Below are 143,013 nucleotides of genomic sequence, written 5' to 3'. Positions count from 1 at the left end.
CACTGCCCCCACCCCCAGCCACCAGTTGTGCCTGCTGAGGCCTTACTGTACTGTACTGTCATTTTGTTCTGTAGGGTGGGGGTGGGGATGGGGAGGGGCAGGAGTGGAGGTGAGTGGCAGCGCCTTGGCCCTGAGCCCCCATCAGGCTCCCCTGCCACAGTCTGCCTTTCCTCCCCTGTCTCCAGTACAGAGGCAAGAGCGTCATCAGGTGCCCACAGTCACATGACGCCTACCATCTTCCGTTAGGGAACAGCCTTCCCCTACCAGCAGCCAGGCTGCCTGGGGCGTTAGCCAAGTTACCTACTTCCAGGAATTGGAGCCTCAGTTTCTTCCTCTGTCAAGTGATCATGCTGGGCAAGTAGCTCTGGGGCCACCTGAGTGGCCAAACGCCCTCGGTTCCCGTGGAGTTCCCATGCCTCTGCGGCCTGGGCCCTGGGGGAGCCGGCTTCCAGGGAAGGAGGGGAGGAGTGGCCTTGCCCGCCTCCTCGAGGGGGATGGCATTCTGTCTTCTGCTTATGAAGCGCCTTTCTTGAAGTCTGGCAATAAATCCCTTTTTTCGGAACTTCTCTGCCCAAGCCTGTTTGTTGGTGTGAGGCCAGCTCCGGGGCTGGCCTCTGGGCTGCAGGCACTGCCTGCTCTGTCCTGGCTAAACCCAGGCCCTCTGATTTCACACCCCCAGCCCACCGTTTCCACAGGCGGGAGCTAAGTGTCACAAGGAACAATGCTTTTCAATATTTAAAAACTTTTTATTAGGGAAAAGTTGCAAGAATAAGAATAGCACGGAGAATACCCATTTACTCTACCCAAATTGACCCATTGTTTTCTCTTTTGAGCACTTCCTCTCTTTCACATGTGCACATAATTTTTTCCTGAATCATTGGAAAATTAGTTATCTTGGTCCCTTATCCCTAAAACATCCAGTGTGTATATCCTAAAAATAAGTGTATCCTCTCACGTAACCATGTACAGTCATCCATGTCAGTAATTTGACATCAATGCAATAGTTTATTGTTCATGTTCCAATTTTGACATTTGAGCCAATATTATCCTTTATTGTATTTTTCCTCCAGTTACGGTGAGCTATTGCATACAGTTGTCATCTCTCTTTAGTCTCCTTTAATCGGAACCATTTCCACAGGCTTTCTTTGTCTTCGATGACGTTGACATTTTTGAAGAATACAATCCTCCTCCCCTAATGGATCGGGCCTCACTGGGGTTTGTCTGAGGTTTCCTCATGATCAGATTGAGGTTATGCATTGTGTCGGGAGAACTGCATGAGTGACAATGTGTCCTTCTCAGGGTATCACATCTGGAGGCACCATCCATCTCCCCCTCCTTGGTGATGTTCATTTTGATCACCTGGGCAAGGTGTCTGATTTTTCTACTGTATAGTTAATGTTTTTTTTTTTTTCTCTTGCAACTAATAAACAATCCGTTTATTGAGACATTTTGAGATCATGCAAATATGTTATAGCTCACCACAAATTCCCCCAGATTTAGTATCCATTGATGATGCTTGCTGAACAGGTGTTTCCTATAATGGTTTCAAAATGATGATTCCAGCTGTTGTTTTACACTCAGAGTCTGGTCCTGGCTAAGTGTGAGACTGGGCCCTGTTTTAGGCCTGCGGTCACCCGACACACATGTCAGCAGAACCCCAGGGCTTCCCCGAGCATGCTTGGGAAGTTCCTGGGCCAGTGGACAGGCTGCCAAGGTTCAGATCCCACCCTGGGACTTAGGGTGAGTCTCAGTTTCGGGGGGACCCAGTTTCCTCATCCACAAAAGACTATAATGCTCCTCGCTCCCCTGCGTGGGAAGCTCCGCTGTGCTCACCAAAGGCTGGTTCCCACCCTCCTCTGTGAGGGCTGCTGGACAGGCCCCACGGCCAACATAACAGGAAGCACCTGACCTGGGGCCTTTCAACTGTGGCTATGACCCTCCTGTCCCTCCTGAATTTCCCTACCTCTGGCCTGGCATGTGACAGCCATACCGAATGAGTGTCCTGCAGAAGCTGGGGGACCTCAGGTGAATCACTTCACCTTTGCAGACCCCTTCGCCTGAGAGGAGTCTCTTTATTCATGGGAGTGTCCCCTCAACCCCAACCCAGGACTAGGTCTCCTCCGGAGGCCACTTTGAAGGCCAGGCTGACTTGGAGCTCTGTGGCTGCTGGGACGGTGTTGGTGGCCAGCCACGAGGCTGGGGAAGGATGTGGTAAGCACATTTTCCCTCTGGTCCTGGGGGCTGGAGGCCTGTGCAGAGAAGGGGAGCCCTCCTTTTGAACACAGGCTGCCGTATCTCAGTGGCCTGAAGTCCTGTGGGTAGTTACAGTGCAGGGTTTTGCAGACTACAAAGTGGCCACCTACAGATGGGACCCGGGACAGAAGGGGAGGGCCTGGGGGGAGGGGTATCTGGCTTGCCCCCTCTCTACACCCACCTGAGCCTGGGCCCTGGAAGCACCCTGTGTCTGTGGAGTCCCTGTGTCTAGAGCCCTCCTCCAAGTCCCACACAAAGTCACTCCAGCGGTGGTTTCTGTGACTGAGTAGGCTCTGTGATGGAACGTGGAAGGAGGAGAGGTGATATTCCTCCCTCATCAGAATTTTATTTAAAAGCAAAATTCCTGGAGGAAACAGCAGGGTGTAAGTAGAAAAATCATGCTTTTAGATTGGGAGGCAGAGACACCTAGAGACAAACCATTTAAACCCAGGTCATCAGTCACCTCAGGCAAACTGTGCCTCAGTTTTTCTGTCTGTAAAATGGACTGATTCCCTGTCCCTCAACAGGGTTGCTGTGAAACACTAGCTAGCTGGTGGCCTGCCTCATAGAAAAGACTGAATAAACCCCAGCAGCCTGGCCTCACAGAGCACCTACTATTTGCCAGGCCTGTTGTTTTCTCACTGTCACCACAGTGGCCTCACAAGGAAGATGCGACGTTCCCTCCATTTTACAGGTTAGGAAACTGAGGCTTAAGCAACTTGCCTATGAGACCTAAGTTAGTGTCAGGAACCCGGAATTTGACCCCCCTGAGGTCCTGGCCTGGGGCTACAACTGACTGCTTCCTGCTATTTCTCTGGAGGGTCTGTGATTTTAGATGGAGGCTCAGCCTAGGAGACCGGGGCACCCCTACCTTTCCTGACACCTGGAGGACACCCCAAAGTGTGGCCAGGTTCTCCACCAGCTGGCCGTGGCCCAAGGGAGAGGCTCGGGAGGCCCTTCCCTTATAAGGACAGCAACTCAGCTGTGATGAAATTTCTCGGCCTCCCAGCTGGGGGAGGGGGAGGAAGGGAAATGACTGTGGCTCTGAGGGCTACAGCTGAGAGGTTAGCCTCAGCCGGAACTCGCCCACGGGGCCTCCCCTCTCCCCTTCCTGTGTTAGCAGCCGAGCAGGGCTTTCCAGGGCTTTCCAGAGGGTTCCACTGGCAGGAGTGGGGAGGAGGGCCCAGGCAGGGCCTGTGAGGCCAGAGGGAGTGGCCCACAGAAGGGAAGATGGTGTAGGTCTGGACGCCCAGCTGTGGGCCTAGCTGACACCAGCCCCACGCTTAGAAGCCCCAAGAGAGGAGGCGCGAGGTGGCTCTTTGGCAAGTTGTGCCTTTCTCCCTTTGGACCCCCAAGGTCAAGTCTTTAGCTGGCAGGGAGCTGGTCAGCTTGCAGCACCCCCCATCCTCCTCCTCCCACAGACTTGTCCGGAGGGTGCTGCCCTCCCCAGCAGAACTCACCAGCTCACTGTCCACCTGAGAAGCCAGCCACAGACTCACAGGATATCATGGCTGATAAGGATCTTTGAGCCCTTTAGTCTCACCTGCTGGTTTTAGAGGAGGAAGTAACAGCTCAGAGGGAGGACCTGAACTTGCCCATCTGTTTCATTAAATATGTGTGTGTGTTTGGCTCTTCCTGGGTTTCCTGTTAAAAGTTCGTTTTTAAGGAATCCTAACTTGTTCACTGAATAAAAGGACAAAAGGCTTTTTCTACCCCCAGGTCTGGTTAGTTCTTGGGATCAGTGCTTCCCGGGAGATGGAGTCTGGGGTTGGCAGTGCAGTGAGGCCGGATCCCAAGGGAGAGCCAGGTGTGGCCAATGGAGTCTCTGACGCTGCTTGCATAAGCTGTGTGACCCGGAGCAGCTGCTCAGCCTCTAGGAATGCATCTCATCTCTTGGGGGATAATTACTCCTGGCAGGGAGATTTTGAAGATAAAGTGAAATAATTTAGAAAAAGCGTCTAGCTCAGGGCCTGGCACAAATTAAGGGCTTAGTAAGTGGGTAATAATATTGTGTATTGGTAGGACAACCGAGGATGGACCAAAAAAAAAAGAAAAAACATAATGTGTATTGGGCACCTGGTCTGTGCCAATGTTGTGTTAGGTGCCATGGATTCTAAGTGCCATAAAATGGGATCTTTTCCCAAGTTGCTCCCTGCCAATCAGGGCACAGACACCCCGACTCAGTGAATGCAGTGGGGCACGTTCTGTGGCAGCACAGAACAGAGGTCAACGGGCCGCTTTTGCCCGGGGAATCAGTCAGGGTCTCATGGAGGAGGTGCCTTTGCCTGGGCCTTGGAGGAGGAAAAGAGTTTACCGAACAGGTGAGGGGAAGGACATTTGGGACAGAGGAAACAGAATCATGGCATGCTGCTGGAGCTGTGGCCAATTCTCTGTGCAGTCCCCTGTTGGGGGTCGTGCAAGGGTGGGTTAGGGGGGCTGGGAGATGAAGTGGCAGAAGGCAGGGGGTTGTGAGGGTCACCCAGGAAGCTTAGACTTTGCCTGGAGACTGAGGAGGGCCATGGGAGGGTTTTCAGGAGGGCAGGCACAGGCCGTGGGCAGGCAGGGAGACCGGTGAGGAAGTGGTTACAGTGGACCAGGTGAGGAGCGTGGAGGGCCTGAGCTGGGGCAGTGGCACTGGGGGTGGGGTGGATTGCAGGGCTAGATTCCACTTAGGAGGCACAGTGGAGTTGGGGGCATCGTGGGTGTGGGGGACATGGAGTGGGAGGGAGGGGAGTCAGGGATGGCTCAGAGTTCTGGGGTGCGGGGGTGCCCTGTCCTGAGATGGGAGCACTGGAGGAGGGCCAGGATGGGCAGAGGATGGCGACCGTGTGGAGGGTGAACTACCAGAACTAAGGCAAATCTGATAGTCACAGGCATCTAGATGGTGGGTGACTGAAGCCACAAGCATGGCAGATTTAAATCTTGTACATCTCCTAGGATTAGATTTGACTGTGACTGACAAGAGGCCAAGGTGTCAGGAGAGATCATCAGAGGCTAAACTTGAACTCTGGGGAAGTTAGACCGAGATAACCATGACATGAGTTCATTTCCCTCCCATGTGAACTAAGTCCAGTGGTAGAGGCCATCTCTACCATAGCAGCTCCCTGGTCACTGGGGCCCCAGCCTCCTTCTCTCTTGCTGTTCTACCATCTTAGCCTTGACTTCAACTTTCTGACCCATGAGGCGACTCAGCTCCAGCCACTGCACTTGTGCTCTAACGGGTGGGAAGGGAGGAGAATAAGGATGACACCTTCCCTTTAGGACACTTCCTGGAAGTTGCACTTCTGCCTGCATCTCACTGGCCAGAGCTTAATCGCACGCCACACCTGAGCGCAAGGTGGTCTCACAGCTTCTTGGTCTTTTTGTCCTGGTGACTATGTGCCAGCCAAAAGTCAAAAGTCTTATCACTAAAGAAGGGAAGAATGGAACTAGAGCACTGGTTCTCAACCAGGAGTGATGTTGCCCTTCAGGGGACATTTGTCAATGTCTTGGAGATATTTTTGTTTGTTACAACTGGGGGTGTTGCTAGTGGCATTTAGTGGGTGGAAGCCAGAAATGCTGCTGAACATCCTGCAAGGCACAGGCCAGCCCCACACAACTCCTGCCCAAACGTTAGTAGTGCTGAGGTTAAGAAACCCTGACCTAGATGAACAATTTATAGTCCCTTTGCCACAACCGAGACAGGGTGTAGAGTGAGTATAGTGGTCACTGTGAACATGTAAGACACCTGTCCCTGGCAGGCCGCAATGTCAGGGGAGTTCAGCAGCAGTTCAGAGCTAGGTTTTGTCAGATCTGCCCCAGCTTGGCAGGGCTCCTGCCCTCATGCAAAGCAGGCAGGCTTTGTTTGTTTTGTTCATGCCTCTTTGTTGTATTCATTTCTTGATGTTGGCCTCTCAAGCGCAGAGTCCCAGGCTGGAGCCTCAGGGAAGAGGCTTTTTGGAGGCTTTCTGGAGATATGGGCATTTCTTTGCCCTCCAGCCACCTCTTGGCTGCTGGTTAGGGAAAAAGTCCTGTAGTCTGGGGCAGCCAGGGCCAGGTTCTGGCTTGGTCTCTCACTTATACAGTATGACCCTATCAGGACTTCCCCCAGCCTCCTGGCCACAAGCTGCGGCTGGGTGACCAAGGTGAGGCCCTTGTGGCCCTGAATCTGCAGAGGTGCCAGGGTGTCTGTGCTGGGTTTGCCCAGCGCGCTGGGCTGGCCTGGCTGGCCTCCCTCCCTCCCAGGCAGCCTTCCAGCGAGGTCAGCCTTTCTGGGCCCTCCCACCTCCGCTTCCTTCCCAGCCTGTGGCCTTGGGTCTGAAGGGAAGCAGGCCTGCCCCAGCTGCAGCCAGCGCCAGGCCATGCTGAGGCTGAGGCCTGGGGGTCCCCGGAGTCCCCAGGGCGCGGTGTGGGCGGGAGTGTGGTGTCAGTGGGATGAGGAGTGTGTGAACAGCTCTGTCTCTGGGAGGGCTGGGGGAAAGGAATAGCCCCCAAACCATTCTGAACCATCCCGTAGGTCTCTGCTGTGGGTGATCAAAACTCTCCCCAGGCCAAATAGCTGCCTTCTCTTCTCCGGCTATGAAACGGGCCCCCTGAGAGAAACTTGTCTCAGAATCACCCCTGGGGCCTGGGCCAGGGTCAGTCCCTGCAGGGGATCTGGGAAGCAGCGTCTCCATGAGCTCAAGAAGTGCTAAATTCCTGTCTTTCAACCTGGTTCTGGAGGTCTACAGGGACCCTGGAGTTTTTCAGCAGTTTCCAATATCCAAGTTCTTCACCAGGACTGGGTGGCAGATTGCATTGGATTGGTGGCACAGACCTTCTGGCCCGGTGACCTTGGACAAGTTGCCTAACCTCTGGTGCCCAGTTATGCCATCTGTTGAGGAGAATAATGCCGGCCTGAGAGTTCTGAGGATGACGTGGGATCGTGCACACACAGCACCTGGACAGTGCCTGGTCGGTGCCCACAGGGGCCCTCAGGAAGCGGCGGCTGCCATGATCATTGTATCATAACGTTGTCTCTCAGTAGAGCCTTTGCTACTCTTCGGAAAGTCCTCCCTAGAGCTGCCTCTCTCTGTTATCTTGTCCCACAAAGTCTAAGGTGGGAGGGACCTCAGTAACCTGCCTTTTGCAGATGGAAGGACAAGGGAAGGGACTTGCCCAGAGTCACACAGGGGCCCTGTGGCAGGGCATCCACGAGCCCAGACCCACTGGCAACGTTCTTTTCCCCACCCTCTTCCATTCAGGAGACAGGCCCAGTCCTGTTCTTGCACTGTTGTTGGGAACAGCCCCAGACTCCAAAGGCTGTTTTCCTTCTGTCTGGTTCAGTGTTGATGCCCGGAGTCAGGAAACAGGGAAATGTCCTGTCTGACGTCCTCTTGCTGGGGGGCAGCAACCTCACGGGCCGGGGCTTCCTGAAATACAGCTGCGGCAGCAGCTTCAGGATTTGGCAGAACATCTAGCGTTCATTAAGAAAAGATCTAACATTGGAAATAGGGCGGTAAGGGAGGAGAGAAAGTGGATGTAAGGAAGCTGACTTCTCCAGCAGAGAATAACTAGAGTTATTCTAGAAATGACAAATCAAGAACTAGAGGCAGGAGGGTATTATTTGCAATCAGGGAGAAGATTCACAAGGGCTGAAAACCATTCAGGATTCACAAGAGCTAAAATCGTTAAGGTGGTTACTTCTGGGCAGTGGTTCTGGAGGTGGGAGAATTTAACTTTTTATTCCACATTCTCAGTGCTATTAGAATTATTATTATTATTTGCCATATACATATGTTACATCTATTAATAAAATAGTCAATGCTGAGCTCAGAGGCAGGCAGGGGCTGCTTTTGTCTCCAGCTCTTTGGCTGTACCCTCTCAGGAAGGCCTTGGTCAGGCTACTAGGGAATTCTGTGTCAGCCAAACTTCAGCTGGGCCCCCTCAAGACCCAATTAAGATCGGCTCCACCGGCCTGGGCAATAGTGAAACTCTGTCTCTACCAAAAAAAAAAAAAAAAAAATTTTTTTTTTTTTTAATTAGCCAGGCATGGTGATGTGTGCCTATAGTCCGAGCTACTGAGGAGGCCAAGGCAGGAGGATCACTTCAGCCCAGGAGTTGGAGGCTGCAGTGAGCTATGAAGATGCCACTGCACTCTAGCCCAGGTGACAGAGTGAGAGACCCTGTCTCAAAAAGAAAAAAAAAAGGGGATCCAGAAAATTAAAAAAAAAAAAAAAAGCTCCAGACTGTTCAATAAATGGAACTAGGAAATTTGGTTATTCATATAGAAAAGAAAAAAATCCTTACCTCACCCTATGCACGAAAAATCAAGTCTAGATGGATCAATAATTCAAAAGTTAAAGGTTGAAACCTTTATAAAAAAATCAAGTGAATATCTTTCTGATATTCTACTTCATTAAAATTAAGAACTACTTATTAAAAGACCTTGAATAAAGTTAAAAGATAAGGCTAAAAACTATGAGGAGATAATTATTTTGTATAACCAGTAAAAGATTAGTATTAAAAATAAATAGAAAGATACATAAACACATACAGAGAAAACTCTTACCAATCAATTAACAAAACTGTAAACAATACAATAAAAAGTTGAACAAAAGATATGAATAGACATTTCACTGAAGGGAAAACATGAGGTATGGCTAATAAACATGAAGACATATTTAACTTCATTGATATTCAGATAAATGCAAATAAGCCCAATAATGTATATCATTTTATATCCATTTGGTTGGCAAAAGTTAAAAAGTTTGACAATACAAATGTGGAAGAGGGTATGGACCATGAGATCTCTTTCTTTTTCCTTTCTTTCCTTCCTTCCTTTCTTTTTTTTCCTTCCTTCCTCTCTCTCTCTCTCTCTCTCTGTGTCTTGCTCTGTCACCCAGGCAGAGTGCAGTGGCATCATAATAGCTCACTGTAACCTCAAACTCCTGGGCTCAAGTGATCCTCCTGCCTCAGACTCGCAAGTAGCTGGGACTACAGGCATGACAATACGCCTCACTAATTTTTCAATTTTTGGTAGAGACGGGGTCTCACCAGCTCAGGCTGGTTTCGAACTCCTGAGCTCAAGCGATCCTCCCACCTTAGCCTCCCATAGTGCTAGGATTACAAGTGTGAGCCACCGTGCCCAACCTCTTTATAAATTTGTATTTGTTATTGTTATCATTATTATTCAGAGACAGGGTCTCATTTTGTCACCCAGGCTGGAGTACAGTGGTATGATCACAGCTTACTGTAGCCTCGAACTCCTGGGCTCAAGCAGTTCTCCTATCTCAACCTTCTGAGTAGCTGGGACTACAGGCATGCACCACCACGCCCAGCTAATTTTTTTCTTTAATTTTGTGTAAAGATGGGGTCTCTCTCTATTGCCCAGGCTGGTCTTGAACTCTTGGCCTTAAGCAATCCTCTCACATTGCCCTCCCAGAGTGTTGGGATTACAGGCGTGAGCCACCTGGCCTGGACCGTGAGATCTCTTATACACAGTTGTTAGGAGGAAAAATTGGCACAACCACTTTATAAAACAATTTGACATTTTCTTGTCAAACTAAACATACATCTAACCAGCTATAGTTGAATTACTATTCCTGTTTTACAGATGAGGAAACCGAGGCACAAAATGGTTAAGTGGTTTGCCTGAGGTTATAGCTGGTAAGTTTTGGAGCTGGGATCTGAACCAGACTGCCTGGCCCCAAGGAAAGACAGAGAGCACTGATGAAACACTCCCAGACATTGGGGCAACTGAGTTTCTGCGATTCCACAGGGTAAAGCGAAGTGAAATGTCTGAAAACATCACAAATGTAGACACATGAGCACAGCCTTACAGGGGAAAAGGAGATTCTTGCGCTCTAGTCGTGCCACAGTGCAAGTTCTGGAATAATACACCCTCATTACACCACCCTCCTTCAGCCACTGCGCACAGTGAACGCCCACAGGTGCCCAGCGTGTGAGTAGGAGGTGGGAAGGCACTGCTGGCCTCTGCAGGGGTCACCCCAAGGAGCAGACAGACACGCAGGAGGCAGCACGGGGGCCGGACACCTCACCCCCAACCGAACTGCAGACATTTCTGTGTCTTGTGAACCCATGAATCCTCATAAGACCCTGCTGAGTTGAGGACTGTTGTAAGCCGGTTACACACCCAGGAAACGTAGGCCCAGAGATGGCCAGTGGCCTCCCTGTGGGCACACAGCTTGGGCGTGGCAGGGCAGGGCATGGAATCCAGGCCTTCTGATGCTACATCCTGTGTGATTGTAGCCGGTCACCCTCCAGGCCCCAAGCCCAGCGACGGTTTGGAAACGCCCTGCAGTGGGATATTCACCTGTCCTGGCTCTCCTCAGCAACAGAAACAGATGTTGCAGCCTGCTGTGGCCCTGAGACAAACTGGATGAATCACATCCAAAGCAGAAGCAGATCTGCATCAACCCCAACACTTCCCCAGTCCATTTCCTGTGTCAGGTTCAGAGGGGTCATTGCACGCTCCTACCCAGATTCAAGATGAGACTCTGCCTACTGTGGTGCTGTGTCGGGGAGGGGTGGGAATGTGTGGCAAGGCCCTCTGGGTATATGGGTTTCCTCATCTGCCTGAAACCCCACCACTAAGCTGTTCCTCTGTATCATTTCCCCAGAGGGACACTGGTAATTGAAACACACCAAACAACTGGTCAGCTATGAGTCCCACGTTATAGCTATGTAAGTGCCTTAGAGTTTATAAAGAGATTTCGCATCTAAAAACTTTTTTTTTTTGTGGAGACAGAGTCTTGCTCTGTTGCCCAGGCTAGAGTGCCGTGGCATCATCATAGCTCATTGTAACCTACAACTGCCGGCTCAGGCGATCCTCCTGCCTCAGCCTCCAAGTAGCTGGGACTCCAGGCATGTGCCACCAGGCCCAGCTAATTTTTTCTATTTTTAATAGAGACAGGGTCCCGATCTTGCTCAGGCTGGTCTCAAACTCCTGAGCTCAAGTGATCCTCCCGCCTTGGCTTCCCAGAGTGCTAGGATTACAGGCATGAGCCACCACGCCCCGCTCTAAAAACGTTTTTGATCCTCCCAACAGTGTGAAAGGTAGAGCAGCAATTTAAACACGTCCGTGGAACAGATGAGGACATTGAGCAAGGTTCAGAGAGGCACAGGACCTCCATAGGTAATCCACACTTGAATACAGGTCTTTCTGCTCGAACTACCTCAGATAACTGGGGGTGAACTTGGAGGCTGATGGGACACAGAACAGGCAGGATTTTTTTTTGCTGTTGTTTTGTTTTTATTTTGTTTTGTTTTAAGACAGAGTCTTGCTCTGTTGCCGGGGCTAGAGTGCGGTGGCATCATCATAGCTCATTGTAACTTCCAACTCCTGGGCTCAGGTGATCCTCCTGCCTCAGCCTCTCAAGTAGCCGGGGACTACAGGCGCGCACCACCACACTCAGCTAATATTTCTATTTTTTGTAGAGACGGGGTCACACTCTTGCTCAGGCTGGTCTGGAACTCCTGACCTCAAGCAATCTTCCTGCTTCGGCTTCCCAAAGTGCTGGGATTCCAGGAGTGAGCCACCGTCCCCAGCCCAGGAAGGTTTTGATGGGAAGGTGGAAGGGATGAGGGGAAGGGTTCTAGAGCAGCAGGAGTGGAGGGCAGAGCTTGGCTAGAGGGGAGCATGAGTCCCCAGGGCATCGAGACCTGGGCAGGGGAAAAGGTTGGCTGGCAGAGGGGGTGAGAGAGTGATCTCTGGGAGTCAGAGCCTGAGGCCTGGTCAGGCCCTGTGCTGAAACCCTAGACGGCGGAGTGGACTTCTGCTCTAGGCTCTGCCTTGCCCTCTGGGCCCTGAGGACCTCCCAGCTCTGCCGCCTCTGCTGCCGGCAGCTGGGCCAGGAGCTCAGGGGTTCAGGGTGTCTTGTGAGCCTGTCAGCACTACTGACCTTGTCATGCGGCTCGTGACTGCTCCTCATGCGACCTTGGATGAGTCAAGAGGGGAAGCAGCCGCCAAGGGCTTCCGGGGGATTCCCGGGATGCAGGCCGCGCAGGGCCCTGGGGGAGGGAGGCCTTGGAGGCTGAGGCTGGGCTGTGAAGCCACCCTCCTCCCGGGGTCAAGGGCCACTCAAAATATCCTCAAACCTAATGTGACTTCTCCCCTGCCAAGTGGCAGCAGTGCAGCGTCAGGGCGCAAAGGCCACTGAGTGGGGAAGGCCTGGCCCAGTGCTAAGCAGGCTGTGGGCGCCCCTAGAAAAAAGCAGCGTGACCACAGCAGGAGCCCGAGGCCCTGGGCACAGAGACCTCCCTTTATTGAGACCTACTAGCTGCCAGGCACTTTATTCATTTGTAAATTGAATCAGATTTTTAAAACTACATTTGATATAATTACATACACTTGGTATAAAAGAAAAGACAGAACTAGACCAGGAATCCTTAATCTGGGGTCCATGGGACCCCTAAATCAAAGGATAGAATTCAAGAAGTCCAAATGTTTGAAAGAGAAAAAAAATACATCATTATATTCACTAACTTCTACCTGAATTTTATAGTTTTCTTCACTGATGAATGTAGGCAACACACCAGAGCAGTATAAGCAGGACCTATGATGATAGAATTACAGATTTACAGAATTACAGATACTCTCAAATCATGTTACGGTTTTTACAGATATTTCAAAATATGGTCTATGCTCATCAGTATTTCAAAATTACAATAGCTATTAGACCTATCGCTACAACTTGATGTTTCATGCATTAATTAGAGAGAACTATCTAATCCTGCATCAAAAATTTGGTTATTGAAGATTGTTTGATGCAGGGCACAGTGGCATATAGCTGCAGTCCCAGCTTTTTGGGAGGCTGGGCAGGAAGATTGCTTGAGCCCAGGAGTTTGAGTCCAGAGTGGGTAACTGGGTGAGACCCCATCTCTGAAAAAAACATTGTTTGATGGCTACATTTTAATATAACTGGTTTTCTTTGTAAGCCTACGCTATTTTATTTTGTGCATTTCGGAACATTATTCTGAGAAGGGGTCCACAGCTTCACCAGATGATAAGGGGACCATGGCATACACACAAAATGTTAAGAACTCCTGATCTAGGCCTTCCCTGCAGCATTGCACGGATCTATTTCCCTTACTCAAGTGCAATTCACCTCTGAGACATTGCTGGACAGTGAGCAATCCATAGTTCCACAGTGGAACACTTCCAAGTCGATTAGTAGAAAAATCTTCCCCCCAAACAGGCATTTACATTGTTGAACTTAAAAACAACCTTGAGTCCTCTGCATGTTTTTCTTCATACTCAGGCATAATCACCACAATTTGACAATGTCGTAAGAGGTCCTTTGGCCAGAAAAGAGGCTGGCACTAGAGGGCTGAGGACACAGGACAGCTGTGCTTTCACAAAGGGCGGCCCTTACATTCCTGCGTGCAGCTCTGCAAGCTCAACAAGGACCCACGGTTTGAAATCAGGATACCTGGCGAGTGTCCACACGGTTGGTCTCTGTTCTCTCCTTGCAGCCACCTCTCCCTCCCCAGGGCCCTGCGTCTTCCCCTTAGCTCCCCTCCCTCCTATCAACATGTGCTCTGGGAGAAGGTCGTGAGAGAGGGGCCGGTGGTGTGGACAGAGTGGCCGGCCCAGCAGTGGAGCTGGTTGACGTGCCAGCCTGGGCACTGCCCGCTGGCGCGGCTGAAGCCCACGCCACACTTCCCTGAGCCCCAGTCTCCCCCGGGGCAACATGGGGATAATGATACCTGCCCTTGTTGGCATGGACTAAACGACAGGGGAAATGAGAAAACATTTATGGTGCAAGCTCACAGTGATTGAAAACTCTCACTAAGGTACAGGTGACAGAGCTTCAAGGATGGCTTTTCCCAGTGGGCTTTGTATCTAAGCTGGGGAGTCTAGGTTGAAGGGCTGACCTTTTCCAATGGTGAACTCTCCCTTCGCGGGGATGGGAGGAACAGCACAGGTTCAGAATCAGACAGCGCTGGGGTTGATCCTGGCTCCTCCGTGCCCTACAGCTGGCCTTGAGCAAGAAGGTTCACTTCTTTGAGACTCGGTTTATCATCTGTTAAGTGGAGATAGTAATAGGCCCCCCCCCCCCCGTGTTGTTGTGAAGATTAAATAAAATCCTGTGTGGAGAGCACTCAGCCCAGAGCTTTGGGGAGAAACACCTGAAAAATGTTTATTGACGAATACGATCATGTTTGTTCAGGATCCAAACCCTACTGAGTGAGTTAGCCGGCCATGGTGGTGGGCACTGTAGCCACAGCTGCTCAGGAGGCTGAGGTGGGTAGATCCCTTGAGCCCAGGAGTCTGGGGCTGCATGAGCTATGACTGTGCCACTGCACTGCAGCCTGAGTGACAGAGTGGGACCCTGTTTCTGGGGAAAAAACAAAACAAAACCAAAAAAACCACAAACACACAAAACACAAAAACCAAAAAAACCTAAATCCTACTGAGGCCATGAGTAATTAGGCAGGCTGGGCAGACCCAAGGCCAGTGTGGTAAGAGGGCCGAAGGCAGACGGAGCCCCCTCCAAGTCCTGCCCCCGCACAGGGCTTCCTACTGACAGGGAAGACACTGCCCTGCCGGCCTTGAGTGGGTGCACTTGACCTCCCTGATGGTCTGGCTCTCTGAGGCTGACCCCAGACTGCAGGGTCAGCCAGCCAGGCCCCGGCTGGGCTCTGTGTCCTCCCTGAGTCCCCTGGGCCCAGGAGGCCGGCAGTGGCCGGGCCTGACACGGAGCCGGCTCCCCTGGCCAGGACTGGAGGCCCGTGCGGGAGGGCCCAGGAGGACTCAGACAATGAGCGAGGCTGAAACTGAGCCTGATAGAGGAAAATAGGAACTGGGACCCAAAATGAGGAGCTAAAACTGAGAGAGGCAGCCATAAAAAGGAATGAAATAATATCTTTTGCAGCAACTTGGATGGAACTGGAGACCATTATCCAAAGTGAAGTATCTCCAGAATGGAAAAACAAACATCACATGTTCTCTCTAATAATTGGGAGCTAAAGGACGGGCACACCTGGGCACAAAGAGATGTAAAGGCTATTGGTATCCAAGAAAGGAGGAGGGGGTGAAGGTGTGAGGTACAATGAACACTATTCTAAAACCCCTACAAGGTATCCATGTAACAAAAACATTTGTATCCTTTAATATTTTGAAATTAAAAAAGCAAAACTGAAAGAGGAAGGCACCATGCAGAGCAGGGCAGGCCAAGTGGGGACCTCCCGCACTTCCTCAGGGCTGACTCCAGGTGCCCAGGGGTCACCCTTCCGAGCCCCCACAGGCCTGCCCTTCCTCCTGGCCGCCTCCCTCCCTAGACGCAGCAGCTCAACCTCACTCTCCCCCATCTCCCACCTCCATGGGGCTGGAGTTACCAAGGACACACGCCCCTCACACACACACACACACACACACACACACCCCATGAGGGCCCAGAGCCGCATGCCCGAAGGACTGGACAGCAGGGCCCACACTCAGGAGTCACCCCGTCATTGCCAACAATGGGGGCCAAACAGAGGCCCATATTTCCTGCCTCTGACCAGGGGGGTTTCAAGCACCGTTTCTAAAGCTTCAGCCATTCATGCATCACTTTCCAGATGTTTGCTACTTGAACTACTATCCATTTAATATTTTCCTTTAAGTCAACTCCCTTTTTTTTTTTTGAGACAGAGTCTCGCTTTGTTGCCCGGGCTAGAGTGAGTGCCGTGGCGTCAGTCTAGCTCACAGCAACCTCAAACTCCTGGACTTAAGGGATCCTCCTGCCTCAGCCTCCCGAGTAGCTGGGACTACAGGCATGCGCCACCATGCCCGGCTAATTTTTTGTATATATATATTTTAGTTGTCCATATAATTTCTTTCTATTTTTAGTAGAGACAGGGGTCTCACTCTTGCTCAGGCTGGTCTCGAACTCCTGACCTCGAGCGATCCACCCGCCTCGGCCTCCCAGAGTGCTAGGATTACAGGCGTGAGCCACCGCGCCCGGCCGTCAACTCCTTTTAAAACTTAGCCTAGTCCCAGGGTATAATATCTGTGAAATCATGAGTTTGATGAGCTGATTTATTTCTTCCTGATTTACATTTGGATTGGTATTTTGTTAAAATAATATTAAAACCAATTTACCTACATATCCTCTAAACTCACCTTGAGGACTATGCTTTTAAATTCATCTTGTGGTCCATGTTCTGGGAAACTGGTGGAAAGAACAAAGATTTTGGGGTCACACTACATAGATCCAACTACTTTCTAGCTGTGTGACCTTGGGAAAGTCATTTACCTCTCTGGGCTTCAGTTTCCTCTTCTGTAAAATGGGATCCTTTCTCCCACAGCTGTGGTGGGAATGGGGGTGAGTACTGAGCCCCGGGCCTGGCTTTCCTCCTTCTCCTCCAGGGTCCCCTAACCCCACCCACAACCTGGCAGAATAACTTAGCCTGGAAGCCTGGTCTCTCCAGCTCTCTTCCTAATCACAGGAGCTCTCTTCCTACTCTGAAGCCATTCGGGGAGGAGGTGAGCACTCCTTTGCTACCTGTCCTGGGGTCTACCAACCCCTGGGGGAAGTGCCTCTTGGTGTACAGCCTAAGTCCCCTTGCTGCAGTGTCAGCTCCTATTCTTGTGTTCTATCCTCAGTGGTCATGGGCATTGGTTAGAGACCCTCCTCGGAGGGGCAGCCTGATGATGTGGAAAGGCCTGTGGGAAGCTGAGTTCAATCCCGGCACTGCCACTGTCTTGCTGTGTGTCCTTGAGCAAGTCAGTGCCCCTCTCTGGGCGTGGGTTTGCTTATTTGTAAAATGAGGGGCCAGCTTTGACTGTGAACCCAGCCCTCTCCCCCACTTCCTCTCCTCCACTGCAGATAGGGGTAGGTGGAAAGCACAGTCCTCCTGCCTTTTCCTATTGAGCAACTAATTTGAATTTCTCTTCTGGTTGAGGATGTGGGGACTGGGAGGGGGCAGGGCAGCGTGGGATGAGGGTGGAAGGAAGTTGCCGATGAGGGTAGGAGACTGGCCGCCACTAAGCCCTTCCCACTTGAAACTCCTCTGTGCCCTCCCCCAGACAACCTTATGGAAGGGTCTCGGTGTTTCCAAGGATGGTCTGGGGAGGGTTAGACCAGTGTGGGGTGGGTGATGTGCCTGGTCTCTCCCTAGAGAGTGTACTCTGGATACTAATCTACTCCAAAGGGGAGTAGGGTCAGAGATCATCTGGTCTAATCTCCCCTACTAATTTATTTTTTTCCTTTGCCAGATCTTGATTCTGCACCCTTCTGCTCATTTATTTATTTAATCAAATACCACATGTTCTTACTGCTATTTTATTTAAAAAAGTTTTTTTCAGGGGTCTTACTATGTTGCAACTCCTGGGCTCAAGCAATCCTCCTGCCTCAGCCTCCCTAATAGCTCAGACTACATGTCCATGCCACCATGTCCAGCTTCCCCTCCTGCTTTTACAGAAAGAGAAACTGAGGCCCAGAGAGGTATGGTGACTTGTTTAGGTCATGTATTGGCTTGGCACTACAGTGGGACAAGAACTTGGAGTCTCTACTCCACTCCCAGCACTGCTCCGGGAGACATCCTTCCTGCCCTGCCTTCCTACCTCTCCTCCCCCAGCTCTGATGACCCTCGCAGGGAGATCTGGGGCTTCTATAAAAAATGCTCTAATTGATTCTAACAGGAAGTGTGGGCTTTTTCACTCTGAGTTGACAACCACAGCAGCTAAACACACACAGACAAACACACACACACACACACACACACACTCTCTGTTATGGTTTGAATGTTTGTCCCCTCTGAAACTCACATTGAAACTTAGTCCCGGCGGGGGTAGGGGGAAAGAAACTTAGTCCCCAGTGTGGCAGTATTGAAAGGTGGGGCCTTTAAGAGGTGATTGGCTCATGAGGGCTCTGCCCTCATGAGTGGATTAATCCATTTGTGGATTAAATGGGTTAACGGATTAATGAGTTATCATGGGAGTGGGACTGGTGGCTTTTTAAGAAGAGGAAGAGAGGCCTGAGCTAGCACACTCAGGCCCTTTGCTATGTGATGCCCTGCACTGCCTTGGGGCTCTGCAGAGAGGCCACACCAGCAAGAAGGCCCTCATAAGATGTGGCCCCTCAACCTTAGATTTCTCAGCCTCCATAACTGTAAGAAATAAATTCTTTTTTTAAAATAAATTACCCAGCTTTAGGTTTCTGTTATAAATAAGCAACAGAAAATGGACTATGGGCCGGGCGCGGTGGCTCACGCCTGTAATCCTAGCACTCTGGGAGGCCGAGGTGGGCGGATCATTTGAGCTCAGGAGTTCGAGACCAGCCTGAGCAAGAGCGAGACCCCATCTCTACTAAAAATAGAAAGAAATTATATGGACAGCTAAAAATATATATAGAAAAAATTAGCCGGGCATAGTGGCGCATGCCTGTAGTCCCAACTACTCGGGAGGCTGAGACAGCAGGATCCCTTGAGCTCAGGAGTTTGAGGTTGCTGTGAGCTAGGCGGACGCCACGGCACTCACTCTAGCCTGGGCAACAAAGTGAGACTCTGTCTCAAAAAAAAAAAAAAAGAAAGAAAAGAAAATGGACTATGATACACACCCCCAAGTCTGTACACAGCCATATGTGCACACAGAGCCACCTGCTTCGTCACAGCCGCCTGCCTCATCACAGCCGCACGTACACACAGAGCCACCTGCCTGTTCTCCTAGGCATTCAGGCACCCAGATGGGAACACACCTGTGCACTTCTCTCTGGTGCCAGGAGATGCCCAGTTGGAGGCTCCCACCTTGTGCCCTCTGACCTGCCTTACATTTTGTTAGCAGAGGGCAGATTTAAAGGGGAGGACCTAAGACCATATGTCTCCCGGGTGGCTACGCTCCAGGGGTTCAATGGGTAGCAAAGGCCCCCACACCCCAGGCTGGGCCCCATGGCCAAAGCCTATCAGTCCTAGGCCTGGAGGGGCTGCTCCAGGTCCAGCAGGGCAGATTGATAGGGAAATCATGAATTTGTCACTGGGGCCCAGTGAGGGACACTCAGCATGATGCAGAAGGAAGATGACACTTGTACACCACTCTGTGCCAGGCACAGTGCTGGGCTCCTTCCCATGTTACCTCATTTGATCCTCCCAACACCCTGACGAGGGAGGCTAACGTTCCCACTTTGCCGCTGAAGAAACAGGGCCTCGGAGGGGTGAACGGACTTGCCCACAGTAACCCATTCTGTAAATGGCCAAGCCTAGACTTGAACCCAGGTCTGTTTGATCCAGAGCTTAGGTCCTCATCCCACGGGCACACCTTTCTTCATGCCAAAGTAGCCAATCCGAGCAGCAGCACTTCACACACATAAAATGCTGCAGAACCTCCCACAGACAAAATAAAGGAAACAATAATATTACTGGGAGCCTGGGATGGGGGGGGGTGAGGGAAGCTTCACGGACATGTTGGCATTTGATGTAGGTTTAGGAATGAATGAGATTTTATAGGGGGAAAAGAGTGGAGGGGACAGGAAAAGGCATTCCTGGCAGAGGGGACAGTATGAGCAGAGGCAGAGCAAGCAGGTATGAGGGGCAGGGCAGGCACGGTGGCGATGGAGTAGGGGTGACTGCCCAGAGCTCTGGGACAGGGCTGGGGGATTGACATGCAGGTTGGAGGGGCTAGCAGGGCTACGGGTGCCAGGATGTCCTGGAAGGCGCTTAAGGAGGGGTGTGGCTCCATCAGTTCTGCGATCCAGAGGCTCACTCTGAGTCCAGGATGAAGGATGCTAGTGTATGGATCCACGGAGGAGCTGTCACAGGTGTCCCGGTGTCTGGGCAGAGGCCATGGGGCTAGAAGCAGGCCTGATGGGGAGGAGGGTGGGAGAAGAGCCGGCCTGAGAGTGGGCAAGGGCTCTCGAGAGATTCAGGTTTCAGGCACTGATGATTATGCAGCCACTAGGCAGGGGCTTCTGAAACTACCAGTGCCCACCTCCTCCCCAGCCCAGGACACAAGGCTCAGGCTGGAAGACCCCAGAGAAAGTCTCACCCCCATCCCAGAGTCCCTGCCACTTCCAGGTTCTTCCCACCCCAGCCACCTCGACCGACCTACAGGCTCGGCAGGACTTTTTTCCTCTCTCCACTAGCTAAAAAGCAATGCTCAGCATCTCACTGCAAAGCTAGGGGGACAACACTGGCTACCATCAGTGACCAGAGACACTGGCTCTACCAGCAGTGAACGAGGGACCCTGCTGCCGCTCACTGGAAGCCACATGTGGCTGCTGTTGTTACTGCCTTTACTGATTGCCATGATGGATCTAACGGTCACTGCTTCAACACAGATCTGGAGTGCTTGTCCTGATTGGCCAAGCCTGGTCACATACCCAGCCTTGGCAGCAAGAATGGCTGGAAGAGGGAGTACCTGGCATATTTAATCTTGGAAGTAGAAGCTGGGCTCTTCCTCTTGAGTGGAGAACACATAGGAAGGGCTTTCAGATTTTGAGTGGCAAACACAAATGACAAGTGTCCACCATGCTACCTTATGCGGATATTGGTGAGAATTAAATGATATAACCCATATAAAAGTGCTAGTAAAGTACCTAGTATAAAGAAAATGCTCAATGAACGTTCACTCTCATTCTGTTAAACTGTAAGCTCCATGAGGGCAGGAAGTGGGCCTGTTTTGTTGGTCTCCACTGTCTCCCCAGGGCCCAGTACGGTGCCTGACACATGGTAGGAGCTCAGCAAATGTTTGTTGCATGAATGTCCTGTCCGTCACATCTGTGCTCCATCCATTCTCTCCTCTCCTTTTTCTTGGTGCCCCGGCTGTGGCCATGGCTATTTCCAAGGAGGAGGCATGTGCTGGTGCAGGGCCCCCACTCAGCTGTACCATGGTCTCACTGTGTGATCTTCAGCAAGTCACCTCCCCTCTCCTGGCCTGGGTTTCTGCACCTGCAAAATGGATACAATAACCTCTGTCGCCTCCCATCTGTGGTGTGAGGGCCAAATGAGAAAATGTGAGAAGCTGGTTGCAAAGCGGTAAAAAAAATCTTCAGCACCAAAGCTGGGGAGGAAGCAGCTGATGAAGCTATTGCTGAGAAGTGTTCGGACCCCACCCCAGAGAATCGGCTTTTGAAGAGGGGCCAAGGGGAATGCACACGGGGAAATGGCCTTCTTCTTCCCTCGGTGGCAGGGGCTGTGCTCACGTATCTGTGAACTGAAGCTATTTTTATGTGGTACAACTGCGATTATGACAGGGCCTCTTCCTGCAGGGGAAGGGTGGGGAGGAGACTTGAGTCATCAGCGGGGCGGTCAGGCCCCACAGGCTGACACAAGGCTGCGTGTGGAAATCAGGCCCGTCTCCCCAAAACACTCCTGGCCTCCGACTCCCTCACGTAGAGGCCCCAGGAGAGGAATGGGCGGACTACCTGCTCCAGCAGCAGTCGTTGGCCTGGGTCGGTCATTGGGCTCAGGGCCTGTCAATCACTGCTGAGCGTCCAATGAGCTGTGCGCTGGCCCTCCAGAAAGAACCAGAGTAGACGGAGAGAAACGGGCGCCTGGCCCACCCCTCCCACTGCCCCAGGGTTGGGTGGCTGCAACTATTGGGCACTTACTGTGTGCCCCACGCTGTGTTTAGAGGCCTTACATGTCCCTTACGGGATTCTTCCAACCTCCCTGCCCCCCAAGGTAGAGAGGATTCACCTTTATTTTCTAGATAAGGCATTGAGCTTCTTGGGACTCCTGACTGGACTGTGAGTCCTGGGCCGAGGGAGCCAACAGGAAGAGTGATTATTTTCTTTACTGGAAGGCCAGGGAAAGGCTTCCCAGAGAAGGTGACATTTGAGCTGGGTCCTAAACAATGAGCAGGATTTAACTCTCTTAAGGCCGGGGAGGAGGAAGGACATGTGACATGTGGCACAGAGGAATACAGCACAGGCAAAGGCATGGAGGTGAGACAGTGCATGGCTTGTTTGGGGGTGTCAAGTAGCTCAAGGTGTCTGGGGAGGGCCGGGGATAGGGCTGGGGTTGTGGGGGGCAGATGGGGAGGCCTTGGATGTCAGGCTGAGGGGTTTGGGCCCTTTGGGGTCCCATGGAGCTGTGCAGGCCCTGGTATCCTCCCAGAGGTGTGGTCATGCTAAGAGGGATGCCACAGGGTGGGGGGTTGTGGGGGGAGGAAGGACAGGGCAAGAGAGGTGGGAGGGGTGGCCTGTCAGGCCCAGAGGAAACCAGGTAGGTTTCCTGCGTTGGAGTCTGGGCTCAGGCAGTGGCCACTGCGCCCCTCAGGCCCAGGCTCAGGGCCCCTCTCCTCCATCGCTCTCTGAGGCCTCCTCCATGCCAGCACATGTGGATATAATACTCCCTTCAATCCTCACAGCTACCTGCAAGGTGAGTACCATCACCCCCCTTTCACCGGGGAGCAAATTGAGGTTTAGAGAGGTTAGGGGACATGCCCCTCTGGACCACTTCATGGAGTGCCCACCGTCTTTCTCCAACAAAAGAATCCTCTCTGAGCCCTGCTCTCAGTCAGGGAAACGACAACCAACAACCTCCCTCCCTCAGAGTAAGGGGGACCCTGAGGCCTGAGCCCAACTCTAATCATCTGCGCCCCAGGCACCCTCAGCATAAACTCAGATGTTAAATCTGGATGGCCCCTTAGAGACTATTTGTCCACTCTACATATTATACATGGGGAAACTGAGGCCCAGAAAGGAAAAGACCTGCTTGAGGTCCACATATGGTCTTACAGGTGGTGATTGCCAAAGTCTCTCACTGGGGCTCTAGGTCAGCTGGGAAGTTGAGCAAACAGGGACAAGTGGCTTAGAGCACAAGGTCTGAGGGTGAGGTGGCTAGTGGGACAGGGTCTAGCTTGGGGCTTCTGGGAGATCAGAGCCGAAAGACACTCCATCCTCTCATCCCACTTGGAGAGCTTCAGACTATTTCTTCTCAGGACACTTTACTGCCATCTGCCTGAAAAGTGCACTAGTAAGTGTGCACATTTGGTGGTGTCCAGGGGACTGGCATCCTCTAGAGTTGTGCAGTGCACAATTTGCACAACTGTGAGTGGTCACCCAGCCCTGAAAATGGAGTGGCAACTTCCTTCCTACCCCCCCTCTCCATCCCTTCCGTTCTTCCCCTTCCTCCCTCCCACAGAGCCAGGGACCAGGGGGGCCATCTCCCACCAGGGTAGGAGAAGGAAGGAAGGAAGGAAGGAAGGAAGGAAGGAAGGAGGCAGGGGAGGAGGAGGAGGGTGGAGGGCAGCAGAGGGAAAGTGCAGGACTCATTTCTGCTCTCAGAAACCGAAACTAAAAGTCCTGGCAGGACTTATGTGAAAGACAGATCTGCAGCAAGATGCTGAGGGGGCAAAGCCACTGCATCTAAGGACAGCAGCCCTAGACACAGACACTCTAGCTGCAACTCTGGTGTCACTTAGACCAGGCCTTGCCCTTCAGGCTGACAAGAAACTTACAAGGCAAGAGTGTGTTTTTTCTGAGGATTCAAAAGGCCCCAACAGACCTCACAGTGTCCAGCACCGGTGTTAGGACCCTTGCTGGGAAAGGGAGGTGGCACTAACTCAAGCCACCAAATCATCTAATAGCCTGAGAGTGGGTGACTCTTTGCCTTGGCTAGCATTTGTGACTGTACGGACATGCACACACCTATGACGCTCGGGGCAGCTGGCATCCGTGTGCCCAGCATAATAGGGACTCTATTTCCCCAGGTCAAGCTCAAGACTATGGAGTAACAGATTTTTGTGACCCATCTGGCTGTGAGAGGTCATTTAGGTGCCACAATATTGGATTCTTTGAGGCACTTGATAACTCTTTTACAACAATGGGACAGAATATTTGAAACTTGGACTTGAGTTTAAAAATTCAGATTCTGTGATCACCATTTCTTATGACCCCTTTTTTTTTTCAATCAATGAGCCAATTGCGTACTGGGAACCCTGATGCCACCCCTCGATCCTCTATGTAGGGATAGGTGCTGCTCCTGCCTGGCAGCCCCTTGAGGGCTGAGACTGTGTTTAATTCATCTTGGCACCTCCCATGGTGACAGGAGCCTCCTCTCCTCTCAGGGGTTCTCAGAGTGCATAAGTTCCCAGCTTCTCCACTCACCCCTTCTGCTGGGCTCACACACCTCTGCTGGCCTCCCCGAGGCAGGGGAGGGTGGGGGAGAGGCAAGGAGAGGAGAACTGTTGGGTTGGGGCTCTAGCATTTCCCAGCCCTGAGGCCTCAGACAGGCTACATTTCTGAGTCTCAGTTTCTTCATCTGCAGATGGGACGATTTCAACAGCTGACGTTTATGAGCACGTACTCAGGCTCTGGGTTAAGCGCATGGCATACATTAACTTATTCAGCAAGTACACATAGGGTCTCTAAGGTGCCAGGGACACCACAAGGTCAGATGAGGATGTGAAGGCTTAGAGAGGTTAGGTGACTGGACAACGTCACGTGCAGATGAGTGGCTGAGCTTGTACCCCAGAGCCCACTCTTACAACCAGCCCTCTGTACTGGACGGACCCAGCAGGCCTGACAGGATGGGCCAGCGGAGAGCTCAGCACCGAGCCAGCTCGGGGGGAAAGTGCTGGGTGGCGGTGCTGGTGTCCGGGCAGGCCCAGCTGGTCTGGAAGGAGCTCACGGCCTGAATTCAGGGGCTGGGGCAGTGAGAGTCCAGCCAAGGGGCCCCACGCAGGATGCCGTGGGAGGAGGCCCTCCAAACCCGGATTCTGAAAGACCATGTCCGATAGGAGGGCAGGAGTTGCTGAAGGCCCTGAGGAAGAGGCTTGGGCCACCCCTGGGCAGGCTCTTCACTGGTGGCCTCAGCTACCCCCATAGAGGGCTGGAGCCTGAGAACGAAGTGAGCGGTGGAAGAGGAAGCTGGTCACATTGAGGTCTGGCTGACCCACGGGACCCTGGCTGAAGGGCATGGGTCTGGGTTTGCCCCAGAAAACAGGTCACTGTACAGGAACAGTCAGTTCCTGGGGCTGCCTCTGATGATCAGGCATAGCCTCCCTTCCCAGCACCCCAGGGGCTGACTGACTTCACTCCCCCTCAACAACCAGTGACCAGATGGCACGAAGTAGAGGGGGCTTCGACTTGCTCAAGGACCCCTCCTGGAAGAGGCTGGCAGACCTCTAGGCCTGCCAGAGGAGATGGGCCTGCAGTGCACAACCCCAGCGGCTGGACATATGCACACACAGCACCCAGAGGGTCAGGATTTGAAGGCCAGGCTGGGTGGATTCAGGGAAGCCTTGAAGCCACCCTTGCCACATCACAACCCTGCCTCTTTGCATTCCTTCCCCACTGCCCTCTGAGCCTCCCCCTCACCAGCCTCCCTGCTTCCACCCTTGACCCATAGTCTTCTCAACACAGCAGCCAGAAAGATGGTGTTAAAGGTCACGTCATCCCTTGGTTCAAAGCCCTCCAGAGGCCCCCGGCCCCCCACCTTCACTCAGAGCAAAAGCCAAGCCCCCACCTCCCAACACACAGCTCTTTGATACTATTTCCCACTCCTCTCTCCCCCTTACTCTGCACCAGCCACTCCTGCTTTCTTGCTTTTCTTCAAACAGGTCAGGCACACCCGCCCCCTCCGGGCCTTCGCACTGAGGGTTCCCTCTGCACAGAACACTCTTCCCTCAGGTGTCTCATGGCAAACCACTCTGCTGCCTTCTAGTCTGTTCAAATGTCACTACATTTATCAGCATTCCAGCCAAATGCAGAGCTCAAATGAGCGTTATTCAAGGACTATTTACAAAGGTGTGGGTAGGATGTAAGGAAACCCCAAGGGAAAGTGCAGTGCCCCTGCCCAGTAGCACAGGCCTCTGTACTCCCAGGCTGGGCAGGAGGGGCGAGGGAGGGGCAGGTAAAGCCATGGCTGGTGGAACCAGAAAGGAGAGAGTTGTGGGAGAGGGCCACCTGACAGGGGCTGCAGGGAGGGAGCCAAGGGGACAAACACCTCCGTCTCAGCTCTCCTGCAAGGCTCCCCCCTGGCAGAGCCCAGCCAGAGCCTGGACACAGTCCTTCAGGTCAGCCTTCCCTGGGGATCTGGAGGGCAAAGGGAAGGTCCCCAGCACAGGTGCCTTCTTAGGGAATTTGACACCCCCACGCCCAACTCCCAAGTCCTTTTACCCTGCCCTAATTTTTTCCCATGGCATTTATCTCCTAACATACTTGCATATCTACTGTGGTTATTTTTATTGTCTCTAAGCTCCAGGAGGGCAGGAATTTTGGTCTCTTTTATTCTCTGCTGCACCCCAAGTACTTAGAACACTGACTGGCACATAGTAGACACTCAGTAAATAATTGGTGAATAAAAGAATGCCCATTCAGCCTCGCTGGGTACTTTAAGGCACCCTGCCTGAGGAAGGAGTGGGTAGATGCTGCCGACTGGGGCGCCAGGCTTGGAGAGAAGCCAGCAAGCAGAGCCCCGGCTGGGAAGGAAGTTGAGCCTGCAGGGCTGTGCCCACAGCAACCTCCCATTCCTGTGGTTCCTGCAGCAGGTCTCTGCCTCTCCCCCAGGCTGTGCCTTTGAGACCAGCAGGATTTTCCTTGGCAAATGTGTCACTGTGCTTGGTCAATGGTCTTTCCAACAAGGCGCCGCTCTGTGAAATTTCCTTCCTCATGAATCAGCTCTTTGAGGGCACGTCTGGCTCTCCTGGGCCTCCCAGGAATGCTTTCTTCAAGGAGTCCTGGACTCACCCTGCAGCAGAAGACCCAGGAGTTACGGACTCAGAGGCTATGTTCTAGGCCTTCCTGGCCAGGCCTTGGCTTCCCAGGGACAGGGCGTTGCAGGGCCTGTCTAACCCCAGGGCTGCCTTTGGAGCAGTCGTGGGCTCCTTCTCTCCAGGTATCCAGGATGCTGGGGGCTCCCTGAGATGGCGTCACCACCCCCTCACTAAGCCTCGACATCCTACGGGACAGAAGACTCAAACGATGCAAGGCCCAGCCTTGTCCTCCAGTTGTAAGGTTGTGCATTTTCTCTAATGGATCTATAAACTGAAAGCAATTTCTATCAAAACACCAATAGGATTTGAGGAAGGAGGCTTGGAAAATGGTATTAATCGTTATCTGGAAAAATAAGCATTTGAGACTAGCAGGAAAATTCTGAAAAAGGAAAGGAACACACCACACAAAATCCAGAAATCTTAAAGCAAAAGACTGATAATTTGAACATGTAAAAATTAAAAGCCTGAATTAAGAAAATTATCAAAAAACCAAGTCAAAAGGCCACACACTGTGGAAAACTATTTGCAACATATTTTATAATATCAGACAAAGGGCTAATCTCCTTAATGCATATGTTTTACAAATCAATGTGAAAGAAAGGGGCAACCAAATTTAAAAATGGACAAAGTATATAAACAGGCAATTCACAAGGGAAAAAATTTTTTCTTTTTTTTTTTTTTCTGACAGAGTCTTGCTATAATTGCCCAGGCTGGTCTCGAACTCCTGGGCTCAAATGATCCTCCTGCCTGAGCCTCCTGAGTAGCTGGGATTACAGGTGCAGACCATCAAGCTGGCTTATAATTTTTTTTAAATGAACAGTAAATACATGAAAAGATGCTCACCTTCACTCATAAGTAGAGAAATGCATAACAAAATAACAATGAAATACAGTACCATTGTCAACTGCCAGACTGGCACAAATTAAAATGTTTTACAATGTATAGTGTTGGTGAGGTGTGAAGAAAGACAATCTTCTACATTGTTGGTGGGAATGTAAATTGACCAACACTTTGGAGGGCAAATTTGGAAATAGCTATTGTGGTGGATTAGATTAAAGGTGGTCACAAATTCTTTGACATGCCTTCCATGGAGATGTGGGGTCTATGTTCTCTTTCCTTGAATTTGGGATGGACCATGAGTTCCCTGGTCAATAAAATACAGCAAAAGTGATACTGTCCCAGTTCCAAGTGTGTCCCTTATATTGCCCAGCGGGTTCCATTTCCTGCCTCTTGGAAGCCAACTACCTGGTTACCTAAACTGTATTATCTGACATTCATGTGCTGTGAAAAGGCCAAATCATGTGGGAAAGCCCTGGAGGATATGACACCACATATTGACAGAGTGGTCAAGGAGCACTGAGGCCCAGTTATGTGAGTGACAGAGCCATCGTGGAAGAGAATCAGAGCTGAACCATCCAGCTGAGCCCTTCTCAAATTCCTGACCCACAAAATCATGAACAAAATAAAATGGTTGTTTTAAGCACTGAATTTTGGGGTAGTTTGTTATATAGCAATAGGTATCTATTGCTATCTAGAACAACTATCCAAATTTAAATTTACCCTTTGCCCCAACAATTGCACTTCTGTGAATCTAACCTACTGAAATATTTGCACAAATGCATAAAAACACCCAAGCAAAGAAGTTTAATCACAGCACGATTTCTAATAGCACACGGTTCAAAGTACTATTTATGTCTATCATTAGGGCAATGGCTAAATGAATTCTAGTGTATCTAGTTAATGATACATAGTATGCCAGCTGAAATTCTGAGGCAAGGAAAAGTCCCATTTGAGGTCCTATGGAGCTCAGGGTGACAACACAGTGGTTAAGAGCATAGACCCTTGCTCCGCCATTTATAATCTCTGTGTCTAAGGGGAAATTGTTTAACCTCTTTATACCACAATTTCCTCATCTGTAAAATGTCGATGATAATCATAATACCTACTTCAGAGGGCTGTGATGAGAAATAAACAAGTTAAAATAACATGACATATATCTATCCTATATGTATTTTGAAGATGCAAAGAGCTTGGAATTTTAAACTGGGTTGGACCAGACTTTTAATATCCTAAAGAGATTGCAAAGCACAGTAACTGCCAGATTGTCATCCTGGGACCGGGAAGGGAAATTTGATAGATTAAGGTTGGAGGGCAATGGCTGGAGAATATTTTTAAAGAAGTGGACTCATACTGTACTTCCTGTTCTGACTCTTGCTATCTCTTAGAGATTCTTCCTACCTCAGCATATAAAGAGACTCACTCGTTTCTTTTTAACAACTGCTCAGCATTGCATTGTATGGCTGCACCACAATTTGTTTCACAATTTATTTCGCCAACCCCTATTGATGGACCTTTGGTTTGTTTCCAGTTGTTTGCTATAGTTACAAAAAAATACTTCAGCAGACATCTTTGCACATTTATCTTTGTCCAATTACTGCTTCTCTTATTTCTGTGGTACAGATTCTTAGAAATGGAGTTGTTGGCATAAAGGGTATTGCCATTTAAAAAAAATTCTGATAGCTGCTGTCAAATTGTTTCAATATCTGGTCCCATTTCCCCCTCCACTGCTCTTTGTTTTCATAACTTTGCTGTCTGGTTTTACAGGTTTATTATTTTTTAGATGAATTCGTTTTGCCAAGTCTTACTGGCCTTTATTTTTTAATGAATACAGGAATGAATTAGCCGCCATGTCTGCCTTGAAAAAAGTTCACAGTCAGGCAGGGATTGGGGTGGGGATAGTACTGTAGGAGGGTGAAGCAGGGGTGACAGCTGCAAAACAAAGTTACCTCCAGAAAGGCCGGGGCTGGCACTGAAGGCTGGACCAGGGGCTCTGGGAACCCCCAGGAAAGAGCTGCGTTTTGGGTATGGAGCAATCGGGGAGGCCTCCGCAGAAGAGATTTCCTGCCTAGCCTTTGTACTGTTGCAGAGCACTTTGTGGAACACCAATTCATTGAATTCTCACAACAGCCCTTTGCATTAAGTAGTAGTATTATTCTCACCTTCCTGATAAGAAAACTGGGGCCTTCCCTTTTCCCTTTCTCTTTGCCTTGCTTCCCCAGGTCTCCCCCAACACCAACCTCCTGTCCCCCGCCTGAGCCGCGCTGGCTGGGCTGGCAGAGCCTTGGGCCGTGGGCACTGGCAGAGCCTTGGGCCGTGGGCACTGCCCGAGGACACTGCACATGGCTCTGCCACCTTCCTACAGAGGCCTGGGACCCGGACCCCACGTCCCCGGGTGTATTGGGCTTTCACAGCAGGCTGCACCCTGCCCCTGCTCTGGGATCTAGATACAGACGCTGCCTCACCCCTCAACCCAGGAACGCCAGGTCATCCCGTCCCTTCTCCAGGCAAACGCCGCTCTCCCATCTGCCTGTCACAGTCTCAAAAATTAGGCCTTTAGAAGTTCATCTGGGTTAAGCATTGCCCGCTTCTGGCAGCGTTTATTTTTATTTATTTATTTTTTTTTTTTGAGACAGAGTCTCACTCTGTTGCCCAGGCTAGAGTGAGTGCCGTGGCGTCAGCCTAGCTCACAGCAACCTCAAACTCCTGAGCTCAAGCGATCCTCCTGCCTCAGCCTCCCAAGTAGCTGGGACTACAGGCATGAGCCACCATGCCCGGCTAATTTTTTCTATATATATTTTTAGCTGTCCATATAATTTCTTTCTATTTTTAGTAGAGATGGGGTCTCGCTCTTGCTCAGGCTGGTCTCGAACTCCTGAGCTCAAACGATCCGCCCACCTCGGCCTCCCAGAGTGCTAGGATTACAGGCGTGAGCCACCGCGCCCGGCCCTGGCAGCGTTTAAAAATGCACGTTCCTCTCATAGGAACCTATAGTAATTCCCAAACTCTGTGAATGAAGTTATTCCATCTTTCCCCTCATTAGAAAGGCCCGAGACAGCGGGGATAAATGAAGAGTTAATCCCACATTTACTAACATCCTCGCCGCGCGCCTCCTCCTCCCTCAGCCCCCTCCCCTCCGCCATGGTCCAGGTCCTTAGCCTGGCCTTCGGGAACCCTCACCGAGGATTTGGGGGAAAAGCCTCAGAAAACAGCACAGCAGGGAGCCCGGCGTGGAGGAGCCAGCTGGGAGGGACTCAGAGCGGGAGGACACCCCGCTTTTCCGCGCAAAGCCTCCTCCCTCACCGGCAGACCCAGCCCACCTCAGGTGGCCTCCGTCACCGTCGAGCCCGTGGTGGGGACAGATCATGAGTGCGCACACCGCAGGGAATTACGGTACGTTCCGCGGCGGCTCTCGGCCGGCTCTGGCTCCCCCGCGTGTCGACAACCGGAACAGCAGCGGGGCCCCGCGGGCTCCGCCCACTCCCGGGAGGGTTCCGGGGGGACGCCCAGCGCCCAGCAGTCGGGCGCCGAGAAGCGGGACGTGCTCGCCTACGTGTTCCCCGCCTGGGTACACGCTTGCGCTGTTTTCTGAGGCTTTTCCTCAAATTGCTTTCCTTCCCAGTGAGAGAGTCGCCCCCTGGAGGCGGAGTGCTCCAGCGGAGTGAGGCCCGGTTGCTGGCTGGCCGGCCGGACGGCCCTTGGAGCTCACCTGGGGCCGCGGCCTCGCCCGGGACCCAGCGCGGGGTCCAGCGCCATGGGCACCACTGCGGAGTTCGCCTTTGCAGAGAGTCACACCTGGATGCCACTCTCAATTCTCCACTGCTTGCTGTGTGTCCCAGGGCGAAGTATTAATCTCTCTGAGCCTCACTTGCCTCCTCTGTAAAATGGAGCATTTGCCTCACAGGGTTGTCACAATGATTAAATGCGATAGTCCAGGGGTCAGGTCGAGAGCCAGAGGATAATAACCACCACCATACTGGGGCGCCCGCTGTGTGCCCGGAACTACGCTAGGCATTTTGAAATAACCCTATAAAAAAGTATTTTCCTCTACAGATGAAGAAATTGAGTGTCAGAGAGATTTAGTGACAGAGCTAGAGAGTGGCAGAGTTAGGACTAGGGAAGACATGGGCACACAAGTGCTAGGAGATGGGGGTGAGGTCCGAGTCTGTGAGTTTAGAGAGTGCCTGGGCCCTGAAAATAATCTGGCCCTGCCTGCCTTTAGGTCGTTAACGCTTTCTCCTGCCAATGGATTATTCATCACCTCCATGTAAGGCTTGAGTGGGTAGGGGCCTAAAAGAGCATCAGGCCTATTTCCTTACGGAGAGCGGGGGAGAGTTGTCCAGGGTCACACAGCTGGGCAGCGCAGACCTGGACTGGAGCTTAGGTCTCCCAGCCTGTGCTCCTGCTGCTCGTTACCCCCCTTTGGGAGAGCAATTGTTCCGGAGGATGCTCCCTCCCACCTGCAATCAAACTGGCCTCTCTGTTTGAGCACCTCTTCAAGGGCTGCCCACTAGCCACTCCAGACACCACTTGGCCAGAACCTTCTACCACCCTCTCCCACCCCCAGGCACTCCAGGCCTCCCTCACCTCACACAGCTGATGCTCTAAGCAGAGAGGTGACCAGTGCTGGTCTGGCTCCCAAGTGCTGGTGCAAGACCAACAAATATTTTACCACTCTGTGCATGTGTGTCTATCTTTTTGTGGCTGTTGTTGTTAGGAAAGGGCTAGCCTAAATAGATATTAGGTCATTAAATATGAAATGTCCGATTTCAAATAAAAAATGTAGTTTATTATATCTCAAACGACGCAGTAAGATTAATCAAAGCGTGCGCCTAAACTGTTGACACAGTTTTGCCGTCTTAACAGTAGCTCATTTATGGCAGCAGCGAAGAAGCCTGGAGAGCGAGTGGCATTGAAATCTCGAAAGGTGTTTTCCGCAGCTTGTTGAGAATTGAACATTTTTTCTTGCAAGAAGTGGTCCAAAGCCTGGAAGAAGTGGTAGTCAGTTGGTGCAAAGTCTGGTGAATACAGTGGATGACAGAGAGTTTCCAAGTCCAGCTTCTGTAGTTTGAGCACCATTGTTTCTGCGACATGTGGTAGAACATTGTCTTGTAAGAGGATTGGCCTCTGTTGACCAATCATGTAACAATACGGTATAGAAATGGTTTGCCTTTATGTGGTGACAGCAAAGAAAGGCAAGCTTCGAAATGATTTCTCTTCTGACACTCGTTTAATGCACGTGAAACCCATCTATCCAACTTCTTTACCTTGCCCATTTGTTTCAAATTGTCCAACATTGTTGGAATAGTAACATCAAACCTTGCTGCTAATTCACACATAGGTTGAGACGGATTCGCTTCCACTACAGTTTTCAGCTCATCATCATCCACCTTGGTCTCAGGTCATACACGTGGCTCATTTCCAAGATTAAAATCACCAGAGTGGAACTTCACAAACCATCGACATACTGTGCGTTCATTGGCCACTTTCTTCCCAAACACTTTGTTGATATTTCCAGTGCTGTACTGGTTCCACAACAGAACTCATATTCGAAAATAACACGAATTTCTGACTTATCCATGGTTGCACAAAAATTGCTCAAAAAAAAAATTTGGAAGATAATCATGAGCCAAACCATGTGCTTGAAAGACTGAAGATGTATAATACCTTCACAATAAAAATAAAACAAGAAGTGTCAAAGTGAAGTGTCAGAAATATCAACTGCCAAACTTACTAATTCTGTATCATTTTAGTTTGCATTTCTATCATTACAAGCAAAATTTGTTATCTTTTTATATGTTTAAGAGCCGTTTCCTTTTTTTTTCTGAGCACAGTCTGTTCTTTAGCTCATTTTTCTTTATGATTATTGGCCTTTGTCTTAAGAGAATTTTAAAACAACTTTTTATTTCTTGTCTTATTAATAATGTGTGTTCATTACCAAAGAAATTTTAAAATACAGACAAGGAACAAAATACCCACAATCCATCTACCCAAATATGCCACTGTGAATCACTTGTTATTAAGTTATGAAGTATGAAATGTCTGATTTCCTCAATTTGGCTGATTCTGGGTCTGGTGCTGGAAATGTACCAGACGACTCTGGAGTATCTTGTCATATCAGAAGCAGGGAAGCTATCAAAGACTACTATGGTTGAGGAAAAGGGTTCAGGAGCCAACTTAGCCAAAATGACACAATATGAGCTTCAATATGGAAAATAACATCAATGGATAAAACACACCGAATATGATAGAATCCCTACTGTAGAGGGATAGTAAAATGAAACAAATGCCACACTGATCACTTCATAGGATGCTTGGAAGCCATCTCATTGTTTGGGAAAACTGGGGAATAGAGGAGAACACTGTAAAAGGAAAGGATGCCTTTCCAATATAAATGTACCTTGGAGTAATCAGATAGCTGAGGGGGAGGTTTCACTTTTTACAAATGTGCCAGCTAATAAATTGAGAAGGAATGATAGAAATAGAACATCACCAGTTTTCAAACGCTGGTTTAATAAATGGATTTAGGAAACCATTAATGGCTGCTAACATCACGCAAACGGAGACATTATACACCGTCTAGTGGAAGTACACTCCACTGCTATGAAAGCAGCCTTGCCAAAACTCTTAAGTCTTTTGATCAATATACCAATTTATAGGAAATACAGGAGGCAAAGGAACATGTTAAATGACACTGTGGGGAAATGATCAGCAAAATCTAGATTGTGGGAATCTCTACAGGACAAATGACTCAGTACCTTCAACAAATAAATTACGAGAGAGAGAAAGAGAGAGAGAGAGAGATATGTATGTGAAACTTGTGGATTAAAAAAGACTTAAGGCCAGGCATGGTGGCTCATCCTGTAATCCTAGCACTCTAGCACTCTGGGAGGCCGAGGTAGGAGGATCACTTGAGCTCAGGAGTTGAGACCAGCTTGAGCAAGAGCAAGACCCCATCTCTACTAAAAATAGAAAAATTAGCTGGGCATAGTGGCGCATGCCTGTAGTCCCAGCTACTTGGGAGGCTGAGGCAGAAGGATTGCTTGATCCCAGGAGTCTGAGGTTGCTGTGAACTAGGATGATACCATGGCACTCTGGCCCCAGCAACTGAGTGACACTTTGTCTCAAAAAAAAAAAAAAAAAAAAAAAGACAAGAAAGAAACCAACAATTTTAATATATGGAGCTTATTGTGATTCTGATTTGGAAAAACTGTAGTACACATACATACATATATACATACATACTTACATGTGACCATTGGGGGAAGTTGAATACTGACTGGATATTTTATGACATTAAGAAATTATTGTTAATTTTAGGTGTAAAAATAGTAATGAGGTTATATTATTAAAGGAAGTTTTTTTTTTTTTTTTTTTTGCAACCTCAAACTCCTGGGATCAAGTGATCCTCCTGCCTCAGCCTCCAGAGTAGCTGGGACTACAGGCATGCATCATCACACCTGGCTAATTTTTCTATTTTTTGTAGAGATGGGGTCTCACTCTTGCTCAGGCTCATCTCAAACTCATGAGCTCAAGCGATCCTCCCACGTCGGCCTCCCAGAGTGCTAGGATTACGGGCATGTGAGCCACCACTCCCGGCCTTGAAAGAGGTTTTATTTATGGAGATACATACTGACATTTATGGATAAAATTATATTTAAGAATTTACTTCAAAATAATTCAGGAGGAGGAGGAAGTTAGCCACGGATTATTAATTGCTAAAGCTGGGTGATAAGTATGTGGGGTTTATTATATTATTCTCTCCACCTTTGTGTATATTTGAAATTTTCTTTTCTTTTTTTTTTTTTTTTTTGGAGAAAGGGTCTTGCTCTGTTGCCCAGGCCGGAGTGCAGTGGCTTGATCATAGCTCACTGCAGCCTCCAACTCCTGGCCTCAAGCCATCCTCCTGCCTCAGCCTACCAAGTAGCTGGGACTACAGGTGTGTGCCACCGTACCTGGCCTGAAAGTTTTCATATTAAAATTATTTTACAAAACTCATTTCTCTTAGATAAGGCAAATGTGGCAGAATATTAATATGTGGTACTATTCTTTCAACTTTTCTGTAGGTTTGAAACTTTTCAAAATGAAATATTAGGGGAAAAAAAATCATCTTTTGTCCTGATCTTTCACCCCAGCCAGAGGCCCCACAGTCCAGACCTCAGGCCATTCTAAGTCATTCTTTGGGACTGGCAGGAGTTTCGTGGTCACAGGCCAGCTGAGAGATCAGCTCCCAATCCCAGCAAAGGCAGAGCTAGGAGTAAAATCCAGGGTCATCTGGACCCCATCCAAATGTTGCCTGCACGATCAGGCCCCCCATCAACTTGGGGGGTCATGTTGTCACCACTGTCCCTCTCATTATCCCTGCCTCCCTCCTTCTTCTCCTGTGATTTAATGGTGAACAGTAGTGCTTAAAGGGAAGTGGGGGAGGTAGATAAGCAACTAAACAAATAGACAGTCACTCGGCCTGTTCACAAGCATTGAACTATGAGTCTTTAGAACCTCTGAAGGAGGTGACAGGCTGCTCCTGGGCACCCGGGAGGGCTGTGAGGTGATGGGGGAGACCTCGTGGCAGGAGGGTTGAGCAGATGAAATTACTCTGTATGAAAACTGAGGCTGGGCAAAGGACATTTGGGTGTGGCAAAGAGAAAGAGTCTGATTTAGAGAGGCAGAGAAGGAGATTGGAGAGGAGAATGGAGCCCTGTTGGGATGAATTGACCTTTGGGGAAAGGGATGTTGAAAGAGGGTTTTTAGGAAGTTTCACTGTGTCTGAACTTTCCTGAATACCATACCACTTTAAAAATAATGGCTTGCATTATTTTTTAAGGCTTTTGGAACCAGAGTTGTGTTTCTTTTGAGTATGAAATGACAGGATGATGGGCTCTGAGGGGGAACAGATGGACCCATTGTTATTTGAGGGTCATGGACTTACAAATTATGGCCGCGCTCTGGAGGAAAGATAGGCTACTGTGAGAGAGACAGAGAGGATGAGGTGGCACAATTAACACTGGGACATTGACACTTAGGCTAGTCTCAAAACATGACAAGGAGCCAGCCATGGGGAAAGGGTGGGGAAGAGATGTTCCAAGCAGGAAGAAATAGCAAGTGCAAAGGCCCTGAGGCAGGACAGAGGAGTTTCGTCCTGCTGGAGGAACTTTCACAAGCTTAATTTTATTGTTTTTTTCCCCATTCCTGGAGGATGAAAAATAGTGACATTTGATATGCATCATTACTAAGGCACAGAGTTGACAGAGTAAAATGATATGCAGAGGATATAAATGACTATAATTGACATTACTTTTCCATAGTCAAACCACGTTTTCCATCTGTTTCTACTCATGTGGATATTTCCTCATTATTTTTATTAATATTATTTTGCTATCCTTCAGAAATGACCTCAGTATTTCTAATCACTGTTAAGGTCAGTAAGGTCAGTCTTTTCCCTCCGCCACACACACTCATGCAGCCCTCACTCCTGGTAAGCACAGGTCGGGAGTCCCTCCTCATTCCCCGCCCCAGGTCCCTGTGCTGTGTTCTTAGGGCTCTCTCCCTCCATCCTGACAATGCTTCTGATCTCTGAATTACATGTCCTTCCTGTCCCTCGCCTCCACACGTCCCTGATGCCAAGGGGATGTGGGCAGCTTTTATGGGGAGCTGAGTATTGTCTGCTTTGAGCATGACATGAGGGTCACTATAGTGTGTATGTGTGTGTACAGACATAAGGCAAGGGTCAGGGATTTGGGGTGAAAAATGGGCCCTGCATCCTGGGCTTGTTTCCCTCAAACACCCCCAGGAAGAGCAGCGTGAACACCCAAATGTCTGGGGCCTTGTCCAAAGTGGCCCACTGGATTTTGCATCCTACTCCCTAGTATAACCATGATAGTTTTAATACAAATGCAACTTTCCCACCCCTTCCTCAAACATCATGTAAAATTGAGGTTCTAGCTGTGGTTCCCTGTGTCGCTGGTCCCCACTGTGTATCCCAGGGTATGGGCATGCCTTGGGGAAGGCACTTCAGGAGGTGGAGCAGGCCAGGGTGCACTGCAGATCTGGGCTCCTCTGAGGACAGAACGTCAGCAGAGACCCCAGAATCCCAGCAAGTGGCCCTAGGGGCTTTGAAGGGAAGGTGCGCACCATGGTGAGGTGATAAGGCTGGTCATGGACTATGTCCTGAGACTGGCTTGTGCCTATCCCCTGCAGGGCAGGCACAGAAGCAGGCATCCACAGCTCTCCCCTCAATGAGAGTGGCTGCATAGCTTAGGGCCCAGTGACACTGGCTTTGGGGACACATGCTGGGTTTGAATTGGCCACTTAGTGGCTGTGACCTCAGACCTATGACTCATCCTCTGTGCTTGGATGGGCCTTGATTTTCTCCCTGCAAATGAGGCTGATAACAGCATCCACCTCTCAGGGATGTTGGGAGGAATAAGTGAGATAATGCCAATAAAGGACTGACACAGTAGCTAATACACAGAGATTAGACCTGCTCGGAGAAAACAGAGACAAAAAAGCCTGAAAAAATGGATTGGAATGAAGTGCTGTGGGCAGACTAGAGCAGCGCTACTGATACTTTTATGCGCGCAGGAATCATCAGAGATCTTGTTAAAATGCAGATTCTAATTCAGTAGGTCTGGAGTGGGGTCTGTGATTCTGTCTTTTTAACAGAATGTCACCCAAATAACAAAAGAACATGAAATCAACTAGGTAGATTGGGAAACGTGTCACAGATCTATTTTATATTAAAAAAAATCCCAACAAACTCTAATTTCTCAAGAGATGAAGTAAGGACAAAGAAAAGCCAGGAGGGACACCTTATGGAGAAACCTGCCGCCAGTGCTGGGGCCCCTCCACGCCTGGCTACCTGTTGGAGAGGGATCACTGTGCTGTGTCCAGCCATGGACCATCTGGGCTGGATGTCTCTCAGACCTGCCTCTACCTCACCAGTCTTACAGATGAGGAGCCCGAGGCCCATAGAGGGGAAGGGACTGACCTAGATCACTAGCTGGTTATTGTGGCTTCTGGGGAAGGCTTCCTGAGAAGCTGAGGCTGGGGAGGGATCCTGTAGAATTGAACTTAAAGGATGGGAAGGGGTTGGAAAGAATGAGCCAGGTTGGTCCAGACTGAACTGGTAGTGTGGCGCAGTGAGTTTGAGTCTAGCCTCTGCCACTTGCTTGTTGCTGTGACTTCAGGAAGTTACTGATCCTCTCTGAGCCTTGGTTTCCCCATCCATTAAATGGGTACAATGATGTCTGTTTTGCAGAATTGTTGTGGGGATTAAGTGAGATAAAGAATAAAAAATCCCTGGCAGAATGTGGGAGCACAGGGCTGAGGAGGTCTCCTAGAGGAAGCCCATACAACGTCAGGGACACAGACATCAGGATGGCAGCCGGGCAGCTGCTCCCTGCACGTCTGCTCCCATCCACCTGGGAGGACAGGACGTGGAGAGTGACCAGCTCTCTGCTGTCTGCCCACTTTGACTCCATCAAGGTCCTGTCCACCTGCCAGATGCTCATGTCATGGCTCTAGAATCAGACACCTGGGTTAGAACCCTGGGCCCGCCAGTCATGGTGTGAGGTGAGGAGAGTTATTTACCCACTCTGTGCTTCAGTTTCTCCCCATAAAGTGAAGAGGGCAGCACCCATTACATAGTTTGGTTTGGGGGACAAAATGAGATAACACAAGGTACTTGGCTCAGGGCTTATTAATTGTTAGCTATTATCATTATTGTTTTTCAAAGGTCATTCCAAATACCTCTTCCTTCAGGAAGCCTTCCTGAACTGTACCCTATGGGCTATTGACTGAAAGCTGTTCTTCCTCTTCTCATTCCCAAAGAACTAGGAACTACACCTATCATGGCTTTGCCGGCTTCTTGACTTGGGGTAGAGATATCTGGGACCCCACTACCCTTAAATTTAAAGAAGCTATAAAATGCCCTAAAGCCTAAAATGCAAAGACATAGACATCACGCAAGGGTCTGAAGTACAACCCATTCTGATGTGTTTAATGTGCATCTTTTTGTCTGGATGTATTTTTGCAATCTTCCTGGTTTTGTGTACATGCATTTTAAACATTTTTGTTGGTGTTGTGTTTCATTTGGTTATTTGACTTTTTCTGCCCAGCACTGGGTGCTTAAATATGCATTGCCACAAGGACACTTTGTCCCTTCCTTCTAGTGCCGCACAGGCCACACTTCACCCCTCTAGTCTCACAGTGATGAATTCTCAGGTTGCCTCCAAATCCCGAAACCACAAAACGACATAGTAATGCACATCCTCCTGCATGTCCCTTTATGGGCCCGCAACAGAATTTCGGGGATCTGTATCTAGGAACTGGATTTTAAGGTTCCCTGTGGTTAATTTCCTTCATTCCTGCCAGACTGTTTTCCAGAACGACAGCCACCTGCTGTGGTAGCTCCACATTCTCCGGCGACATTTGGCATTATCTAGCTTTCTAATTTTTGCCAGTCTAATCAGTGGAAGTGATATCTCATTGTCATTTTAACTTGATTTTTCTGATCACAAAGAAATCTGACCATCTCTTCCTGTGCTTGCAGATCTGCTGGGGTTGAGGTTCCTCAAACTTCGCCCGCTCAAGTCCTTGGGGTCTGACTTTCTGCGCCTGGGGGCGGCAGGACCAGGGCCCCCAGAGTTCTGGGCCCGGGGTGGAGTGGGGTGTGCCAGCCCATACCTCGCGCGCGGGTCCAGGGCCCGGGACGCTGGGAGAGGTCCCGGCAAGGAGATACGCCCAGGGGGCCCTGCGGAGCCCGGCGTGGCCCCGACTCGCCGGACTCGGGTCTGGAAGGCGCCGAGCCGAGGGCAGGTTGGAGGGGCAGGAGGAGCGACCTGCAGCCTGGTCCGGGACCCGGGCGGCCGCTGCCGCTGCGCTCGATCAGGCGGTGGCGCGGGGTGCGGAGCGCGGGCGCCCCCTCCCCCGGCTCCGCGCCCGCTCCCCTCTGTCCCCCGCCCGCCCCGGCGGCCGCGCGCCTAGCGCCGGGATCAGCGCGCGCCGGGCTGCTGCGCGGCGGGATGGAGGAGGAGCTGGCGTGGGAGACCGACGGCCGTGAGTCCGCGCGCCGCCGGGCCGGGGTCGGGAGCCGGGGGGCGGGCCGAGGCCGAGTGGACCCCGGCATCCGTGCAGGGGCGGCCAACGGTGAGGTTGGCGCGGTCCGCGTGGCCACCTCGGTCTTGGGCTCCTTTGTGGCACCGGGCCGAGGGGACATTGGCCGCGAATCTGGGACTCGGGGGCGCCACCCGCCTGGCGAGCGGGGAGCCGCAGCTGAGGAGACATTAGCTACAAATAATAAAGGTACTAGCGACCCTTCGTTGAGTACTGTACTTATCCCACGCACAGGTGGGACGAGGCCTTGAGGCAGGACAGGCCCGTCATTTGATCTCCACTGCAGCCATATGGGTAGACCCATTGTTATCTCCATTTTGCAGATGAGAAAGGTGAGGCACGGGGTGGTTAAGTGTGTTGTAAAAGGTCACACAGCCATTCAGTGGTAGGATGCTGAAGGCCCCAGCTCCCGCCGAATGCTGGTGTTGGGTAGGGAGTGGAGAGCATGTCGGATGGGGAAGCAAACCCACAGGAGAGCAGGGTGCTGCGCTGCGGGTGGCCGCATGTGGCGTGAGGGCACCTCAGGGCGTCGCTCAAGGAGTGTGCCAGTGCCAGGGCCTCTAGGCCAGGCAGCTGCATGTGTCTGGGGCTCGGCTGGCCTGGGGGAGCTTTGACAGGCACTGCCTGGGCGTGAGGAGGGAGGATTGTCCTCACCGGGAGTCCTCAATTCTGCAGCCCTGGCTGAGCCCTGACAGCTGAAGCCAGGGGTTCTCTCCACATCCCCACGGGGCTCTCTCCAAATCCCCATGGTGCAGCTCACCGGGCTCCTGTGAGACCTACAGTGTCCCAAATGAGAAGTAAACTATCCACTCAGCTGAGGAATGGTGTTGGGGATCGGGGGCTGGATCAGGTGTTAATTGTGTCAAAGGGAGTATGTGGCTCTGCCTGGGGCAGAGATCACCTGAGTGGACCTGCAAAGTGTGTAACAGCGGCACATTGGGGTGTGTGGAAGGGAATTCTGGGCGGAGGACACAGCATGGGCCAAAGCGACCAGAGAGCACAGTGGGTACTGGATGTGGCCAGAAAGAGGGCGCATGGGGGAGATGAATGGAAGAGATGAGACTGGACTGGATTTCATTCTAACTTGACCTTCTCTGGCCTGGCTCTGTGCAGTGTCTGCTGGCTCTCCGTTGAGACTCTTGGCTGTTTGCCAACACAAACCAGGCCATTCCCTGTGGGTTTTAGCTAAGATAGAGGGTGCCAGAGCCGGAAGGGACTCATCCAGATCCTTTTCTTCACCCTCCCCCCAAGGGGGTGTGAGTAGCCTAGGATCCCCCTACTGGAAAGTGGCAGAGCAGGTACTAGAACCCAAGCCTCTGTAAGCTCACACCGGAAGCCACAGCCTTTTCCAAACCTGGATCAGAAGGTTAAGGAAAGAAAAGCTCGAGACATAGTGCTCAACTGAGATGCTTTGGTTCTGAGAGGGGCTCTTCTAAAGCCTGTTATGTTATCTTGAGAAGGGCCCCTTTTCACCTGCACGGTAGGCAGACCCCTTTGGGACAGGGTGAGGGTGGAGCCATGGATGGGGACCACACTCAGAAGGTGGTCTTTCTCCTGAGCACCCTCCTCCTCTGAAGTATTGACGTGAAGCTGCCTATCCCTTGGAGCCTCTTTCCTGCCGTTGACCTAAGCTTATATTTTGGTTTTCTAGGGGACTAATGAATCTTAACTGGGGTAGCATCTTATAGTTCACAGCCTCTGGAGAGATTTAATGAGTCGTGTATCACTCATGCATTCAACAAGTATGTGCCATGGCCTGAATTTGGGTATATAGTAGTTAGCAAATCAGACAAAAATCCCCCACCCCACGGGCTTATATTGGAATGGGATAAGCAGACAATAAGCCTAACAAATATGTAAATATAGCATGTGCCACAGCATATGGAGAAAAACAATGCAGGGGGTGGGAAGAGAGTATGTTTTCCTTGGTTGGGGCTTCACTGGCTCAGGGACCCTAAATGAAGGAGACCCTACCACCTCCAGGGTTTTGGCCTCCAGAATTTATTCTCTGACACTTTGCCTTAGAGGAATGATAGTGATGATGATGATGATGATAGTGGTGGTGGTGTGGGCACTATGTGCCAGACACTGTGCTAGGGGCTTTTCATATCTTATTTCTTATAATGGCACTGCAGGCAACTCACATCCCCATTTTGTAGATGAGGAAACTGAGGCACTGGCTAATCGAGTAATCTAAGTGACACAGCCAGGAAGTAGTTCAGCCAGAGTTGAACCCAGGACCACGTGATTGCCCTAGGGTAGCAGATGTGAGGTCCACAGGTCGTATCCATGAGGTCCTCTTCCATATCTGGAAAGCTGTGTGGAATCTGTCTAGAAAAACAAACTGCGTGGCAGGCCTGTCTGTTACCAAGGTGCATCCTAGACTTCCCTGCCAAGACACTGGTTACCTGTCCCTGGATATACAAAGGGGCTGGGTCCAGACATTCACACTGGACCAAACATGCAGGATGTGGGTTTGGCAGCTATAAAACTGCAAGATTACTTGCCCTGTAATGACTGTGTGAAGGGCCAGGAAATTTTTGTCCTTTGTGCTAGTATGTCTGAGCCCTTCTGGAGGAGGGACAGGTATCCATTAGTCTGGGCATTATTAGTGTCACTCATAGAAGGAGAGGTTTGTGGATTCCTCCCTGTGCCCAGCTTTGGGACTGCTGTCATCTGTTTCGGATCAGGAAGGGTCAGGTGTGACCAGTTCCCCCAAGGACCTTACGGTCTGGCCGAGGAGACCAGACAGGCTCACAGTCAAGAGCAGTCAGGATGACGGCAGCACGGGGGTCTGGTGGGATGAGCCTTAGACCGTGTCACCAGGCCTGGGTCCTCCTGGCCAGACACTCACCTGCAGAAAGACCCTGAGCCTGCAGCTGCCTGTGACGGGGGTTGGCAGGGGGAGCTCTGAGGTTCCCTTAGTGTGAGACTCTCTGAGATAAAAGTGCAGTGATGGGGGCGAGCCTCACAGTGGGGAGGTGAACTGCTTAGGATGCAGGGATGAAGGAGAAGAGGTGGGGGAACGAGGAGATGGAAGGTGCACAAGTGACGTAACTGGGCCTCCGGCCCTGCCTGGGGCTGGCACACTGTAGGCGGCTCAGTAAATCCTGGCTGCCTTCTACACCCGAGAGCTGTGAAGAAGGTAGTTGCTGGCTCCACTGGGACATGAAAACTGCATGATGGGCACCCCGAGGGGCATGAGGGGCACACACCTGGGCTGCTGTGGATGGTCTTGCCCACCGTCAGGGTTTCGCCACATCCTGGCCGTGTGGACGCGGGGTGAGTTGGTAAGGAAGAGCAGCCAGTCTGGGGAGGCCCCAGACCTCGAGAGCGGGGAGAGCCATGCCCCTTTCCCCCCATTCCTAGGTGGAAGCCCCCCCCTCCGGGGAAATGTTCAGGGGCAGAGAAAGGCCGTTCACCTCTCCCCTCTGCAGCGCCCGTGTGGTACAGTGTGGGGCACCCTCACCCTCATCCCGCACCCCCTTTCCTCCCCCCAGTGCTTCCTCTGGAGAGGCAGCTCCACGAGGCTGCCCGCCGGAACGACATCGGGAGGATGCAGGAGCTGATCGGGAGGAGGGTGAACGTCAGGGCCAGAAACCACGTGCGTAATGGGCTCCTCCAAATCCGGGGCACCTGGGATAGTGCCGTGCTAATGCCACCACACAGAGGGGACACTGCACTGGGCTGGAGACAGACACATTTGCATGTGTTAACTTAGAGGGAGGTTCAGCCTCTCTTCTCTGTGTCTGCGTTGTCTCCAGGGCTCTGAGGCTCAGAGTGGTTGGGGCCTCGTCCAAGGTCAGGGTCAGGATTCCAAGCCAGGCTTGGACGATTCCAGAGGTCAAACTCTTAACCTCTGTGACCCATCTGAAAGGTACACCCAAGGAACAAAGGTGAGAGCCAGGAGAGCAGGGGTCAAAGGTCATCAGCCAGGGGCTGGCAGATGGGCAGATAAGGAGGACAGACATTAAGCAAGAACTTGCCACAAGTGGTTCTTTCTCCCTGTGATAAGTTGTCCTAAGAGCTGTGGAGGGGAATGAGAGGGGGTTTGAGGAAGTGGCATTTTCGAGGAGCAGGTGAAGAAGGGCAGTGGTCCAGGCAGAGGGAAGAGCATGGGCAGCAGCCCTGAGGAAGGAAGGAACAGCTGGTCTCCAGAGAGGGGAGGTGGCTTCCCTGAGAGCACACAGAGGCCGGCTTCCCCCAGGCCCTCTCAGGCCCCTTCACCTGCTCTGGGAGAACCCAGGCACTCAGGCGCCCCTCAGGGACTTGGAGAGTAATCCCAGGCCACCTGTTGCTGCCCAGCAGGGGGACAGCAGGAACAAAGGCCTGGAGGTGGCAAGCTGCTTGGCCTTTCCGAGAAGCAGTGGTGGGCAGTGCCAGGCCATGCAGAGCCTTGTAGGCCCCGAGTTAGGAGTTTGTCCCAAGAACCGTGGGAAGCCATGAAAGAGTTTGAGGTGGGGGACAGATGGATCCAGTCACTCTGTTTTACTGCATTTGTTTCGGAGCTGCTGCTGTGTTGGGGAGGAACAGGGGGCCAGAGTGGAGCTGGGTCCCCAGCCAGCTGGTCACCAGAGACAGCAAAGGCCCTTCCAGCCTGCAAGCCAGCTGTCCTGGCAGGGAGGGGGTGGGAGGTGGGCCAGCCAGCCAGGGGGCAGTGACACCTGATAGGTGTCCTCTGTGTCCTGCAGGTGGGCAGGGTGGCCCTGCACTGGGCCGCGGGTGCGGGGCATGAGCAGGCCGTGCGGCTGCTCCTGGAGCACGAGGCTGCTGTGGACGAGGAGGATGTGGTACGTGGCCCCTCACTGAGGCACGTCTGTGTGCTGTGTCTGTCCGTCTGTCTGTCTTAGGGTCGGGAGGGGCATTAGATCTCTGGGTCTATGAGCCGGTCGCTGAGATTGCTGCTAGCATGCAGCCACTCAGATGCAGTGTGCACAGGGAGTCACAGTCTTGGGGGCCGGGGACACAGCACTGATTCCACCTTCCTCTTGTACTATAATAAAGAGCTCTCCACTTCCAAGGGCTTTTCGGTTCTCAGAGAGCCTTTTCAGTCCCTCCTGATGATACCATGTGAGCAGGGAGAGATATGGGCCGTAGAACAGATAATTGGGTGGATTGATAAAGGCCTGATTCCAAAGTCACCAGGAGGACAGTCTCTCATGTTGTGCTGCAGGGCTCTGCCCTGGCTAACACTTTAACCAAAGACTTAGCTAAAGACTAACGGTCTTATACTGAAATTGGCAGGCAGCACAGTGCTGAGAGAGCACTGAAGAATCTACATATGGGTTTGGGAAAAGGGATGAATCTGACAATGACATTTGATAGGGAGATACACTTAAGGATCTAAATTTAAATTAAAAAAAAACTATAAATTATCCTGCAGAGACTTAGTTGTCCATGGAAACAGTTTGCTTTGTTCTGGCTTCTCTATGCTCCCAGGCACCCCCCACCCCAAATTGTTACCAGTTGGGGTTGGGGTGGGGCGGCAGCACCTACCTCCCCACTCCCCTGCCCCTTCTCCTCCCTGTGCCTGCTTAGGTCCCATTTAGAGGTGGCTCTAGGAGAATGTCTTCGTCCTTAGTCTGAGCTTCCTGGTGAAACTCTGGAGCCTCTTGCATCAATGCTTTGCCCACAAAGACCCCCCACAAAGACCCCCTGTTATTTCAGGGGCTGAGTGAGAAAAGAAGCTGTGGGGGAGAACAGTAAAAGAGAGCCCTTTTGTAAATTCTCTCTGTTTCTTTTGCAAGCAGCAATAAATACATTTTGAAGAGTAAGACGGGCTGGTGGGCACACCTACTTTAGTAACAGGAGGGCAGGGGACACTGGAGAGGGGAAATCCTGGTGTTGGAGGAAGGTCTCTAGTGATATGCCACGGGGCTCTGGCCTGGACAGTTCCTAGGAACTATGTGTGGGGGGGAAAGCTGGTTAGGAGAGCGAAGTATCTCTGGGGTCCCACCCTCGGGAGACTCTGGCTCCCACGGCTCTCCCTCCCCTGGTCTTGAGCCTTCACCCTCGCTATTCCCACGCTTCCGTGGCCTTCTGCTTCTGGACACTGCCGTGCCCATTCACTGCCTCCCTCCTCCAGCCAGCCCGGTTACTGATATGCTACCGGCTGCTGAGCTCTGGCCAGTGCTGGGTCTCCTGGCCCCTTTGGCTCTAGCTGAGGGCAGCGCCACACCCCATCTGAGGCTCCATTCCCAGCCCAATGCCTTGCCCGAGGTTTGATCTCAAATTCTTACGGTCACTGCTGGCTCGCTCTTCTAGTTTCGGCTCAACGTTTGCTGTCGTCTTGCAATTTTGCAAATAGTCCTTTGTCTCCACCCTGGTGTCACCCTAGACATGGTACTTCTCCCTGGTTTCCAGGGACTCCATTCATACAAGCCTTGGGTGTGGGATGGCTTTCCAAAATGAGAGGTACGGGGGACTTTACATCACACACCAAAACAGCATAAAAATCATAAAATCTTCTCTTCGACTTTCTGATCTTTAAAGTCCGTTGGCCCTTTCCTTGTCTTGTCTCCCGCCTCTGTTTCCCCTTCTCTCTCCAGTGCTGTCCTTGCCTGCCCCAACCGCCTGCCTACCTCCAAATTCCTGCCGGTTGCTAAAGCAGAGAGTGAAACTTTCTGTGGTTTCAGAGCCTGCTGCTCAGTCAGTTCCCTCTGCATTTCACCTTTCACCCCAAACACTCAGTTCCCTCCCTAAGAGGAATTCTGGTGCCAGCCACTAAGACACTTTTGCCTTGTACCCCTCACAAAGGAGGGACAGCGAAACACCATCCCCAGGAGGGTGGCTGGCTTTGGGTGCAGCCCAGGAGGCATGTTTGGAGGCCTGGGGTTGCTCTTCACAGGGAAGAAAAGACTCAAGGGAGGCGGGGGCAGGGGCTGCCCACATGCAGCATCCCACCACAGCTAAGGTCAGTGAGGGGGCTCTGGTGACCCTAGAGCACTGCGCCAGTGTCAAAGAAGAGCAAATGGGTGTAAGGCTGCCATCAGAAGAGGCACTAGACATATTATCAGTTGCAACAGAGGGCCGGCGGCATGGAAATTGCAGGGGTGCAGATTTCAGTAGAGTGTAAGGAGGGGTTTCTAATGTTTGACTGTGCAGGGATGCCTTGTGTGGTGGTGAGGTGCTGTAGACTTAAGCCATCTGCTTTGCAAATGTTCTGTGAGAGATTTTAACAGTCGATTCTCAAACGCCAGTCCAGGATGAGGTCTTCACCAGTTATAGCAAATTGGAAAACAAGGACAAGGCCAGGTGCTGTGGCTCATGCCTGTAATCCTAGCACTCTGGGAGGCCGAGGTGGGAGGATCACTTGAGGCCAGGAGTTCCAGACCAGCCTGAGGTAGAACGAGACCCCGTCTCTACAAAAAATAGAAAATTAGCCGGTCATGGTGGCACGCGCCTGTAATCCCAGCTACTCGGGAGGCTGAGGCAGGAGAATCACTTGAGCCCGGGAGTTTGAGGTTGCAGTGAACTATGATGACACCACTGCATTCTAGCTGGGGTAACAGAGTGAGACCCTTTCTCAAAAAAAAAAAAAAAAAAAAAAGAAAAGAAAACAAGGAAGGACAATGTAGTGTGTTTTCATGAAGCTGTGTTTGTAAAGAATATATTCTGAGATTGTTCCTTCCAAATTTTTTTTTGTTTGTTTTAAAGTGGCCTTTCTTTATGAAATGATGATGAGAGTAAATGGCAGCTGTCTTATTTTAAAATTTCATTTAGCCGAAAAAAAAAACAGTTTGCTATAGTATATCAACCTCTGTTAAAAAAAAAAAAAAAATTCCTGGTCTTTAAATTCCTAAAACTTGGGGTTCCCTGGACTGAGTGGCACTTATGGTCCCTTACCCTCCTATGGTTTTGCCATGCAGACACAGGGCCCAGGTGGCAAGGCCACGCCTCCTCACATCCTGCTCACCCCCTTCCGTGTCCTCTCCCCCAGTTTGGGATGAACGCGCTTCTCCTGTCTGCCTGGTTCGGCCACTTGCGGATCCTCCAGATCCTGGTCAACTCCGGGGCCAAGATCCACTGTGAGAACAAGGTAAGCCTCAGGGCAGGGCAGGCCCCCTGCCCGCTGCCCCTGTGCTCCTTCTGCCCCAGATGCACGGGCCTGCCCCACCTCTGCCCCTGCCTCCACTTGTCCCCTCCGGTGCCCCACCCACCTCTGCCTGTCCCTCTTTCTTTTTCTTCTGATCACTTACTGCACAGCTATGTTGGGACCGTCCCCAGCCCTCTGGCCGGCCTCCTTATTTACAAGAGAGGAATCAAAGTGACTCCCCCAGAGGGAAGTTGGGAAGATAAAATGGCAAGGAGATGGGGCCTCTTCCATTTTCCTACTGGGCTTTGCCTCCCTTGTGGTCACTTGGGTGGGCTGGAAGGACCACAGCATAATTAACCAACCGTGGGACCTTGGACGAGTTACTTTATCACGCTGAGCCTCAGTTTTCCCATTTGGAAATGGGGATGCTGGTAGCCACCTTGGAGCTGTGGGGGGGAAGGGCAGTGCTGTGTGTAAAGTGCCTGGCTTGGTGCCTGGCACACTAGGGGACCTGGCCCCGCCTCGCTGCTCACTGGCGTCCGCTGTGGTTTGAGGGAGGAGGGCCCCGGCAAGTGAGAGTGCCTGGAATCCCTCCACCGGCGTCTCAGCTTTTAGGGTGTCAGTGGCCCTTAGGACAATGCAAACATTTCTGGGCCAGATGCCTTCAGCTAGGAGTTCTCACCAGGGTTCTTGGAGAAAATTCAGGGCACCTATGAACTTGGATCAGAAAAAAGTGCATATTTATTTTCACTAACTTCTACTTGACAATTAGCATTTGTTTCAATGATGATGAATATAGGTGGCATTAGTACCTGTAACTTTATCACTGATAGAAAATGTAGCTATTTTTATATCACATTAAAGTCTTTGCAGCTATCTTAAAATACTCCTTACATTCATACTTTGAAATAATGGCAGTTATTAGACCTTGTACTAGATCTTTTTGTTTAATGGATCAGTAAGGAAATACATATGTTACTAGATTGAAAACTTGGTTTTTAATATTTTGATAACTCTATTTCAATATAATTGGTTTCCTTTTATGGTAGGCAGAATAACGGCCCCACTAAAGATGTCCACATCCTAATCCCTAGCACCAAAACGGATTTGGCAGATGTGATTAAGTTAAAGACCTTGAGGTGGGGACATTATCCTGGATTATTCACAAAGGCCCAGTGTAACCACAGAGGTCCTTTTAGGGGAAAAAGGGAGGCAGGAGGGACAGAGAGGAGGTGTGACGAAGGAAGCAGAGGTTGGGGTAATGCGGGCCATGAGCCTCTAGAAGCTGGAAAAGGCCGGGAAACGGATTTGCTCCTAGAGCTCCCAGGAGAAATGCAGCCCTGCCGACCCACGTTAGACTTCTGACCTCCAGCACTGTAAGAGAAGAAACTGCTGCTGTTTTAAGTAAGTTCACGGTAACCTACTGTAGCAGCAGTAAGAAACTAATGCACCATTGTAAGCCTGTGTATTTGATTAAAATTTTTTTCGTATATAATTTATTTTTGTATTTAAGTAAACATTATTTTGAGATGGGGCCCACAGGCAAAAAGGGCAGCGAGAGATAAGAAGTCCACCTCATGCCATTGTTAGGATCGTGTTGGCGGTGGTGGCAGTGCCCGACGGCTCCCAGAGAAGGGATGTAAACAAGATATAAAACCTTGTTCTGTTGATTTTTATGGCCCACTGATGGGTTGCAGTCTGCTACTTAACACAGTGCTTCAAATAACCTGACCTCAGTGCAAGGCAGAGGTGCAGACTCTGGGTCATAAACGGGCTTTGTAAGCCTCCCTCCTTTGATTATTGCCTCTGGGCTCAGGAGAACTGCTTCCTGTCTACCTCGCACCCCCAACCCTGGCCACCTCCCTCTAGTCCCTGCAGACCACGTCTACCTTCAGTCCTCCCTGGAAGGTTAGGAGGTCACCTCCTAGTGACATGCACTGGGCGCTTAGTCACCTGCTTCTTCATTAACAGCTGTATCAAGGGAGGCAGATAGATGCCCAGAACCTTCTTAACTGTTCTGTGGCGAGGTTCTGGGGACTGCTAGTGCTATACACCTTACCTTACACGTGTGAATCATTTTTCAGTTTATAAAATACTTTTCCTGTAGGTCCTCTCCATTAACAACTGAGATGGACCGGGCGTGGCGGCTCACGCCTGTAATCCTAGCACTCTGGGAGGCTGAGGCGGGTGGATTGCTCAAGGTCAGGAGTTTGAGACCAGCCTGACCAACAGCGAGACCCCATCTCTACAAAAAAATAGAAAGAAATTATCTGGCCAACTAAAATATATATAGAAAAAATTAGCCGGGCAGGGTGGCGCATGCCTGTAGTCCCAGCTACCCGGGAGGCTGAGGCAGTAGGATCGCTTAAGCCCAGGAGTTTGAGGTTGCTGTGAGCTAGGCTGATGCCACGGCACTCACTCTAGCCCAGGCCACAAAGCGAGACTCTGTCTCAAAAAAAAAAAAACAAAACAAAGCAACTGAGATGGTTAGAGATTATTGTCCTAATTTGTGACATATGTGAAAATGGAGGCTCGGAGAGGTGGAGGTAACCGGCCCAAGACCACAGGCTGATGAGTGCCAGGGCTGGGATTTGAACTCTGGCGTCCCCACTCCCAGCAGCCCATCTAGGGCTGAATATGCACCAGAGGGGGTTATCCCGGGGGCCTGTGCATCATTTACAGTGTCGTTTTCATGGGGCAGCTGTGCTCTGGCCCAGACGCTCGCCGTCTGAGGGACTGCAGTGTGTGAGAAGGGCGCCCTTTCGCAGACTGCAGGGACCACCCTGGGCTTGTTTCCAGGATGGCCTGACCTTACTGCACTGCGCAGCCCAGAGAGGCCACGTGCCAGTGCTGGCGTTCATAATGGAGGACCTGGAGGATGTGGCCCTGGACCACGCAGACAAGGTGAGAGCACCTCAGGGCCACTTGTCTTTCCCACTGGGCCGGGGGCTCCTGGGGCCACTCTTGCCCTCTGGGTTACCGCACTCCTTGAGTGCGTCCTTTGCTCTGTGGGCAGAAGAGGTATTGGGCTACCGACGAGCAGAATGTGAGCAGAGCATGGTCCGTGGCCTCAGAGAGGCCCTTAGGTTAGAGAAGAGAGCCACTGCTTTTTGCTTCCTGGAGGAGGTGGCCTTTGGTGAATGAACTAGATTCATGGGTAAGATTGGAAATCAGGGGTGTGAGACCAAATGGAGGAGAGAGACTTGCTAGCGCTTTGGAAGTGGGAAAGGGCTCTAGTGTGGGTTCTGATGGACTGGAATCTTGGGTGGGAAGGCCTGGGGGTGCTTGGGGCCCCTCTGGAGATCTTGACCTCCAGCCTCAGGAATCTGTTCCTCATCCATTAGGCAGTAGGGAGGATTTCAGCAGGGAGGGGCCCTCACCAAGTGGCTCTTGTGGAGAAGTTGGGTCTGGGTTTTCCAGGCAGGATGTGTGGGGTGGGGGAAGGAGAGAAGAGAATGTCTGGGGCAGGAGAGGCCACTGCAACGCCAGAGTGGTTGGGGAAACAGAGGCAGGTGTGCAGGGCGAGTGTGCCCACTGACTGGGCAAGGAAGGGTCACGCTCCTTCTCCCGGCCAGCTGGGAAGAACGGCATTTCACAGGGCAGCTGAGTACGGGCAGCTGGATGCTCTGGACTTCCTCGTGGGCTCTGGCTGTGACCACAGCGTCAAAGACAAGGTATTGTGACCCTGAGGCCCTGGGCTCCTGACCAGGGTGCAGAAGCCCCTGCCCCCTGCCAGGCTCTGGCTCCTCACCTGTGCCGTCTTCTGACCCTGCTGTGCTGGAGGGGCCGGGGGCCCAAAGACCACAGTGTGTCTTATGTTCATCCAGCAGGCATTTTACCAGCACATGCTATGGGCCAGCCCTGTGCTACGGGTTGGTGGCATAAATGTGCCCAGGACACAGTTTCTCACTCAAGGAACTCAGCGCTACAATCCTAGTTGAGCGCTATGATCCGAAGTGGCGATGATCAAGTCAAGAGCTATGATCCAGAGGGCAGATCGGGGTGGTTGGCAGCGCTGCCTGGTGTGGGTTGGGCAGGACTGGGATCCACTAGGGTGGTCTGTTGCCGGGGATGGTGGCCACACCTTACTGGTTATTTGCCTTCCCTGTGATTCATTCCCTACTGTGGTTATGGCAAAAGTAGGGTGGGAGCACCGAGGCGGGATTAGGTCATTCTGGGTGGAGAGTTTACGAGCAGGATTTTGCCAATCTGAGGAGGGGTGAGGGAGGGGACCAGAAGGGGCTACCCTGCAAATGACTCTTATCAGTGGACTGTTGTGAATCATCAGGCAAAATATGTTGCAGCAAATTCTAAATGATGCTTCCAACAAAGGGATGGACTCTGTTATTAATCTTCTGATGAATGTGCCTGGCCAGGGAAAGGGAGTTCTGTTTATGCTGTAGTGGAGAGAACTCACAGACTAATGCACTTCAGGATCTTAGAACTGGAAGGAGTCTTCATCAAGGGCCAGTTCAACCTTCTTGTTTTACAGCTGTGGAAACTGAGGCCCAGAGAGGGGGATGCTTTAGCCAAGGTCACACAGCAAGACAAAGGTAGAGCTGGGTTTGGAACCAGCATCCATGCATAACCCTGTGCCCGCCCTCCTCGGCAGGTTGCTTCCTGGGGCACTGACGCCCTTGGGGCCTGCACTGAGTCCATCCACGCTCATCCTTTGGGATGAAAAGGCTGAGTCAGGTCCTAAGACTCAGGTCAGGCTGGTTTCTTTCATTCTGGAAACATGGGCTGAGCAGGTCCTGCCCTGTGCCAGACACTGGGAGTATAGAGAGGGGAAAGGACAGTCCCCGCTGGGACAGGCTTACCCAGGAGGCAAAGATGACTGCACCTCAGGGCCAGAAGAGCAGGAGCACCAAAGGCAGAGTAGGAGAAAATCCAGCCTTGAGGAACTTACCCAGAATCTTTCAATCAGAAATTCTACAAAGAAGCTTTTAAAATTGCAAACCCCTGTTCAGTTTTGTGTTTTCAGGTTAGGAGTGTTTTCATTTCAAATTTCATTTGGGCACAGTACGTTTTTCAAGGCCTGCTAGGGAAGATAGACCTGTCAGAGCCAATGACAAGACAGGTTATGCCACGTGTGCTGTAATGAAAGAAAGGGAGGCTTTGAGGGCCCATGGAGAGTGATTAATTCCACTTGGAAGAGTGACCGTTGCTGTCAAGGTCGCCCAGAGGTGGAGATGTTGGGCATCCCCCTGGATGAAGGGGAGAGGGCACCGGGCCCAGGGCCAAGGCTGCCTTCCCCCCAGCTCTCCTGCCTCTGAGCCCCTGCCCTGCCCCAGGAAAGGATGTTAGGTGTCTGTGCCTGCCACCTGCAGCTTCAAATGGCAGGATGTGGATATTCGTGCCCCAGCAGGAAGAAGAAAGCCCTGCAGTGGTCTTCGTGCCCTGCTAACTGCGGCATGTACAGGCCCCTCACAGTTCACCCTCCTTCGTGTCTCTTTGAACAGAAAGACGTCACACTGTGGAGCATCTCCCACCGCCAGTCCTTGCTAGGCTACTGCGTGCTGTCCACAGAGAGGGTGGGGGAGGCGCAGAACAAGCAAAACTGTCGAGGGGGGATTTTTTAAACTTAGCATTTATTTATTAATATAATAGTGTGATCATAAAGGAAATTTGGATGTTTCATCTTTGGTACTGTAGCTGAGATAGCCATAGCTGTTTTATATCTATGTAGATTTATCATTGGGGGTATGTTTTTTACTATTCTAAGTATTGCTTTGGCTTTAGCATATGTTCACATCTTCATTGGACTCTAAAGGTCTGTGCCTTAGTGTGAATGTCTTGATCTTTTCCTTTATTTTTCATTTTTTAATTTTTTTTAAAGACAGGGTCTCATTCTGTTGCTCAGGCTCGATCATAGCTCACTGGAGCCTTGAACTCCTGGGCTTGAGCCATCCTCCTGCCTCAGCCTCCCGAGTATCTGGGACTACAGGCGTGCACCATCATGCCTGGCTATTTTAAAATTTTCTGTAGAGACAGGGTCTCTCTGTGTTGCCCAAGCTGGTCTCAAACTCTTGGCCTCATGCAATCCTCCTGCCTCGGCCTCCCAAAGCGCTGGGATTACAGGCCTAAGCCTTTCCTTAGGAAGGTATTGGAGGGAAGGGCTTGAGCCAGGATCCCCCATGGCCAGTTCAGCTGGGTTTTATCCCAGGGGCCTTCTGGTGCGATGAATAGCCAAAGCCGGATCTTCCCTTCTGCATGCTTCTGTGGGTTGCTCGGGGATGCTTGCTCCGGCCCTCTACCTGTGCGTCCTCTGTAGGGACATACCTTAACTTTGGCCACTTCTGGCTACCCTCCCTTTTCTGGGGCCCCTTTGCCCTCCAGATCTGCAATAAGATCCCTTTAAAGGACAACCCCAAGCTGGCTGACCTCAGCAGGGGCCACTTCTAATCCAGAGAACATTGTGCCCTTTGCCCTGCCCTGTGCAGCCACTTCTCTTGGTTATGTCACTGTCACCTTTAGACTTTCCAAGCACAAGGCAACTACCAGTCCTCTGGCTCTCCAGTTCGGGGGACACGGGTCAAGCTCTCCACACAATCCCCTGAAAACCTTGTCACATTATTGACTCCTTGAACAACTATTGACTGAGTGTCTTCCATGTGCCCAGGCCCTATTCTGGGAACTTGGGGAATCTTCAGAGGACAAAACTGATGGAAAGCCATGTCCTGGTGGTGCATATGTTCCATAAGAGTCGCAATAAGCACAGTGTACAATCAGTGGCAGAGTGTGTTAGCAGGTCACCAGTGCTGTGGGAAGGGAAGGAAAAGCAGGGCAGGGCTCCTGGGGACAGAGGTGTGGTCAGGGAGGGCCACGCCTTTCCATGGGAAGCTGATGTCTCCAGCAAGGACTTGAGGCAGGCAGGTGACTGAGGCAGGCAGCTGCCTGGGAACAGCCTGTGCTCGGAGGGGAGCTTCTGGAGCCTTGAGCAGTGAGCGGGGGTGGGTCTGGGGGACCCCAGGAGGGGCTGGCTTTAGATGGGTGCATGGAAAGTAGGTTTTGTTTTTTTTCAATCAATGTGTCTGCCCTGAAGTGTCGAGAAAGAGAGACCAGGGTGTGGCCCTTGAACGTGCCCCTGGTTATCGTCATGGCAAAGCTCTCAGGGGCAGGGTGGCATTGACCCAGTATGCAGGGCTTCAGCTTGTCACACACGTGCTCTGTGGCCCTGGACATGTCTCTTTCCCTCTCTGGGCCTCAGCTTCCCTGTCTGTAAAATGAAGGGTGGCTCCAACAGGCCTTCGGGGCCTGCGAGGGTCTGATTCTGGGGCTCCGTGGTCTGCCAGCCCGTCAGGACCCCTTCTCCCCGCAGGAGGGGAACACGGCCCTTCACCTGGCTGCCGGCCGGGGCCACGTGGCCGTGCTGCAGCAGCTCGTGGACTTTGGGCTGGACCTGGAGGAGCGGAACGTGGTGAGTCACCGCCCCAGGATGCAGAGATGCGCAACTCTCTCACTCCCTGCCTTCGAGGAACCCCAGCCCCTGGTGCAATCCGAAGCCAGGAAGCTGGGAACATGTTCTAGGACCAACAGCCCACCGGGAAAAGATAAGCACAGCACTGCAGGCTTAGTGGGGACGCTAGGCATGATAGAGTGTGCGTTCAAAGAGGGAGGAGTCGCCATGGACAGGATGGTCAGGGACAGCGTCCTGGAGTGGGAGGGAATAGACAGAGAGGGCTGATGGTGAGGAGAACGTGAGCAGAGACGGGGAGCAGGGAGTGACTGTGCCTGTGTGTGCTCCACAAAGCCAGGACTTCAGGTGTGGGGCTCAGGAGACCACAGGTGAGCACACTCGTCCTCACTAGCAGGGCAGTGGAGAGTTCAAGGAGCCCTGGAGCCATGCACACGGGTGTCCTCTCGCTGTGGGGCTGGGGTCACCTCGGTCAGCCCCCCCGGCGCTGCCATCCTCCTGCCTCTGCCCGTGTGTTTCAGGAAGGCCTGACCGCCCTGCATGCGGCCGCGGAAGGGATCCATCCTGACTGCGTGCGGCTTCTCCTCGGGGCAGGGAGCAGCGCGAACGCCCTCACCCAGGTAGCGGGGCCTCCCGACACTGACGCCTGCCCTGGGCTGCTGGCCATGGCCGTGCCCACAGCAGCGGCCACCGTCACTCCTGACAGGGAGGCAGCAGGCCGGGTTCTGATCTTGGCTTCTCCGCTGCTGGCCTGTGACCTTAGGCAAGGTACATAACCTCTCTGAGCTGTGTCCCAACTATAAAATGGGATGATATGAGCTTACTTCTTACCCTGCTGTGGGGATCAAATGCCCAGCACCGTGCCCGGGACACCACGGGGGCTCAGCACCGGTTGGTGTCTTGTTGTTGGGCTCTTGGTAATTCACAAAGCCCCTTTATAACTATTTCCTCAGAAAAATGTCGCCCATCTGACAGATGAGAAAACTGAAGCTTAGTGAAGACTTTCTCAGGGTCACAAGCCAGTAAGAAGCAAAGTTGTGTCTCAAAAGCCTGTTCCCCCGACTCCAGAGCTCCCGCCCACTGACGGGGCTGTCCCCTGACTTGGAGGCGCAGCTGTGTGTGGCCACATTGGCCCACGGGGTTCGGGCCTGGGCGTGTGACGACCCTGGTGCACTTCCTCCCCACGGCACTCCTCGGTCCTGCCGGTGGAAATTCTCTGTGACCTGGAGAGTCGGGGTGGTGGGGGGTGGACTCTCTTTAGGTAAAGAGTTGGTGTTTTTGTTTTGCTTTTTATTTTTAAATCTGTGACAAATAACCTTTCTCAGCTGGTTGAATGGCTTCAGGGTCTAGAATTGTCTCTTTGTTCTAAATGTTAATGATATTGCAAAAATGTTAACAACAATTAATAAAATATAAATAATAATAGCAAAAATATACAGGTAGTTAAAAAAGCAGAGGAATTAAAATGGTACGCTAAAGCATATTCATTTAGCTCCAGTTGGAAATGTCTTGAAGGGTCTAGTTTGAAGCTGAAAGTTCCAGGTCCGAGGGATTCCTCAGTCCTGGCAGCCTGGGACAGTTGGTCACCCTAGTGGGGCCTGTCTGTGTGCATCCTGTGCGAGGCGGCGGTTGGGCCAGGGCCGGGCTCTGATTGAAGGGCAGCACTTCGCAGGCCCACCCGAGATCGGCTCCATCCCAGCCTGCCAGGCTCCTGCTGAGAGCAGCTCGTGCTGGGCAGTGCCAGGTGGGGTTTGCCTGGTACTGGCAACCAAATCTTATTCGTCCTCCTCTTCGGAAACCATCTCTTCAGAGTCTAAAATCTGCATGTGTTTACCAGCCAAGGAATTTGGCAGGCTTTGGTCCACATTCCAGAGTTTGCGATGGAGGTGAAGAAGAGGCTGAGGCCATAGTGAGTTCCTTTCACTGGTCACCAGGCCCGGGCAGGCCATTGATTTCTCCAGCCTCAGAGTTTAATGGGGATAATAGCCCCAGGGGAGTTGTGAGTCTCAAATGGGAAAATGATCCCAAAGAGCTTTGTAAACCCCACTAGGAGGGTCCCTGTGACTTTGCATTGCTACCTGTTTCTCTCTAGAAAAAGCTGAGCTGCCTGCACTACGCGGCCCTCAGTGGCTCTGAGGACGTGTCTCGGGCCCTCATCCTCGCAGGAGGCTGCACCAACGTGGCTGATCATGTAAGTGTGGGGGCGTGGATTGAAGGGGGTCCCCACTGCAAAGTTAAAGCATAGCGGGGGGACGAGGGAGAATAGGCACTTCCAGCCCTTGAGGTTGGCTGGGAGCCAGGACTAGGGGAGCAGGCAGCACTTAGGAGAGTCAAATAGTGTCCTAGCTGAAGCAGGATTAGAAACCAAGCCTGCAGTTTCACCGAACTGTTATCTGCTCCTGTTCTCAGTTCATATATGCATTGGGTCTTGGTAATAATCTTTTATATTACCAATCTAGCCACTTAGTTGTTCATTTTTTTCCTGTTGTGATATGTTCGGTACACACACCAGGAACAGTATAATCTTGTGGTTAAGACACAGACTTTGGTATTAGACAACCTGGTTTTGAGCTCTGGCACTACAAACTGAATAACCTTGGGCAAGATGCTTTGACCTCCCTGGGCCTCTGTTTCCTTATCTATAGGTACTTTTTTTTTTTTTTTTTAAAGACAGAACTTTGCTCTGTTGCCCTGGGTAGAGTGCAGTGGGGTATAGTTCACTGCAACCTCAAACTCTTGGGCTCCAGCGATCCTCCTGCCTCAGCCTCCCGAATAGCTGGGACTACAAACTCAGCCACCATGCTGCTAAGTTTTTCTATTTTTAGTAGAGACATAGTCTCGCCCTTGCTCAGGCTGGTCTGGAACTCCTGACCTCAATCGAACTCCTGACCTCAAGCGATCCTTCCTCCTCAGCCTCCCAGAGTGCTAGGATTACAGGTGTGAGCCACCACGCCCGGCCTATACATACTATCATTATCCTCATTATATAAATGAGGAAACATCTATTGTTTAAATCAGAAAGGAGTCATTTGTTATTACTAAAATAAGTACTATATTTAAAATAACTGTAAAAACAATATAAGACAATTCATTGGAATTTAGAGAAAAAAAGGCTTCCTAAATCCCAAAGCCCTAGTAAAGCAATAACTTTATTTTCTCCCAAGTTTCCCCCCATATATATAGCATCGCCTCCAGCTAGAAAGAATCCAGACTAAGAATTCTGGAAAGATGGATGTTTACTTGTCTTTGCCCATCAAGACGCCAGAATCCTGACTCTAGTACAGTGGAGCCGATCCAGCCCAGGGCTCAGATGTTGCCGCTTAGTTTTCCTGTTACCCATACTTAATGCCAGTCATGGTCCAGTGAGCCCATCACACTTTATGTAGCAGTTCCCCAACTGCTGGATATTTAAGTTGGTGTTCTGACTTTGCCACTACACATAATGATTTTGTGAACATCTTTATGGCATCTAACTTTTCATTTCTTTTGCGTTATATTTGGAGTCCCCAAATGGGATTTTTGGGTTGGGTGGTAAAAACATTTTTATGATTCTTGAGATAAGTTGTCAAATTGCTTTCCAGAAAGGTCAGACCACATAGGCCCCAATAATTTATGAGTCACCTTTCACCAACAGCAGGTATTAATATTTTGTAAATTTTGTAGTTACATGATTTTGTTATTTTGTTTTATTTTGAATGTCTGGTTTACTACCAACCCTTTCCCATTAATTCACTTTTCTAGTTTAAGTTCTTCTGTTGCGAATGATTTCTTCAGATTCTTTGTTTAGATGGGTGGATTTTGTTTTTTTGAAACCAATTTCTTTACCCTTTGACCATCATATGTGTTGTTTGCTCTTATAACTTTTTCAACATACTAAAGATGTAAATTTTTGTATAGTCAAAAGTATTCTAGACCCAAGTTTTGAATTTTATAATGGTAGCCTTCCAGTTATAATTTTTGATGTTTAACTCTTTAATCCTTCTAAAAATGTATTTTTATGTATAGTGTGATATCTTAATAGATTCCCCCAATTTTTTACATTTCTATTTCAAGAACATTTATTAAATAATTATAACATTTTTTAATGCTTTTCCATCCTTTCCTTTATCCCAAATTTACATTTTAATGGGCCTTATTTCTGGGAGAGTGATTCTATCTCAGTAAGTTGTATGTCTAAACTTGAGTTGATACCATGATAATTTAATTATTATTGCCTTACAATTTGTTTTAAAGCTATATAAAGCAAGTCTCCTTTAATTATTCTTCTCTGTTAGTATAATCTTTTATTCTTTTTTAATCTCACATGTTTATTCTTCCAGTTGAAATTTAAAGTAATGGTATGAACTGAATGTTTGTATTCCCCCAGAATTCATATGTTGAAACTCTAGCCCCGTAATGTGATGGTATTAGGAGGTGGGACCTTTGGGAGGTAATTAGGATGGAATGAGATCAGAGGGTGGAGCCCTCATGAATGGGATTAATGTTCTTGTAAGAGTCCTGAGAGAGCTTGCCTCCTCTCTTCGCCCTGAGAGGACACTATGAGAAGACGACTGTCTATGAACCAGGAAGCAGGTCCTCAACAGACAGTGTATGTGCCAGTGCCTTGATCTTGGCCTTCCCAACCTCCAGAACCGTGAGAAATAAGTGTTTGTTGTTTAAGCCACTCAGCTTATGGTATTTTGTTGTAGCACTCAGAACTAAAACAAGTAATTTTGTCAATTAAAAAAAAAACTGGCCAGGCATGGTGGCTCACGCCTGTAATCCTAGCACTTTGGGAGGCTGAGGTGGGAGGATCCCTTGAGCCCAGGAGTTCGAGACCAGCCTGGGCAATAGTGAGACCCTGTCTCAAAAAAAAAAAAAAAAAATTAGCCAAGCCAGGCATGGTGGTGCAGGCTTGTAGTCCCAGCTTCTTGGGAGGCTGGGACAGGAGGATTGTTTGAGCCCAGGAGTTCGAGGTTGCAGTGAGCTATGATCAGGCCACTGCCCTCTAGTCTGGGTGACATACTGAGACCCTGTCTCCAAAAAAAAAAAAAAAATCAATTTAAGATTTAGATTAATCATTGTAATCTATGGATTAATTTGGACATAATTTAAATTATTTCAATATTTAATCTTACCAACTAGGAACATGATGTTATCTCTCCATATAATCAAATATTAATTTAAATCTACCAATAGTTACATTTTAAAAATTTATTGGAGGAATAAAAGAAATTTAGAAAATGATACTGTCATCCATATTTCTTTCTTCTTATGATGCCACAAATATTCCTTTTTATTTACTCTATACTGATTTTTAAAAAAATTATCTACTTTGATATAGTTAAAATTATAATATACAAATAATTTTGTGTCCAGCTAATCATGAGCATTTCCATATTGCTGCAGAGCCATTGACAATGACATATTAGTCTGTTGAGTGGAGGAACCGTGATTTATTAAGCTCTTCACCTATGGTGAAGCATCAAGTTTACTTGCCAATGCTGGTAGCATAGCTCTGTGGATGTCACTTTTCTTTTGCAAAGATTCCCGGAAGAGGGAGTAAGAGGCTGAATATTGTGAACATCTTCCTAGCTCTTGATACATAAGCCAAATTACCTTCTAGAAGTCTTGTGTCAGTATGCGGAGCCACTAGCAGTGTACAGGTTGGCTGTTTCTTTGTCCTGTCACCAGCATTGGGTATTAGGTTTTACATTTTCCCCCCGATGAAAAACAACCAGGCTGAACATCTCTCATTATTGTCTTAATTTCCATCCCTTTGGTTATCATCAAAAGTGAACATTTTTCCATGTATAGTGAATTATTTTTTCAAAGTGTTTGCCCATGTAGATATGGGGTTCTTGATTTTCAAGTTAGTTTGCATGTACTGTTTATGTGATATATATAAGCCTTCTGTCTCCAATGTTGACAAGATTTCTTCCTAGTATGTTTTCATTTTGGCTGGTTTTGCCCCCTATTTATTTATTTAGATTATTTTTATTTGTTACATTTGCATTGTTTTTAATACCAAATGTAAACCGTGGATAGTGAAAGTGTCAAAAGACACATTCATATAAAATAAAGGCCCTTACTTCTCTCTCCTGTTGTGGTTTTTACAAACGGAAGGCCTTTTTCCCCCTCAAATAAATCAAACCTGATGATCTTTTTCTTTATTTCTCATGTTGTATGCTTGGAAAATGAATATGCTTACTCACACTTTGAAAATAATTTGTTTTCTTCTAATTTTTCCATAAGTCAATTTTAGAAAATCAGCTGTTTTATCCACGGAATCAAATAGGGATCAATGTGTATTTTTTCCCTTCAAAATTACTAACTAGTTATCTCAGCACTTCTTATTGAATACACACCTTTTCTTTGTGACACACCTTGTTAAATACTTAAATGTATTGGGTTCTGCTTCTTAAGGGACTATTCTGTAATAATGAACTATTTCATACGGGGGATCCCGCTCTTTCCTGCCCGACTGAGACTGATAAGTGAGAGTAGACGGTCCAATAAGACATGGTTCCTATTAGCTGTGTGTCCTTGGGCAAGTTGCTCAAGTTTTCTGATCCTCAGTGTTTCTGTTTGTAAGATGATGACTCTAATACAAACAGTAACCCGTATACTTCCTAGGTTGATGTGTGGATTAAATGAGATATCAGGGAATCTTAGGTGTTATTGCTAGAAGGGACCTTGGCAAACATCACTTGCCAGATGAAGAGTAGCAGAGAAGGGAAATGACTTGCTCAAGGCCACACGGTGAGTTCCTGACATAGAAGGGTCTCACACTTGGGTCTTCAGACCCCCGCCCACCTTGGGGATAGTTCTGGGCTCCAGGAATTCAGGCTTTGGGACTGTAACTGTCCCAAACCCACCCATGTTGTCCAAGAAGCTAGAAAAGCCAAAGCCAGAAGCACTATACACCTCCCCACTCCCAGCCCCGGCACTGACTGCAGCGGGGAAGTTCTGGGAGGGACCTATCAACTGATCTGTGTGGTTTCTCCCCCAGCAGGGCGCCTCTCCTCTGCACCTTGCTGTGAGGCACAACTTCCCTGCCTTGGTCCAGCTGTTCATCAACGCCCACAGTGACCTGGATGCCACCGACAATGTAAGTGGCTGGAGAAACCATCTGGGCCCCAGGGAACCTCTGGGCACCCTCCCAGGCTGGCGGGGCTTGGCTGTGGTCTCCTAGCATGGCCCAGAGTCAAGGAGAAGCTTTTTTAGCTTTAAAAAAATTTGTTTGAATATTTGTTGAAGGTAATATCACTTTATTAACTTTATTCAAATCCATGTTCACTGTATTCTGAACATTTTGGTTGTTCCCAGGGTTTTGCCATGATTTATATAACACTGCAGTGAACATTTTCCTACATTCAACCTTTTCTTTTCATTGCTTCTTTCCCTTAGGGAAAATTCCCAGGGCAGGGGTGACTGGGGCAGTGTTGTGTAGTAAGAGCACTCTGAGTCCTGACGCCGTGATCAGTAAGGAGCTCTTTTAAATCCCATTTCCACACTCTACCCCTAACCATGCAATACCCAGTGCTGGCAAGGGCACGTAGAACCACAGGGAGTGGAAGGCAACTTGGCGGAATATATCATATATCTTTAAAATGAGCTGCAGTTGCACGTCTGGGAACTGAGCCTCAAGGAATACATTAGGCCGGCGCGGTGGCTCACGCCTGTAATCCCAGCGCTTTGAGAGGCTGAGGCAGGAGGATCGCTTGAGGCCAGGAGTTTGAGACCAGCCTGGGTAACATAGTGAGACCTACAAAAATAAAAAATAAATTAGCTGGGCATGGTGGAGCGTGCCTCTCGTCCCAGCTACTTGGGAGACTGAGGTGGGAGGGTCACTTGAGCCCAGGAGCTCAAGCTACAGTGAGCCGTCATCAGGCCGCTGCACTCCAGCCTGGGTGACAGAGTGAGACTGTCTCTAAAGAAAAAAAAAGAAAGAAACATAGTATTAATAGAAGCCATGCACAAAGACGCTTGTTACAGCATTGTTTATCAGTCCTCAATTTGATAATGACCCAAATAATAATAGGGAAGTGGTTTGGTCAATTATGGCCCAGACATAAATAGGCTATTATGGACTTATTAAAAATGGTCTTTTTTTTTTTTTTTTTTTATGAGACGGGAGTCTCGCTCTTGCTCAGGCTGGTCTTGAACTCCTGAGCTCAAGTGATACACCCGCCTCGGCCTCTCAGAGAGCTAGGATTACAGGTGTGAGCCACCGCGCCCGGTCTAAAAATGGTCTTTATCAGAGTTTATTATATGTGAAAAGTATTATATTAGGTAGAAAAACAAGATGAAAAATATATATACAGGACAATCTGAAATACATAAAGCCAAACAAACTAATAACATTCTGCATTAGAGAAAAAACATTAGAAGAAATATCCTAGGATCGTAATGGGGGTTGATTTAGGGTGGTCTGCTAGGGAAGTTATTTTTTTCCTTCTTTGCACTTTTTGTTTTTATCAGGTTTTCTCTGGCGAGTATTGTGTTTATGACTGAACCCTGGCTTTGAGCTGTTAGCCATCCCTACATGCTTTTCTGCTCACCTGTCCCTTGGCTTCTTCCCCAGAGGCAGCAGACGCCCCTTCACCTGGCCGCTGAGCACGCCTGGCAGGACATAGCAGAGATGCTCCTTGTCGCTGGGGTTGACTTATCCCTGACAGATAAGGTACCTCTGCTCATAACCAACCTCCCTTTCAAGCCATCATGGCTCCCTCATTGCCCAGAGACCCTGCTATGAATGCCTCCTCCCAGCTCCTTCTCAGGGTGTTCAGGGACTCTCATCCTTTATATACCAGCTCAAATGCAGCCTCCTCCAGGAAGCCTTCCTGCCCTTCCACCACCTTTCCCTCTCTCTACTGAGGTCCCCCAGCCATGGCCCGCCCCTCTCCTCGCCTAGGCCTGTGATTTGGTCGCTTTATGTTTCATGGCCCTCATCTGACTGAGCTCGTTGAGTCACCTAGGAGGGTGGGGAGAGTAGAAGAAGAGGACCATACCATTGTCCAGCAACCCCCTGCACATGGGACAGGGTTTGGGAAGCTTCCCAGCTCATTGTCCCTCTGGGGCAGCTACTTCCTCAGGTGCTAGAGGTCTCAGAGGAGCTGAAGACTTGGTGTGAGGCTGGGGGGCCATAGGCTCACGAGGGGAGAGGCACTTGCACGTGGGACTCAGCGAGCCTGGGATGGTGGCGGGTAGAGTTGGGGGCCAGGGTCAGGCCCTGAGGCTAGACCTGGGAGGGGCCTCCTGATTTGAGCTGGGCCCCGGGGCAGCTGGCCAGCTGTGAAGAGGAGCTTCCCATCGCACTACAGGTCCCTGGAGGTGACCCTCTGGGGGGCCTAGAACAAAGGGCCTGGTGGCCTGCGGGGAGGCAGGCAACAGGGACATGGCGAGCCCAGGCTCCCTTCTCTGGGCTCTAGTTTCTTCTGAAAATTGGGGCGGTAACCTCTGTCTCACGGGTGATGTTGAAGAGTTAGTGAGGGCTGACTTTCATAAGCTTTTAAAGCTTTCTGAATTCTCAGGGAACACAGAGGTGGTTGTTAGAATTATGTATTATTTCCTTATTCTACCTGGGACTTTCCACATCCCCGTCATGCCCAGAAAACCAGAAGACCTTTCTGCTCTCCTGTGTAGACTACCGGAAACCACTTCCTTTGGGCAGGAGGGTTTGTACTCGGTGCTGGGGGGCCACCCTGTACCCCTCCTGTAGCAACTCTGGCTTCATTTCTTGCCTCTCTCTTAATTGTAGCAAGGAAAAACCGCGCTGGCAGTGGCCGCCCGCAGCAACCACGTCAGCCTGGTGGACATGATCATAAAAGCGGATCGTTTCTACAGATGGGAGAAGGTAAGGAGGCCCCGTGCTTGGTCTCTCCATGTTAGAAAGGGAGAAGCCTTGGCTTCAGGTGGAGCTGGCTTTGAACCCCAGCCCTGACCAATTCTGGGGCCCCTCAGTCTCCAGTGGGTGATAATCCCCACCTTGTATACCACCAGGGTTGTTCACGAGGATCTGGAGGTGGGCAAGTGTCTAAACACACTGAAACAAGGCAGACTGAGGTCCGTGCCAGTGTGGTGATGCCACTGAACACTGCTGTAGCTCGGGCTGCTGAGTGCATGGATGTAGGGATGCATGCGTGCACGCATGTGTGAATGCATACACGAGTGTGTGAATAAAGAGATGGCAGTTGGTCCCATCTCACTGCCATCTCCAGGTGATTGGAACTGTTGCTTGGGGTGTTGTGTTCAGACAGCTTTCTGAGCCCAGAGGAAGGTGTGCTGGGATTGATTGGCCATGTCTGCTGTGGACGTGGGAGAGGGGAGTGGCAGGCAGCGGTCAGGCCGTGCATCTGCTGCTCTAGTCAGCAAATGGTGGGGGGCAGTTTTTTGGTGTCCTGGAGAGTTGTTTTTATACACAGAAAAGAATTTTTACATTTACTTCAGTTTTCAAAATTAATATAGATGGTACCCGACTTAGGATGGTTTGACTTGCAATTTTTCTGCTTTATTGATACTCATTCAGTAGAGGCCATACTTTTGAGCACCCACACAGCCATGCTGTTTCTCACTTTGAGTGTAGAATTTGATGAATTACATGAGATATGCAACATTTTATAATAAAATAGGCTTTGTGTTTGTTGTCCAAAAGACCACCAGGATGGCCAAATAGTAGAAAGGAGATTGGCAATATTGGTTTACAAATGAGGAAGAGACCGTCTCCAGCGTGTGCTGAAGGTGCTCCCTCTTCAAGGAGTTTTTGGATTTTTATGCCTCACAGGGCCGATACTGCACAATGCAGTCATACATATTCAGCAGGCTTTGGGGAAAAGTTATACATATTTATGAGAGGAGCCAAGCACATGTGTAATGTGTAAACATATATGTAACATACATCCCATGTTCACCTTGGGGCAGGGTTTGAGCATTAAAATGAGGTGGAATTTGGCTCTTTTTGTCAAAAGGTAAACTATAGGACACCGTTCGTGCACAGCGCCTATAAGTTGGCTGGAACAGGCTTAAGGTCTGCAGCTGCTTATCAGAAAAGAATGGTTGTAAGGTGGTTCCCTATGCAGTCTGAGTTGTAGTGGTCTGAGTTGCCTGATAGCTCCTATTACTAAGGAATTTAGCAAGTGTGGTTTTTCTTGTAGCTGTGCCAGGCCCTAAATCCTAGACCCATAGGTAACTTTGTGTCCTTAACCTTAGGGTCTGTCTTAGTTGATATAATGACATCTATTTTGGTCTCTCAGATCACATATTGGATCTTGGCCAACTGTAGTAATGTAAGTGTGTAAGGTAGGCTAGGCTAAGCTACGGTGTTCTGTAGGTTAGGCATATTAAATGCATTTTCAATTTATGATATTTTTAACTTACAATGTGTTTATTGGAACGTAACTCCGTCATAAATCAAAGAGCATCTATATTAAATTTGTGACAAACTTAAAAACCTAGTTTTTTTTAAACTCTTAAATTCATTTTTAATTATTTTATTTATACAACTAGCAAATTATAACAGTCATTTTCAAGGAGGCCTTCTGATTAATGTCTGGTCCCATGTTAAACTTAATTAAAACACCTTATACATTTTAAACTGAATGAATAAATTTAATATAATAGATTTTATTTTCTTTTTAAGCACTGCAAATACTTCCTAAATTCTTAAATTATCCTAATAAATCCATTAAATTAAACCTATATGTAATCTCAAATATCTTAAACATCCCAGTTTGGTTTACAGACTTAGTAAACTTCTCTTTCATTTCTTAAATAAAAATCACTGTTTCAAAATTAATTGATCAATAAATTTCAATAGGACTGGTCCTCTCTAGATCAGTTTGCTTTTCTTTTTTCTGTAAGGGTATACTTTGCTTTCAATAAACCTCTCTGTAAAAAAATAAATAAATTTCAATAGGAATCCTAAAATATTCTCCTTTGCTGATATGCTAGATTCTTAAATGTTACAACCCCTTTACATATGACACATTATTCCTAAATTTAATACCAAAATATTAGTACTAGGGATTTGACTCACTGACTCATCTCTGTGCTTAATACTAAACCACTTCAGGCTTTATAGGTCGTCACCACTAAGGGAGTGGCTGCACATGTTAGAATCACAAATCCCCCCTCTGTGCCCCAGACCAAGTCAATCAGAATCTCTGAGACAGGGGCCAGGCACTGGTAGTTCTTAAAGCTCCCAGATGATCCCAACGTATAAACAGGGCTGAGAACATTGCTCTAAGGGCACAGTTTTTAACACCCCAGATGAGAGCCAAGCTGTACCTCGCAGGTGGAGAGACTGTTGATCAGGAAGTAAGATTTAGAGCTGCAGATGCCAGGGTGATTTTTTTCACCTTGAACTTCTTAGCAATCATAACTCCACATTCATTCCCTTTAGAGGGGCTTAAGCTTTTGTGGACTTAATTTACACTATTACATAATTCTTTTGTAACCTCTAATTTTAGTACCTGCTTCACATGGAAAGGATTCTGTAACCCATCCTTTACTACTCGTTGGAATTCGGCAAGCTTGATTTTTGGCCTGTTTGGTTTTGGCCAAAGCTTCGGAGTTATTCTGCTGACACCCCTGTTATCAGAGCATGGAGAAAAGACAGGCAGAAAAGACCACAGGAATTTCGAAAGGCTACCTGGAAGACATGGCACATGTGTGGTCTTTTGATCCAGACAGTGGGGTTGAGGGGCTGGGGAGTGAGACAAAGCATTGGAGGTGGAAGAACAGTGAGGGCAACGTGGGTTCCAGAGATCAAGGCAAGGCCTGGAGTCAGAAACCAGAACGGTGGACATTAGGCCCCAGTCCCGTGCCTACTCCAGTTCCCAGGCTCCTCAGGGGTGGGAGTGGGGTACTAGGGGCCTCGGCCCTGCATTGCCCGTCCAGGATCACGAGGGAGAGCACCTGCACTTCTGGGATCTGCCCCACAGGACCACCTTTCATGCAGGGACTCCAGTGACCCCTCTGGGAAGAGCTTGACCTTTAAGCAGGACCACCGGCAGGAAACACAGCAGCTCCGCTCCGTGCTGTGGCAGCTGGCTTCCAGGCATCTGCGGCCCCACGAGTGGAAGAAGCTCGCATATTCCTGGGGGTTCACTGAGGCCCACATCTGCGCCATCGAGCAACAGTGGACAGGTACCACCTTGCCTCTCCCCACCCCAGGGCAACCAGAGGGCAGACGGATGGGGCCAGTTGGGGTGTGTTCAGCTTTCTATGCTTCTGGGAAAGAGCCCGTGTAACCCACACGCAGCCACACGCACTGCGTGCTCTGTCCCTCCTCCAGGCCTTCTCGCAGGCTGGAGGCATCACCTCACCCGCCCCCTTGCCCTGTGAATTTTATATTCTTCCGCAAACCCGCCTGAACCCATCCGTCATTTACACACTAAACGAAAGCCATTCCCGGTAAAAAGAAGAGGGCCCACTGTCGTCACTATTATTTAACATCTATTTGGACATTTTGGCTCTGGCACTAAGGCATGAAAAAAATGGAAATAATGGGTGTAAATATTGGAAAGGAAGAGAGAGAATTATTAATTTCAGATGCTATAATTGTATACATAGGAAGTCCAGAGGAATCAACTGAAAAACTCTTAGAATTAATAAAATAATTCAATGAAATGGCTTGATATATGATCAAATATACAAACCCCTTAGTATTCCTATGTACCATAGAGAAATGGGCAAAAAAACAATTAGAATTTTTAAAAGAGATTCCATTTACAAGTATGTGTATGTTTCATCTGGAAAATCTTAAAGAGAAACGTGAATGACACATATGAGTAAAACAATAACAATCAGCTGAACTATAAAAGATGACTTGGATAAATGGAATGACACTCTATTTCTGGCAAGAAAAAGTATTGAATAGATATCATTTTTCCCCCCTTGATTAAAACTTTGATCTAATTTTAATCAAATCAAAATACATTTTTGAAATGAGACTGAAGGATTCTATAGTTTTTCTGAAAGAATAAACAGAGGATATAAATGAATATTCTGGGGGAAAAAAATAAAGAGGCTCTAACCCAGCCAGACTCAACCTTTTACAAAGTTAAAATAATCAGCATAGATAGCTGACACCAAAATATGCAAATTGATCAGTGGACTAGAGCAGAGAGTCCAAAAGTAAACTATTACAGACAAGAACTTTCATATAAGATAAAGGAGCACTTGTAAATTTTGGGAGTAGGGGCAAAGACTATTTATTTTTTGTTTTTATTTTGTTTTGTTTAAATTAATTTTTTTAAATTTCAGTATATTACGGGGGCACAAATGTTTAGGTTAAGTATATTGCCCTTGCCCCACCCGAGTCAGAGCTTCAAGCGTGTCCATCCCCCAGACGGTGCACACCACACCCTTCAGGCGTGTATGTACCCATCCCCTCCTTCCCCCTCCTATCTGCCCGACACCTGATGAATATTATTCGTATATATGCACTTAAGTGTTTATCAGTTAATACCAATTTGATGGCGAGTACATGTGGTGCTTGTTTTTCCATTCTTGGGATATTTCATTTAGTAGAATGGGTTCCAGCCTATCCAGGATAATACAAGAAGTGCTATATCACCACTGTTTTTTGTGGCTGAGTAGAACTCCATGGTATACATATACCACATTTTATTAACCCACTCATGTATTGATGGGCACGTGGGTTGTTTCCACATCTTTGCAATTGTAAATTGTGCTGCTGTAAACATTCTAGTGCAGATATCTTTTTTATAGAATGTCTTTTGTTCTTTTGGGTAGAAGCCCAGTAATGGGATTGCTGGATCAAATGGTAGTTCTACTTGTATCTCTTTGAGGTGTCTCCATGTTGCTTTCCACAGAGGTTGTACTAGTTTGCAGTCCCAGGCTAAGACTATTTAATAAACGTCCTTAAGACAACTGGGTCAAATGAAATTGCCACCACATGGCAGCACCGTGAGGAAGTGCCTGCTGAGGGCCCAGAATGACACTGACTCTGTCAGTCAGAGGCAGTGAGCAGACTGACTTGGACCCAGTAGTTGTGGTGGAGCATCTATCTGCGTCCCCAGCAGGGAGAGCCGACCTAATAACACCTTAACGCCCACCACTGGGCACTGAATAGTGTGGGCAATTATGTTCCAAACACGGTTGTATGTTACAATCACCTGGGAAGCTTTAAAACCACCGGATAACTTGGCCGCACCCAGACCCAAGTAAATCAAAATCTCTGGGGGTGGTTGGGCTCCACGTGTCAGTATTTTCTAATGCCCCCCCAGGTATTTCCAGTGAGCAGCCAAGCTCAGAACGACTGGTGCGGGGAAACAATACGTGCAGCTCTGTCTCTGAGCTGTTTTCTCATCTGCGAAATAGGGCCGCTAGCACGTGAGCACAGGTCATTGTGAGCAGCCCAAGGGATGAAGCGTACTATTGTGTGCATCGTGGTACCACAACAGGCGTCAATTCTTTCTCTCTGCAGAGTGACACCAACAGGGTGTATGGTAGATGCTCAGGAGAAAGCCTGGGGCTGGGGGGATTCCAAACCCCCACCCCATCTGGGAGGCTGCCTCTTCGCTCCCCCTCCCCATCTCTGGGCTGAGCTCTGCTGGAGCACGGAGGGCCTGAGAGGGCCTTGGCCTCTTTCCCACCTGGGCGTGTACAGGAGGTGGGACAGGGTGGCATAGACATGTGCTCTGGTAAGGTGGCCTGGTTGGCTCCTTCTCCTCTCTCTCCCCTCCTCATCCTCAGGCACCAGGAGCTACCAGGAGCATGGCCACCGGATGCTGCTCATTTGGCTGCATGGTGTGGCCATGGCTGGCGAGAACCCCAGCAAAGCGCTGTTCGAAGGCCTCGTGGCCATTGGCAGAAGGGACCTGGCTGGTAAGAGCGTGCTCTGCAGGGCTCCTGCACAGTTGCTGTGTGGCCCTCGCTGGAATGCAGCAGGGCCCTCCAAGGCCTGCTCAGACCAGGCTGCTGGGACACTGGCCCTGGGCCTTCCAGATTCCTAGTCTTAGCCCTGCCTCCTTCTTCCATGCAGAGACTTGGGCAAACCATAGTGCCTCGGTTTCCCCATCAGGGCAATGAGGATTTGAGCCGAAGTGAACCCGATGGCCTGCACAGCCCCCAAGCCACTGATGCTATGTATCTCTTCCTCACCAGCCCTCTATACCTTTATTTTCTTTTTTCCAGTTTGGAATAAGGCTGGAACAGCCTGCAGATTTCTTTCTCACAAACAGTAAGACATACAAGCCCCAAACTGGCTTAATGTGAGTTGAACTAGTCAGATCTGGCCAAATAAGCCATCATAATCTTATGCCAGTCCTAACAGTCTGGTTTAGGATTCAGGGCATAATCGGGCAAGCAGGATAAAAGGTTCTAGTACTCATTCCTCATTAAAAACACAATCAACTCATGACAAAAAAGCCTTAAACACCGTGATGGCCAATGACACGGCACATTATGGAGCAACAACAGGATGGGGTATGAAGCAGTCACTAATAGTTGTGAAGGCTTCGTTAGTAATGAGGCAACAAGAAAAACATCCATAGCGGATTATGGAGGGAAAGGAAAGCCCTAGCACGGTGGCCAACCCACGGCAGCTACAGGCAAGGTGGGAAAGCAGAGAGTCATTTCAGGGTGGAGGAATTAGGGATGCCTTTTTCCTTTTTCCAAACTCTTCTTAAATATAGTTGTTACATCTTCTTTTAACACAGACTCTGGCGGGCAATTAAAACATCTAACCAGCCCTCTGCCGGAGCGGTGGCACAGGCCTGTAGTCCCAGCCACTCAGGATGCTGAAGCGGGAGGATCGTTTGAGCTCAGGAGTTCAAGTCCAGCCTGGGCAACATAACAAGATCCATCTCTAAAAAAAAAGAAACCCCAAAACCCAAAAACCCTAGCCTTGAGAGGCAGAGGTTACACAACATGAAGCAATGTTATTCTTGTCTTTTGCAGAAAGCATCAGGAGGAAAGCAAATGCAGAGCCACCTGCCCCCAGGAGGTGCACAGCCATGTAACTGGAGAGGCCGGACCTTCCGGCACGTGGGAGTGTGGGGCCATCTGAACAGAAGATGACCACCAGTTCAGAGCTTTTAAAACAATCACTGTTAACAGACCTCCAGCGGCTTCTACTGAAGCGCACAGTCATGCAGAGACCAGCAGGCCCTGTGTGTACAGTAATCGTCTCCACGCGGGGGCCTGTTTCGGGGTTTGTATTAGGTAATCCCGCCCCACGGGGATGGTCTTTCACTGCTCTCAGCTCACTTTCACCTCCATCCTCCTCAGCCTCATAGCCGTCCCTGGAGGTGCAAGGGGGCATCTTTACAGACAGGACACAGAGGCCCAGGGAAGAGAAGCAGCTTGCCCAGGCCGCACTGCTAATCAGGTGGTGAGGTCAGGCGCCAAACCCGGCATTCCTCCCACCCTGACCGAGGAACGGGCTTGTGCATCACTAACTAATGGACTGCCTGTAACCTGCCCGCTGGTTTGCAGTGCTGTGCTTACTCCACGGGCTTTTATTTACAAGCTAATTTGTACACTTTGACAGTTCCAGGAGGCACGCACTCTCATTTTTTCCTTCTTGTTTTATCATTTTTAAAAGTTAAAAAACTTTTTGTTTTGAAATCATTTCAGACCTACAAAAAAGTTGCAGAAACGGTACAAAGAGTTTCCGAATGCTCTTCACACAGCTTCCCCAAATATTAACATGTTATGTAACGACAGTATAATTTTCAAAACCATGAAATTCACACTGATACTAGTAACTAATCTTCTGATCTTAGGCAAATTTTGCCAGTTGAGCTATTCGTGTCCTTTTTCTGGACCAGGATCCAATCCAAGACCACAGATTGCATTTAGTTGCCATTTTTCTTGTTTTCAATAGCCCCACACGAAGGTTGTCTGTCTGGAGCAGCGCTATGCGATGGGACTTTCTGCAACAGTGGGAACTTTCCATTTTCTGCGCTGTCTGGTAGAGTAGCCACAAGCCACCTGCAGCTATTGAGCACTTGAAATGTGGCTAGAGGGAGTGAGAAATTCAACTTTTAATTTTATTTAGTATTAATTATTTGAAATTTCACTTGGCACCTTTGGCAAGTGACAACTGCATTGGACGGCACAGCCAGTCTGACCCTGGGCTTTTAGGTGCCAGGCAAGCACAGCTAGTTGGTGGGGCTCTGCCGCATCAGCAGGAGGGTGTGTTTCCAGGGAAGTGTGGCTCTGGAAGCTCCGCAGTTTCCCAGAATGTGGGGAATGTATCTGTGCAGGATAACCTAGAAGTTCAGCCTGGGTGCTGTTTCTGTCTAATTTGAGCTCTCCTGCATGTGGCACAGCTGGCTGTGGCCAGCTTAGGAGCCCACATCTTAGAGAAATTCCCCTCAAAGTTCTCCACTGGGCCTGAGCCTGGAAAGGAGGTAGACTTGGAACTGAGCTGAAAGGGGCTTCCACTGCCCCATGTGGCTGGCGGGGTCCACAGTGGTACAATCTCTGATGAGCAATCTGGCGTTATCTACCCAAATTACAAATAACTTTACCCCTTGGTCCAGCAATCCCACTTCTAGAAATTTATCCTACAGATAAACCTGTACGTGTAGACAATGACAGATATATGAGGTTATTTAGTATTGCATTATTTGAAAAAAAACAAAAGCTAGGAAACGATTGGACATAAACCAAGTGGCCATCTACAGGGGACTGGTGAGATAGGGTGTAGTTCACCCGCACAGTGGAATACTATTCAGCAGAGAAAAAAGATTGAGGGGCTTTCCGTGTATCATTCTGGAAAGAGCTCCAGGATAAATAAAGTAAAAAAAAAAATCAAGATATAGATCAGTGTGTATAGTATGATACTAATTACATAAAGAAAAAAGGGAGTAAGACAATATATTTGCTTATATTTGTATAAGTAAAGCTAGACAAAGGCTAAGAAACCAAGTGGTTTCCCTGCGGAAGGAGGATAGTGGGGAGCAGTTGGACTGGGACGGGGCGGCAGAGAGAGTTCTCAGTGGTACCTTTTTAATACTGTTTTCACTTTTGAAATGTGTAAGTGTATCACTGATTCAAAACTAAAAGGATATGACATTCTGGAACAGGCAAAACTGTAAAGACAGTTGGCAGCCAGGGGCTGCGGGCGATGAGAGGGAGAGAGGGATGAAGAGGCGGGGCAGGGTGGGGGGGTGGATTTTTAGGGCAGTGGACTGTTCTGAACGATACTGTAGCAGGGGATCCGTGACAGTGCGTTGGTCAAAACCCACAGAATGTACAACACAAAGTGTGACTTAATGTAAACTCTGGGCTTTAGTTAATAAGTGTCAATATTGTTCATCAGTCGTGTGAGGTGTACCACCCTGATGCAAGATGTTAATAATCGTGGAAAGGGGTATATGGGAACTCTCTGTACTGTCTGCTCACGTTTTCTCTACAGCCAAAACTGTTCTAAACAACAAAGTATTGAAAAACGAAAGGTACAGTTATAAAAAGAAAAGAAGGAAAAAGAAGCTTTTAAATAATCCCATCCATTCCATTTGGGAGAGGATTTTGTACCACATGAAACTTTAATCACTTATTTGAATGAATTTAACAAAATGAATTTTGCATTATTTTTTCTGAGACAGAAAAGCAAGTTCTTAAATACAATAAAATTGAAATGTTGAAATATATGTCTCAAATTCAATACCATTTGTTTTCTTTGGGAAATCTAGGGCAAAAACGTTCAAGTTAGACAGGCTGTCACGGATTGGTTCTGTGAAGCGCAACCACTCAACTCACCAGTGAGTATATTTTGAGTGTGTCCTCTGCCAGGCGGTCCGCTAGGACACAGAGATGAGAGCCGCAGTTCCTGCCTCCGGAAGCTGAGGGTCTCGTGGGGGACAGGGGCTCGGACACCAAGCACTGGAACAGAGTGTGGTCAGGGCAAAGAACTATGGGATTCGTTCTTCCTCAGGGAAGGCTGGGGGACTAAGGGTCTGAGAAGGTCAGAGAGAGCCATGTGCGGGAACGCAGGAAGTGTGAAAGGGGAAGAGATGTTCTGTGGGGCAGGAAGGGGGGTGAAGGGTGCAGAGGGGACATTGGAAATTGTTCCCCATCCCATAATAACATAAAAAAAATTTTTTTTGTGATGGGTTCTTGCTATGTCACCCAGGCTGGAGTGCAGTGGCATCATCATAGCTCACTACAGCCTCCAACTCCCAGGCTTAAGCGATCCTCCTGCCTCAGCCTCCTGAATAGCTGGGACTACAGGCACTCACTACCACGCCCAGCTAATTTTTCTCATTTTTTGTAGCAACGGGGTCTCACCATGTAGCCCAGGCTGGTCTTGAACTCCTGGTATCACAGGATCCTCCTGCCTTGGCCCCCCAAAGTGCTGGGATTACAGGTGTGAGCCACCATGCCTGGCCAAAAACTGGATGTCTCATAAGGTAAAAACTGAACACGATAGACTCCCTCTTTGGAAATGCACATCTGCCACTCCTTTCAAAGAGTGCTTTACCTTGCTAATTGTGATTTTTTTTCCATTTTCTTAATTTTTCCCCCCTCAAAAGGTTGAAAATCCTTAATCTTGTTTTTAAAATGTATATTTAAATGTCTTTTCCAACGTATATTTATTTACTGTTGCTCCCTCCCTCCTTCAGTGTAGATAGATACTACACTGAAAACCTAGTCAAACATACACACTAGTTTATATACTTGTAGTACAAGGTGTTTTCCTGTGGATGGCAGGATGATTTGTGGAAGGGGGCAGATCCTGCCTAGGCCACATTACATGTCAAAATGAACTCAGGAAACTCACGTGTTGAGAACTGGGATGAAGGCCTTACTGGTTATATCTGGAGGTTGCTCTCCTCATTTTTTCCTGTGTGCAGATCTTCAGTATGTGGTAAAAGCCTTATTTAAGAGTTTCTGAAACTGTGTTCTCATTTCCACAATGGCGGCCCCTCAAGTGTTCATACACCAGTAAGTGACAAGATCAGACCTATGTGTGGACAACACGGGGGCTGGATGGGGCGGGCTGGAGGTGGCCGGTGGAGCCACTGCTGTAGACTGGGCAGGAGATGCCAAGGCCTGTGGCGAGGAAGGGTCAAATTGGAGGAAAGTTGCTAGATCTCTGAGATCAGGGGACATGGGGTGTGGTAGATGTGGACAGGTGCTGCTCAGACCCTCTTCTTCCAGAAAGGCCTTGCTACCCAGCTGCAGGAGTGCAGGGAGTGGACGGCCTCCCGCTGGCAGCCCTTCACGTCTGGCTCCCTGCAGACAGCTGCCTCACCCAAGAGCCCGCTCTCCCCAGGGCAGCCTGCATCTGGGAAGTGAGCAAGGTGGGGGTGCCACAAAGGCCCAGCCATTTCAGCTCTCCGTGAGAACGTTCCAGGGGCGCCACTAGCCCCAGAGCTCCCCGCCTGGGTGGCGGGTGCTTGGTAAGACCTGCATCCCAGTCCAGTTTCTCCCTCTCTCCAGTCCCTCTTCCCCTCACAGAAGTTGTTCCTTAATAACCATCCTGCATCCAAAGTTTCGTCTCAGCGTCTGCTTTGGCCTGAGATGTGGGGGTGGCAGGGCATGCGTGGGGGTCCAAGATGGCTGAGTTTCCAGCCGGGGAATGTGAGGCACAGTGATGCCAGAACTGAGATGGTGTGCCCAGGAGAGGAAAGGCGGGTTTGGGGAGTGGGGACACGGCGTGGCTTTTGCCAGGTAGTCTGGGGAGCCTGTAGAAGGCTGGCCTGACAGATAGGCCAAACAGGCATTCAAGGCCAGTGCTCAAAACTGGTCAGGGCTGAAAATGGCGACTTGCTATCATCAGGCGTAGAGCCAGGGAGTAGCTAAAGCCGTAAAAGGGTGGAGGCTCCTGCGGGGAGAATTTGACAAGAAAGTGGAGGGCAGTCCCACAGTTCATTCCTGCACTGGGACGCAGGGGCTACTGAAGACGTCTAGCGTGGTCCTGCCCACAGGAGCTCCCTGTTTGGTTGGGAAGTCAAGACACACACACAGAACTATGGCAGCATCGAGAAAGCCTCAGATGCTACCAGTTAAAACGTCAAGCCCTGCCTTTGTAGCTTAACTGAGTGCTTCCATAACTCAGCAGTTGTCAAGGCACAGGTAGTGAGAGAAGACACTGTGGCCTTTGTGGAAAGATCGCTGGCTCTGGGGACTCAAGCTGGCAATCCAGCCCCCCCCGCCCCCCACTTACTATGTGACCCTGAGCAAGTGTCCCAGTCTCTAGGGCCTCACCTGTAAAGTCTGTCTCACCAGGGCTGTGGTGGGGATGACATGTGAGACGGCACAGCCAACTCAGTATTTTGAAACCTGGCAAATAAAGGGAAAGAAACACCCATGCTTATTTTCCTGTCTACACTGTACCTCAGAGAAACCAAGTAGTTGAGGAGGGAAAGGCTTTTTTTAATTGGTAAAATCCAGCTAAAAAATAGTCTCATTATGGTCCTGCAACTTCGAATGAAATGATGCGTCTGTGCAACGATCAGCAGTGGCAGCTAAACCAGCCGGGGAACCTTCTCATGACTGATCAGGCTGACGATGCCTGAATCCGCCCAGCAGTCATAACACCTCAGACACAACCGGATGTTATGGGTGATGCATGGGAAGCAAACAGCCCCGCTCGTGAAGTGTTCTGCCAGAAAGATTGAGCTTGATCAAGCCTGTAGACGTAACCACCAGTTTACAGGAGATACCAGGGACAGAGAAACAAGCTGATGGACACCAGGAGGCTGCCGTCAGCCAAATCCAGACAGTGGGGCAACTATAGGGCAAATGAGCCTGTTTCTTCACTGAATACACAGGAAGAAAAAAATGGAGGAGGAACTTGTAGTTTAAAACAGACTTAAGAGACATTTCAATCAAATGCAGACTTCATATGGAATCTAACTGGAATAAGTCAATTATAAAAAACATTTATGGGATAATTGTGAATGGGACCATTGATTGGATATTAGATGATATGAAAGAATTAGTGGTAAGTTTTTAAGGGTGATAATGATATTAAGGCTATTTTATATCTTGAAGGTACATATAGAAATATTTACAGATGAAATGACATGACATCAGAAATCACTTTAAAAGAATCCAGCAATATGTGTGTATGTGGAAGAAGTGAGGGTGGGTTAAAAGATGAAACCAGACTGCTCGTGAGTTGATAAGTTTTGAAGATGGGTGATAGGGACACATTGTTCATTATATTATTTTCTCTACTTTTTGTGTGTTTAAAAATTTCCACTCGTGGAAAGAAAGAAGATATGAAAAGTACCTGGCCCATAGTAGCAGCTCAATAAATGATCCTGTTATTTTATGATGAACAAATTGTACTTTAGGGAGATTAAGTAACTCACCCCAAACCACATCGAATTGGCAAAAACCACGACCTGCTTCTCAGGAAGTCTTTTGGGCCAGTTGGGCAGCATAATCACAAAATAATCACAAAAGCAACTTACTGAAATTGAATTTTTAATCCAAATAACTGTAATATCTAGAAACTAGACAACTACTAACACTCAAAACAATTTGCTTAATTGGAAATTAAAAGTAGCTGATTTGGGGGAGAGCAAACGGTGGGGTGCTAGCCGTGGCACTCTGATAATGGTTATACCCAAGAAAGCATAAAAAATAGCCAAGGTCCTTCTGATATACAATCTGGATATGCAGCTTTTACAGCAAATAACATAAAAAGAAAGAAGGAAGAAAGGAAAAGGAAAGAAAAAAGAAAAAAACACCACAGAATCCCAAACCTCAGAAATTAATGTTCACTTAAGAACACAGTGGTGAAGACTTTTGGTGGCAAAATTTGCACAGTTCTTAAAATGGGAGTCTTCAAAAGTACTTCTTCAAATCCGAAAGCTAATAAAAACAGAAGAGAGAAGAGTTACACTGGCTTACAGGGGCTGTCGCCTGTCACGAAGATGACCATCAGTCCTGCTTCCAAAACACAGTGAGAACCGGTGAGCCTGACGAAGCTGAAGGCAGAGGCCGCTGGCAGGCACTGATGTCGCCGATTGTACGAGAACGCGCTGGGATCGACTCATCACGGACAGCGAAAGCCACTACTGCTCCTCCTGGCTGACACTGAGGTTACTTGTCTGCACCTCAAGCTCCTCGGCGCTGACCATTGATGGGTCAATAGCCGCGTATTTGGTTCCATGGAATTGCAGCAGATGTATCTGTCGAAATGCAGAATGGCATTCTTTAAATGGCTGTATTACGAAGTAAAATGGGTATTGCCTTATATAAAAAGCTTGGTAGCAAAACATCACCATAGGTACATAAATGTTTTATACTTCTCCAAGTTCCTACAAAGTCTCCTCATAGACACATTTCTTTTTTAATTTCAGCACATTATGGGGGTACAAATGTTTAGGTTACGTGTATTGTCTTTGCCCCACCCGAGTCAGAGCTTCAAGCATGTCTACCCCCCAGACGGTGCCTACCGCACCCATGAGGTGGTGTGAATGTACCCATCCCCTCCCGGCCCCCCGTCCTTATAGACATCTTTGGCCGCATGCTGCTTCCCTTCTGTTGCTGTGAGTTGGGGCCTTCCAGTCTTCTGCTACTATGACTAATCCTGCGATGAATATCTCTGGGCATCAAGTTTTTCTATGTTTAGGATCCTGTCTTTAGGATTTATTTCTACAAGTGGATGACAGGATCAAAGGATATGACTGGTTTTTTAAGGCTCCTGGTACTTCCTGCCAAACTGTCACAGCAATCAGTTCTCTCAACTGTGCTGTTACCCATTTAGGTAAAGTACAAAGAGGTGGTGTTTGTTAGTTGTTTTTTTTAAAGGCACTAAAATTAGATTAAGAAATCACTTCATAGGACTCAGACTGAGCCCATTTAGGTCTGGTGTCTTGCTTTGGCTAAATTCACTGTGTCTAGGAGGCAGGTCACATGGCATCAGCAGCTACCTCAGTGTGTGGGTACAGGCCTGCTCGTCTTGAAAAAGGGATGGTGGACAGAGGGTCACCCAGGAATCGCCAACACTCCGGTTTGAAGTCTCCTACAAATTGTTATGTAAAAAATTATATATGTAGCCCAGGTGGGCACTTTTATCAAGTCAATGCCTCATTCCTGTAATGAATTCTGTAGTTCCCTTATTCCCTTACCCTACTATAAAAAAATTTAAAAAGCTTTATATTGTAAACCATACATTTTGAGTTCAGAGTGCTCTTAGCTCCAAGCTGGGACTTACCTGGACATAAAGATTCACCTCTGCGCTTCTGCACAGGTATGGGAAATTGCCTCCTGTTTTAAGGTGAGCTCTTCGGGCATTGGGATACAGCTTGTACATTTCTTCTTTAGCTTCAGTTGAAAGTGCACTCTGGTCAAACACCTTTTAAAAAACCACAAAGCTGAAATCTCCTGGTATGTTAATATGTTTTTTTCACATTGTTAGCCCATGCATTCCTTTCTCATGAAAACAAGGCTGAGCCCTGAGCCGGAGCCACCTCCTCATGCTGATCCCTGGCGACTTCCAACTCCAACCTAAGACATTAGCTACCGATTTTGCTGCCAAGTGTCTCTGGCATTTTGGGGGATGGGGAGGTGGAGTCAACCTTTTTCTTCAAATATAGCTAACTAAATTAGCAGCAGAATATTAATAGTAATCATGGAAAATGCCAATTAATTTCAAAAAGATCATGAAACCCCAAAAGAACTTTCTCCTTTATTACAGTTAAAAACAACTGTATGTCATATATGCTCAGTGAAAAAATTCCATAAACATTTAAAGAGTATAAACTAAAAAGTCCAAATCCTTTCTTGGAGAAGCCACTGTTGGCAGTTTAGAGTGTATGATTCTAGACATCTTTCAAGACTCATACAAATTCATGTTTTTATAACACATGCAAAAAAGTTTTTCAAAAAGCAATTTAAAAGAAGCAAATATATATTTGTATATAATTTATATTATGTATATATGTGTGTATGTATGTTTAAATGCATCTCCAACTAAAACCTGTAGGCAGTTTTCAGTGACCGTGAACCCAGGGGGTGCGCACACACAGCCTTGACAGGGCAGGCAGAGCAAAGACACTGTGAGGACCACTGACAAGCTTGCTCTATGTCACGGCAAACGTCAGAATGTGGTGATGGCTGGGCGCGGTGGCTCACGCCTGTAATCCTAGCACTCTGGGAGGCTGAGGCGGGTGGATCGCTCAAGGTCAGGAGTTCGAGACCAGCCTGAGCAATGAGCGAGACCCCGTCTCTACTAAAAATAGAAAAAAATTATATGGACAACTAAAAATATATATATAGAAAAATTAGCCGGGCATAGTGGCGCATGCCTGTAGTCCCAGCTACTCGGGAGGCTGAGGCAGGAGGATCGCTTGAGCCCAGGAGTTTGAGGTTGCTGTGAGCTAGGCTGACGCCACGGCACTCACTCTAGCCTGGGCAACAAAGTGAGACTCTGTCTCAAAAAAAAAAAAAAAAAAAAAAAGAATGTGGTGATTACAGTAGAGAATAACAATAAGTCATTGTTTATATGATGTAATGGATAATTACCTAAAAAAATCAATTCATAAGAATACCATATTATTTGAATTTAAGAACAAATCCATTTATGAGGCAAAATAAAGTAGTTATATGATTTTAAAAACAGTCAAAACTGTAGCGAGATACCACTTTAAATCCATTAGGATGAATATTAAAAAAAAACCCAGAAAATAACAAGTTTTCTCCAGGATGTGCAGAAGTTGGAACCCTGGTGCATTACTGGTGGGAATGTAAAATGGTGCAGTCACTGTGGAAGACACTATGGCATTATATTCAAAAAGTTAAACATAGAATTACCGTAAGTTCCAGCAATTCTACTTATAGGTATATACCAAAAGCATTAAAAGCAGAGACTCAAACAGATATTTTTAGTTGTTCACAGAAGCATTATTAACAATAGCTAAAAGCTGGAAACAACCCAAATGTCCATTGACAGATGACTGGATAAACAAAATATCGTATATACAAACAATGGATTATTATTCAGCCTTAAAAAGGAATGACATTCAGACACATGTGTAACACACATTTCAAGATAAATCTTGAAAATATTACGCTAAGTAAAACAACCCACAGAAAAGGGTAAATATTGTATGATTCTACTTATATGAGGTTCCTAGAATAGGCAAACTTGCAGAAACAGAAAATAGATTGTTGGAGGAGAAAAAAGGGAATGGAGAGTTATTGTTTAATGGGTATAGAATTTCTTCTTAGAATGATGAAAAAGTTCTGGAAATGGATGGCAGTGATGGTTTGTACAATGTGAACATATTTAATGCCACTGAACTGTATACTTAGAAATGGTTAAAATGGTAGATTTTTTAAATGTATATTTTAGTGCAATTTAAAAAAATAGGACACTTTTGTGTTAATTAGACCTTGTGGAATTCTTGATTCTCTGCCCTCATGAGGCCGCTTCTTTCTGCTGCCCAGATGAGTAATAGCTAAGATGCAGTATCTGTTGATGAGAACAGCAAAAATACACCAAAATGGGTGAAAATTCCCATGTTTGTTTAAATTTATTTTGATTTCAATGGTGTTATTCTCAACAGGGAAAAATCCAAGATAAGCAATAAACAGAGTATTTTGGAATTGAGAAAGCTGGAGGGTGAGAACAAAAGCCAAGGCAGCATTTGAAGACGCACACTGAAAATTATAAAATAATTATACGGAGGATCCTGATATATATATTTTACTAAAAAGGAAGCTTACATCCATAATGGTTACAGGAATGTCCCGAATTTTATGAGGTTCCACGTAAGAATTTTGACAATTCAGGGTAAGTCTTGAAGCAAGTTCACTCTGACCCAAACTTTCCAACTGCAGGAAGAAACACAAGTACAGTTTTGGAAATAAATTTTTTTCACATTTACATTAAATCCAGACAACATTTATGCCTTTAAAGGAGGTATCATGTGCAGTGTAGCCAGAAAAGTCACCAATAAGGAAACAATTTATTTGAGAGGCCCTGAACTGGGCCTCTCAGGAAGTGGTGGCATTTTTCTATTCTGGGAACCTGGGTAAGATTCCACAAATTAAACCTGACCACCTACAGCCCTCATCCTAAACTGCCTGTTTCAACCAGGTACCTGTGGGCAGCAAGCCAGTTCCTACAGCTCAAAGGTGACAGATAAACCTTTAGGGATCTTAGAGCTGGAAGAGAGTTTGGAAATCATCTAGCCCAAGTAGTTCCTAATACAAGCCTACAGACCTGGTTCATCAGGTTTACCCAGGGGCTGGGGGAGTGGTATAAGTTAAAAATAAAGATTCCCAGATCCCACACCTGGGGAGGGATTCCAGCTGGATGGTCTGGTGTGAGGCCTTGGAGTCTGTATTTTTGAAAGCTCCCCCAAGTGATTTTGATGAGCAGCTGGTGGGAAGCACTAACATATTAATAGTCAAGCCCTTACCAGCAATAATATCTGTTCAGATGTATTAAAGTTAGTATGGAAGATTGCCTAACAGATACCTCTAATACATACTCAATGAGACAGATGTATCTTCTGGAACCAACTAGATGTGAAAATTCCCAGTACAATGTGTCCCCACCCCAGTGCCATGATCCTTACCCTGTCCACCATGAAATCAATGGCGTCAGCCATCACAGGGTCCACTGGGCCAGATGAGAAGTTTCCAAGAACTATTTTTTTGAGCATAAATGCTGGCATCAGCCAAAAGCTGTAAAACAAAGACAAAGATCTGATAATTTAAACTTCTAAGACTATACATGAATGGCAAACATTCATTCAACACTGAAGCTTTGTATTAGCTAGGTACTTGGGATCTAGAGATAAAAAGACCTAGTCCCTTCCTTCAAAGAGCTCAGCACCTAGTTTTTATACACACTTTTCCAAGATTCCAAAGAGTTATGGCTTAATATAATTAAACCCTTATTGGAGGATTTAGAATAATTATTAAATATAAGCATTATTGCAAAATACCTTTACTGAGGTAGAGTCTCATGATTCTAAGATTTTTTTTTTCCTAATAGGCCTTATTTCCAATGATTAAACTAATTCCTTTGGAAAACTGAGCATTAAGAGAAATATTCCTTCCTTCCCGTTGATACCACTTTTTAACTGACTGATTCTTCAAAAGATTTCAAAATACCAATATAAAAGTTACTGCATCTCCCCAAATTTACTACTATTAGATTCAGTTGGGCTAACTCAAGGCAATTTAATTGTTATGGATTTCTATATGTGATTTTTAGTTGATATTTATTCCACTAATTTCAACTGTTGCGAGTTGTCATGGAAGGTAAACACTAATGTCTCTAAACCTATGCTGAAAATTTCTTACAAAAGGTGCAGACCACCTTCGGAAGCTTATTCTCATTGGAACATCCTTGCTAGAAGTTGAGCTTCCCTCAAAAGGACCACTTGGCCATTTTCCAGTTAACTTTCTAAGTCCTCCCACCCCCACCTCTTCCTTATCTTTTAAAGGTATGATGTCTAAGTATGCTCTGTAAGGGGTGGACCCTGTTGGCTTTGCTTACTCCTGTATCCTCAGTGTGTGGCACACAGTAAGCACTCATATATCTGATAAAGAAATAGCTGATATGCAAAAGCATAAACTAAATGGGGGAAGTCTTGGCATTCTGGCAATTAGAACAATAATAAAAAAATCACTGAAAACAATCAATGAGCTTTAGTGCGTCATCTGGACGGGAAGTATTTGTATGTAGCTAATGTATACAAGGAATTGGTGCATGAGTGCTGAGTAAACTACTGAGATAACATCAGGAAAAGTTCTAAAAAAATATCACAGTACAATTTTAAGAAGAAGTAAAAAGTAAAAACCATGAAAAGAACGTTCATCTATTAAATATAAAATTATTTGAAAACTAACCTGATCACACATATATGTTTAGTCACTGGGCTTTTTTTTTTTTTAGAGTTCAGCCCAGCCTTGCTAGCAATGAAAGAGTGTATAGTAAGCCAGATTTAAGGTATCATTAGATACCTATCAAACTAATTAAAATCATAAAATCAATAAAGGGATGTCGCTGAGGAAACAGGTACCCCACTGGTTGCCCCCAAAGCATTTCCACCATTTCCATCTTTCTGAAGAGCAGAGTAACAGCAAGTGTCATGATGTGCAGAACATCTATTGATGGAATAAATGTTCTATTTTTTTTTTTTTTTGAGACAGAGTCTCACTCTGTTGCCCAGGCTAGAGTGCCATGGCATCAGCCTAGCTCACAGCAACCTCAAACTCCTGGGCTCAAGCGATCCTCCTGCCTTAGCCTCCCGAGTAGCTGGGACTACAGGCATTGTGCCACCATGCCCGGCTAATTTTTTCTATATGTTTTTAGTTGTCCAGCTAATTTCTTTCTATTTTTTAGTATAGATGGGGTCTTGCTCTTGCTCAGGCTGGTCTCGAACTCCTGAACTCAAATGATCCACCCACCTTAGCCTCCCAGAGTGCTAAGATCACAGGCGTGAGCCACCACACCCGGCCGGAATAAATGTTCTAGTCCTTCCATTTGGGGAACATATCTCAAGGAAATAACTCAGAAACGGAAGGAAAATAGTAATTATACAAAGATATACTGTAGAACATAATGAAGAATAGGAATAGGCAAATGCCTAATGAAACTGTTAGTCAATACACAGAACCATTCACACAAAATAAGTGGGATAAGCAGAACACATATTAGTATACAGACACACTGAAGAGAAAGTGTATGAATGCACATTAAGCAAAATTAAACAGTAATTTAGAGTAATGGGAAGAATCAAACTTAGAGTTCATTCGATCCTTCTCTTTTGCAAAAATAATTGTTTATAATTTTAAAAGCCAAGGAAGCTGCAGAAGATAGAAGTAGATACAAGCCTTCCCTCCCTACTGTACCAAAAAACCCCAAAGCCAACATTTTCAAAACTTCGCCGAACAAAAATAAGAATAATTTTGGTCTAATGTTTATGTTCTTACCTGTTTGCAGTCCAAGTTTGGTTGAAGATAGAGGTGTCACTGAAGGAATTGCAGAGGATGAGGGAATGAACTCTGGGAGATTTGTGAGTGTATTCAGCAAATTTCTGGGCCAAAAAGCCTCCCAAAGAAGCCCCAAAAAGATGAACCTAATTATAAACAAACATAAGGCAGATTCCAAAACACTGATCAATCCTGAACATGAGTATCAAAAATGTTGCTTCAATTATCACTAACCACAGAATATAATGTCATCACTAGCCAAAAGACTGAAATATCTACACCAATTAGAAATTTAGGAAATTATGTATGTATGTATGTAAGTATGTATTGATTGAGACAGAGTCTTGCTCTGTTGCCTGGGTTAGAGTGCCGTGGCATCAGCCTAGCTCACAGCACCTCAAACTCCTGGGCTCAAGCGATCCTCCTGCCTCAGCCTCTTGGGTAGCTGGAACTACAGGCATGTGCCACCATGCCTGGCTAATTTTTCTATATATTTTTAGTTGTCCAGCTAATTTCTTTCTATTTTTAGTAGAGATGGGGGTCTTGCTCTTGCTCAGGCTGTTCTTGAACTCCTGAGCTCAGGTGATCCTCCCGCCTTGGCCTCCCAGAGTGCTAGGATCATAGGCGTGAGCCATCAGGCCCTGCCAGAAATACTGTATTTAAATGCAATTTATATACCCCATCAAGAAAACAATACAACTGTAATCCAAATCATACAAGTAAAAAAAAAATTCAGATTGCATTATAAAATCAAACCACTTTATGTTTAAGAAAACTATGATTCAGTAATTCCACTCTTAGGTATATACCTAAGAGAACTGAAAATATATGTCAACGCAAAAACTTGTATACAAACATTCATAGCAGTGTTATTCATGATAGCCAAAAAGTGGAAACAACTCAAAAGTGCATCAGCTGATGAACTGATAAACAAAATACGGTATATTCATTCAAATATTATTTAGCCATAAAGAGAAATGAAGTACCGACTTATGCCTCAACATCAATGAACCTCAACAACATAATGCTAAATGAAAAAAACCCAGTCACAAAAGACCACATATCATATGATTTCGTTTATGTAAAATATTCAGAGTAGGCAAATCCACAGAGACGGAAAGTAGATTAGGTTGCAGGGTGAGGAGGAGAGAAGATGGGGAATGACTGCTAATGAAAATGGGATTTCTTTTTGGGGTAAAAAAAAAAATGTCCTAAAATTGATAGTGGTGATGGCTGCACATATCTGTGAATATACTAAAAAAACACCGAATTATATACTGTAAAAGGGTAAATTGTATGGTATGTGAATTATATCACAATAAAGCTGTTATTAAAAAATAAAAGATGTCTGGATATGGTGGCTCACGCCTGTAATCTCAGCACTTTGGGAGGCCAAGGCAGTAGGATCACTTGAGGCCAGGAGCTCAAGACCAGCCTGAGCAATATAGTGAGACCTTATTTCTACAAAAACCAGAAAAATTAGCTTGGCGTGGTGGTGTGCACCTATAGTCCCAGCTACTCGGGAGGCTGAGGCAGGAGGATCACTTGAGCCCAGGAGTTTGAGATTGCAATGAGCTATGATTGGGCCACTATACAACAGCCTAGGCCACAGAGTGAGACCCTGTTTCTATTAAAAAAGATAAAAAATAAATAAATAAATAAAAGACAACATCAGGCTTTATAATATAAATGTTGCATTAAAATCACATGTTTGTAATTAGTTCCAAGGTACTCACTTTATCCAATTGTAAATGATCTAAAAGTTTTCTGAATCCATCACAGAATTCAAGATGGTCCCAGTAAACTGGATACTGCAACTGAAATAATAATAATTTTAAATTTATTTTAAAAATCGTAAAGGTAAAATTGCAACTCATATATTTGAAAAATTTAGGATTGACATAATAGCATTTCCCATTTGCCCAAGCTCTGTTCCTTATTCAAAATGTGTGGAAATAAGCTCTTACTTTCTGCTAAACTTCATAATTCACACTTTACCTAACAGACCAAAATTAAGAGAATAAAAAGCCACACTTTAGTGATATTATGTGAATAAAAATTTCAATTCACATCAATTTCCTTTCTATATAGCTGAGAATGTCTGCTGTAGAGCAGAACCCCCCAAGTAAAGAAACATTTTCCTTTAAATCCAATTTCATTCTGAATCATGGCTCAGAACTAGAAATAAAATCTGTTCTAAGGAGAGTTCTCTCTCCTTTCATTAGCATTTTTTAATGGGATGTTCAATAAAATTGTTCCTCTTCTTTTAATTGACTTAGTCATTCTGATTTCTTATACTTTTATTTGTGACCAAAAAAAAGTATGGTACTTGACCCTGGGTAGGCTATTAATGCTGGAATGAAGAGGAAAAGGAAGTACAAGTCACAAACTCATTTTTAGGGGACTCAGGCTTTCTTTTTACTTTTTCTTACTTTCTTTCCTTTTTTTCTTTTTTTTTTGAGACAGTGTCTCGCTCTGTCATCCAGGCTGGAGTGCAGTGACATCATCATAGCTCACTGTAACCTCCAACTCCTGGGCTCAAGTGATTCAGGTTTTCTTATACACTTAGGCTTAGTTTGTCAACTCATCTGATAGGCTTATTGTTTAAGCACTTAGATTCATTTTGTCATTGACAAATCATTGGAATAGATACTGCCATGTGAATTATGGGATAATTTTAGATTTGATTTACTTTTATTATTAAAATTCTATTTGTGGATAAGACTTCCACCATTCTGAGAAAGAATGGAGAACAAATTCTCCCTAGTGGAAAATTTGAGAATTTCTTTTCCTAAAAGAAAGGGAATGGTATTTTTATGAAGGCTTTAATTTAAAATATCCATGCCCAAGTGTGGCTAGAGTGGCTTGAGCAAGGGACAGAATAGTAGGATATAAGAGAATTTTTAAGGGGGCCAGGTCATGTACAGAAACAGTCTTCAATTTGTTTTAACTTTTGCGCCTTTTAAAAGAGTTTTGGAAAACTATTTTCTCTCAAGCATTGTAAAGTGACTCTAAAATTTTTCACAGGTTTAAACAGTTGCTAAGTGTAATTTCTGACATTTCTCAATACTGACACTTTTAAATTGTATCATTTTTAAATCTATCTAATGGAAAAGTAAACACTGGAGTGGTTTAATACTATCATCTATTTTTAAAGTACATAAAAATGTTATATTTTGTTAAATATTGAACATGAAAAATTAAGTTTTGGGAATGTTTTAAAAAATATATATCCATGCCCTACACAGGTGATAAAATTGTAAGCAACTTAATGCACAGACACAACTGATTACAGATAGAACTGGGGAACCTGAAAAAGATTGGTGGGTTGTAGCAGTGTCAATATCCTGGTTGTGATATTGTACTACAGTTCTGCATAAGGTTATCACTGGGAGAAACTGGGCATAAGTGCAAAAAGAATGTTTCTCTGTATTGTTTCTTACAACTGCATATAAATCTACAATTATCTCTAACAATTTAAATAAAAAAGATCTGCGCATTTTAACTGCTAGATACTAACAAATATCTAGGAAGTTCCAAAACCTCATGGGGTTGAGCATTCTGATCAAATCTTGATGACAAAGTAATTGTGAAGACACTGCTGGCCTGTTCTTGATTTGCTATCCAGCTAATGAAACAGGGAAAGCCCACATTAAGAACGCTGAGGGTGAAGAAGAACTATCCAGCCAGAAACCAAGGCTATCGTGACCTGCCAGTTTGGAGCGGTAAATACATGGTCGGTGTTTGACAGCAGTCCCCAATAGGACAGGCACTTGAGGGCTGCTCAGTTTCCTCCCCCTGGTGATCAACAGTGGCCACTGCAAATGGCACTGTCATGCTGCAGGGGGCTGGGATGAGGGCAGTTACCTCCCTGTTCTACAATGCTAGAGGGAACACTGAAAACCCAGAACAAGGGAGGACTACGTAGTGGAGACTCCAAATGCCAGGATGAGGAATGGTTAAAGACACCGGAGAAACTCAGCCAGAGAAGATGACCTGGGAGGCAGGTGGCAGGGGTGCTGATGGTCACTGTTTTCTCAAGTAAGAGAAGGGCTGTCAGAAGGAAGAGGAATCCATTTGTTTTGTGGCCCCAGTTGGTGGTAACCCCAGTGAAATTTTCAGTTAACTTCCAAGAGAAGACATCTGACCCATTTTTTCACTCTTTTAAACAGTAAATGAAATGTATGATAACAGCAGTACTCCGGCAGGGAGGGAGTACTAGTTACATGCTAGTATCCCAGGTCCCAGAAACAACTGCCAGCTAGAGTCTCTCTCCTTCCTCGCAAGTTAGGAGACCAAGCTCCTAACCATCTGTCATTACATAGTCAAGGCATGCAAAAAAATCAGTCACAACCCACAGTGCCCTCCCCACACACCTTTCTCTCAGAGAAGGGGATTCAAGAATGATCAGTGGGAAACTAGATTTAGACCAAACTCAGCTATAAAATAACTAGAAACAAAAAAAAATTCTTAACCAAATGCTAAAAATATGAGCTAATTAATGAACTTCACCTCAAATGTCAAAGATCTGCTTTAAAAGCAAGCTTCTCAGTTACCTGTATGTTGGCAGATCTCTTTGCTGTCTAATGTCCACGCTCAGCTCCCTGGAAGCAGTGTGTGACAAAATGAGGAGTGGAAATGGAGTCAGAAGACTGAGTCCAGTTCCTCCCTCCACCATTTACTGGCTGTGTGACCCTGGCAACCACTAAAGTGACCTGGACCTCAGTTTCCTTATCTATAAACAAGGACAAAGGTTCCTTCCACTGAGTTGTGACAAGAGTGTCAGGACAGAATGTGCATAAAAGGTGGGCATAGAGAGGCTGCCAGCAGAGGTCTGTCGAATCTCCATATGGCTGTGTACAAACACCAGCTTCCTCCAAAAGGCTTCATCCCACAGTTTAAAATACGAAGACAATGTCTTACCTCGGTTAAAGAAAACTGTCCGTTACTACAGATGATCAGAAACAGAAGCGCAAAACACACAAAATGTGGATCTGAATTTTAATACTGAATCAGTAATACTTACAGCTATGACCCGGTAACCCCATCCAGTCAAGGCCAAAATCTGCCGGAAAAATACATCTGCAGTTCCACTGACAGGGGGGAGAAATATGAGAGGACACCTGATACTTCTGGGGCCCGCATCATAGAGTGACCATATCTTACTGTCATCATCATCTACGATAATCTGGAGGAAAAGTCATAAGAAAAAAATGGAAAATTTTATGAATTTGTTTTTTATGTTATTTCACACTATAATTTCACTGACAATTTTAATCTGACTCCCTCATTTGTTACAAGGTAACCTGGATATCGCACCAGATTAGCAGTGCATAACTAATTGCTCTGGTCTCCTTTTCTTTCTTCAAGTCCTAACATATTCCACAGAACTGCTTTATAATCTTTCAAATTTTCAGTTAACTTCCAAGAGAAGACATCTGACCCATTTTTTCACTCTTTTAAACAGTAAATGAAATGTATGATAACAGCAGTACTCCGGCAGGGAGGGAGTACTAGTTACATGCTAGTATCCCAGGTCTTCTTTGCTTTTAATTTTCCTCTCTTCTGAACTATGTGCATCAGTAAAAACAAATAAAAAAAAATAATAATTTTCCTCTCTATCCACAACAATAGGAATAAATCTATTTTATCATTAAACAGTAAAGTGTGTACGAGGCGCCCCCACACTTCTGTGAGTGTGTGTGTGTGTGTACAAGGAGGGCAGTCTGCAGTCACTGTGCAGTGCTGGCCCAGAGGACTGGCGGGGATCCGCAGGGTCAGAGTATGAACAGGAGAGCTGAGGAAGACACAAGACTCCTGGCTCTAGAAACAGCCCAGGTACAGGGTAGAGACGGCACCAGCTCAGGAGATGTTTCAGGAACCCGATCTAGACCAAGCCTCTGTTACAGAGGAGGGATGAGGCAGGTGTATTGTCACTGTCCCGGGAGAATGCTTCAAACCATTCAGTAGGGGGTGGGAAGTGGACACAGGGAGAAACTGGCTTTCTGGAGAAAAGCCAGTGGGGAGGAGGAAGTCATCAGAAACCTTCCCGATTTAGTGGTTCTTGACCCAACAGGGGGAAAAGGTGAGTTTAAATGAGCTGAGGCAAGCCAAGGCTCAGCACAGAGCTTGGTGCATATTAATAGTCAGTAAGTGTTAGCTATTATTGTTATTCACTCCATGCTAGTTTAATTTCTGTTTTATTTGGCTGACTTTTGGTGGTATTTAGACAAGTACATTAACTGCTTGGATGCTTGCCCATGCAAATCAACATACATACTAATTTTATATTAAAAAAATTCAAGGCCTCCAGGTTTGTTCTTCTGAGAGCTCCTCGCTGGCAGGGCTATGGACTCCATAGTGTCACTCTGTGGGTGGCAGCACACTAAACTAACTGGTGTCACTGGGAGCAGACACACATGGGGCAAGGCAAAGTCTAGAGGGGCCCAACAATTTCCTTTGGATTTCCCTAAGTCACAGATGGTGACAACATATCTCACACACTCATGTTTTTGCCCTGTGTATTTTGTCACTCACGTTTTTGCTTTTCATATTTCTTTTGCTATGACTGTGGTAAAAAAAACTCTTGATGACCTTTGACAGTGCACACAACACATCCCAATCTTACAGTAATAAAATCATATGATATAAGATGTTCAAATCTCTAATATTTCCTAGGAAATTATTTCAATAATCTAATTTGGAAGAAAAGTAATACAAATAGAATGTTCTGGAAAGTAACACAGAAAATGTTCTGAATGTAAGCCATAAATACTTAAATGTGTTTATCACATTTTCTACCACAGTGCCAGGTATATAATAGGTATCATCCTGTCTATATCTAGAGAAATATATTTCAGATTTCTATACAGGGAGAACAATTTTGTGATTAATTCAAAATTGCATGAGATTTCCACAGCTGCCTACTCTGGCAAAATGATTATAACAGAGATAGAGGATCTTAAGGTCACAGCATTCTAATACTTATGCAAGGGAAACAGCACAGATTTTACTCTCTGATTTGAATAGCCTTTATCTAGTGTGAACCCCAAATATCTGGGATTAATTTGGGACTCAAGAGTCAATACTTAAATTTGATATAAGTGTTTAGGATTTTCAAACATCCCAGGCAAATAAAGCTTCCAGAGCATGACTATGGCAGAGTATGTCATTGCAAACAGTCTCTATAATGTGACCCACTGTAAATCTTAAATCTGAGGAACAGGAATAGAATATGACTGTACTTACTATTCACACTATTGCTGTTAAGCTTTCCACTAAACTACACAGAGGAGTACACACATACCTGCTTGTCTGGATGTGTAAAAGGAATTATAAAAAGTAAGTATAGTTATACCTGCTTTACTCTTGCATGAGTCTCAAAAGTTGACTGCATGTGGCAGGGAAAGAGTGAATTTTACTTTTTGTAACCCTGAATCATGATACTTGGCAATAATTCTACTCTCAGACACTACTAAGGCATAATACCTAAATCACACATAAAAACAACACAAGATTTTGCAAATAAGAGGTGTAGTAAAACCATACATACCTTTTTCAGGGGGACTGTACTTCTAAACCAGTTATAATCAGGAGAGACTTTAATCTCTCCCATGATTAGCTGAAATGGAGGTTAACCCTGAAATAAAAGCAGGTGATGTTTCATGTCAAGAATTCATTTTTACATCAGAACTAAATGTAGAGTCTGGTCTAGCTATACCGACAATACTTTAAAAGTAAAACCGAGGAAATGGGCTATTTTACCTTGTCAGTATATACTTAAACTACAGAAAACAATTTGGTGAAATGCTATAATCACAGAACCAGAAGGGCCCTTAGAGATAATTATGCTAACCCCCTTAGTTCCTCCAGAAGAATCTGGTCTAGAAAATTTAAAAGACTTACCCGGGATCACATGGCTACTGCAGAGCTAGGACCAGATGAAGGACAGTCTTTTCTGACTCCATAATGCCTGTCTTAGTTAAATCAACTGCAGTACCATCACCTATCTTTTGATAATATCTTAAGTATCTATTTTATTTTATGTTGCTGGAATTTGTGACACATTTTATTTTTTTTTTAATTTTATTTATTTATTTATTTATTTTAAAGAAACAGGGTCTCGCTCTGTTGCCCAGGCTGGAGTGCAGTGGTGCAAACATAGGTCGCTGCAGCCTCAAATTCCTGAGCTCGAACAATCCTCTGATCTCAGCCTTCCCAGTAGCTAGGGCTACAGGCTCATGCCACCACGACTGGCTAATTTTTAAAAATTTTTTGTAGAGATGGGGTCTCGCTACGATGCCCAGGCTGATCTTCAGCTCCTGGCCTCAAGCTGTCCTCCCTCGTCAGTCTCCCAAAGTGCTGAGATTACAGGTGTGAGCCACCACGCCCAGCCAAGAACCCATTTTAATAAAGACGTTCTTGTCTGATTATACGGAACAGAATTATAATGAACAGTCCACGCAAGAGAAAGTAGTTTTTAAAGTAAGCTTGTTTCTTGACAAATTCACAATACACCATACATCTAACTCTAAAGGAACATAACTTCAGAAACTCACATGTAGTTCTTAATACAAAATACAGGCAAATTGCCTTTCATGTTGATGTGATTAAAAGTTACACAATGTCCTCTGAAAGATCTATCATATAAACTTGAGGGCACTGTAACTAGCAATGAATCAAAACACTGGCCTTTAGAAAAAAATGTATGGCCTTTTGTTGTAAGCTTAGTGACTTCTAGTTTTTATAGCTCTGTGACCTTGGGTAAGACATGACCCTTTTGGGGTTTGTTTTCTCAGCTACGACTGTTTCACACTGTATCCCCAAAGTCTAGAGCAGTGCTTGGCACACAGCAGGCATTATCTGTTGACTAAATGAATGACTACACCCTAAAGAGAATGAACTAGACCATCTAGAGTCCCTTCTAACCCTGGCATCTGTGAGCTTCGGACTGGCCAAGCATCTTCAGTTTAAAGCCTGCCCCTCTTGCTTAGGGATCTGTGCTATGTTCTAACAGGACACTGAAATTATAGTTTCCTGTTGCTGATTCTTATTCAAGTGAGGGATTCCACCCATCAGTTGGGAGGGATTCAAATACATGCTTTGCACCATGCCATCTACCTCAAGAGCAAGCCTAGATTACTAACATGGCTAAGTTTGAGACTCCAGGACCTAACTCCTGGGCTGACTCTCAAGTGTCATTTTAGAGGATGTTCTCTAGACTAACAAGGAGCAGGGGATACTAAACTCAATGGAACTCTTCCTCATTGGCCCCTGAGATCTGCTCCCCCAGAGCCCTCAGCAGACTCAACTGTTACCTTAAGAGAGTCACTAAACTGAACCTCAAGGAAACAGGAAATATTAACATTCTAATATTGAACTTGATTTACAACATTGACATTGTAATAATGGTTTCTTCTGTCAAAACTAAGAGGGTACTTTTAGAAAAGTTTGTTAAAATCACAAATTGCTTTAAAATACCAAGAAAATCATCAGCTAGTCTTATGCTGAAAATCAGTGTGCATAGATGTATTCATACTGCAATAAAAAAAATCATTCTTTGTATACCCATTTTATCTTAAATATTAACATGTTAAAAATCTAAGCCATTTTAACTACAGCCCTTCTCTAAGCTTTTAATGGAAAGCAACTAGCACGTATAGTTAATTCTGGAATATTTTCTACCTGGACAGACTTGAAATACTTCCCAACCGAGGAATTTCCTGGTATTGCATTACTAGAAACAATTACTCTATTTTTACAGGAGGAATATCAAAAACAAGTTTAGCAAAAAATAGATTTATAAAACACCTTAGCCAATTACAGAAAGTTTGCTTCTAGAGTCACCAGACTTAGGATAAACTAAATTATTCATAGCTTTGGAATCAGCTGTCATGCACAGACCAAACTACCATACAAATACACAGCCAAACAAATTCACTCGCTTATTTCCCATAGCAGTAAGTAGAAAGATGTTCCTTACCAATAGTCCTCAGAATTAATTCACGACCACCTCAGTATTATAACATGTTATAACTAATCTTGCCGGATGGAGAGATTCCACCCAGCTGTGACTAAATTTTTGTAGAGACAAGTGATTTTGACACTTGTGCTAGTTTGGCAGTACATGAAAGGTAAAATGGATACCAAACATTGCATCTGACCAACTGACGTCTCAGTGAAAAAAGCTCACTGCTGCATAGGGAAAGCAGCTGAGTGTTATGAAAAGGAGAGTTTGTTCTAGCTCTCTTTCATCCACTAAAGGAGTATACTTTTCCAAGTCACAAAAGGAACATTCTGTATATGGCAAAGAAGGCTGAGATTGTGACAAAACTGGTCAGTACTAAATGAGAAAGAATGTGAACCACGAGCTCAACACTGATTTGATCTCTCATGATTTAGTTCTTCATAAAAACAAAAGCACCTGTTCATGCTTGTGGGAAAAGGGCCACAGAGATTAGTCTTAATCTTGCCTAAGGAAACTCCTCTTGGAGTGAGCTGTGGACACCTGGTCCTCCATGGCCCTTGTGCTGGACATAAAAACTGCCAGTTGTGAGTGTGCACCTGTCCCTCAGGGTTTCAACAGAATCTGCCAGTTTAAAGTCAATAAAATCACCTTTGCAAATGTTTTAAGTCACATAACCAGCTTAAGTAGCCCGAGGTTTCTGCTCTTTTATCTCAATCTATAGTTGATCTAAATATAGACAATTTGTGATTATTAATATCAGTAATAACAAAATATTAGAACCTGAGTCTCTAGGCAATTCAAGTGGCTTTGTATTTTTTAATTTTTTTTTTGAGACAGAGTCTCACTCTGTTGCCCAGGCTAGAGTGCCATGGCACTCAGCCTAGCTCACAACCACCTCAAACTCCTGGGCTCAAGTGATCCCCCTGCCTCAGCCTCCGGAGTAGCTGGGACTACAGGCGTTGGCCACGACACCCGGCTAATCTTTTCTATTTTTTGTAGAGATGGGGTCTTGCACTTGCTCAGGCTGGTCTCAATCTCCTGACCTCAAGCGATCCTCCCACCTCGGCCTCCCAGAGTGCTAGAATTACAAGTGTGAGCCACCGCGCCCGGCCTCAAGTGGCTTTTTAATGCATGTTTCCATCCCTCACCACACCTGAACTGTAGGTAGCTATCCTTTTTCAGATCTCTTAAGGGAAGAGTTACTCCTTTCTTCAGGAACCCATTCCATTATCTCTAAATCTCATGTGACGAAAAGCTGCCTACTTGACATCTCATGTGACACCTCTTCTCATGCTGCTGGTATAAAAGCTTTCAGAATTTGGACACAGCTATTAAGTTACTCCTCAGTCTGTTGAATTTTTGTACGAACAGGAGCAGGACCATTGTAGGTGGAGACAAAGCAGCAGCATAAATGTCTAACTTAAAACCCTCCAGGCAAATGAGACGAGGAAAAGTGAGACTGACCCTGCTACTTTCCTTATTTCCCCATTCACAAGCCTCACGCCTGGCCTCTACTGAGCAATGACAAAGCCATTTGTCACTTTCAGGTTGAAGTGCAATCTCCAAAATAACTGGCGTCTGTTCTTAAAAGTTCTGAAAAGAAAAAAAAAAATGTTCCTGGGCTGCAGTCGAGTGGCCCCAGGATGAACCCATTACCATTTACAGGAGGATGCCATGGTTAAGCTGCGGCCCCCCGCCCCGGAGACAGCTCCTCACCGGGCCCAATGGTGACAGCCACACAAAGGCAGGGGCACAGACACACACCGACCACCCCCACGAGCTCAGTCTCGGCCTCAGGCACACACAGGGGTATGTGATCACGTGCACGGTCACATGGACCGGCCCACTCAGAGCCACACGCACAAAGTCACACAGACAGAGGCGGCCGCGCTCGCTGTATACACACCCACCCACAACACCCCCCTCACCACACACCCACACACCCGCTTCCCAGGGTCTCGCCCACCCCTCACCTGCCGTGGCCGCCCCCACGTCCCCTTCCCTCCTCCCCAAGGCGGTTCTTCGCTCCACTACGGGCGCGGGCCGTGGAGGCGGCTGGGCCGGGGCGGGGGCGGCGGCCGGAGCGCTCGGGACCCGCGGGCGCAGCCGGCCGAGGGGGGCGCGCGGGAGGCGGGCCTCTGAGGGGCGGGGCGCGCGGCCGGGCGACACTGGGCCGCCGCGCTCCCTCCTCCCGAACCGTCCGCTCGGCGGGCGCGAGCCTCCCGCTTCCGGGTTCGGAGGAGGGCGGGGCCACGTCTCGAGGAAGGGGCGGGACTGCGGGGCTCTGGCGGTCACCAGGACGACGGGGAGAGCGGGCGACTCGGTGACCGCTGGATTGGAAAGGAGGTCCGAGTTTCTTTAGGTTCGGCTCTGTTTACCTGCATGACGTGGGCACCGAGGAGGAAGTTGTGGGAGTGTTAGAAGAGGGTGCCTGGCTCCTTGGGACCTGCTTCTGCCTTCAGTTCGTGTCCTCTCCGTCGTGTAAAGCATTGAGGGGACACCTTTGGGTTCCAGGCTTTGGTGTACTCTTTTCTTGGCAAGATTTTTTCCCTTTGGTACGACGAAAGCCCTCACCTCCTTTTCCAGCCTGGGCTGACGTTCTGGGGATTTCTGGGAACAGACTCCCACCCAACCTCCCCATTCCTTCATCACTTCCCCCTTAAAGGCATAGAGAATATTAATGCATTTATAATCATTGTTCTTAAGCAAGATGTTGCAGACATCACAACTCCTTTTTTTAGTAAAATAATTGCGGGTGTTCATTGAAATAATATATGATAAAGTTGAATAACATGTAAATCTCCTTTTTTGAAGTTTTTGTAGGGATCCTGCAACAAGGTCCTGTTGAAAGTGCCTCTCCCTACCTAATATGTTTTAGGGAAAGCTTGTACCCTGTTTATGGACATGTCGACTTTGTCCTTACCTAGGCAACTGTTTGTGAGATTAAGGTCAGAGGAGATTCCAATTAAATTGCATCTTTAGTCATGACTTCTGCCCTCTGGCTCAGTTTAGACAAATTCCAAACACATTTCCCAAGAGTAACATGACACACTCAGCTATTTTTTTTCCAAATCACCTCTTTCCGAGTTGCAAGTCAATAACAGGAAGTGATCTTTTATTATAAGCACCACATAGGTGTACAGAGAGTGTTTCCACAGAAAATTTTAAACTTTGGAGGCCTTTTGTCAAAAATTTGGAATAGCTTAATGAGTGGAATAACTAGCAAACCACTCACTGGTTGTATGTAAAACCGTTGTGGGCACTCATTAGATAGTTATCTATTTCCCCAGGTAGACTGGGAACTTCAATCTAGAGCAAAGGGAACAGTGACTCAACCAGTGCCTTAGCACATGATCTGGCCCATAAATAATGGGTACTAAATATCTATCGAATTAATGGATGAATAAGTCTATCCACATCTATTCCTAATACTGTATTCCTTAGACCCCACATCCATAGACCTCACTTTAGTATTAATAACAGCCATAATAAGACCTAATCTATGGATATACCCATATATTAGAAGTCCTTATTCTGTGAGTGTGGTAATAATTTTTAACCTGACTGTTAATAACAAACATATCACTATGGAGCTATGTTTTGTTACATATCTACTTTTATTACAGTAATGTAAAAGATCAAACAAAAAATAATGAATGTTTTTATTGTTTCCCTTAGAAAAGGACCCCATGGTCATGTTTGTATCCTCAGTTGTTCCACAACACATGGCAAGCACGTTGTCCATTCCCTAATCCCAACAAGGAACATTTAATATCTGTGAATTCCAGCTGAACTGTAATGCACAACTGCAGGCAGCAAACTTTTGACCCAGGCAGGCCACAGTGCAGGCAGACCTGGTGGACATGGCTGTAAGGATTTGCAGCTGTTGTGGCTGGGGTCTGCCAGATGGTTCCCACAGCACCAATCCATCTGTGAGACTCTCACTGAAAAACTGGAATGTTCACAAAACATGCTGTAAACACCAAGTAAAGTAAACAGATGGCCAGCTGGCTGTCAGAATTGCCCAAAGCCAAGCTCTGTCCCTCTTAATTGATCTTTCAACAGGGTAATATTTGTTTTAAAATACACTTACAGAATAATCCTAGATATGTCTCCACGCATGTATATATGCACTTTTTAAATGTCGAGAAAGATAGATACCAAACAGTGTAGTGGTTACCTCTGGGAGGAACTGGGGTTGGAGGGAGTAGAAAAAGAGAGCTTTGATTTGTTATAGTATTTGTTTAGTATTTCAGTTTATATGCAAATGTATTTACATATTATTAATGTGATCAGAATAATTAAAAGAAGCTATATTTGTGTGATTCCACTGCTCTAAATCCTTCAATAGCTCCCCACTGCCTTCAAGCTGAAGTTCAAGGTGTGGTTTGAACAGTAATTCCAGCTACTCAGGAAGCTGAGGAGGGAGGATCGCTTGAGGCCAGGAGTTCAAAACCAGCCTGGGCAACATAGCAAGATCTTGTTTCTAAAAAATGAAGAAAAAAGTTTAAGGTGTGCAGACTAGAGGAGGTCTGGCTCTTGATTCTGCTCTCTGTGGGACTAACGTGCTCCAGACGTACCAGCTGCTTGAAGGGCTCCACGTACCCCATGATGTCTCAGTCCTCTGGGCTTTTGTGTATGCTCTTCCCTCCACTGGACCCAGTAGAGTAAACACTATAATATTTTACCCCCAGGAACCATGGATGTGTAAAAAAGTGAAAGAGAAACAAAACACTTGATTTTTCAGACTAATATTGATTCTTGGAATATTATCCCTTTAAAGCTTTCCAGGGTACAAATAACTGCAGTGTTATATACCAAATTATGCTGACACTCAAGATTGAAAATGAATGCTGTTTCCTCATTGCCAGACCATGTCTGTGTCCAATGCCTACTGCAATGGATTACAGGAATCAGGCAGAGCGGGTATTCTGGAACTGCCTGAGAAAGATGCTGACATGGCTGTTCTATAGCTTGCTGCCTAAAGGCCTTAACAAACAGAAGTTATATACAGTTATTTGTAATTAATAATTTGTTAGCTGTCATCTGGGACTTAAGAAACCTGAGTTTTATCCTTGGGCAAAACATTTCCTCTTTCTAGGTCTGGTTTCCTTCTCTGTAAAATGAGGCCAAAGTTGAACTAAATAATCTCTAAGTTCTTTCCAATTCTAAGATTTTATATTCTATAAATTTATGAGATATATTAAATAATCTTTACAACAGCCTTTCCTTAAAGCTGCTCTCCTCTGATAATACTCCCCCTCCTTCTTGCTTCCAACCACACTTAAAAAAAAGTAGACTGCAAACAAAAATGCCTATTTAATGGAAATGACATTTTAATTTCTTGGGAAAGTTAACGTTTTAAAATAAAAGTTCTAAGGAAAGATACCACATCTTTTGTATCATCTGCCAACCTAGCACCTCATTAATGCTTCAACAATATAAACAATTAAATTACAATGGATAATCTACCTTCTGGAAGAAGAGCAACAATAACAAATCCTGGAAAACAAGAGCTGCACTGTTTTACTACAAAAGATAGCTTCTATATGTAGGGTTCTAGAAAATTTTATGAAACTTAGAGGTAAAAATGACAGTGATTAGCAAGGCTTGGTGATGTGCACCTATAGTCCCAGCTACTGGAGAAGCTGAGGCAGGAGGATCACTTGGACCAAGGAGGTCAAGGCTGCGGTGAGCTATGATGGTACCTGTGAATAGTCACTGTACTCCAGCCTGGATGACATAGCAAGACTATCTTTAAAAAAAAAAGACAAAAAAAGACAGTGATATTAAGTAGTAACTAAAATCTTTTTGAAATTGTCTAGCATAGTACCTGCATATAATGAACATTCAATTAACATGTGCTCCCATTTCTTCATTTCTGAGCACCAAAGCCTAACACATTAAATTCCCTAATCAACCATAAAAATATATGCAAATAGAGGCAGGGTAGTAGACTGGTTAGGACCACAGTCAGACTATTGGAGCATGAATTCCAGCTCCACCACTTATTAGCTGTTTAAAATTTTGGAAAAATGAGGATCAATAACAGTACCTGTTTTATAGGGTTATTGTAAAGATAAAATGAGATAGTTCAGGTCAAGTCCTTACACACGTGGCTAGCACTCAATAAATGTTAGCTAATAATAATGGTATTGAGAACCTATTGTGTTCCAGGCACTGTGCTAGGTATGTTAATTATATTATTTCTATTCCTCATGGCAACCCTTGCAAAGTAGGTACAATTTTCATTTCATGGATATGGAAACAGATTCAGAGAGGCTAAGTAACCAGCCTAGGCTTACAGTCAGTCATAGGGCCAGGGCTCATGCTAGGTTTGTTGATCCTAAGACTCTGCCTCTCAAAATTGTATATTTTCACCTTGAAATTTAGTGATAAACATAAAAGAAAATGAGAGAAATAGGTTGTACTGACTTAAGTGCAAAGTATAAAAACATCCTTTAGGCAGCTATTCTCAAGAACTCAATTTTAGGCCGGGCGCGGTGGCTCACGCCTATAATCCTAGCACTCTGGGAGGCCGAGGCGGGAGGATCGCTCAAGGTCAGGAGTTCAAGACTAGCCTGAGCAAGAGTGAGACCCTGTCTCTACTAAAAATAGAAAGAAATTAGCTGGACAACTAAAAATATATAGAAAAAATTAGCCGGGCATGGTTGGCACATGCCTGTAGTCCCAGCTATTTGGGAGGCTGAGGCAGGAGGATTGCTTGAGCCCAGGAGTTTGAGGTTGCTGTGAGCTAGGCTGACGCCATGGCACTCTAGCCCGGGCAACAGAGTGAGACTCTGTCTCAAAAAAAAAAAAAAAAAAAAAGAAGAAGAAGAACTCAATTTTATGCTCAGAAACATTTCTTTTGTTCCCCAAACCAAATGAAAAGTAAAACACTTTTTTTTCCAATAAAATCTACTCTGGTCTTCAGGTGTTGTCATTAGCTAGCTGTTGCTGGACCCCTGTTTTATCATCTCTAAAATGAAATTCTGAGTTACCTAGATCCTTTCCTACTCTAAAATTCTTTTCCTCCTGTTGGTCTAAAGGCATCTCCAACAGTATGGAGGTTCCTCAAAAAACGACATGTAGAACTACCATATGATCCAGCAATCCCACCACCAAGCATTCATCCAAAGAAAAGGAAATCAACGTATCAAAGGGATATCTGCACCCCCACATTCATTGCAACACTATTCACAATAGCTAAGATACGAAATCAACCTGTGTCTAACAATACATGAATTAGTAAAGAAAATGTGGCATATCTACACAATGGAATACTATTCAGCCATAAAAAGAATGAAATCCTGTCATTCAAAGCAACATGAATGGAACTGGAGGACATTATGTTAAGTGGAATAAGCCAGGAACAGGAACATAGACACCGCATGTTCTCACTCATATGTGGAGTGATGATCTCATAGAAGTAAAAAGCAGAACTGAGGTTACTAGAGGATGGAAACGGTAGGGGCTTGGGCAGACAGGGAGAGATTTGTTAAAGGATACATAATTACAGCTAGATAGATAGGAGGAACAAGTTCTAGTGCTTTATAGCACTGTAGGATGACTATAGTTAACAATAATATATATTTTCAAATAGCTACAAGAGAGGATATTGAATGTTCCCAACACAACGAAATGATAAATGTTTGAGATGATATGCCAATTACCCTAATCTGAACACTACACATTGTAAGTATTGAAACATCACCATGTACCCCATAAATATGTACAATTATGTGTCATTAAAAATTAAAAAAATAAATAAAGGCATCTGTACAAGCTGTTGCTGCCATCCAGAGGAGAAAATATTGTTGCAGGCCCACAGACGAGATTATAGTAGTATTAGACTGTGGTGGTGTATTAGTCAGGGTTCTCCAGACAGACAGAACTATTAGGATGTATATATATGTAGAGAGATTTGTTATGGGAATTGGTTCATGTGATTATGGAGGCTTAAGTCCCAAAATCTGCAGTGGGCAAGCTGGAGTCCTAGGGGCGCCGATGGTACAGTTCCAGTCAAAGGCCAGCAGGCTTGAGCGCCAGGAAGAGCTGATGTTTCAGTTCAAGTCTGAAGGCAGGGAAACAAACAAAAAAACCCAACAAAACAAAACCAAAAAAACACCCCTGATGTCCCAGCTGGAAGGCAGTCGGGAAGGCGTTCCCTCTTACTCAGCCTTTTTGTTCTATTCAGGCCTTCAGTTGACAGGATGAGGCTCACCCGCATCAGGAGAGCCATCTGTTTTACCAAGTCTACCAAGTCAAGTGTTAATCTCATCCAGAAACACCCTCCCACACATACCCAGAATGTTTGACCAAATATCTGGGCACCCTATGGCCCAGTCATTGACACATAATATTAACCAGTTTACAACAATAGCTACCATTTATTGAGTGCCTACTATGTGCCAGGCACTTTCCTGAGCATTTTCTATATGTACTCCTATTCTGTTAGGCAGATTTTACCCATGTTTTTAAACTGAGAAGTCAGAGTTTGAAAAATTTCAGTTGCTTGTCTTGACTCACTCAACTAGTAACTAGCAACAGAATTTGGTTTTTAGTCTGACACGAAGCATGTTTTTTTCAGCAATGACAGAACCTAAATAGAAGCACTTTGCATAAGGAGGCAATGTGTTTAAAAATCCATCCTTTCATCCAGAGCATAGAGTAGGCTATGATCCATCTCCTGGGAGAACTCTGGACTCTGAGCCAACATGTAGCTCAGATTCACATGCATCTCTTTAGCTAGTAAAAACTATAAATGCTCTAGCTTAAAGATTATTTGAGGCCAGGCACAGTGGCTCAAGCCTGTAATCCCAGTACTTTGGAAGGCCAAGGTGGGAGGAGCACTTGAAGCCAGGAGTTTGAGACCAGCCTGGGCAATATAGTGAGACTCCTCTCTACAAAAAATTCTTAAAAAATAGCCAGGCATGGTGGCATGTGCCTGTAGTCCTAGCTACTTGGGAGGCTGAGGCAGGAGGATCTCTTGAGCCCAGGAGTTTGAGGCTGAAGTGAGCAATGATCATGCCACTGTACTCCAGCCTTGGTGACAAGAGCAAGACCCTAAAAAAAATTATTTGATGTTGTGTGTTGTTAGCTTCTCACCAGATAGCTATATGTGGAATACATATGTAATAAAACTAGCTCATATGTACAAGAGTATGCATACCAAATTTATGGTTTAAAGAATAATAAAAGAGCAATCACATTTGCAGCTAAAGAACCACATTACCAAAACGCCCTGTAGTGTTCTTTTAGGCCTCCGTGCCTCCGCACATGCTAGAACGTCCTCCCAGGCCTTGGTTTACACAGTGAAGTCATCCTTTGGAACCTCAGATTCAGTTTCCCTCCTCTGGGAAGCCTCCACTGTCACCCCTGAGGGATACTTAATGCTTCCATTATCCCCCCATTATGGCATTTATAACTGCATTATATTTGCTTACATGTTTGCCTCCCCAGTAGATTGAAGTTGCCAAATATTATTTAATCTCTGAATCTCTAGCAACCAGCATAAAAGCTGGTTACACAGCAAGTGCTCAATAAATACCATATTCATACAGCTTAGTTTGCCTGGAGAGTCCTGATTTATGCCTGCTGTCCTGAATAATTATTGTAAGTGCTTTCTTTTACTCTCAGAAGTGTCCTAATTTAGATTACCAATTATATGATCACTCAATAAATGTTGAATGAATAGATGAATTAATGAAGAAAGATTTTAATGGATAGAATCAAGACAGGAAAAGCCAATATGTCAAGATTCTCAAATAAAAATTTGACAGCTGGCCTCTGCACCTCCTTCTCCTCCAGAAGTGCTTGACTCTTCTGGAGACAGAGAAGATGAGTTTGTACAGACCAGATGCTCAATAACCTTTACTGCACAAATAAGTTGAAAAATGTTAGCATATTCCTTCTTCAAGAAAACTTAGATGTAAAATGTGAATTTATAGTATAGATAGCTGGTAGAGAAATTTACAAAGCTGACTTCTTAACTGAAAATCAGAAAAGCAGATCAAATACTCCTAACAGTCAATAGGGACACGTGATTTTAAAAATTCAATTTATGTACCATTTTTTTAAAAAAACCTCTTTTCAGTATATATATACATACCAGTTAGTCGTCCTTGCTCTTAGGCAAAGATATAATCTCCTTAAGTTTGGTATTATAAATACAAATTTTATTTTTTAAACTTCTTTTGTTATTCAAGTAGAAAAAGCTGTTTTTAACCACCGTTACACAAAAAACAGAAAGTGAGGCAATCCATCTTTTAGACAATAATCTTCTTGTCCTCCAACAATGTCATCTTCTTTGAAAGTCCAGGTAATTCCTTGTAAATAAGGCTTTTAATAAATTACAAATATGTAATAGGTCCATCTTCTTCCTAACTACTTAATGCACTGTTGCATAGCAACAATTTTTTTTTCCTGCTTCTTTTTTGATGGAAGTCTGAGAGTCTGAAATCTGCATTGGCTTGGTTGAGCTTGGGAATTTTTTTGGTACCAGGGGTGCAAATATCCATTGTAGAAATCAGTAGCTGTTAGTGTTTTCTTAAGCATCACTGATCGAACACCAATCCAGCCATCCTTAAGGGCAAAAGATAAACAGGGAATAAGAAGTGATGGCAAAACTGAAAAACTAAGTAAATTTTAGTTTATAAAATTTTACATGGAAACAAATAAATAAACCAATAAACCTTCATTAAATACCTAGCTGTAAACAGCATTGTACTAAGTAACATATATGATTCCCTGACTCCAAAAGTTTATTACCAAGGAGAGGTAACAAATGCACAGACCTGCATAATCCTATTTAAACATAAAGGGAGAGAGTAAAAAGGTATGTTATATTTGCATGATGCTTTACAGTTTTCAGAGTATGTCCATATATCTTACTTGACTGGTCATCAAAACATAACAAATCTAAAAGGCAAGCGGATCCAATATCATACCCAGTTTAGTTTAGTTTAGTTTTGAGATGAGGTCTTGCGATGTTGCCCAGGCGGGACTTGAACTCCTGGGCTCCTCCCTACCTCAGCCTGCTGAGAGGACTACAGGTGGGTGACACCACACCCAGCTATCATCCTGCTTTTAGAAGAGGAAACTGATGCCCAGAGAGGGTGGGTGATTTGTCCGAGCTAACACAACTGGTAAGACTCAAATTCACATATTCCAACAACCCCAGCTTCTTTCTGTGAGAGCAAGCTGCAGACATGCAATCCATACATATACAGACCTAGATAAGGACAGTAAGACCTATGGACCCAACACTGTTCCAGAATAAATTGGCGAGAGATGAAGAAAGGTTGATGGAGGAAAATTGTGTATCTACAGTCTGTGTAGGTCAGATCAATCTATCACACATTTTAAACAATGCTTTTTGAGCATGAAGCATCTGACCTAAACACCACGTGACAGGAAATACCGAGGAAATGGAAGGAATGTGGAACACTTCTCGGAACACACCATGCTCTTATAAAACAATACTAGTTCCAAAGTCATTTTAAATAGTTCAGAAATCTCTTAATTACTGTTGAGCAGTAAAAGAAAGTAGGATACATGCCCTGCAGTAGTTTAGCCAGATACTTCAATATGACTATTTTTATGTTACCAAGCACAGGAGCTTGTTAATTAAATTAGGTTACTGAAAATATATAAGTTTTCTTTTAAGAAAGCACTCAAGTTACTGAATTTTCTTTCACTGATTAATAATAATGACTTGGAAAAACTTCATCACTTTAAAAAAATTATGCTAAAGATTACACTATTTCTTCAGAAAATTAAACTGCCTATTGGCCCAATCTGATGGACAGGAAGTTAAATGAAGTGAACTGCAAACAATAAATTTACAAACTATAAACTTAGTAAATAAAACAAGTATGATAATTTGAAACTAAAGGAAAATGTACCTTGCAATAAACCAGCAGGATTTGTGACTGCTTATGGTATATTATTGAACCTGGAATAACAGCCTGTCCTGTTAACACTGGATCTGAAGAATGGGAAAAAAAAAAAGATGCAAGAGAGAAATAAATTATGCGACTTCATGGTACTTCTCAAAAACCAAAAAAAAAAGGGACACATTTTGCTGATGCCCTGACTTTGTAATCCAAAACTTATGAGGAAGCCATAGTGCTCTGTGTACATCATCAACCCAAAGGAAAGCTTTCCACACACATAAGAAGCTACAATTCCTTTACCTAGTCTCCCAGTGATCACCTAAAATGCTAAATCTAGAAGTTTTGTGTTATTCTTTTGGGAAAATAACTACTAACCAGTGGAGAGATACACAGGATGCTTAGGATTTAAGTGGCCCTTTCATCCCTGCCCAAACAAGTCCTAATTTCTAGGTTCCTAGGAAACTCCAACTACCTCTAGACTAGGTCAGCTCCCTCTGGGGCTCACATTCCTTCTATCTATCATATCGGGAGGGCACTGATGAGCCTTAGAATGGACCTGTGGCATGAAATGCTATATAAGCTGGTCTAGATTCTCACTGAGCTGCCCAGATATTTCCATCATGATATTCACCAGAATAAAATTAACCAAGTCATTTTATACTCCCTGAAAATCTTAAAGTAGGAAATCACAGAGCTTAAAATGGGATAGGAACACTGTTCTGCCTACTTCCCAGGTTCTTATAATGATTAAATGAGAAAATACATGTGAATGGACATTGCAAAGAGTAAGACAATAAGTGAAAGTAAAGAATTATCATTGAACTGAAACAATCTCAAAGAATCCTTATTTTTAGTAAATGTGACCTATGGTAAAACAGATACATTTTCAAATAGACTATAGTGAAAACATCTTCCAAACCAGCTATTCAAAAGTTAGTACCAGCATGGACCGGGCTGTTAACTTCTACCAAATCCAGAAGTTTAATGGTATTCTCCATCCAGAGCGTCTGCAATGGAATCTGCAAATAACATTAAAGAAGGTATGATAAAGGAATACACCCAACCCCCAAACCCTTTTCAACTACTATTTTGTGTTAATCTGGTCTGACTTTTCTCCTAATTAGAAGAATTGGGAACTCGGGTCACTAAATTTTATGGAACAGAACATAAATGTGACCCTCTATATCAGTCTTTCCAGGATTTATAAGATCTTAAACATTACAGCATTTGTGTTAAAAAAATTTTAGAAAGTGATGGTATTTTGCATTCCTATCCCTAGAGGTAACCACTGTCAATAGTTTTATGTGTATTTCCCTGTATTTTTTTCTACAAACATTATTATAAAAATCTAGAACATACTGTTTTACAAGGAACTTTTGTTACTTAATCATAAGGCAGGGACAACTTTTCATCAGTACACACTTACCTACTTCCCTCTATCTGCTGCACAGTATCGAAAATGTAATTTATGCAACTAATACCTTTATGGTGGATATTCTAGTTATTTTTAATTTCTTGCTATTATATCCTTATAAAATATGGTAGTAAACAGCTTTGCAGATAAACCTTTGAGCACTTACATATTTCTGGAACATAGTTTTGGGTTTTTTAAAGTGGAATGCCTGGGATAAAGAGCATCATTTTATTAAGCTGCCTTGATTAGTGAAAAAAAATGATAATTTATTGCTGTTTTTTGTTTTGTTTTGTTTTTGAGACAGAGTCTCACTCTGTTGCCCAGGCTAGCGTGCTGTGGCGTCATCCTAGCTCACAGCAACCTCAAACTCCTGGGCTCAAGTGATCCTTCTGCCTCAGCCTCCTGAGTAACTGGGATTGCAGGCACTTGCCACTACGCCTGGCTAATTTCTTTCTATTTTTAATAGAGACGGGGTCTCACTCTTGCTCAGCCTGGTCTCGAACTCCTGAACTCAAGCGATCCTCCCACTTTGGCCTCTCAGAGTGCTAGGATTACAGGCGTGAGCCACTGCCCAACCTCCCCCACCTATTGCCATTTATTATTAGCAAGGCTGAGTAGTTTTCCATGTACTTACTTGTACTTTTTATTTATTTCTCTGTCAACTGCCTATTTCTGCCCTTTGCCCATATTTTTAAAAACTGGGATGTTCATCTTATTAATTTGCAAAAACAATTTCTATATTTAGGAAATCAGCCTTTTAAGTCTTGTGTTAAGAATATTCTCCCCACTTTGTTGACTTTTAATCTTGGGGACAGTCATTTTTTTTCATGCGTAAGTATTTTATTTTTAGAGTTAATATTTATCAGTCTTTTTTCTCATGACTTCAGTGGTTTATGTCATACTTAAAAAGGCCTACCCCATACTTAAAGATTATTAAATACTGTAAAATTATTCAAATGTATTTTTTTCCAGTCCTTGTGGTTTCATTTTTTACATTTAAATCCTTGATCCATCTAGATTTTATTGTGGTAAAAAACACATAACACAAAAGCTACCCTATTAGCAAATTTCAAGTGTACAGTATTGTTAACATTGTTGTACAGCAGTTATTTTGATTTTAAAACGTAAGACTTGAGGGTTCCCCCCTCCAGTGGTTAACCAGTCGTCCCAGTGCTATTTACAGGATAATCCATCTCACCCCTCCCCCCATATGAAATGCCACTTTTATCACATAGCACATTTCCAATATAGTTAGGATCCTAGAACTTGATTTAAATAGGTTAATAAAAATTAACACACACCAGGAAATAAGTTCTCTCAAATTTATGAATTAAATACATTTATTTTTAAACTATAGCTCATTCTTCCATTTCATAGATGGAGAAAGTGAGGCTCAGAAAAATGCAGCTATTTCCCCAAGGCTGGACACAGCTAGTTAGTGGCAGAGCCGGGGTCAGATTCTGTTTTCAGATTCTCAGCTCAGTGCTCTTTTTATGACATCCTTTAAAGAGGCCATTTAACTTTCAGAAGAGTTAGGCTGTTGTAATAATTTGAACATTAAATCAAAGATTCAATTCAAATTCAATTCAAATTAAATAAATTTGAAGAAAAAGTTCATAAGTACTCATAACCATATAATGTTGTATTTGGGGACAATATCCTCTTTTATATCTTGCAGGCTCATTTTTCTTTCACCTGCTGTCACAAATTATGAAATAATTTTCATGTGTGTAACTTATTTCTTTCAAAGAACTCAAAATATTTTTGAAACATGCTGAGTAAAAAAGATTCATATCTACTGAGAGTAATAAACATGCTGAGTACACACTCAAATATACAATTCTTGTTCTTGAGGAAAGCTCACCTGTCATCAGAACATTACAGAAAGGAAAGGGATGGTAAAAATATAATCATTTCAGTGTTAACCATCATTACTGTCAAAATCATATGTTTGCATAGATTTAGATTCATATAGTTTATTTCCTTTGATCTTGACAGTTGTGTGCATGGTCATTACCCCATTTTAGAGGTAAAAAAGCAAAAGCTCAGAGAAGGTAAGGGCCTTGCTTTTGGTTAGTAAAGGGCAGCTCTAGGAATCAAACCCACCTTCTGGCTCCATAAGTGCTTTTATAGCACAATGCTTTTCTCCATAGAGGAAAGGTTTGAATTGCAGAAGGTAAGGATTGTTACGTAGGAAGTCAGAGATGCTAAGAGATTTCAAGCTCCTGGCCTAAATCGCGTCTCAGGAATTTGTCTACTTGGTATCTCCATATGGATGTCTTCTAGGTATCTCAAACTTAACATGGCCAAAACAGAACTATTTATTTCTCTCCCCAAATTTGTTCCTCCCTAGATATCCTCATCTCAATTAAATGGTACCACTATTCACCCAGTTGCTCAAGCCAAAAACCTATGAATGATCCTAATTTCTCTTTCCTTAGTTGCCCATATTCTATCAGCAAATCCCACTGACTCTACCTCCAAAGTATAGCCTGGATGTCCACTTCTTTTTGTTTTTTAGCAACAGGATCTTGCCATGTTGCCCAGGCTAACCTTGAACTCCTGAACTCAAGTGATCCTCCCACCTCAGCCTCCTGAGTAGCTGGGACTACAAGCTTGTGCTATCACTTCCCATGTGGATGTCCACTTCTTTCCAATTTGCTATTATCATTGCCCAAATTGCCATCATCTGTCACCTGGGCTACAGTTCCAGCTTCTTGACTGACCTCCAGTCCATTCTCCAGCAGCAGCCAGGGTGACCTTTTAAGAACATATACACCTAATCCCATTACTTCCCGCTCAAGCCCTCCAATGACTTCCCACTACACATCAATCCTATTCGATCTTGCCGCTGACCTCATCTTATGCTACTCTCCACCTTGCTGGCTGTGCTCCAGCCACAGCAGCCTCATTTCTGTCCCTCAAACATGTCCAGCTCTTTTCCACCTTGGGTCTTTTATTTTATTTTTGACAGTTTTATTGAGATACAATTCACATACCATAAAATTCACCGCTTTACAGTGTACAATTCAGTGGTTCCTAGTATATTCAAAGAGTTGTTCAGCCAATACTGCTAATTTTTTTCTCACCTAATTTAGAACATTTTCATCACCCTCCTCCTGCAAAAAATCCCACACCTGTTACCAGAAAGTCCCCGTTACTTGCTCTCCCCAGCCTATGGATTTGCCTGTCTAGACATTTCACATAAATGGAATTATATAATATGAAGCCTTTTGTGACTGCCTTCTTTGACTTAGCATAGTGTTTGTAAGATTCATCCATGTTGTACCATGTGATTATGATTATGGCTGAATATCCTATTGTATGGATGTATCACATTTTATTTATCCATTATCAGTTGATGGACATTTGGGTCATTCTACTACTTTTTGGCTGTTCTGAATAATGCTGCTATGAACATGTGGGTACAAATTTTTGTGTGGACATGTTTTTCAATTCTCTTGAGTATAAACCTAGGAGTAGAAATGCTGGGTCATGTGGTGACTCTGTTTAACTTTTTGAGGAGCTGCCAAACTGTTTTCCACAGTGGTTGCACCATTTTACATTCCTTTCAGCAACATATGAGGGTTCCAAATTTCTCCACATCCTTGTCAACACTACTGTCTTTTTTAATTATAGCCATCCTAGCAAATATGAAGTGGTGTCTCATTATGGTTCTGATTTGCATATCCCTAAACACTAACGAAGTTAATCATCTTTTCATGTGCTTATTGGCCACTTACAGATATTCTTAGGAAAAATGTCTACTCATATTCTTTGACCATTTTCCAATTGGGTTATTTGTCTTTTTACCATAGAGATGTGAAAGTTCTTTGTATATTCTGGGTACTCTACCCTTATCAGAGATATGATTTGCAAATGTTTTCTCCTATTCTTTTAGTTGTCTTTCTTGCTTTCTTGACAATGTCCTTTGAAGCACCACAGTTTTTAATTTTGATGAAGTCTAATTTCTCCATTTTTAGTTTGGTCACTTATGCTTTATGGCATCACACCTAAGAAATCACTGCCTAATTCAATGTCATGAATATTTACTCCTATGTTTTCTTCTAAGAGTTTTATAATTTTAGCTCTCTTTGTCTTTGATCCATTTTGAGTTAATTTTTGTATATGATGTAAGGCAAGGGTCCAAATTCATTCTTTTGATTGTGGACATCAGTTATCCCAGCACCATTTGTTGAAAAGACTATTCTTTCTCCATTGAATTGTCTTGACACTCTTGTCAAAGAACTTACCATAAATGCATGGGTTTATTTCTAGACTCTTAATTATAATGCACTGTGCTATAGCCAGTACCACACTATTTTGATTACTGTAGCTTTGCACTAAGTTTTGAAATTGGGATGTGTGAGTCCTCCAATTTTGCTATTTTTCAAGATTGTTTTGGCTTTTCTGGGCCCCTTGCAATTCCAAATGAATTTTAGGGGCAGCTTGTCAATTTCTGCAAAGCCAACTGGGATTTTTATAGGAACTGTGTTGAATCTGTAGATCAATTTGGGGAGTAGAGACATCTTAACAATACTAAGTTCATCTAATCAATGAACAGAAACAGAGATCTTTCCATTTATTTGGGTATTCTTTTACTGTTTATTCTCTCTAATAGTTTTTTTTGGGAATTCTTTATATAAGATCCTGTCATCTGCAGATAGAGATGGTTTTACTTCTTCCTTTCTAATCTGGTTGTCTTTTGTTTCTTTTTTTCTTGCCTAATTGCCTAGGCAGAACAAAGTTAAATAGAAGTTATGAGAGTAGACATCTTTGTCATGTTCCTGATCTTAGGGGGAAAGCTTTCAGTCTTTCAGTAAGTATGATGTTAGCTGTAGGTTTTTCATAGATGCACTTTATCAGGATGAGGAAGTGTCCTTCTATTCCTAGTTTATTGAGGCTTTCTTAATGTGTTGAAATTTATAAAATGCTTTTTTTCATCTATTGAGACAATGATGTGCCTTTTGTTCTTTATTCTATTAATATGTATATTACATTGAACGATTTTCATATGTTGAACCAACCCTGCATTCCTGGGATAAATCCCACTTGGTCATGATATATAATCCATTTTTATATATTGTTAAATTCAGTTTTCTAATTCTGTTGAGGATTTTTGCATCTATATTCATAGGGGATACTGATCTGTAGTTTTTTTTCTTGTGATTCTTTGTCTGATTAGCCCATCTTGGGTTTTGTACTAGCTGTTCCCTCTGCCTGAAATGGTCTTTCTTTGATATTGGCATGGCTGATTCCTTACTGTCTTTCAGACCTCAGTTTAAATGTCAGTTCAGAGAGGCTTTCCTCATCCATCCAACCTAAAATAACCTCCAGTTATTCTATCACATGATCCTATTTTAATTTTCATTACGGAACTTATCACACTGTTTGATATTTTTCTTATTTATTTGCTTATTTGTTGTCTGTCCTTCCACACCACCTGTATCTCTAGCACCTAGCACACTGCTTGACACATAATAAGCCTTCAATAAATATTTTGTTGAATGAATGAATGAATAATAGCAGCTGTCATTTAATAAGTACCTATTCTGTGCCAGATACTATAAAATAAAAAAGATTTATATGTATCAGCCCTAATCTTCCGATGAACAAACTAAAGCTCAGAGGTGAAATAACTTTCCTAAATCTACAAAGTTAGGAAGTAGGAGAAACAAGATGGAACCCAGCTCTGTCTGGTTCTAAAGTCTATGTTCCCTGATGCCATTCTGCTGCAGCAGAAAAAGTACAGGATTTGAAGTTAGACAGATTTCATTCAAAACCTGACTCTCTTATTAACCAGCAATATGACCTTGATCAACACTCAATAATAATTCACTGAGTATCTACTTTGAGCCTCTCTTCAACTTTAAAATCGCATGCTACAGATATCCAGGGGTAGTTCCCCATTTTACTCATCATTAATAACAGAGGTGGTCCATTAAAAACTACATATTTGGTAGGCCCAGAGTTCAAATAACACAAGTGGCTATCAAAATGAAGGAAAAAAACCCCAAAATTTGTCAAGGAACTGAGACTTTAACTCAGATATTTTAATAAGCTATTATATTACAAATCCATTTTGTGTACCATATGTAGAAATCAATGATTTAAGAATGTGATTATAAAAATTTGACCAGAGACAGAAAGATACACTGGGAAAAAGCACTGGATTAGGAGTTAGAAGATTTAGGTTCATTATTTAGTGAGTGGGCACCCCTCAGTTAGTCATCTCATTTTCATTCCCCTCACCTATGAAATAATAAAACTTGGTTATGGAAAACTACAAAATACATATATTTGAAAGTGCTTTGTGAATTCTGAGGCTTATATAAAAACTTAAAGTTTAAAGAATATTTTAAAAATAAATTTCCGGTTTCCTAGGTTTAGTTTATGAGATCCATTCCTAAATCAAAATATTCAGAAAGCAAATTACACACAAAAATACCAATTCGGTAAAACTGCAACCTAACTTCTCAACTTACTATATCTCCAATGGCACGATAAAGTCTGAATATTTGCTCTGAAGTTTGTTCTTCCCATTTTACACAGCTGGTACCAGCAGAAATCTTAGGGGCTACAAGATAAAGCCAAGAGCAAAAATGAATGTCAGGTTCAATGTCCATGAATTGATAATTATTAATGCTGAATAACAGATACAAAAGAATTCATTATGATAGTCTCTCAACTTTTCTACATGTTCAAAAATACTAAAAGAAAACATGGGTGAACTTCTTTATAACCTGGGAGTAGAAAATGCCCTTCTAACTATGTCTCAAAGTCCAGAAGCAATTAAAGATGGATAAATGAGACACTACATAAAAATAAACTTTTGTTTTTCTTTTTCTTTTTTTTTAGAGACAAGGTTTTGCTCTGTTTCCTGGTTGGAGTACAATGGTACAATCATAGTTCACTGCAGTCTCAAACTCCTGGGCTCAACTGATCCTCTTGCCTCAGCCTCCAGAGTAGCTGAGGCCATAGGTGCTCACCCACCAGAGTCTCTCTCTGTTACCCAGGTTAGTCTTGAACTCTTGGCCTCAAGCAATCCTCCCACCTCGGCCTCCCAAAGTGCTGGGATTACAGGCATGAGCCACTGTGCCTGGCCAAAAATAAACATTTTTTATATGCTATAAGTTAAATCAAAAAACAAATGACAAACTGAAAGAATTTGCAATTTATATCATAGAAGACTAATTTCTCTATTATATAAAGTACTTCTAAAATCTGAGAAGAAAAAGAACTGATTAAAAAATGGGCAAAAGGCTCTGGCGCAGTGGCTCACGCCTGTAATCCTAGCACTCCGGGAGGCCAAGGCGGGTGGATCCTTTGAGTTCAGGAGTTCGAGACCAGCCTGAGCAAGAACGAGACCCCATCTCTACTAAAAATAGAAAAAAATTAGCCGGGCATGGTGGTGCATGCCTGTAATCCCAGCTACTCAGGAGGCTGACACAGAAGGATTGCTTAAGCCCAGGACTTTGAGGTTGCTGTGAGCCAGGCTGATGCCACAGCACTCTAGCCTGGGCAATAGAGCAAGGATCTGTCTCCAAAAAAAAAAAAAAAAAAATGGGCAAAAGATATGACACTTCCCAGGAAAAGAAATACAAATAGTCCTTAAATATAGCAACAGATTGTCAACATCACTCACAGGAATAACATGCATTAAAACTACTCCAAGATACAATTTCTTATGTGTTATATTAGGAAGTAACATGTGCTTAAAGTTATTCATAGCAGCATTATTTGAAATAGCAAAAGAATGGAAACAACGCAAATAACCATCAATAAGGGATCTGTTGAATAAATTATGATATATCCACACAGTGAGAACTAGGCCACAATAAAAAAGAAAGAGGAAAATCTCTTCTTACTAATAGGAAGTGGTCTCCAAGATATACTGCTAAGTAAAAAAAGAACAGTGTAGAAGAGTGTGTATTTTATGCCACCTTTTGTGAAAGAAAAAAGGAAAAACAACAATATGTGTGTGTTTGCTTATTTTGGCAAAATAACTGGAAGTCTAAACCAGAAGCTAATAAAAATAATTAGCTATAGAGGGAGGAATATAGGATCGGAGGAGATAGGGATAGCAGAAGGACTTCTCTGAGTATATCTTTAAAATTATTTTAACTTTTGAACCATGTATGTATTTTATGTATTAAAAAAATAAAATTTAAGTATTATAGCTCTTTTAGAATTTATCTAGCAGGTTTTCTGGTCAACACTGGAAGATCCCACCCCCCACCGAAAAAAAATAAAATAACATTTAATCTTAAAGGAAAATATAGCAACCTCTAAGATCAAAAACAAACTGAAACAAATAAACTTGACTATATATCAAACTAGGTAACAAAACTACATGAAAAAAAATTATCCCCAGTAAATTTTGAATATAGTAATCTGACCGCATACCTTTAGTAGGATATATTTTAAAGAGAAAAAAAAACTGCAAAGAAATCTTATTCCACAGTTCTACTATTGGCAGTATAATAATATTGAAACTATTTTAGGTATAACAAATAAATAGGTTAATATTAATTTTAAAAAGATAGGTAGTAAAGAGAAAATATAAAGAAACCCCCTAATGTTAAATTTGAATCATAAACAATATGAACTTGAGTATATTTTTAAAAATGTAATTTCTAGTTTTGCCCATTAACATCCTATTTTGGGGCACAGTGTTGTACTAGATGGTCTCTAAATATCAACCCCACTAAAATGAACAAGGGCTCCCTGGAGAAAATGGCTGATTCCAACATAGCCCAGAGAATTTACAAGGCGAGCCTGGCATGTACTGTAGCAGAAAGCAAGGAAGCACTCAAAACCAGCAGGGAATGGAGAGTGTCAAAAGGATGCAGAAATCCCCAACTTTACGGGATTCCCACTGGCCAAACTTGGGACATTTGGGCAACACAAAGTATTAGGGCTATAAATTACTGTAAAACACAATAAATGAAAATCTGTGAGCCGAATGATATTAAAAAAAATGTATTTGCCACCATAATTGAAGGTGATTATGGTACCAACTCCTTACTCTAAAAACTGACAATTAAAGAATTAAGTCTTTATCCCCATTTTAGGATGAACTAAAATTCATCCCCAATTAATGAGGAAAAACTCTTCTTTCCGGAACAATAACCAACTATAAAATGCAAAAGGAATTGAAAAATCACCATTTTATAATCCCTAACGAAATAATTCATTCAGGCAAGGAATATCAATCTGTGCTAAAACCATTATGTGAAAGGTTGTTAGGGAACAGGATATTTGCACAGTGCCAAAGTATTATCCCATAGATTACCTGTTAATTGCAAAATGGAAAACATATCTTTACACTGGAAAGATCTGGTGGTCACTATCTCAGTCAAATGATCAAACTTAGCTTCACTAGCTTTGGTGCAACCTGATAGCCTGGCTAACTGAAGTGAGACCTACAACTGGAGGGGATAAAAGTAAGACTTGTCTGAGCATATCCTTTTAAATAGTTTTAACTTTTGAGTCAGGTATATGTTTTACATACTCAAAAAATAAAATAAATAAAAAGAATCCCTAAAGTTAAAAACAAATGGTGACCAGGCGTGGTGGCTCACGCCTGTAATCCTAGCATTCTGGGAGGCCGAGGTGGGAGGATCACTCGAGAGGTCAGGAGTTCAAGACCAGCCGGAGCAAGAGCAAGATCCCATCTCTACTAAAAAAAAATAGAAAGAAATTAGCTGGACAACTAAAAATATATATATAAAAAAATTAGCCCGGCATGGTGGCGCATGCCTGTGGTCCCAGCTACTCGAGAGGCTGAGGCAGGAGGATTGCTTGAGCCCAGGAGTTGGAGGTTGCTGTGAGCTAGGCTGACGCCACGGCACTCTAGCCCGGGCAACAGAGTGAGACTCTGTCTCAAAAAAAAAAAAAAAAAAAAAAAAGAGATGTAACTAATTACAACTGGATCCTAGTTTGAAAAATACAACAGCTATAAAATATGTATTTTTGGACAATTAAGAATATTTACAGACTGGATATTGGATGCTATTAAAGAATTGTTCATTTTTCTTAATAAATGCATGCTTAAGTACTTAAAGATGAAAGGTCATGATTCATTCTTCCAAATGAGTAAGTAAAATTTAAAATATATATACTAAATAAACACATAGAAAGAAAGTATAGCCAAACATTAGTAATTGTTGACTTTGGGGTAAACCATTGTTCATTATACTAGTCTTTCAATTTATCTGTTTAATACTTTCAAAATTAGGGCCGGGCGCGGTGGCTCACGCCTGTAATCCTAGCACTCTGGGAGGCCGAGGCGGGTGGATCGCTCAAGGTCAGGAGTTCGAGACCAGCCTGATCAAGAGCGAGACCCCGTCTCTACTAAAAATAGAAAGAAATTATCTGGCCAACTAAAATATATATAGAAAAAATTAGCCGGGTATGATGGCGCATGCCTGTAGTCCCAGCTACTCGGGAGGCTGAGGCAGTAGGATTGCTTAAGCCCAGGAGTTTGAGGTTGCTGTGAGCTAGGCTGACGCCACGGCACTCACTCTAGCCCGGGCAACAAAGCAAGACTCTGTCTCAAAAAAAAAAAAAAAAACAACTTTCAAAATTAGAAGTTGGAGAAAAAAATATCCAATCCTTCATAAGGCTACACACTAAGAGGGGGAACGAGAGCTTACCAAACATTCTTTGGAAAAGGACATACAATGGACACTCAATCTTTAGTTAAAATTAAGGGAACAGTACAGTGAAGAAGTCAGAGTACTCAGATGCCGTCATAACAAACAAAACCTTCTGGAAGTTGTGAGAGGCTCTGCAAGCTTCACTCACCATATGTCGCCCCCTCCGTTGGCTGCTGCTTTCCATTGTTCAGACTTTCAGGCAAATTTTTCAAAACCGAAATGAGCTACAGAAAAAAAAAAGAGAGTGATATATTCAAGAGGAACAGAAGAACAAAAGCAGAAACGTATTACAATTCAGTATCATGAAATGACCTAAAACTAGAAGAGGTGTGCAGCAGGGTAAGGTAGCAAACTGGCTTAAGTTGTGAGGACATATGTCACTCGGTGGACTCTCAGTAGAGATGCCACTCTCTGCAGAGTATGGGTCTTTGATTCACTTCCAGAGAATGCTGGGCTTTGCCTGGCTGCGCAAGCTTTTAGCATCAGTACAGCCTGTGCTCAGCTATCCACTCTCACCTCCCAGGAAGGAAAGTGGTGGAGCCTCACAGGAGCACATACTCTGGAGTCACAGGCTCTGAGTTCAAATCCCAGTTCCACCACCTGCTAGCTGTCTCATTGTGGAAGTTATTTGTCTGTGGCCTTCAATGTTGTCATCATCTGTGTAATGACTGACAGCTACAACTACCTCAACGGTTTGGTGGGAGGGTTAAAAAAAAAAATCCATGGGGTATCTAGAAGAGTCTGGCACACAAGCCAATGCTGGCAGCCACTATTATGAGATCATCTCAGAGGTGAGTGCCTAAAATAGAAAATACCATCAATATAGTTGGGAAAAAATTTCCTCTGTATAAAATTGACTAGTTCTTATGAAAAACATGAATTTGGTCATTAAACATTTACCTAACTCCTCCTGCATGCAGATTCAATGAGCTCAGTGAGCTATACAAAGCCACAGAGGGGAAAGATCATCATAGGTAGCTGATCAGCGAAATTCCAGTACATATATTAATGGATGGAAATGACAGGAACCCAGGTACAGAAGTGGGAGAAAAGCTAACAGTCACTTAGGAAGTTGCTGGTAGTTCAGTCTGACAAGGGTACAAGGTATACATATGAGAGTGAGGAGAGTGAAATTGGGAAGAATAGTCTAAATGCCTCACTGTGAAATGCGGTGGACCATGTAAGATCATCTGTTTCATCTGAAAGACTTTATTAAGTACCCATTCTGTGTAAATCCTCAAAGATCTATATGAGATCAGAAATGCCAGCCTAATTTTTAGGAAGCCAGAGATAGAAACCACTTTTTTTTTTTCTACAGAAGCTTAAAATTACATGTCATAAAATTGTTCTTTTCATCATAATCACTTAGGAAACCTACTAAATCAATCAAAAGCAGTAGGATATTGGAGAAGAGTACCATGTTAGCACCCAGTCTTGACAACACTGCTTCTAATTCCTTTGAGGTGCTCTTGGGTGGCACAGGAATGGTTTCTTGTTTGAGAATTGGGCCTACATCAAATCTAGCAAAAAATCAAAAGCAAACAGTAACATGATTACTATTTTTTAAGATCAACGTTTGTCTACAAACCAAAAAGATAATTTATTGCTGGTACTAATTTGTCTGTTAGCCATAAGCAAGGGAGATATGTCAGTTTGAAAGATGGGAGAGGAGGCTAGCTAAGTCAACATAGTGAGACCCTGTCTCTTAAAAAAAAAAAAATATATATATATATATATATATACACACACACACACACACACACATACATACAATTGCATATCAGGAATTTCACTGCAATAACAAATAATTATAACATTAGTAATAAATAGTATGAAAAATCTCTATTGGTATATGAAAAGCATAAGGGAAAGAATTTATTTTCCAAGGAAGCACAATTAGGAAATTCACAATTCTTTCTTTCTATATTTCCTTCTTCAAAGGATAAGAGCTTTGCCTGGATTATCATCATTGGTAATTATAAATAAATGCAAGTATATCCCCATCCCACAAGTCTTTTATATCAAGCTCTGTAAACACTGGCCACAGCCTTTCATTAGAAATATGCTTTCTTTAAAACTTTTAACTTTGTCCTTCTGTTAATTCTATTTCTAACCTATGAGCTTTAATAAAATGTTTATTATGGAAAATTACAAACATTCACAAAAAGAGTGAATAGCTAATGAATCATTGCATACACGTCACTCAGATTTTAGAATTATCAAAGTTTTGCTACTTTTGTTTCATCTACTCCCTCCCTTTTTTTCTGAAGTAAGTTGAAGCAAATCCCAGATATCATGCTGTTCCTGTGCATCTGTGAATTATTCTTTTCTATAGGGAAATTAGTTGGTAACAGGCAGAGGCTTAATAAACTCCTCAAGTAATTTTAAATACTTGTTTCTAGATTGTAAGTATGACAGAAAAAAAATGTTTAAGACAATTATATTACACATTGATACACAACATATTCTTACTTTAGGTTCCAAAAGTTTTTTGACCATAGTTTAAGGAACCAAGGCCAGCAGAACCAAGATTCAAAACAACTAACATACAAAAATCCGTATCTTATTTACATAATGTCTTCTATAGAAATCCAGGTGTTAATAATAGAATTTATTTCAATTAACAAATTAAAAATTTCACAAGGACTTTAAAGAGACAATGCATAAGTACCAAAAGATATACGATTCATGTTAAAAACCAAAAAAACAGAAAGGATATAAAAGCAAAGGAAGCAGTCTGGAGTCACAATTAGTGAGCACCATCCATGTATCTTCCCCATCCCCCCAAAAAGATTGATACCAACATTTAAAATCACAAAAATCTGAAGCAAGGAAAATATGTTCTACCTTTTAGGTCTAATTTGCATAATTGTTACTCCAGTAACCGGGTCTCCGTGAAGCACTGTGTGGATTATAGGGGCTGGACCACGCCACCTCGGGAGGCAACTGGGATGGACATTCAATATGCCACTGAATTAGAAAATGCAGAAATTAGCATGGCAGTGGGCTTTACCATTTAGTTACTACTACCTAAACTACTGTTACTTTTCATTAGTAAACTTTCCTAGAAAATTTGACACTTAAACCCAGTCACTTAAAAGAAGTAGTCAAATGTAAACTTATAAAGAACCAATGAAATTAATTAAAAACAGAGACAGAACAACTATTCATTGTTCCAAAGATGTTCTACAATAGGTCATGATGACTGGGAGTTTTTAAGTATTAATAAAAATGTATTTATTATTATATGAGAACCACTCAGACCCTATTATGCATCTCATGAACAGTTTGAATTATATTTATAGTTGTCACATAACTATCCTCATTTAGTTTACATATAGAATACCTAAAATAAGCCTATTGAATCCCCATCAAATGATCCAGTCACCTTTCCTGTTTCTGCCAATATACCCTATCATCCACTGATGAGAAATTTAAATACTTTATTCATCTGTAAAGTATTTAAATATATATTTAAATGAGGGTAGATGAAAGTGCATAGAGAGTGATAAGGAGTTAAATACATTTTGACAATTCATGCCACAAATAAAATATTCTTAAAGATACTGAAGAAAACATAGAGTTCAAATTATTACATTTAAGATACCAGGTCCACCGATAAAGACCAAGGTTTCTGTATTGTATTTCCTTATAAATAAAACTTACTAGGGAAATTTAAGAATAAGAGCCTCACTCAAAAGACGGCCAAACGAAGCCACTACTCCGACATCAAATTCTCCAGACCCCACATCTGGCCACTCGTACACGGGGAGCTGAGACTGCACAGCATACTGCTTCACTGGCAGTCCTTTTGGGGAAGGGGAAGGCACTGTGACCACCTCCAATCTGTCGATTAACTCTTCTTCCTTGTTTTCCCTAAGTTAACAAGATTGGAGAAAAAAATGTGACACTGTTAGGGTGATAACGCAATGCTAAACTACTTCACACACCACTAAGGTATTTTTATGATTAAACTCACAGAAGCATTTAGGGCTAAATGATTAAAACTAGTGTGATCGAGAGATTGAATTTTTTTAATTTAATTTTAATTATTTTAACACATTGATTGCCACACTAGAAAAAAAAAATTTTTCCTTGAGACCATGGTATTTTATTACAAAAATAGAATAAAAACTTCAAAACTAAAACGATCCTAATTTAATGAAAAATTTGTTATTTTTTATTGTTTTCTGTGGTGTGTGAGTTATACACAACTTGAAAAATAGTTCTCGTGGCTCCCAAGGTGAGGAGACATGTGAGTTACATAGGCTTCAGGAGGCCTTGGGCTCAAAACTAGCTTGAGTTAAATATGACTCACATGGCAGTTAATGTGTTAAATTTAAAGAGCCACATGCAGCTAATGGCTACTGTTTGGACAGTATCATTCTAGACATGTCCTGTGCATACAGAAACATACAAAGTAAAGATATTTTACACAATTGGGATATTACCACATACTGCTCTGCATTTTGATTTTTCCTCTTAACAATGATGTATGTACTATTATGAGAATCCTTTTAAAAAAGGGGTTAACTATACATATGCTTGTATATGCACTTAACATTTCTAGAAGAAACTGAAGACAGTGGCTGTCTCTGGATAGAATTGGGAAACAGCTGGAAGGAAATGACTTTTCACTGCATATCCTCTGAATCTGCAGAATTTTGTACCATAACCATGTGTCATTCAAACGATACTTTTTAAACAAACAAAAATATATACCATGGGCATCATTCCATGGCAGTACATGTAGCACTACCTCATTCTTTTTACCTGCTACATAGTATTTCAGTGCCCAGGGGCAGTACATTTATTTATTAACAGGTATTGCATGCACATGTTGAGGAGTTTCAAGAAAAGGGAGTATGTACCAGGGCAGTAAAAAGCAAGTATAGGAGTAATGGAGCTGCCAAGTGAAGCATTATCAGAAAGGTGGGGGTACACGCAGTGAGAGACCCATGTGGCAAGATGAGAAACACCAGCATGTGGAGGGTGAGCAAAGGGAACATGGAGCGAAGGGTGTTTCCTTGCGGGTGTGTGTACAAAAGGGTGTGTGGAGGGAGGAATACGGTATGGGGGATTGATGGAAGAATCAATATATGAGGGGCTGCTGTGAAATATCTGCAGGGAAGAGGAGATGGAGATGACAAAAATTAATGTGTTGAGTGGGTCAGGAAAAAACGGAACGGGGAAATAAAAAACCTAAGTTGGGGAAAAGAGGCAGAGAAGTACATAAGGAATTGCCACCACATACCATGACTTTCAGGGCAGGCTGGATTTCAAACAATTTTTTTTTCCCAGGAAATATTTGTTAAATTTTATAAATACTAAATGTATACCTAAGAGTTCTGATTTATAAGTTTATTCTTCTGAAAACAGTTCGGTTTTGGGCTATGTCCTCGTCTCAGCCCCCCCAAAACTGGGCCCCACTGTATACCAGGAGAACAAGGGGAGCAAAGGAGCGAGACACGGGTGTGCAGAAGGGTCATGGGCCTGGTAAGAACAAGCTAAATGATTGGAGGATACACATTAGATGGATGGGAGGCTGCAGGACAGAGTAGAAAGAGGCACTTTGAAGTCAGACCCGGTTTTAGTCCCATCCAGCTCAGCTGATGACCTTGGGCAATCGCATAACCTCTCTGAGCCCTGGTTTCCTCACACGCAAGGTGGTGGGACCGGACCGAGGTGATGTAGGTAGGCAAAGCGCCAGGCACCGGCTTGGTGCGGGGGGCCCCGCGGCGCTTGGAGAACTGATAAACAGGGCCGGAAGTGGAGGGGGCAGACTGGACAGGATGGGCGTCCAAAGGCTGACCGGCGGGTGCGGCGCACCTTCCTGGCGCCCGGAGACGCAGAGATCTGGGCCCACACCGCTCCAGCGCCGCTGCTTTCCGCGACGAGGAGTCCAAAACCCTCGGGGACGGCGGCACCGGCGCGGCATCAATGCCTTCAGCGGCCGGGCCCTTCAAGCCCCGGCCCCAGTACCTGGCGACATGCAGCGCCCGCAGCGCCTCGCGGGCGAAGTGGTCCGTGCCGAAGAAGAGCACCCTCCAGGGCGACTTCTCGCGGACTCGGACGTCCCGGCCGTCCTTCCCGCCGGCAGACCCGCCGAGCCCGGCCAGCGGTCGCCACTGGGGGCTCGGCTTTGGGTCCACCGCTCCACCTACCAGCCGGGGCCCCCAGCAACGCCGCACCAGCACCCTCATGGCCACGGCGGCCGGCGGCCCACTTTGCGCAGGCGCGCCGGAGCGGACATGAGGGCGCAGGCACAGGCGTGCGGAGTCCGGACGAAACCTGATAGGCAGGGCCCGCAAGCGACTGGGCGGGGCCTGTCTGGCTGGAGGCGTGGCCAATCTGTGCTGGGGTCGAAGGTCGAATTTGTCAGTTCAAGCCTGCCGAGATTTTCGTTGGGTTATTTGCACTATTTAGCCAATCCCCCAAATTGAAACCTCAATTTATGTAGTGCAGTGTCATCTTCTCAGCCATTATTACTGAGTACCTGCTATGTGCCACGCTTTGGCTATGCATTTGATGTAAGTTATTTCAGTTAGTCCACACATCAACTATATGAAGTAGATATTATTTCAGCCACGTTACTGAAGAGAACCTGAGGCTCAGTGATGCTAAGGGCTTACGTGCGTAAGGTCCACACAGCTAGTAAATGGTAGAGTAGGGTTGGAACTCTTGTCCATGTAGTTCCAAGGCCTGTGATCCTAACCGTTTGGCCTTCGCAGCAATCCTATGTATTAGGCACCTGAGGAAACTGACTCAGTTACTTGCCTGTAGTCACCTTCATGAATTGAAGTCTCCATTCTTGCCTCTACCCCGTGGGTTCCCTCACACACAGAGGGATACCACAGGGGGGATTCCTAGGGAAAATAGTCAGGGAAGATTCTCCCCAAAAGACCTCTGAGGACCATCAGTGCTTAGATTCTTTGTTCCCACAGTGGTCTCCTTGAGTACAGTCACACATCCGTGATGCCGGCTCTGAACAGAGACCAGTTTCCATTCTACTCTCATTCTCCCACCTTTTCCCATCACACAGTCTTAAACTCAGTGAGCCTGCATCTCTCCCTTTTCCTAAATTATGAGCTCTGCACATCCCTGCTTCTGTGCCTTTGCTCATGCTGTCCTTCCTAGACTGCCCTCCCACATCTCTTCCTCTCTAAGTGGTATCCATTCTTCAATGCCAAGTTTGACATCTTCCCTGAAGCTTTGAGCTCTTGCCTCCTTGGACTTAAAGTCTTTCTTCGTGTGCCCCATTAATACCCTGTAGGAACCTCCACTTCTCACATGGTTTGGTATTATTGTGGAAGGTTGTCTAATGTATGCATGGACATTGGTAAATTCACCCCTTCTGAATAGGAAAGAGAGGCAAAGAGGAAGGGATTCCAGTGATTCTGCTCATTCTATCACATATGAGGTGAGTGAGAGGGACCCCCAAACCCTTTATTCCCTTAATCAAGTTCTGTTCCAGTATCCTCTCTTAGGGTAAGCAGAATATGATTCTAATATTCAAAGAATGGTCTTTTCCCTTTCAACGTGACCTAGAAATACAACCCAAATAGTCATCTGGATTCTCACTTAGAATTTGGCTGCTGTCTTAAGTGTGACCCTTTGTATTTGTGTTTATGTTATTTCTCCCCTTGTTGAATTTAAGCTCCTTGAGTTAGAGAGCCTGCCTTAGGCTACATTGTTGTTTTTTTTTTTTTTTTGAGACAGAGTCTGGCTCTGTTGCCCGGGCTAGGTGCTGTGGCATCAGCCTAGCTCACAGCAACCTCAAACTCCTGGGCTCAAGTGATCCTTCTGCCTCAGCCTCCCAAGTAGCTGGGACTACAGGCGCGTGCCACCACACCCGGCGAATTTTTTTTATTATTTTGTAGAGACAGAGGTCTCGCTATGGTGCCTAGGCTGGGCTCAATCTCCTGGTGTCAAGCGATCCTGCTGCCTCCGCTGACCCAAAGTGCTGAGATTACAAGCATGAGACACTGTGCCCCACTTCTAATTAGCTTTTAATCAAACATTCTTAATTTTTGAAAATCTTGTCTAACGATGATTAACTGTTCATTGAAAGTGAATTTCTACACTGAAACTACTGTGAAATCTTTCCCTGTACAGCAAGGTTGTAATAAAACTTTGATTAGATAGTCATAACTAAATTGTCTGAAATGTTTTCATCAACACGGGGGCCAACTGTATGCCACATAGGTCCCCTCAAGGAATGCTTACATGCTTGTGAAAGATGAGAGCAACAGAATGCAGACAAATTAACACGCAGTGCTTACTTGCCACTCTGATGTTCCTCAAACACCTTATTGAGTAATTCGTCTTCGAAATGAAACTATTCAGAGCGCTGTGTATGAGAATTATTAAACTGTACCTCATGTAGCTAAAAGGAAAGGCTGGTAGACTTTGATTTTTATTCTACTCTTGGACTCTGATTTAGTAGGGGACTGAAGATCTTTGGTTGTACTGTAACCAGGAGGAAGAGGTCAAAGACATAGAAAGAATTAAGGATTATAAATAAGGGTCAACAACTTAGAAAGTCTAAAATGCTATTGATGAGAGGAAAGGGAGGAAGGTGGTAGCTGTAGATTGTTTTTTCTTAGAGAAAGTACATATTGTACTTTGTTTCGTTGTTTCACACCAGTTTCTGCCCAAACTTCCTACGCTTTGCAAATATTCTGAAATGCTTCCAGCAAAACGTGTGTCTGTTGAAAAAGCATTTGATTATTGAGATTGTTAGGTTTGTTCTGAGTGGGAACCCAAAAAGTATGTGATCATAAAGCCTGTGAAACAAAAAACACAGAAAACCGAACCCTCTATAAAACCCAAGGCTTTCCCCGCCCTCTGTGTGGATGTTTTTTGGCCTCCACCCAACTCTACCCAGATGCTCAAAATAAAACAACATTTTGCTACACATAAGGCTTCGTGTGTCTTCTTCTAGGCTCTGGACCTAACATTTGGTGCTGAAACCCGGGATAGCACACCAGGTGGACACACCCTCTGGGGCTCTAGCAGGCAAGGCTTGCAACTCAGGAAGCAGTAGGCAGCAGCAGCAGCTCGTCCTGGGCCAACTCCCGAATCCTGCCTTCCTCTGAGTCCGTGGGTCACCGGTAAGGTTTCTATGGATCTTTGACTAAATTGAGAGAGGCCAGTCTCCTGGGTTGATCAAAGAGTCCCCTTGAGCCACTAACCTCCCTTGTCTCGGACGAGGTGGCTGGGAGAAGTCTCGAGCTGTGCAGGGGTCCCTCTCTAACTTGTCTCTGATCCTGGAGTGTAGGCTGAGTGCTCTAGCTCAGCCGAGGTAAGGTAATCGTCCACCCGGACCCTCCTGAACCCAGCTGAGAGAGAGACACCGGACCGGGACTCGGATCTTCCTTGTTGACCTTCAAAATCTGCACCCTGAGATAACATGTTCCTGGTAAGTGGGAGCTCACAAGCTCGTTCTTCTTTTCCAATCCCTCTCGTTCTTCTTTCCCAATCTTTCTCGTTCTTGTTTACTCGACTCTACGCAAAAGTCTTACTGGTACGGAGGACCAGTAAGACTTACGTACGGAGGACCCTTGGCCCCTGGGACCCTCATTGAGGTCATAGGCTCGTTCTCGTTTACTCATCTGGACTCAAAAGTCTTACCAGTAAGCTGGAGGAGTCTTGGCCCCTGGGGCCTTCCTTGAATACAGCCATTCCCTCATTCTAGGGATGCCTAGAATTGGGTAGAATTGGCCCCATGTGACCCCTACTCTTTCCAGGAACATGGAAAACACTCAGTCTACTCCTCTTAAAACTAACCCCTTGGGGTGCCTCCTCTGAAGTCTCAAAACACTAAGTCTCACTATAATTTTTGTCACCCCAATGGCAAGTGGCCCCACATTTCTTTCCTCCATGTGTCATGGCCACTCTCTCTTTCTTTCCCTCTCTCTCTGTCTCTCTCTACATATCTCTCTCTTTCTTCTTTCTTAGGAAAAGAAATAAACTTTTACTTCTGTGTATTGTAATCACTGTCTGAGAATTCTTTCTCCCCTCGAGTATGGACTTCACACCCTAACATTTGGTGGCCCATACGGGGAGGGAAAACTGAGTCCTGAGTCCCTTCTCTGCCTCTGTACGAGGAGCTCATCTTTCATAGTTGTCATCAGGGACAACATTAAGTTACATGACAAGAAAACCACACCCAAGAACAAATCCTTTAATGACAATGCTATTCTGCCACTCAACCTTCTGTTGTCACTGGCACAGCAAGGGGGTCTAAAGTTCTTTATGTTCAGCCCTTTCTTAAAACTTGCTAGAAATCCTCATCTTCGCTCTGCCTGGCACAGGTTACTTTTTACTCCTGCATCTCTCACTGTCTTCACTTCCCAGGTAAGCTTTCTTTTTCAGCTCTCCCCTGTCCCCCCTCCTCCTTCTTCTTCTCTGTCTCCACCGTTCTTGCCTGGTGGCACTTGCCAAGGCCAGCCAGGCTCCCTCCCCACCTGTACACCAACTCCCTCTTTGGGAGGCTGCCAGGTCAAAAGACATTGTAAATTACTCAGAGCCAGGATAAAAATCCAGCCCTTTTCCTTTCAAGACCGTCCTCTTTACTAGTTAGATCCTGACACCCGGGAGGGAGAATCCATCTTAACAATGCACTTCATCTCCCAATTGGCCCTGATATTCGGCATAAACTCCAAAAACTAGAAAAGGGGCCTGACTACACAAGTGGAACTTTTAAACCTGGCCTTCAAGGTCTTTAATAACAAAGATGTGGAGAGGCAAAGGAAAAAGAGAGTGGGACTGACAACAGTCTCCCAGAGACAGAAAAAGCTTTTCCAATAGTGGCTGTCCCTGTAAAAAAACTTTTCCAGAGAGTCACTCAGAAAGGTCCCAGGCAATTAGACGACAAGGCCATACCCTTCTAGGGGAACTGAACCCTGCCTTCACTAAGACTCTGGGTCCCTAGAGTAAAAATGCCCCAGGAAGTGGGCTCCACCAGGACCGTGCCCCCTCTAACAAAAGAAGGGCACTGGAAGAGCAGGGGGGGAGATCGCACCTGCATTCCAGACTGGCTGCCCCTCCCTGAATGGGCATCTTCTGTGCCCACGGACCCTCTGAAACTGCTTCAGTCTGACGGGCACGTCAGGCTTCGGAACAGACTGAACTTCTACACACCGGGATGGCCGAGCCTTAGGTAACTCTCTGGCACAGGTAAAAACACTGGAGCCACGTCCTCTGCTCTTCCTGAATTTTCAGGGCCTCTATTTCCCTCTCCAACCCACATCGTCAGAGTGAAAGGTAAAATACAAACCCCCTGTATATTCCACAGCTGCTCTGTCTGCTGGGATATAAAGTCTTTGCCTGCCCACCCCTTTCTATGCTTCCCGATCACCCGCACTGGAAAAAGATCTTATGGCTTCCTTCCTCTGACTTCTGGAAAAAACTTAACTGAAACTTTATATGCAACTTTTTCCTTTCCTTAATATACTCTGAACTTTCAAACTATAAAACTGTCTTATTTCACCTAAAATTGTCTCCTTCTATATGTTTATATGTTTACGTGTCCATATATATCATGCATATGTAGTGTTTCCCTACCAAAATATGTAAAAGAGCTCTAATTAATTAGCTTAAAGAATTAAGTAAATAACAAAATTATCTCCAAGATTTAAACTATTAAATTCCACCTGGCCCAACCTTATTCATCCTCTCTAGACCTAAGGGCTATTACAAAAGAGACAGGCATGTAAAATTATACAGACTGATTTCAAGAAATGAAATTAATAAGTTTGGTTCCCTTGTCTTTCTCCATCACCCCCACCTGATGCCTACCTGCCAGTAATAAAACTCACTGGGCAACTTCTTTTTTTTGAGACAGAGTCTCACTCTGTTGCCCAGGCTAGAGTGAGTGCCATGGCATCAGCCTATCTCACAGCAACCTCAAACTCCTGGGCTCAAGTAATCCTTCTGCCTCAGCCTCCTGAGTAGCTGGGACCACAGGCATGCACCACCATGCCCAGCTAATTTTTTCTACATATTTTTAGTTGTCTGGCTAATTTCTTTCTATTTTTAGTAGAGACAGGGGTCTCGCTCTTGCTCAGGCTGGTCTCAAACTCCTGACCTCAAGCAATCCTCCCACCTCGGCCTCCCAGAGTGCTAGGATTACAGGCGTGAGCCTCTGAGCCTGGCCCAATAGTTATTATTAATACCTAGGCTATAGTAGAGACAGGGTAAGAGAAGGAAGAGAAAAGAAACAGAGACAAGAGAGTGGAAAACATTGGGTAGGGCAGGATCCTCATAAAGGGAACACAATCCCATTGGAACCCCACAATACTCCTCCAAGGCAGACACGGAGGATTGCGGTCAAGCTGTAGCTTCAGGGATGCACATAGCAGTGGCTATTCAGCTCACAGCCTTCTTCTCCTGGCTACCCAGTGGGCATGAGATTTGATTTGGCCATCCATGATACCTCACCACCAGCCCGCAGCCATGACAATTGATCCAAGACATGGGTACAGGATCCAGGCCAGGACAATTAGAATCCTTTTCCAGGAATTTGCAAACATGGGCTAAGAAAAGTAACTTCTTCCCCTCCAGCTGTGAAAGTGTGAGCCTGGGTTTCCTCTAGCTTGGTCCAGCTTCCTGGTGGTGGCCAGGCTGTGGCAATGAGCCTGATGCCCAGAGAGAAGCAGGGAGAGAGCCAGAGACAGAAAGCAGTTCAGATCTTCCAGCCCCTGGTTCCAGCCATCCCGAAGGTCAGCTCTACCCTGCCCTTCCTAGTCATATGAACCAATAAATTCCTTTCATGTATGTGAGAGTTAGTGTTGAGTTCCTCTCTCTTGAAATCTATCAGCTACCTTCCTCTCCAAAATGCACCCCGAACTTGCCACTTCCCATCTCCACTGCCACAGCCTGGTACAAACCACTACTGTATCCTGCCTGGATGCATGTAATAGCCTCTCAACGGTCTCCCCGCTCCTCTCTTGCTCCCCTCCACCCGGAAGGCCAAGTGATCTTAGACAAATGTCAATCAGATCATGTCACTTCTCTGCCTAAAACCTTCCAGTGGCTTCTCATCACTTTTAGGGGAAAATGCAAACTCCTCACCATGTATTACAAGGCACTCCATGATCCGCTCCTGACTTCCTTCCGACTTCATTCCATGCCACCTGCCTTCGTCACTATGCTTCAGCTACCTTGGCCTCCTTTGTGTTTCCCCAAAACGTAGAGCTCATTATTTCTTCAGTGTCTTTGCACCTTCTGTCCCAGATCTTTGGATGCTTAACCCCTCATTATTCAGTTTTTAGTATAGTAATACAGTAGTCATTGCTTCCCCACCCCATCCCTTTCCATATCATTATGTTGTTTAACTTGTTTGTGGAAATTATTACTAGCTGCAATTATCTTAACTATGTTTTTGCTTACTCTTTTGTTAGCTGTCTATCTCCCCTGGAGTTTGAGCTCCAGGACTAGGGTCTGCAGCTGTCTTGTTTACCATTTATCCACAGCAGATGCTCAAGTAATATTTACTGAATGAATGAAGGCGTTACAAAATGATGAGGAGCTGGAGTTCCATGCAGCCCCTAGGTTCCCTGTTGGTCTCCTTTCCTCTGCACCACGCAGCCATTCACACTGTTGCCCACTGCTTAAGTCATAGAGGAACTTGGACTTGATGTGCAACCTCACTCAGCCTCTATTTCTTCACTTGTGAAATGGGAACCCCATTCTTTGCTGAGCCAACAGCAACAGTTGCTTGAGATGCAAGGAGCCAGTGGGTGGAAAAGTCCACAGACCACCAGAATTGAATGGGGCTGGCCTGGTGGGGGGAGCACCTCAACCTGGCCTGCTTCTTCCTCTCTGGGTCACTGGTGCTCACACAGCCTCCCCAACCCCCACCCCCAAAGGTCTTATTTTATAGCTCCTTGTGAAGAACTCATGTGATGCCATGACCTTCACTATGAGAAAGTACAGGATATAAAAGGCCAGCCTTGGCTCCCTGCTCTGTGGTTAACTATTGATAATAGTAGGGAATAGAGGCATGGAGTGGGCATACCACATATCCCCCCACAGTGATGGAAGCCACAGACCTCTCCAGCACACCCCCCTGCCCATCCAAGGATCTGAATATTCTCTCTTTACTTGAGGCCAACGCATAAGAAGGAAACCACCGAGCTCCCGGTTCTTTCAGATTGTGAAAGTCAGGTGGAGCCTGTTTGCCCTCTGAGGCCACTGGTTCAAGAGGCCAGTCACCCGGAGTGGCAGAGAAGGCTCCAGGCCTGGGTGTGTGCTAAGGGCAGAGCTGCCAGGTGGACTGAGCTGCCACAGGCTCTGCAGGTACAGTTTCCTCGCTGATATCTGTGGCTGCCTGCGAGGGCTCAGGTGCAAAGGCCATCCTGTGCTGCTGTGAGGAGGAGGAAGAGGAAGACACAGAAATCAGTGCTGCTCCCAACAGCAGATCAAGGCAGGCCCCAGGAACCCAGGATCCAGGGTGAGTGTCCTCAACCTGCCGGGGGGGTGGCCCAGGGTCTTTTGCAGGAATTACAGCCCAGTGGCAGATGGTTAAGCCCTGTTTAAAATGCAGGGATCTCCCAGAGGGGCTTAAGGAGACAAGACAACTAAATGCAATATGATTCCTAAGTGGGATCCCAGGACAAAAGAAGACACTAATGGAAAAACTAATGAAAGCCAAATAAAGCATAAAGTTCGGCCGGGCACAGTGGCTCACGCCTGCAATCCTAGCACCCTGGGAGGCCGAGGCGGGAGGATCACTCAAGGTCAGGAGTACATGACCAGCCTGAGCAAGGGCGAGACCCCGTCTCTATTTTAAATTAAAAAAATTTAAAAAATTTTAAAAAAAGCATAAAGTTTAATAATAAAAGTGACAATATGATGTTCATTCTATAAGCAAACTGAATAAGTACTCTGATAGAAGTATGTTCCTTATTTCTGTGGTAGCTAACACAGTTGGGGAGGGCTGGTCTCAGTTCTGGACTTGGATCCATTTTGTGATTTGGGTTTTTTTGGTTGATTAGAATATGCTTATTATAACAATATTGTACATATTTAAAACACACTCCATGGTGGAAGGCAGCCTACATGCTTCTTTGTACACTTATCTGATTAGTTCAATTAATTAAATATCCAAAATTGGATTGCTTTATACATTTTGAGAAAAGGTATACATGAAATATAAACACATATTTTAAATGCATATAAACATACAAAATATACATTTAAAATAAATATACAAATATATACACACATTAAATAATGTAATTACATGTATCATTTTCATGAAGGTAGTGTGTACTCACCGGAAACCATGCAATACAGAAGTGTTCAAGGTGAACACCCACCCCACTCCCCAGAGGCAGACAATGTTAGGTACCTTGACCTCCACACTCTGTCCTCTGTGGGCACAGGGGAGTTTGCCTGTGGAACAGGGACGTCTTACATCTGAGATTGGACAAAATGTCACAGTCCTTCTTAGCACTGTGCCCTGGACAGTCAAATGGAGCTGGAACACAAGATCACATCTGTTAGTCATTCCTGTGACTTCATCTTTTCATTATTTTGTAGATCGATCAATAGATATATAGATGAGATAGCTCCCTCAAATGAGTAAGCAGGTAGCGTGCATCTGAGTCTGTAAAAGTCTAAAAAGGGTCTTTTTCTCCCTGACTTCCATCTCCATCTTGACACATGGACAATCATTCACATATGAAAAACTTAAGTCAGTATTATATTCATGCCAAAATATTTTTCCTTAAAATCTGTAGCTGTTTCTTTAGTTTTTTCAGAGCATTTAGTCCTGGAGAAAACTCTGATGCCAATCTAGTTATTTTGCTACCGTGGTTTTCTGTTTGGTGGTTTGCCATCGAGTTTTTGTTTTGTTTTGTTTTTGAACTGGATCTCACTCTGTGGCCCAGGCTGGAGTGCAGTGGCACAATCATAGCTCTCCGCAGTCTAGGTGGAACTCCAGGGCTCAAGTGAGCCTCAGCTTCCTGAATAGCTGGGACTACAGGTTCACACCACCACACCCGGCTAATTTTTTTTTTTTTTTTTTTTTTTGAGACAGAGTCTCGCTCTGTTGCCCGGGCTAGAGTGAGTGCCGTGGCGTCAGTCTAGCTCACAGCAACCTCAAACTCCTGGGCTTAAGCGATCCTACTGCCTCAGTCTCCCGAGTAGCTGGGACTACAGGCATGCACCACCATGCCCGGCTAATTTTTTGTATATATATATTTTAGTTGTCCATATAATTTCTTTCTATTTTTAGTAGAGACGGGGTCTCGCTCTTGCTCAGGCTGGTCTCGAACTCCTGACCTCGAGCGATCCACCCGCCTCGGCCTCCCAGAGTGCTAGGATTACAGGCGTGAGCCACCGCGCCCGGCCTAATTTTTAAATTTTTTGTAGAGATGGGGGTCTCATGATGTTGCCCAGGCTGGCCTCAAACTCCTGACCTCAAACAATCCTCCCACCTCAACCTCCCAAAGTGCTGGGATTACAGGTGTGGATCCAGTTGTTTTTGAATGCTCCTGGATGAGCATCCAAAGGCTATTTGGACCTGAGGTTGTTGAGCTCCTATGGCAGTGTCAGAGGAGAGGGGACTTGAGAAACGCTTGTTCTCTCTTTACCTTTTGTTTTTCTTACTAGTGTGCCGAAGGCATATTTTTATGACTGATCTGTTCAAAGCCCTCTCCTGGTTTTATTTCCTTAGTTACTTTTATCTCTATTCCTATTCCCCTCTTCCTCCTCCCCAAGAGACAACCTTCCTAATGTGCTTAATATGTGTCCTTTTAAAAAATGTATTCTTGTAAAATGTGTTGTTTTGTGTGCATATATTTTGAATTTTCATAAATAGTATGGTATGACCCCATTATGATCCTTGAGGATAATTTCTTTAGGATACACTCAGGAGCAGGACTGCTGGGTCATGGGGTGTGTACACTTAATTTGAATAATTTGCTGTCCTGATGGCTGCCCTAGTGCAAACGCTACCAGTGCACAAGGCTAGAGCCCCAGAGCCCCACCAGCATGCAGCAGCATCCAGTTTTCAAACTGCCAACTAATAGATGTCAAGTGGTATCTCATTTTTGTTTTACTTTTCATTTTTCTGAATACCAAGGAGTCTGAGCATTTCTTCATATGCCTGCTAGCCTTTTGGGTCTCCCACTTTGTAAACCGCCCATTTATATCCTCTGTCCATTTATCTACTGGGGTCTGTCTTTTTCTTGTTGTTTTGCAAGAATTCTTTTTTTTTTTTTTTTTTTTTGAGACAGAGTCTCACTCTGTTGCCCAGGCTAGAGTGAGTGCCGTGGCGTTAGCCTAGCTCACAGCAACCTCAAACTCCTGAGCTCAAGCGATCCTCCTGTCTCAGCCTCCCGAGTAGCTGGGACTACAGGCATGCACCACCATGCCCGGCTAATTTTTTCTATATATATTTTTAGCTGTCCATATAATTTCTTTCTATTTTTAGTAGAGATGGGGTCTCGCTCTTGCTCAGGCTGGTCTCGAACTCCTGAGCTCAAACGATCCGCCCACCTCGGCCTCCCAGAGTGCTAGGATTACAGGCGTGAGCCACCGCGCCCGGCCAAGAATTCTTTGTACATTCTAGATATATTCCTGTCTTGATTTCAAGCATTGCAAACATCTCATCTCAATTGGAAACATGGTTATTACTTAATTTATGAACAGATATCCTTAGTTTTAATGTATTCAAATTCATAAATTTTTGTTGTTTTGAATGATCTTTTATGGTTTTGTTTAAGAAGTCCTACCCTATGTCTATGAACTGTGTATTTTTCTTCTTACATTTAGGCCTTTAATTGATCTGGAGTCTGTTTTTGTACGTGCTGTCTGTTAGCTATGTATCCACTCTCTTTTCTCCATATGGTGAGCCAGTTTTCCCTACGCCATCCACTAAACAACTCCTCCTTTCCCTCCTTTATTGGATATCAAGTTCCATGTGTACAAAGGTCTCTCTCAAATCTCTATTCTAATCCTTTTGTCTAGTGATCTGGTCTTGTGTCAAAACCACATTTTTTATTACTGTGTCTCATCATCTGGTGGGGCCAGTCTCTCCTCTTCATCTGTTCTTTTCTCCCCCAAGGTTGACTTAGCTATTTGTAGATGTTCATTTTCTATATAAATGTTAGCATAAGTTTATCATGGTCCTCAAAAAATCCATTTTGATTGGGATTGCAGTGAATTTATAGATTGATTTGAGGCTAATTGACATCTTTATAATTTATTCAGATCACTTTCTTTGTCTTAGAGTTTTAAATTTTTCTCCAGAGAGGTATTTTGTATTCTTGGTTAAATTCAATCTAGATGCTATTGTGTATGATATCTTATTTTTCTAACTTTTTTTTTTTGAGACAGAGTCTCGCTGTGTCACCTGGGCTAAAGTGCTGTGGCATCAGCCTAGCTCACTGCAACCTCAAACTCCTGGGCTCAAGCGATCCTCCTGTCTCAGCCTCCTGAGTAGCTGGGACTACAGGTGCACACCATGATGCCCAGCTAATTTTTCTGTTTTTAGTAGAGACGGGCTCTCACTCTTGCCCAGGCTGGTCTCAAACTCCTAAGTTCAAGCAATCCTTTTGCCTTGGCCTCCAGAGTGCTAGGATTACAGGCGTGAGCCACCGCACCCAGCCGGATATCTTATTTTTATTTAATTTCCAGCCCACTAATAATATGAGAAATGCTATTGATCTTGTATATAGCAACCTCGATGAATGCTTTTATTAGTTCCAATTGTTTGTTTTTCTAGATAAATGTGTCAAAACCACATTTTTTATTACTGTGGCTAAACATCTAGTATGGCCAGTCTCTCCTCTTCATCTGTTTTTCTCCCCCTAACGATGACTTAGCTATTTGTGGATATTTTTTTACGAGAAATGCTATTGATTTTGTATATAGCAACCTCAAAGAATGCTTTTATTCATTCCAATTGTTTGTTTTTCTAGGTAAATAATCTTGTCACCTGCAAACTATGAGTTTTATCTCTTTTAAAAAAGAAGCTTACTTCTCTTTCTTTCCTTATAGCACTTTCTAGGACCTCCAGGACTATATTAAACCATAATAGTCAAATGCAGCCAGAAAAATGTTGTCTTGTCACTTAGCTTAAAGGAAGTGTATCTATAGTTTCTCCATTTAACATAATGTTTGCTATAGGATTTCTTTTTATTGCAGTTAAATACACATAACAAAACTTACCATCTTTACCATTTTTAAGCATATGGCTTAGCGATATTAAGTACATTCACATTGTTGTACAACCATAACCACCATCGCTCTATAGAAAGTCTTTTCATCTTATAAAATTTAAACTGTATCCCTTAATCAATAACTCCTCATTCCCCTCTCCCCTGCTGTAGGATCTTTCTCTCTCTTTCTTTCTTTCTTTCTTTTGTTTTCTTTTCTTTTTTTTTTGAGACAGAGTCTCCCTGTGTCACCCAGGCTCCAGCAGTGGCCCAATCATAGATCATTGTAATGAACTCCTGGACTCAAGGATTCTCCCGGCTCAGCCTCCCGAGTAGCTAGGGCTACAAACGCGTGCCGCCACTCTGGCTATTGAAAGGGTGAATGGAGCAGATTTCACACACAGGCTATGTGGGAGCAACAAGGCTGGTTTATTCATCCGGGTGCGAGTGGGCTGAGTCTGAAAAGAGAGTCAGCATAGAAGGGGGTTTATGAGGGTTTTTACGGGGATAGCCGACCCCCTCCCACCTACCCTGTTCAGTTCTTTGTTTCTGGGCCAAACGCCTGATCCGTATCATTGTTGTGGTCAGGCAGGTGAAGAATTGCTTTCTGCTATGTGCAGTTCGTGTATGGCAAAGGACAGTGGGCAGAACAGCTGCTGTCTGTAATAAATTATTCTTCAAACAACCAACTCCTACGACCCCTTTGCCCCAGTCACATCCATCCTTCTGCTCTGGCCTCATTCCTATCAGGAGAGCTAGGGAGGGATAAACTTCGGCTCTATCAGGGAGGGAGGGGGAAGGAAAGCTGGCTGCAGCTGTCTGTTAGATCTACAAAGTCCGGGGACTCTCCAGACTCCTGGAGCTGTTTTACAAGCCTAAATTTTGCATTAACCACATTCTGTCCTGTACATACTTTTTGAGTTCCCACCTGGAACAAACCTAACAGCTATTTATTTATTTGTGACAGGGTCTCGCTCTATTTCCCAGGCTACAGTGAAGTGGCATCATCATAGCTCACAGCAACCTCAAACTCCTGGGCTTAAGCAATCCTCCTGCCTCAGCCCCCCAAGTTGCTTGGGACCACCGGCATGTGCCACCATCCCTGGCTAATTTTTAAAATTTTCTGTAGAGAAAAGGTCTTGCTATGTTGCCCTGGCTGGTCTCAAACCCCTGGCCTCAAACAATCCTCCCACCTCGGCCTCCCAAAATGTTGGGATTACAGGAATGAGCCTCCACGACCAGCTTGTTATAGGATTTTTATATATTGCCTTTACCATGTGTTAGCAACTTCCTTTTACTCCTAGTTTACTGAGTTTTTAATCATACATGTCAATCATATGCTTTTTCTCCTTTAGCCTAGTAATGTGGTGAATTATATTGATATAGTTTCTAATGTCAAAGTGTCTTTTCATTCCTGGCATCAAACTTACTTTATAATGATGTATTATTTTCTTAATACACTGCGGAATGTGGTTAGCTAACCCTTTTGTGTTTTTTTTGTGTTTTAGGATTTTCACACCTACTTGCATAACTGAATGGGCCTATCATTTTCTTTCCATGTTTTGTCCTCATCTAGTTTTGAAACCAATGTTAACTGCACAGTGCAGTTTGTGCTTTTATCTATTTTGAGGGATAACTTGTTTAAAATAAGAATTAACTACTGACTGAAAGTTTATTACAACTCACAATTAAAGCCATCCAGACCTGGACTTTATTTTTGGAGAGAAAGTCTTAGACCATCATTTCTTTATTATTTATTAGTCTCCAAGTTTCTTGTTTCTTCACTGTATAATTTTGGTATTTTATGTTTTTCTGGGAATCTATCCATTTCATCTAGGTTGCCAAGTTCATTAGCATATAGCTCAAAATACACTTCTATTATTTCTAAAATCTCTGGTGTCATTTTGTTTCTATAACTCGTTTCTTTGCATCTTCTTTCTTTGGGTCAATCTTGTCAGAGATTCATTTTATTAGTATTTTTTAAATGGCTTTTGGTTTTATTCATCTTCTCCACTTTTCCTCTCTACTTCATCGATTTCTGTCTGTTTTTATTGTTTCCTCTTGCGTTGGTCAGAGGACCCAGTGATCTAGAGGGGAGAAATTTGCCTAAACACAGTTGACCAGAGGCAGAACCAGCTTCCTGACTCTCAGCCCAGGGCCCACTCTCATGCCCTGCAGCCGTCATACCAACAGCCCAAAGCAGTCAGGAGCACCAGCTGTCAGACCTTGGCCCTGGGCTGACGCAGAGGCCTGGGCTATACAGTCTAACAGCCACAAGACCCAGGGCCACTGAGCACTTGAAATGTGGCTAGTTGGAATCGAGATATGCAATACGTATAAAATTTACTTTCAATGTCAAAGATTTGATACAAAAACTGTGAAATACCTCAATGATTTTTATATTGAATACACATTGACATGATAATATTTTGGATATATTGGCTTAAAAAATGTATTGTCAAAATTAATTTCACCTATTTCTTTTTGTTTTTTAAAATATGGATACAATAATATTTTCTATTAAGCAGTAAAAGTACCGGTAGTACAAGAATATGTCACAATTTGTGACTGTTTTGAGATTGAGGTTTGGTTTATTTGTAGGGGCAGAAACAGGCTCAAATGAATGAAAGGATTTAGCCAGGCGGCATCGGTTCTCCTTCTTCCTCTGCAAATAACAGAAACCAACTCTGATAACTTGTCCAAAAATAGTTCTCAGGGGGTTGCGGAACAGAGGGCAGCACTGACCAGCCAGGAC

General features: G+C 45.4%; 4 protein-coding genes and 1 non-coding gene across 8 annotated transcripts in view; 3 read left to right on the top strand and 2 right to left on the bottom strand.

Annotated features, from left to right (window-relative positions):
- Positions 1-888, top strand: part of PLEKHO2 (pleckstrin homology domain containing O2) — a 23,564-nt gene extending 22,676 nt beyond the window's left edge. Inside the window, exon 6 of the mRNA XM_069459005.1 lies at positions 1-888. This exon is cut by the window's left edge and continues 2,350 nt beyond it. The gene's annotated coding sequence lies outside the window, so the exon portion shown is untranslated.
- A 39,843-nt stretch (positions 889-40,731) lies between these two features.
- ANKDD1A (ankyrin repeat and death domain containing 1A) lies at positions 40,732-76,392 on the top strand. Of its 2 annotated transcripts, XM_069458983.1 has the most exons (15): positions 40,732-40,765; positions 44,323-44,426; positions 45,514-45,642; positions 48,762-48,860; positions 51,657-51,761; positions 52,433-52,531; positions 56,179-56,277; positions 56,796-56,894; positions 58,367-58,465; positions 63,266-63,364; positions 64,841-64,939; positions 66,017-66,112; positions 69,198-69,402; positions 71,977-72,108; positions 76,367-76,392. In XM_069458983.1, exons 1-15 carry the CDS (start codon positions 40,732-40,734, stop codon positions 76,390-76,392), a joined length of 1,524 nt encoding a protein of 507 aa, XP_069315084.1. The 2 variants fall into 2 exon arrangements, with proteins under 2 accessions (XP_069315084.1, XP_069315094.1); XM_069458993.1 differs by lacking the exons at positions 40,732-40,765; positions 44,323-44,426; positions 45,514-45,642; positions 76,367-76,392 and adding an exon at positions 73,183-73,308 and having other exon boundaries at positions 48,768-48,860.
- Positions 76,393-79,660: 3,268 nt separating this feature from the next.
- On the bottom strand, positions 79,661-99,338 carry SPG21 (SPG21 abhydrolase domain containing, maspardin). Of its 3 annotated transcripts, XM_069458963.1 has the most exons (10): positions 99,088-99,261; positions 98,579-98,707; positions 94,700-94,786; positions 92,174-92,335; positions 88,884-88,964; positions 87,148-87,293; positions 84,780-84,888; positions 83,923-84,030; positions 81,410-81,550; positions 79,664-80,381 (listed from the first exon to the last, which is right to left on the bottom strand). In XM_069458963.1, the coding sequence occupies exons 3-10, from the start codon at positions 94,760-94,762 to the stop codon at positions 80,265-80,267; spliced, it is 927 nt and encodes a 308-aa protein (XP_069315064.1). In that variant the 5' UTR covers positions 94,763-94,786; positions 98,579-98,707; positions 99,088-99,261; the 3' UTR covers positions 79,664-80,264. The 3 variants fall into 3 exon arrangements, with proteins under 3 accessions (XP_069315052.1, XP_069315074.1, XP_069315064.1); XM_069458951.1 differs by lacking the exon at positions 98,579-98,707 and having other exon boundaries at positions 79,661-80,381; positions 99,088-99,338; XM_069458973.1 differs by lacking the exons at positions 88,884-88,964; positions 98,579-98,707 and having other exon boundaries at positions 79,661-80,381; positions 99,088-99,338.
- A 7,991-nt stretch (positions 99,339-107,329) lies between these two features.
- On the bottom strand, positions 107,330-127,323 carry MTFMT (mitochondrial methionyl-tRNA formyltransferase). Its single transcript, XM_069458935.1, has 9 exons — positions 127,069-127,323; positions 124,753-124,962; positions 123,934-124,056; positions 122,504-122,606; positions 121,235-121,310; positions 116,911-117,002; positions 109,952-110,030; positions 109,021-109,103; positions 107,330-107,698 (listed from the first exon to the last, which is right to left on the bottom strand). The coding sequence occupies exons 1-9, from the start codon at positions 127,287-127,289 to the stop codon at positions 107,501-107,503; spliced, it is 1,185 nt and encodes a 394-aa protein (XP_069315036.1). The 5' UTR covers positions 127,290-127,323; the 3' UTR covers positions 107,330-107,500.
- LOC138381120 (U7 small nuclear RNA) lies at positions 118,595-118,656 on the top strand. Its single transcript, XR_011233055.1, has one exon. It is a non-coding gene; the product is annotated as a U7 small nuclear RNA (small nuclear RNA).
- Positions 127,324-143,013: the final 15,690 nt, after the last annotated feature.

The sequence above is a fragment of the Eulemur rufifrons genome, chromosome 2 (genome assembly GCF_041146395.1).
Source record: "Eulemur rufifrons isolate Redbay chromosome 2, OSU_ERuf_1, whole genome shotgun sequence".
Classification (NCBI taxonomy): Eukaryota; Metazoa; Chordata; class Mammalia; order Primates; family Lemuridae; genus Eulemur; species Eulemur rufifrons.
Note: the sequence above shows the minus strand (reverse complement) of the source record. Positions and strands in the feature narration are given on the sequence as shown.

Bases quoted from the DNA above. Each gene is read 5' to 3' on its own strand.
- ANKDD1A (XM_069458983.1), top strand. From the start codon at position 40,732: ATGGAGGAGGAGCTGGCGTGGGAGACCGACGGCC. The intron at 51,762-52,432 runs GTGAGAGCACCT...TCTCCCGGCCAG, and splicing joins CCCTGGACCACGCAGACAAG to CTGGGAAGAACGGCATTTCA. The intron at 52,532-56,178 runs GTATTGTGACCC...TTCTCCCCGCAG, and splicing joins ACCACAGCGTCAAAGACAAG to GAGGGGAACACGGCCCTTCA.
- SPG21 (XM_069458951.1), bottom strand. From the start codon at position 94,762: ATGGGAGAGATTAAAGTCTCTCCTGATTATAACTGGTTTAGAAGTACA. The intron at 88,965-92,173 runs GTAAGTATTACT...TTATTATTTCAG, and splicing joins GGGGTTACCGGGTCATAGCT to TTGCAGTATCCAGTTTACTG. The intron at 80,382-81,409 runs GTAAGTCCCAGC...GCATTTCGACAG, and splicing joins AGGTGAATCTTTATGTCCAG to ATACATCTGCTGCAATTCCA.
- MTFMT (XM_069458935.1), bottom strand. From the start codon at position 127,289: ATGAGGGTGCTGGTGCGGCGTTGCTGGGGGCCCCGGCTGGTAGGTGGA. The intron at 124,057-124,752 runs GTAAGTTTTATT...TTTCTAATTCAG, and splicing joins CTTATTCTTAAATTTCCCTA to TGGCATATTGAATGTCCATC. The intron at 107,699-109,020 runs GTACATTTTCCT...TTTGCCCTTAAG, and splicing joins TCCTGCTGGTTTATTGCAAG to GATGGCTGGATTGGTGTTCG.